At 41.1% G+C, this 115,405-nt stretch overlaps 3 protein-coding genes across 5 annotated transcripts; 2 read left to right on the top strand and 1 right to left on the bottom strand.

The window, feature by feature from the left end:
- Positions 1–10,879: 10,879 nt before the first annotated feature.
- On the top strand, positions 10,880–25,881 carry GMFB (glia maturation factor beta). 2 transcript variants are annotated; one of them, XM_046009475.1, is made up of 7 exons: positions 10,880–10,998; positions 15,793–15,889; positions 18,131–18,180; positions 18,813–18,862; positions 19,356–19,438; positions 20,443–20,516; positions 22,186–25,881. In XM_046009475.1, exons 1-7 carry the CDS (start codon positions 10,996–10,998, stop codon positions 22,255–22,257), a joined length of 429 nt encoding a protein of 142 aa, XP_045865431.1. In that variant the 5' UTR covers positions 10,880–10,995; the 3' UTR covers positions 22,258–25,881. The 2 variants fall into 2 exon arrangements, with proteins under 2 accessions (XP_045865431.1, XP_045865430.1); XM_046009474.1 differs by having other exon boundaries at positions 19,353–19,438.
- Positions 25,882–34,767: 8,886 nt separating this feature from the next.
- Positions 34,768–49,465, top strand: CNIH1 (cornichon family AMPA receptor auxiliary protein 1). Its single transcript, XM_046009798.1, has 5 exons — positions 34,768–34,979; positions 40,256–40,324; positions 44,284–44,396; positions 45,663–45,806; positions 48,547–49,465. The coding sequence occupies exons 1-5, from the start codon at positions 34,899–34,901 to the stop codon at positions 48,572–48,574; spliced, it is 435 nt and encodes a 144-aa protein (XP_045865754.1). The 5' UTR covers positions 34,768–34,898; the 3' UTR covers positions 48,575–49,465.
- Positions 49,466–54,678: 5,213 nt separating this feature from the next.
- On the bottom strand, positions 54,679–69,779 carry CDKN3 (cyclin dependent kinase inhibitor 3). 2 transcript variants are annotated; one of them, XM_046008998.1, is made up of 8 exons: positions 69,723–69,779; positions 67,329–67,411; positions 65,993–66,048; positions 65,426–65,470; positions 62,679–62,901; positions 58,318–58,349; positions 56,585–56,688; positions 54,679–54,911 (listed from the first exon to the last, which is right to left on the bottom strand). In XM_046008998.1, exons 1-8 carry the CDS (start codon positions 69,729–69,731, stop codon positions 54,825–54,827), a joined length of 639 nt encoding a protein of 212 aa, XP_045864954.1. In that variant the 5' UTR covers positions 69,732–69,779; the 3' UTR covers positions 54,679–54,824. The 2 variants fall into 2 exon arrangements, with proteins under 2 accessions (XP_045864954.1, XP_045864955.1); XM_046008999.1 differs by lacking the exon at positions 65,426–65,470.
- Positions 69,780–115,405: the final 45,626 nt, after the last annotated feature.

Genomic DNA, 115,405 nt, shown 5'->3' with positions numbered 1-115,405 from the left:
TTTTACCTAGAAGAAGCCTTTAAGTAAAGAAAGGAGCGAAATGCTTATTCCTTCTCCTCCTCCCCGTTCAGCCAGCTCCATCAAGGTAGCCTCCCGGGAAGTCTCTCACACCTCCCCTGAGAGCTCCGCGGTTTGCGTTTAGCCCTTGGCCACACCCAGTTACCACAGAGACGGGGGAACGTAGTCTTTTATTCTGAGCAGCAACACCCCCTGCTACAAATTAGGGTTTTGTTATCAAGGAAGAAAGGGACAGAGGACCGTGGGGTAGATAATTAGTACCCCCTCCACACTCCCAAATCACTAGTAAAATTAATGCTGCAGAAAGATGAGACAAATTTCTTGTATGGCTTCACAGGTCTCTTGGCAAATGATCCTGTATTGGATGGAGTTGTGTGTATATTGTTGTATATGTATGTAGTAGTAGTATACATATGGAGTGACTCTGTGTAAGCAACTTGGTTCAACAACATAATTTTTAACAACTACATATATGATAGTATATAGTTTATCACTGGACTTTTTTTTATTATAAACAACACTGCAATGAACATTTTTTAAAAAGATTTTACTTATTTATTAGAGAGAGAGAGAGAGCACAAACAGGGGAAGAGGCAGAGGGAGAGGGAGAAGCAGGCTCCCCGCTGAGCAGGGAGCCGGACAGGGGGCTGATCCCAGGACCCAGAGATCATGACGTGAGTGGAAGGAAGATGCCCAACCCACTGAGCCACCCAGGCGCTCCTGCAATGAACATTCTTAAAGCTAAATCATTTCCTTAGGTGAATTCCTAGAGGTGGAACTTTTAGTTCAAAAAGTATGTACGTTTTAAGCCTCTAGGGAAGCAATGTTCTCCAGAAATACTGTGCTGATTTATGCTTCCACACTTTCATCCTCAGTTTTGCAATCATTCGATATTGTCACTTAAAAATCTTGGCCAGTGAGGGGCACCTGGGTGGCTCAGCGGGTTAAGCCTCTGCCTTCGGCTCGGGTCATGATCCCGGGGTCCTGGGATCGAGCCCCACATCGGGCTCTCTGCTCTGCAGGGAGCCTGCTTCCTCCTCTCTCTCTGTCTGCCTCTCTGCCTAGTTGTGATTTCTCTCTGTCAAATAAATAAAATATTAAAAAAAAAAATCTTGGCCAGTGGGAAAGGCAATTTTATTGCAATAAACAATAAAGAGTTTTCATAATGAAAACAGGGAATTCCAAGTTAAAGTGGCATATTAAACATATGCCTATAATTTTGCTCTCTCCCCAAACTCTACTAAAACTACAGTAAAGGGATGTAAAAAATAAATCAACAAAAACAAGAACAGGAAATAAAGTAACAGCAGCACATATTGGAAGATGGGAAACAGATGAACAAGAATTATTCACTAACCAGACTCAACAAAACCAACGCAACTTGATTTACACTGAAGAATTCTCAAAAGGAACAGGAACTAACACAAATTTGGATATCTGCTTTGGCTATCTGGATATCCATTTAGATATCTGGATATCTATTTGGATATCCATTTGGATATCTGCTACAACTATTCAAACTTGTCACTTTACTTCCAACAATGATTCTTTCTAACATATAATACATGATACACAGTGCAGGCAAAAAAAATTTTAACATGTATCCTTCATTTTTAAAAACTATTTTATTCCACCACCTCAAATCCTTGATTGCCATGCTATATATCCTTGAAGATGAAGTATTAAGTTCCTTGTTTGACATACACACCCACTTACCTCTTACTTACTCATTCATAAAATGTTTATTGAGTGTCAGGTATGTGCCAGACACTGTAGAAGGCATTAGGGTACAATAATAAGCCAAAATGACATATCTCTATTCTAATGGAGTTTATCATCTAATGGAAAAGACAAACATTAATTAAAGAACCTTGAGGGCACCTGGGTGGCTCAGTGGGTTAAAGCCTCTGCCTTCCGCTCAGGTCGTGATCCAGAGGTCCTGGGATCGAGCCCCACAACGGGCTCTCTGCTCAGTGGGGAGCCTGCTTCCTCCTCCTCTCTCTCTCTGCCTGCCTCTCTGCCTACTTGTGATCTCTGTCTGTCAAATAAATAAATAATAATTTAAAAAAAGAACCTTGAGCAAAATATAAAGGCAAAATTATAATAAGCGCTATTAAAGAGAGATACATGAGCTATGAAGACATATATTGGGAGAATGGTGAAACATAAAGAAAATCTGGAAAACCTTCCCTGAAAAACAGATGATTGAGCTGAGAGCTGATGGAGAGAGGAACACGAGGGGAGGAAAGGACAGGAGGAGAGAAAGAATTTAGGACAGAGCTCTAGCATGTGCAAAGGCCCTAAGGTGGGAGAAATCATAGCACACCTGAGAAAATGAAAAGCCAATGTGACTAAAGCATGGAGAGTGAGGAGGAGCATGTGGGGTATGAAAAGGAGAGATAAGTAGGGCCCAGACCATATGTGAGTCTTCCTATTTTAACTACTCAACTGTACCCTTAGAGCAATGAAAAGCCACTGATAGGATTGAAGAAGGGGCATGTTAGGGACTGAATTATGTCCCCCTAAAATTCATATGCTGAAGTTCTAGACCCCAGTATAACTGCATTTGTAGATGGAGCCTTTAAGGAAGTAATTAAGGTTAAGTGGGGTCATAGGGATAGGATGCTAATTCAATAGGACTAGTACCCTTATTTTAAAAAAGAGAGAGAGAGAGAGAGAAACCAGAGATTGCTCTCTGTGTGCAAGTGTATACAGAGAAAAGTCCATGTGGGACACAGTGAGAAGGCAGCTGTCTGCAAACCAAGGAGAGTGTTCTCTCCAGAAAACCTGCTGGCACCTTGATCTTTGACTTCTCACCTCAAGGACTGTGAGAAAATGAAATTCTTTTGTTTTATCCACTCGGTCTGTGGTGTTCAATTATGGTAGCCAGGCAGACTAATACAGGGAATGACATTCTGCTTGCATTTTCAGTCACTATGGCTATTGTGTAGAAAACTTATTGGAAGGAGGTTGGGATGGATATAATTGAATATGGGGATATCAATTAACAGATTCTTTAAAAAGTTCAGGCAATTTTGGCTCAGGTCATGATCTCAGGGTCCTGGGATCAAGCCCCACATCGGGCTCTCTGCTCAGCGGGCAGCTTGCTTCCCACTCCCTCTCTCTGCCTGCCTTTCTGCCTCCTTGTGATCTGTCTCTGTGTCTAATAAATAAATAAAATCTTTAAAATAAATAAATAAAATAAAAAGTCCAGGCAAAAGTATTGGTAACTCTAACTAGGATAGTGATGGGGACTTGCAGTGAAGTGGATTATTAGTTAGAAATTATTGCATTTGTAAGTGATAAAACGTGAAACAAAACAGTAATTCACTTGAGATAGAGATGTATTTCTCTTTCCAGTGAAAGTCTGGAGGTGGGCCAATGCAGGACTGATACGGTGCACAGTGCAAGGGACCCAGGCTTCTGTTTTCCTCCACCATGTGTAGCCCCCATTCCCAAGGTCACCTCATGGTTCAAGATGCATGTTGTAGCTCCAGCAATCATTTCTATATTCTTGCTACCAGGAAAGAGGTAAGAGAGGGAGAATGAGAATACTTCTGTTTAAGGAAACTCTAAGGAGGCACCACTCATTCCACTGGCCACAACTCAGCCTCATGTCCTACTTTAACTGGAAGGAAAGTTGAAAAGTATAGTCTTCGTTCAGGGCAGCCACCTCTAACATTGAATGCTTTTGCTTCTGTTCAAGGTGGTGCAGAGCCAAATGCAAATCCAAGGAGAGGCAGAGGGAGAGGGGAAATCTTAAGCAGGCTCCACGCGCTCTGTCGAGGAGGTGAACAACGATGCGGGGCTTCCATCTCACAACCCTTAGATCATGACCATAGCCTAAATCAAGAGTTGGATGCTTGACTGACTGGGCCTCCAGGCGCCCCTCTTTTCCTTCCAATTTCAGTCTCTTCCGCTTCTTCAGTACCATACCTATTTGGATGCTTTACTCCAAACCCCTCCAGCACCCACCCCTTTCCCATTCTGAGAATGCAGCCTGGAGGGGAAGCCTTCATCAGTACAATATGGCCTGCTGTACTTAGTCAAGCCCCACCTTCTTGCCATGCTCCAGCACATTGGAAGGGAAAGCCTTCCCCTCCTTAACACTCTGCAGATACAGACCTTCTGTCCTGGCCTCAGTTTCCTCTACCACATGGCATAGACTGAATGCCACTTTGAATTTTGCCACTATCTGGATTTTGAATTGTTAGTGGAGCTTTAAAATTTTATAAAACCTTTCTCAGTAGTTTCTGGCTTTTTCTAGATTACTGAGTTTCTGGGGATTGAAAAATCCCATTTTGGTAGCCAAAAGCTGCTTGCTTTCTTCTGCATCCCCAGCATCACAGTTCTGTTTATCCTTTGAGGCTTATGCATGCTTCTGACTGACCAAGGAGGAAGTGTCATAAAAGAAATGCAAGTAAATATTAACGTGTTTTTAAAAATTATTATCTGCATTATATAATTTTCTTGGAGCTGCTATCCCTTTCATTTTCTATGGTCTTTCTATAGCCTACATTATTTCTTGGAAGGGCAAATTTATGTCTATGTGAAGACACCAGTAGGAACATAATAATCATCATAACTCTGAGTTTCAAACTTTGAGACAACTATTGCCCAACCAAACTGAAAGAATGTGCAGTTGGGTATAATCCCATAGACCAGAATTGTGAAAAATCTTGTATGTAGTACCTCGGCATAACCTGACTCCTAGTAGTCCATTGAACTTCCAAGTTCCTCTAGTAAAAACTTCTCATGGTCTTAGCTGTTGGGCTTCATCATCTATGTATATACTATGTGACGGGAGGCTACCTGAAACTCATTCCAACTGAGCTGACACTGATGATTTATGTGGTATATGGTCTGTGGCCCAAAGCTTAGGACATTTATGTAGGACAGTGGTTCTTGACTGGGGTTGCTTTTCCACCTCTGTGCCCTGGCAACATTTGGCAATGTCTGGACGCATTTTGGTTCCCAGTGGGGGGAGGTGCTCCTGGCCTCCAGCATTGCAACCCCCACTCCCCCAGGCCCCGCATGGCATTGATATTCTGCTAAACACCCTACAATGCACAGCACACTGCACCCCACAACAAAGAATTATTTAACTCCAAATGTCAGTATTGCTAAGTTGAGAAACTCTGAGATGGAAAATTCTTTTGGTTCTGGGCACTTCTCACCAAATAAATCACTGTTTCCATATTGGTCCAGGCCATGTCTTTCCTGGATTACCACAGTCGCCTCCTAGATGGTTTTCTTGCTTCCCTATCTCCCATAGTCTTTTCTTTTTAAATTTGTTTTACTTTTTAAAAATTTAATTTGTCATGTACATACAATAAAATTCATTACATCTCATGTACAGTTCTCTGAGTTCTAACAAATGCCTAGAGGTCATTATTAGCACCACTAGGTCAACATTAGCACCATCAAGGTACAGAATGACAGCTCAATATTCCAAGTCTTTATTATGCTCTTTGGGTCTGTCCCTCCCAGGATCCACTCTGGGGTTAATCTGAGTCTTGGCAATGGCTTATATTGTAGCTAAATTCTCTAGTCTTTGCTGTGCTTCTGTGGGTATGTTCTGTACACATGGACCTGGGGGTGTGTGCCTGTTGTCTGTTTCAAACCCTGTTCTTCAGGACTTCCCTTACATACTTGGGCTCCCTTATCCTGTTCTGGTCTGAAAGATGGGGCTCTCCATTCTACACTGTTGCACAGTTTTGTGTGACTGATCCGGTCCTGCAGATGAAATGGCAAGGGAAAAAGAAGGAAAAAAAAATAACCGGCACACCTTCTTCACTACGCACAACAGGACCCCTTTCCAAATTCCTCACAGAAAGATGGATTTTCTCTCAGGTTTTAGGTGCCGGTGTTCCTGCCTTGCTGAGACAAAGCTAATGATTTTGGTGGTTGGTGTTGTTCTCAGGGCAGGGCAATGAGAGGAAAAAAGGGGAAGGGGGAAGAATTCCTTCCACATTTCTCCTGTTCCACAGTCTTCCCTGATCCAGCCTGCTCTCCTGTCAGGCAGTGGAGGAGGAAAATGTTGGGTCCATGGTCAAAGGAGTGAGACTGATACAAAGCGAAGGTCAAGCAAAGCTTTATTTCACGCCAAGGATGGAGAATCAAACTGACCGGCCAGGGCCGTCTCTTGCCAAGAGGTGACCTCTCTCTTCTTTACAGACTAGCTTTTAAGGGCAAAGGCCATGTGGTTGGGCCTGGCCACGCACAGGTGACCAATGAGATTGTAACACAGAGAAAGCTGCACAGTCCTACTAGGTCACACATAAGTGACCAATTGAATTACAATTTACCCTATAGTAGATATTTGAACTAGCCTATCACCTTGGTCAGAATTGGCGCCCAAAGGGCAGGGCCCATACTCCTTGGTAGCTAGGGAGACAGTGTGTGCCCCCACTGATTGGATACCTCCACCTGGCCTGACCCACCCTTATATTTGGGGTTTGTTACCTGCGACTGGTTTCCGGGACTTGTTTTTAAGTAAGTTCCCTGAAGGCGGGGTGGGGGGCCAGAGCCAAGGTGGAGCTGCTCTGGCTAAATAGGCCCTTACAGAAAAAAGAACAAGAAAATTCACTGGCACCCTACTGGTTATGCTTCAGGTTCTACCTTCTTGTGGTGGAAGACCTAAAATTACGGTCTTCTGTTATGTGCGGTCATGACATTTGGTAACATTGGGTATGACCCAAGTTCAAGCTCTACTCCCTACTCTGCTCGCTAGATAAGGTCCTCTAACCAGACAACCCTCTTCATGGGGACCAGGCACAGTGCTGGCTTATTCTTCAGTGGCAGGCTTCAGGTTCCCTGCCAGCCTGGGCACCACACCCTCTTTAAGCCTGGCTCACACAGACTAGTTTTTTGTTCACTGTGTTCCCAAGGGCAACTCCCTGGCCAGCGGAAACTGCTGTCAGTCTCATTTGCCTTGTGTTGAGGGTTCTGTGTTTGGCTATCTCTATAACCCCAGGGCAGGAATGCTCCTTCACAAACAGCAAGAAGAGGAGACCATCAAAACATTTCCTTCTTCAATTCACTGGCTAGTTTGTTATTATTTACTCTTTAGAGTCCTCAGGTAGTTGTGTTTTCATTCTGTCCAGAGATTTTAGTTATAATCAGTGAACAAAAGGGATTGTAGCTTGGTTACTCCATCTTGCTGGCTCTGGAAGTCCCTCTCTCCCTACAGTCTAACAAAACAACAGAAAAGGATTTCTTAAAAGGACACTAAGTCAGAATGATCCTGCTAAAATGTGTGACAGTCCACATCATTCCCCTGCTCAATGTCTCCAATAACACTATATCTTCACTCGGTAAAAGCCCGAGTCCTTATGATCATTTACAAGGCTGTAAGATCCAGCCCTCCAATCCCTGTATGACTTCATCTACAACTCATCCCAGCGCATCCACTCCAGTCATTTGATTGCTTTTTTGGTCCCCTGTAACAGCATGTATGCTTCTGCCTCTGGGCCTTTGCAGTGTTGTTTCCTCCATGTGGAATGTTCCTCCAGATATCCACATGGCTAATCTCCACAGCTTCAAATCTTTATTCGGACATGATCTTCCTTTTTTTTTTTTTTTTTTTTTTAAGATTTTATTTATTTATTTGACAGAGAGAGAGATCACAAGTAGGCAGAGAGGCAGGCAGAGAGATGGGGGGGAAGCAGGCTCCCTGCTGAGCAGAAAGCCCATGTGGGGCTGGATCCCAGGACTCTGAGATCATGACCTGAGCCAAAGGCAGAGGCTTAACCCACTGAGCCACCCAGGTGCCCCAGACATGACCTTCCTAATGAGAAGTAGGACTACTACCCTATTTAAAATCACAAATCCCTCCTCCCCTGCACTCCCAGTCTCTCATTTCCTATCCCCTCCACACACTAATCACCTTCTAACATACAATATTGTTTACTCTTTTTTTTTTCAATATTTTATTTATTTATTTGACAGAGAGAGAGAAGTCACAAGTAGTCAGAGAGGCAGGCAGAGAGAGAGGGAGAAACAGGCTCCTCACTGAGCCGAGAGCCCGATGCGGGGCTCCATCCCAGGACCCTGAGATCATGACCTGAGCCGAAGGCAGAGGCTTAAACCACTGAGCCACCCAGGCGCCCCTGTTTACTCATTTTTTTATTCTTGTTTTCTGTTACCTCTTCCTCCCCATTAGAATGATAGTTCCAGGTGGTCGGGATGTTTAATCTGTTTGGATCTTTGTACCCAGCACAGAGCTGATTAGATAATGGGCCCTCATTAATATTTATTGTTGGAATAAACAGGAGGGAATATATAAATAATACAAATATACTTTAGCAGGCCTGCTGTTACAGAGAAAAAAGGACTTAGAAAAAATTCAGGCCAGAAAAGATTATTCTAATTCTGATCTTCCATCAGCTTTTACTTAGAATACCCCTTTACCATTGACCCTGATCTTGTCTTCATGTCAGATGCTTCCCAGGGATAAAACACATTTCAGTGACTTCAACACATCTTAGTATCGATAGGTTCTTCACCTTTTTATACAGGTTAGCCAAGCAGAAAAGTTTTGGAAAACATTCTGGAACTTTGTGCCATACCCCCACTCACCCCCTTCATGAATAACCCAAGTCAGATGGCATTTCCAAACCCCATTTAAAATAGCTGTAATATTTTTTTGTGGTTAAAACATTTGTATAGAATGACTTAGAAGTTTCTGTACATAGTCTATATTACCAGTGTTCTTGTCAGTACACCCAGTCCAACCTTTCTTTAGTTTGATATAAAACCAGCCCATTTCATAGCCAGTAACACTTGGGAAACATTAAAAAAACAGAGTGAAAGGGGAGGGAAAAAATGGGTTTTCTCTTTATCAGGTGTGATGTTATGTAGCTTAATGTTAAATTTTTCACCATTTTCTCCAATTTCTCTTATAGATGGAGAGAGAGGAGATCGGGGGAAAAAGTACAGAGTTCGTGGGAGAATCTATGTTAAAGTCGAATATAATAAGCTGATGGACCACTAACATCATTTTCTCTTCCATCATTTGTTACAGATAGTATGTGTCAAACTTACCGGTCCCCTGCTCATAGTAAAAAGTATTGTGGGGGCAGATCACTATGAGAATGTAGTTGAACTGTGGAATTTCTTAAAGCTAATACTTTTTCCTAGTTTATGAGCAAAGGTAGGTATTGTATCAGTTTATGTATTTTTTTTTGAAGATTTTATTTATTTATTTGACAGACAGAGATCACAAGTAGGTGGAGAGGCAGGCAGAGAGAGAGGAGGAAGCAGGCTCCCTGCGGAGCAGAGAGCCCGATGCAGGCTCGATCCCAGGACCCTGGGATCATGACCTGAGCCGAAGGCAGAGGCTTTAACCCACTGAGCCACCCAGGCGCCCCTCAGTTTATGTATTTTGAGCCCTGACTTAATGTTATTTATTAACATTAATGTTATTTATTAACATGCTAACAAGTCAGGGAGTTGCCTCAGGGAGTTTTTTTTTTTTTTTTAAGATTTTATTTATTTATTTGACAGACAGAGATCACAAGTAGGCAGAGAGGCAGGTAGAGAGAGGAAGGGAAGCAGGCTCCCCACTGAGCAGAGAGCCGGATGCAGGGTTTGATCCCAGGACCCTGAGATCATGACCTGAGCCAAAGGCAGAGGCTTTAACCCACTGAGCCATCCAGGCGCCCCTAGGAAGTTTCTTTCTTTTTTTTTTAATATTTTATTTATTTGATAGAGAGAAATCACAACTAGGCAGAGAGGCAGGCAGAGAGAGAAAGGAAGGGAAGCAGGCTCCCCGCTGAGCAGAGAGCCCCATGCGGGGCTCGATCCTAGGACCCTGAGATCATGACCTGAGCCGAAGGCAGAGGCTTTAACCCACTGAGCCACCCAGGCGCCCCCTGGAAGTTTCTTTATTGAAGGCAGAACTGCATGAATTTAGAGTTCAAACTTTGCTTCTTCCAAACTACTTTCCTCACCACATTCAAAAATCAGCTTGTTCCCGTAAGTTCGCATCTCCTACAGAAACTTCTTAAAGTGTCATTAGGCTGTGGTTCGTAACACCTACAGAGACAGCAGTCATCATTACATTACACTTCAATAAACAAACACCGTTGAGAAAAGGAATATATTCATCCAGTCCTGGAAAGTGGTGGGGATCGGGGGTGGGGTCTTCAGAGAGGGTGGGAGGAAACGCGGGTGTTCCTATGTTTGAGGGTCCTTTGAGGGACCTGGGGGCTTTGGTTTCAGTTCTGGAATGGGTTGAACTCCATGCTCAAAAATACAGTGGAGGGGCGCCTGGGTGGCTCAGTGGGTTAAAACCTCTGCCTTTGGCTCAGGTCATGATCCCAGGGTCCTGGGATCGAGCCCCGCATCGGGCTCTTTGCTCAGCAGGGAGCCTGCTTCCCCCTCTCTCTGTCTCTGCCTGCCTCTCTATGTCTGTCAAATAAATAAATAAAATCTTTAAAAAAAATACAGTGGAGGGGCACCTGGGTGGCTCAGTGGGTTAAAGCCTCTGCCTTCAGCTCAGGTCATGATCCCAGGGTCCTTGGATCAAGCCCTGCATCGGCTCTCTGCTCAGTGGGGAGCCTGCTTCCCCCCTCTCTCTCTGTCTGCCTACTTGTGATCTCTGTCAAATAAATAAATTTAAGAAAAAATACAGTGGAGAGTTAAATTTGGAATGTAGGCTCTGGTCAGTGTACATACTTGCCATTGAAACGACTGACTTGACTTAATTATGTCAGCATGAAGTTGCTCTCAGAGTTTGGCTAAAGCAGACAGAACCTCTTTTCCTGAAAGGAGCAGGAGCGAGCGGGCGCTCGCGTTTCCGTGAATTTTGAGCCTCGCCTCCCGCCGTCCGCCGTCACGTGGCGGCCCGCCCCGGCCGCGTTGATGGGTGGGGGCGACTCTGCCAAGGCGCCGGGGCAGGAAGGGAGGCGGCCGCCGTGCCATTCTTAAAGGGGCCTGAGGAAAGGCGAGGAGCCGCTGACGGCCGGAAGGAAAATGGTGAGTTGCCGCTGGGAGGGCGGGGGCCGGAGGGCTGGGCCAGTCAGCCCGGCTCTCCGGTTTGCCAGAGCCGAGTTCGGCGGGCAGCGCCCGGGGTGAGTCGGCGGCCGCTTCCGCCCCGGCTACTGGCGCGTGCCCACAGCCAGGGACTTGGCCTCCCTCCGCCGCCGCTGCCACCCCGCCTAAGGGCAGCATCCTCCAGCTGGGCCTGGGGTCGACCCGCCCAGCGGATCTTGGTACTGGGGTGCGGCCAGTACTGCTAGGTTATCCTCGCCCGGTCTTTCTGAATGGAGGGTTCCAGCTCCTGAAACGCAGGGTCGGAGGGGCCGGGGGTCTGGCACCTGGAAGGGCTGCCCCAAACGCCAGTTTATTTGCCAGGACCCGGGCCTGGCCTGAGGGCAGACAGGCGCTGAGCACCTTCCGCCTGGCGGCCTTTGCAGGAAGGGCACGAAATTTCAGATTCCATTCTCACGGCCTCGCCTAAGCTTCTGTGTCCTTCCCCGTCCTGCCTTTAAGGATTTTTACGTATTGCTTTCTTCCAGTTAGGGCAAGTGGAAATCTTTTGACCTACGGTTTTGGTTCTTAGCCTTGAAGTGACCGTCAAAAGCTTTAGTTTGTTCTGGGGGCTTTCGCTTCCGTTCTCGAACGGATTGAACCCCTAACTCAAAAATAAAGTGGAAAGTTAAATAAATTGCCTAACAAGAATTTGCTGGATCTTTTCCTATCGGGTGTTTAAATATGCTCTTTTCTCTGATTAGAAACAAAACACAATCCCCCACTGTCCTACGTCTGACCTCCCACTCATTTCTCAACCCACCTCCATCTAATAGATCTTGTCATGGTCACCAAATCCAAGGGACTGTCTTCAGTTCTCATCTTTCCTGACTTTTCATCTGCATTCTAGGCAGTTGACTACTCTCTCCTTTTTGAAGCATTCTCTTCCTGCACGCTTTCCCTCGGCTTCTCTTTTTTCTCCTACTTTTCCTGTTGGACCATTTGTATCCCATGCAGACTGTTCTCTACCTGAATATCACAGGTAGGAGTTCTAGGCTCCAGCCTAACGCTTTGCTTTCCCTTCTGTATTCTTTCCATCTTTCCTTACACTCATAGCTTCAGTTAACTCCTATCTGTAAGCAGATAACTTGTGAATTTTTATCACGCTTGCTTCTGAGATCCAGTCCAGAGCTATATCTCCTATTATTTAGTTATCCTCTAGGAAGCTTTTCCCCACTTGGGTGCCTCAGAGCCACCTCAGTTTGTCCAAAGTAGAACTCGTGCTCTTGCCCTGCAAACCTGCTCTTTTCTCTTCCTCAGTGTTCTTAACTCAGTGAAAGCTATTGTTTGGTCTGTTACACAAGTGGGAATCTTCCCAGTCACCTTGATAACCCTTTTTCCTAACTCACCCATCCAATACCCAGTCCGTCACTAGCGCCTTTAGTGTTAGCTAGAGATCAGGCTTCAACTGGTTGTGTAACTTTGGGAAAGAAACAACATCTCTAACCCTTAGTTTCTTGCAAAATGGGGATAATAGAACAAACTCATCCTAAGGGATTGTTTTGAGTATGAGAGGAGATGCATGTAAAGGATATTGCACTATGTTTCTCTCATGGCGTTTAATCCATGTTAACTGTTATTAGCAGTTATTTCCCTACTTCTGTTGATCTCCATCAATCTAAGCTACTTTTCATCTCTCCTTTTGTACTAAGCTTGCCAAGTAACTAGTCTTGCTTTATTCATCTTGGCACTCTGCCTGTTTCCTGCATGCAGATTTGGTCACGTTTCCCATAACCACTCTGCTTAAAACACTTTAGTGGCTTCCCATTGCTCATAGGATAAAGACCAAATATGACCCACTGGACCCTATGTGGTCCAGCCCCTGCCCAACTTCCTGTTATACCATGTTCCAGCTCATTCTCTGTGCTTGAGTCATGCATGCCTTTCATTAACTTAGATGTGCTGTGATCCCTTTAATCAAAGAGTCTATGCATAGGCAGTTTTGGCCCTCCAGATACCTTTTTCAGGCAGATCTTTTGTGACCATCTTTTTTGATCTTTCCTCAGTCGTAAATTCTCGTAGCAGCATTTGTTTCTCCTGCCTAGTTCTTATCACAGGTGCAAACAAGTATGTTTTCTTACGTGATCCTTTTGATGTAGGTCTGTTCTGTATAGACTATATTAGAAGCTCCCTGAGGGCAGGCCCATATTATTTATTTATTTTATGCGATATAATTTTATACGATTGTATCCCCAGCACTTAGCCCAGTGCTTACATTCACTAAGTGTTCCTGACGTGGATAAACCAATAGGTGAACACTTGAGTTCAACAATGCCCTTAACCGTGTGTTAATATTTTCTCATATAGAGTTGTTTGCAGAGTGTTACACATATTCTTTTTTTTTTTTTAAGATTTTTAAAATTTATTTGGCAGAGATCACAAGCAGGCAGAGAAGCAGACAGAGAGGAGGAAGCAGATTCCCTGCTGAGCAGAGAGCCCGATGTGGGGCTCGATCCCAGGACCCTGGGATCATGACCTGAGCCGAAGGCAGAGGCTTTAACCCACTGAGCCACCCAGGCGCCTCGTGTTACACTTATTCTTAAATGCTTCTACTAAGCAATTAGAATTGACTGAGCCTGGGTCCCTTTTCTTGTAGAAAGGAATCTTATTGTATTGGGAGGGGTGAATATGCCCCCAAAAAGAGCTATATAAATTAAATCACAGCATGTTTTTCACTTGGTTCCTGGTCCTTAGAAGGTCAAGATTGCACAAGCAGCTCTGAGTATCAGAGGTGGAAGATAAGACTTGTGATAAATTGGTCTTTGCCTGAAGAGGAATCTAAAATACTTATTCATTTCACTGATGGGTTCTACCTTGGTTGAAGAGAGAATGAAAAGTCTAGTTTTTTGACTCTATATCTTTCTTCAAAGATAGAAAAAAATGGACTGGGATTGAATACTACCTTTAGGAAGCGCCATATGACTTAGCACCTCTTTCTCTAAGGAGAACTAATAGGATGCATGTACTTGACTCCTGAAGGAGCCTTATTCATTGGATACTAATTATTGGTGGGATGTCTTTCTTACTATAAATAGCATATCCTGGGATATATCATACCTTACATATTACCAGTGTTCTGAGTTTAAAGGACAATTTAAAATTGATAGCTATTTCCTGCTTTAACTTATGCTCTCATTTACCCAACATGGGGTAAAAAAAGCAAGCTTTTATTAAATTTGTGTTTTAACTTAAAATTGACAACATTAATCCTTTTGGGTTATAATGACACATCTGTATTTAGCATTGGTCTCAGAACTCTTCTAATTCTCTTGAAGGAGTGGGGGGTGGGGGGGTTCCGGGGTGGGGGCCTTATATAGGAATAGATTAAAGAATGTGGACTTTGTTTGGCACCTGACTGAATTAAACCAACTGCTGGGGAAAAAAAAACAAAACATTGAGGGGAATTTGAATCCTGTTTGTTTGTTTGATACTGGAATTATTGTTAGTGTTTTAAGGTGAGATAATGTTATTGTCCTTATGTTCTTAATGTCACATACTGTCATTTTAATGATACATACTAAAATATTTATAGTTGAAATAACTTTGGGCCTTTGCTCCATGACAGTCCATCAGGCAGTGTGGAGAGTGATCATGCAGTAAGATTGGCTGTGTGTTGATAATGTTTGAAGCTGAGTTATAGGTGCATAGGGTTCCACGATACTATTCTCTTGTATGTGTTCAAAGTTTCACACATTGAAAAAAGGGGGAAAAAATCCATGCTTGTGTTTACAATCAGTAATACATTTGCGTTACTACGAGAAGAGTCCTCTGGTCATTTCCTTGCCACATTTCTGAAAATGAATCTCTTACATTTTTTCATAATTTGTAAAAGCAGCTTTTCATTGATTTTTTTTTTTAAGACTTTATTTATTTATTTGACAGACAGAGATCACAAGTAGGCAGAGAAGCAGGCAGAGAGAGAGAGGGAAGCAGGCTCCCTGCTCAGCAGAGAGCCCGATGCGGGGCTCAATTCCAGGACCCTGGGATCATGACCTGAGCCGAAGGCAGAGGCCTCAACCCACTGAGCCACCCAGGCGCCCCTGCTTTTAGTTTTTCTATTTGTTTCATCTGGTTTTGTTTTCATAGTTCCTTTTTTTTTTTTAAGTAATCTCTATACCCAGTGTGGGGCTTGAACTCATGACCCCAAGAACAAGAGGGGCATGCTTTACAGACTGAGCCAGCCAGGCATCTCACTTTCATAATTCTCAATAATTCTTTTTTAAAATTCCCATAGTCATTTCATTAAGATATAAAATGTTATTGGTCTTTACTCTTGTGGTTTATGTTTCATACTTTATTTGTATTTTTTCATAGTTATAAGACACAAAAATGAACCAAGGTCTTATTAATTCAAAGTAAAATAAAGATTACTTTCCTGCATAGTGCAAAAATGTCATACTTTGTAAGAGCAGACAGTGGTCCTTGAATTTCCTATATTCTTCTCTTCCTCTACGATTCTGATGAAGTTGCACATTATTGTATCTACGTCTTTAAGCTATTTATTAGCCAAAGAGAAAGTTAAAGCGTAGCCTAGATGTAGATGAACAAGTGTGTATAATTTAGATACACACGTTGGTAGATTTAAAACCTTTTTAAGTATTCGTGTGTTTCACGTTAACCCACATTTGTGACCTTTGTAGATGTCAGCGTATGTTTTTAAAGGTATTAAGTTTTATAATTTTAACACATACTTGTCCTAAAGTTACAGTGTTTTATACATGATTTTTTTTTCTTTTCTAGAGTGAGTCTTTGGTGGTTTGTGATGTCGCCGAAGATTTAGTGGAAAAGCTGAGAAAGTTTCGTTTTCGCAAAGAAACGAACAATGCTGCCATTATAAGTAAGCTTAACGTGATTGCCTCAGTTACATGGTCTTCATTGATTTTTATCTTGTAGCTACATTGAATAAACTGAGCCATTAGGAAATAATTTGTCTCCTTCTGTTTTAATCTTCCCCCTTGCTTTTATGTATTTATTTATTTATTTTTAAAAAGATTGTATGTATTTACTTGTCAGAGAGAGAGAATGCAGGCATGGGGGTGTGGTGTGCACAAGCAGGGGGAGTGCCAGGGAGAAGCAGGCTTCCTATTGAGCAAGGGGGGGGGGGGGATGGGGACTCCATCCCAGGACCCTGGGATTATGACCTGAGCCAAAGGGACAATCTTAACTGACGGAGCCACTCAGGTTTCCCTTTGTCTTGCTTTTACATCACTTTAAAAAGTAAATAACAGGGGCATCTGGGTGGCTCAGTGGGTTAAAGCCTCTGCCTTCGGCCCAGGTCATGGTCCCAGGGTCCTGGGATCGAGCCCCGCATCAGGCTCTCTGCTCAGCAGGGAGCCTGCTTCCCCTCCTCTCTCTCTGGCTGCCTCTCTGCCTACCTATGATCTCTGTCTGTCAAATAAATAAATAAAATCTTTAAAAAAAAAAAAAAAAGTAAATAACAGCTGTTATCCCAGAACAGAGGTGGAGTGCCCTACCTCTCTCCTCAGCTGCCTGTTCAGCTCTGGAGAAGATGATCTCAGCCACCTGGTCATTGTAGTGACCCATCCAACTCCATCCTTTAACTTCTCAGGAGGCTAAAAATTGCCTGCTCATTCAATCTCAGCCAGAAACCTTTGCCTGCACCTAAAATGTTAAAGTGTTCAGCATTGTCTTGACAGTGATTTGAGGCCTTATTTCAATTTTTGATTTGAGCCGCTTGTTTCATAGAGATTACTTTTAAGCGTGACTGACTTCTGACAGTGGAAAGAATGATTTGCATATTGCCTCTCCCACTGTGAGATTATCTGATGTTAGGCAGATTTCTTTTATATTCTTTTTTTTTTTTAATTTTTTTTAAAGACTTTATTTATTTGATAGAGATCACAGTTAGGCAGAGAGGCAGACAGAGAGAGAGAGAGAGAGGAGGAAGCAGGCTCCCCGCTGAGCAGAGAGCCCGATGTGGGGCTTGATCCCAGAACCCTGGGATCATGACCTGAGCCGAAGGCAGAGGCTTTAACCCACTGAGCCACCCAGGTGCCCCTCTTTTATATTCTTAAGTAGTATTTAATATGTGGGGTAGGGATTTAGAAAGGTGAAAGAAGGGCAAAGGGGTAACAGTGTAGATCTCTATAGACTATACTTAACAGAGAGGCATCTGGCAGATGTGAGTTAATGAGGTAGTGACAACTTGTAATGAGTTTTGGGTGCCTGGGTGGCTCAGTGGGTTAAGCCTCTGCCTCAGCTTAACCTCGGGGTCCTGGGATAGGCTCGTGTCTGGCTCTCTGCTTGGCAGGGAGCCTGCTTCCCCCTCTCTCTCTGCCTGCCTCTCTGCCTACTTGTGGTCTCTCTCTCTCTGTCAAATAAATAAATTTTTAAAAACCTCTTAAAAGAAAAACTACAATGTAGGCAAACAGTTCTTAAAAGTGAAAATTCGTGTCCGTGCTTTTGTGCTGTGAGAGGTAAAGCTATTTGAGACCTTAATATCTTACAGAATTTATTATGAAATTAGTGTAAAACCAAAAATGGCCAACTTTTTAGAGTAATAGAAAGAATAAAGGCATAGATTATCTAAACATATTTCAGCTTGGCTTTGGATTATGTTTTGTATATTTGGATATGGCTCTCACTGCTATTTGGTAATCCACTATCTCATAATAATCCCATTGCTCTATGAAGTCTTGACTCTGGAGAAGCTGGGAATTGGTCGCGGTTCTATCTTAACTCCTGGTCTGCTTGTCTCTTGCAGTTCTAACCATGTTACATAGACCAGTCTCATTTACAGTCACCCTTTCAGACCTTATTATGTGGGAAGTTGCATTTGAGTTACAAAATTCTTCAGATACTCAGAAAATGTAAGGAGTTGACATAAAATTGTAAATACACAAATTAGGTGATGGAAATTGTGGGTAAAAGCCTTTAAATGCTGACTGCTTGAAAAGCACAGCTAGTTAATAGACCATAAACGAAACTGCAAATGAGGTTTATGTTTGTGTTTCTTAATGTTTTAATTTTAGATGCCCGAAAAAGGGCTGAGACTCTGGGTTGGAGAGATCAAGGTCCATTAGAATCACAGTTTACTGACACTGTATTTTTATTTTAGTGAAGATTGATAAGGATAAGCGCCTGGTGGTACTGGATGAAGAGCTTGAGGTTTGTTTGATCAGCTAAGTACATTTTTATAGTTAAGCAATTATTATTGCCTAAGAGTTGATATATTACGTGTACTTTTACAATGAGTCTAAATAAATGCTCATTATGCATGAAAAGCCTGTGCTAATTATTAGGTAGCATGTTGTCTTGCTAATTGTATCACCTTCTTTAAAACATTACTGAAATCCGGTGTAATAAGTGATAGAAGATAAGGCTACATGTCCGGTGTAACTTCTCAATTGCTTGGCCAGTAATTAAAAACTAAAATGCTATAACCTAAGCACTTAGTTTGTCAAATAAAGTAACTAATTTAGACTGAAAAGAAATTCACTTTCCCCCCTAAATCAGACATTGATGTTTTTTTGATGGTTGGCTTATTATCTTACTCAGTTATTTCCTTTTAGCGGAACATGAGCACAACTATTTTGTTAATAAATGGAACTAAACTGAGTGGGCCTTCAGTGGATTAAGGGTTGAGTAATCTCAGGTTATATACAATTTAGTAACATAAGATTTTATGTTGTGGTATATGGTTATGAATTTATATCTGTTAGTAGAATGGGTGCTTGGAATATTTCTTAAGGTTTTAGGGTCAGAAAATGCTTACAAGTTTTTTTTCTTTATGGTGCCAGGGCATTTCACCAGATGAACTTAAAGATGAACTACCTGAACGACAACCTCGATATCCTTTTCTTAGTGCTTTAAAAAGATTTGTTTTCTTTAGTGGTCAGAATTTTATTTATGAAGTTGGTTTGTTCAATTTTTAAAAGTCCTGTATTTTACAAAATTTTCTCCTATACCATGATCACAATCAAAAAGTGCACACATGTTGGACTAAGAAAAATGGGAAATTGACATACTAGTGGGATGAATTATTTCCTTTTTAAAAAATTCCCTTTATAAACTTATTATTATGTGTTTACAGTAAAAATTTAGAAAAAATCCATACTTTTAACAAATTTATTTTTGACAGATTATATGTTTTTGTACCTTATCTTTGGGGCTCATGTGTGCTTTTGTGGAAAGATAATGATAATAAAGGTATGGCTTAAATAGAGAGGACAGAAACTTACCACTCACTAGCTTTCCAGGTGTGTATTTTGTTTCAAAACTTTGTTGGTAAGTACTTGTGTCAAATAGAGCAGTAATTTTAGTTTCTTTAACTTGAGAAAAACCTTCATTGTGTATAGTTATAAATACCAACATGACGATGGAAGAGTTTCATATCCTCTGTGCTTTATTTTCTCCAGTCCTGTTGGTGAGTGACTGTCTTTGAATAGTGAATGTTTGGGTCTAATCTAATTAAACCATTTTTCCAGGAGACAAATTTTGTGCTTGTTTTAAATATGTGAAGTGTTGAATAACCTAACATGCACATGTGCATGTGCACGTGAATTCTTCGCTAGAAAGAAGTGGCTATAAAGCATCGTCTATTAGAACTAGTTTTCTAGGATACATTTCTAGAAGTGTAATTGTTTGGTCAAATCATACATACATTTTAAGGAATGTAAAATGTAGCAACATTTTAAAAAAGCATACATTTTCTTTTTAGGTTTCGTGTATAAGTACATGAACTTCATGTATAATCATGATATATATTTGCATTTATCTTTAAAATAGTACTTAATGATGATATGCCTGTAACCTTATAAATAGTCCCAGAGTAGCTAATGTTGGATATTGAAGTCACTTCCTGTTATTTAAGATATCTCCATTATACCCAGAACTCCCAGTACTACTACCATTTAAGCCCACATTAAACTCTCCAAACTCTTCTCTAAACTTTACTACTTGTATCATTTACTTAGCACTTAAAATAGCTACAGTACTTTTTTAACTTAATATGTAAGCAGCCTGTAACTTTTTTCCAGAGCAGATCTCCCCACACTGATCCATCACCATTCCCGATATGTTAGGCATATATGTTAGGCATCCATAAAACTGATCTTGATATTTAATGTCAAAATTAAGATTGTGCTGAAAAGTTCTTAAGTATTTACAGAGGTCTAAAAGATCGGCAGAGATGTAGCCACATTTATTTTTATCAACCCTAGGGACTTGTTTGTCATTTAGCCATGGCTCTGTGCAAGCAGTATGCAGTGTTAAGACTCTTGAAATACACCCATACACAGTTAGACTGAAGCTTTCTCTAAACCTGAGAGCATAAGAAAATCCTGAATGTGTCATTGTAGAAGTACAAAATGAAAACCCATCACTTTTGCAAACTCTTAAGTCTCATTTCTATACTAATCTCTTTTCCAGGGTGTAAGCCTGAACAACAGATGATGTATGCTGGGAGTAAGAATAAGCTCGTCCAAACAGCTGAACTAACCAAGGTGGTATTTGTGTTTGACTTGCTTGTTGAGATAATATTTTCCCTTATTATTAGAGCATTAGTTTAGTAATTAAATTACTAAATTATTAAATTAAAGCATTAGTTTAGTAAAGTAGCATTAGCTTACTTTAGTAAGCTGAAGAGTTAGGTATTTTTTATTCAGGTGAATGTTATTTGGAGCAGTAAACTTAAGAGTTTTACTCTTTGGAAATAGAATGATAGAAGTCTTTAATCAAAGTATGTTTTTTGAACGGAAATTATAAGTTGATTAGCAGAAATAATGTTTAAAATATAGGCAGCTTGAGGAAAGCCACTGCCATTATTCAATCTATTGTGAGTTTTTCATCTTCCATAATGTAGTTTCTAGTAGATAAAAGTAAGCATTGAAGCTTCTCAGAGCTCTTTACCATGGGCTCAATGAACCACATTCTGTGCAGGAATTCCATATTATGTAGTTAGCTGTATATTGTTCCCAAGTCTGAAATTGTTAAGAATACTTATTAGCTTTATTAAGCTAGACCATTCTGTTTTTTATGAGACACTTTCCTTAAAATTTAACATGCCCCCATTGTTTTACGGCATTATTGAAGTTTAACGGTCAGAGGGGTACATATTCTCAAACTTTATTTAACGTCCATGTATTAGTTTAGTTGAAAAAAGTATATACTTTTAAGGTTTTGAGATGGGTTATTACATCACTAAAATAATATTAAATAAACTTTCCTTTCAGGTTTTATTTTAAGTACAGCATCAGTGTTTTCCCCTTTAATGTTTAACCATGAGCCCATGAGATGTCTTTAAGTGCCCTCTGCCTTTTCCCTTTAGCTCATGTAATTGTCATTGACACCAACAACACTACTTTTTCTCATTTGTACCATAGGAACACCCTGGAATTGCTCTAAGAGGGTTGGGTAATTAGGAAGGAGCTCTGTTAACAGCCTCATTTCCATTCTAATCCCACAACACACCATCAAGTGGTGGTATTAGGCATTACAATTTATAAGTTCCTATTATAAATAATCACATCAAATCCTCACCACAGTCCTGAGGTTGATGGTGTTATGCCTGTTCTGGAGATGGGAGAACTGAGGTTCAGAAGATGAAAGACTTGCCCAGGGTTGTGTAATAGTAAATGACACAGCTGGGTTTCAAACCCATCCTTTCTGCTCTATTACGTTGTTTCTGTAGAGCTGTTATACTTCCTGGGCCTGTGTGTGTACAGATTCTTGCAAAGATTGGTGGCTGTGGACCTGTAGTCCATCCTTTTCAGAACTATCTACAGCTTGTCTTTCCTCCAACTATGGAAGACCAGCATATGTTCTTCCATTTCCTAACTAGATTGATTTTAGTTTTATGTACTTGGGGTATCTCTTCTAGTGGGTAAGATGTACAGAACTCTTAGAGTTTGTAGATTTGATTCATAGATTCTTTTAGAATATTCATAGCTTTTAAGAGAGTTCTGGTTTTATGCCATCTTAACTGCTAAACTTTGGTAAGTCAGTACTTAGTATTTTTAAAAAGTAAAGGTATATCTAATTTACAAAGATAAGTCCTGACCAACATGAATAAAAGGAAGGAGAATTGGGTATTTAATACTAATATATACAATGTGTTTGATTTGTTTTTTTTTTTTGAGAGTGTCAAAGTATGACCTAATGTTTTTTCTTAAGGTATTTGAAATAAGAAATACCGAAGACCTAACTGAAGAATGGTTACGTGAGAAACTTGGATTTTTCCACTAATGTGAACTTCTGTGTTTCTAAAGTATTTATGTATTAACCTGACCATACTGGAACCAGACATAAATACTTACGCCTAAAAATGCACTGTTACTTACAGTTTGTTTCCTGCAGTAAAGAAAAATTATTCATTTGTTCAGAGTTTGAACAAAGGGAAAATCATCTTCATAGTAATGAAACTTTGTAAAGTGTTTCCTTATATTTGTAATTGTTAGGTGGACTACTTCTCTCCAGGGACTTTTTGCACTCTTGTGACTAATTTCTATAACCTATGGTTCAGAATTTGTTACTATTTACAGACACCATTGGAAAGTGGGTATTAGATTGTGATAGACAACAGTTGCCTCCTTTTGACAAATACTGGATATTAGCAGTTTATATATGAAAATAGCATATTATCACTTGTCAAATCTTTGAAATTAATTTGGGGTAAAAGACTTGAATGACCCAATACAGAGCCATGAAAAATAATTTACTGTAGTGTAAGCTGCATTACAGGTACACTTGTCATCAATTCCATACCTTCTGTGGTTTCCTGTATCTTTTAAATCAAGTGCAGAAACTTTATTCATCAATCATTCATTCTTAAGATCTGGTGTTAGATTTTATAGTAGTTATGACTATTATATTTTCTTCTTACAGAAAATAGCATCGTAGTCTTGGAAATTGATAGATTGGAACTAATCAAGGACTTCATTCCTGGTTGTGTCATAGCTAGTTTTGCATCTAGGTTAATAACACCTTATTTATATAAAGCACCTCTTAATGTTGTCCTGTGAACACAAGTTATTTTAAATGTGTTAATACTGTGCCTTTGATTTGTTGGCTTTAAAAAGTTAGTTTAAGACTTTTACACTGCCAGTATTCCAGATTTGGTGAAATTAATACTTTTGTAAGGGGTCCAAGTAAAACAATTTTCTAATGTGTGTATCTGAAATTTGTAATAAAATCAACTTCATATTTTAAAAAATTCCAACTCTCTGCTTGCATTGGTGAACATATGGCAGTTGAAAGTTATAATTTGGGGTATATTTATGATTACCCTTGTGCCATAGGAAAAATTACTTATCTTAAAACCTTGGCCAGAGTTAATAACATTAACACATTAATAGAAATTGCATCTTCTATCCTAAATGTCAGAAGATATTCTGAACTGGACATCTGTCTTGTTGGCATCCTTGGCATAAAGCAAGGATTCTAATATATAGTGTACTTTAAGAACAACATACAAGTAACTGTTCAACATTAATTTGACAAAAGATCTTAGGACTATAAAGACTAACCAAATTTGGTGAGCGAATTCTTAATATTAAGAATATCTTAGTCATTTCAAAACTATAAAGGCATTATTTTATGTTGGTCTATTTTTCATTTATATATTCTCTGCTTTTTTTTTTTTAAAGGTTTCTGTGCCAACACTAATAAAGAGGTAAAGGTAGTTGGAATTTTCACAATATTGACTCTTTTTTGTGGCCAACACTGGCTTCACTAATCTAAAAAATGGGAAGCAATAGGAAGTTAGTTGGAGAGAGGAAGTGCTAGAGTGGGCATTTGTTTTGGTTAATGAATGGGAAGGATTCTTTATTCCAGTTTCTGGGGCGGGGGGGGGGGGGACACCTTCACCCAGGAAGTTTACAAATTACGAATTCTTTAAACAGCTATTTTGATATTGGAGAATAATGCTTATAATTCTGTGGAAATGCAGATATAACCCAGGTGAATGAGAGTGTTTTTAATGTTTTTAAATGAAGGAAATGAGATTTCATTTCACCATGTTTGCAGCAATAAGAGAAACTAGTGCTGCAAGAATGTATTTTTTAATGAGGTTCTTTATTTTGTCTTGCATGTTTTAGTTGTTTTGTTTAGTTTTCAAATTTAAAAGTCCTCCATATTGTCAGAGGCTACTGACTTTCATAAACAGAACTTAGTTCCCCTGTTCTCTAACAGGGACAAAGAGCTGTGATAAATCATGCCTTTTTGAGCTTGTTTGACTCCTTATCAATAACATGTATTTTGCAAGACAACAACATGTTTTGGCTCCCTCTGTCCTATAGAGAGATTAGGGAGATTTACACATCCAATGCTCTAGAATGTTCTCAGACTTTTATGTAAACTTCCCTTCCATGTAATCAAATTTTGCATTCTTCTTTTCAAGTATATGTTCAATTTGCTCTCTTTTTCTGCCTTCTCTCATATAATAACTCCAGATTGGATAATTCCAATTTTTACATTCCATAGCTTTCTGGTGCAGCCATTCCCATTCATGTCGTAATCTTTCCCTTTTGGCATCAGCTTTTTTCCTGGGAACCTCCTTCATGGTCTTCTAAGTCAGCATTAGTTTTGAAATTGTTGGCCTTGCATAAGTTCTGCATAGCATCTCATAGAGTCAGCTTGTAATCCTAGCATGTTTTTAGTACGGTTTTGGTGGCAACATAAATGACATATGAAGAAAACTGTTCTCAGGTTACTATGCTGAAATTCCAAAATGTCAGAGTTTTGAATAGTCTTTGCTTTGTTCTGGTCTGGAAGCAATCATGTTAGGAGAAAGGTTGTTAGACCATTTTTGTTTAATTGACTTCTAAAATAAATGTTCAAATTGTCTATTTCTAAAAAGTTTGCCAAATGCATAGTGCAGTTAAACATACTCTTGTTTAAGAGGGTGTTACTAAATTTTTTATTACCATTACAACCCTTTGTAGCAAAATGTCTGTCAGCACTTTTCTCTCCCCTTTTATCTCCTATTTTCAGGAGTCAAATGTAGCCATAAACTGTATCCTGGTCTGACACTTTAACTAAAAATTTCCAGTTAGAGGAATTTATTGCCAAATTAAATTTGGCTGTCTTTGTTCCCCACCCATATAGATAGTAAGGAAGGTATACTTAAAAAAAGTTTGGACTACTTTAAAACCTGAGCAATGTCATTAATCCATAATATGGACTAGTGATGAATAGATATTTTCATAAGAGTTTAAATGCTGATATTTGGTGGAAGTAGAAAGTAACTTGTATTCTGTCAATTCAAATATTCTTAGTACGGTTGCTTTCCCTGTTTGTTCAATGGACTGATAATACTGGAATCTATAGAATTTGAGCCTTTACAACTTGTGTGAAAAAGTGTCTCAAACATTTCTGGACAAATCTTATTTTGTATTTCTGGAAGAATGTAAATCTTCTTAGGTGACTTAACACCAATGGTCCCAAGTTGAATATTCTTGAGAAATTTGTTTCTTGTTATGCCGTTTGACATTTCAAATCAGTGACCATGTTCCTATAATATACAGAACAACTATGTTAAGGTTGTGATAGAAACTGTGTTTTCTTGCTTTTTGGAATATAGCTCATACACATATATTACTTGAATATCGTTTGAGATCACTAACTTGCCAGGGCAGTTCCCATTGATCTGGATGGTACAATATAATCTCATTTAGGAGGCTTGAAATATTAATGGTTTAGTCTTGTGAATTTTAACAGTTCCCTGTCATCATTTAACAAACTCAACAACTGGCACAACTTCTTAAGCTGTGATTTCAGTCTCTGCTAGTTCATATTGCATGTTTATTTTGGACAGTCTTCTGTTAAGCATGGTGCTTGTACTGGTTTAAATAAAATGTTAACATGAAAGGACTTCTGGCTTCTCATTTTTTATTCTCACCTCCTCTCCCTTTTGGAGTTACCATTACCTGCCTGGCTCAGTTGTGGCCTTTGCGTGAGCCACACAGATTCAGCAGTTCACTTTCTCTGGAAAAAACAGAGGCAAAATAAATAGGAACCACTTGGCAAAGATGGGAATGGGTGAGGGAGAATTTAACAAGGTTATAAAGATTTCTAAAACTTGTTCTGAGGCTAAAATGATTTGTTTGTAGTGGCAGAGGGCATTATCTCAAATGATGAACCCTTTGCTCTCAAAGGGAAAACCGTAAGTTAAAGGGGCTGTGCACTTCTAAGGAATCAAATTGAAGGATCTTTTATTGAATATAGTATGTCACTATTTGTTAGACATCCATTGAAGGTCCATCTTGCCTTTGTTTTAGACTATTCTGCATGGTTTGTGTTTCATAGCTAGCTGTCGAGTGAATACAAGTCACCACTACTTACCTAATTTGTAGAGTCTACCATACACTTCCTGTGATTGAATACGTGCTAGAAGTCACGATTTGTTCATGTTTGTGAAAGGAGTAGTTTATTGTCTTCCTGTCTTCAGGAATCTCACAAGGAGAATTGCCCAGAGCTTGGAAACATGTATTATTTCTCAGATTTGTCCATTTACCTATTCAAAACAGCGAGCTCCTAAATTTTTTCACCTTGGTTTTTTTTGTTTGTTTGGTTGGTTGGTTTTGATTGTTTTTGCTTTTGTTTTTTGGTCTTTTCACTTTTCAGCAGCAAAAAGCATTTCTAACCACTTAATGTCCCAGGGTAGGCCCACTATCATTTGCATGAGGACACACCCTGAGTGGATGTTGAATCCTTTACAGTATATTTTTTGCTAGGTTGGGGAGCCAAGTAAATTAAAGATCTTACTGCTGAGCATCAGGGAGTTTTCACACCATCTCTTGTTCTTGAGATTTGTCCCCAGGTGACTTGAAAGTGCCCTGCCTCGGTAACCCCCCTTCTCAAATTACAGGAAAGAAACAGCAGAATGCCTAGGTTGCACTCAAAAGCCATGCTGTAGGCCCCAGAGAAAATGTGTGTGTGTGTGTGTGTGTGTGTGTGTGTGTGTGAGAGAGAGAGAGAGAGAGAGCATGCATGAGCGAGACACTCCTTGTCACCACCACCTACATGATTAAGCACAGATTCTCTTCCTAGAATGTAAGGCCCTTAGCATTTTGGCCCACTTCTCACCTGTAGTGGACAGCCAAACCCAAATGGTCTGCAGCCCTTCATGAGGTAGAAAGGCCCCGGCTAACTCTCCTTGCCAAAGCCCTTTAGGTCGCCATGACTTGTCCCACATGGATGTACTTGCTGTCCACAGCCCTTCTCATCCTCAAGATGCACAGGGTCTCTCACTTCCAGCACCCCCTGGTTGAACTCAAGAGCCTCATCTCTGAGAAGTTTGCCTGACTGGGACCAAACAATGAGCTGGGCCAAGTTCTCCCAGTGTTGCTACCAAGAGGTACTTTCCAAATCCTGACTTCGGAAAGAGGAGCCCATTCTCTCCCAAGTGGCAACTGAGCTTGAAGAATGCCATTAGATGGAGAAGAGGGAGAGAAGATGTCAGCTGGGGCGGCCTAGAAGGAAGCAGGCTCACAGAATAGCTGAAGCACGCTAAAGGCAGAGCCCCACGCTGAAGAGCCACACTCCTGCCTTTTAGCTTCCTAGGGCCTCCTCTGACCCAGGGCTGCTCCTCAGAGTCCCTCTTTCTGAGGCCTGGTTGGTTGCTTAGCTCTCTCTGGGTTCCTCTGCGTGTCCACCCCTACCAGGAATGAAGTTAATGTGGACATTTCTGTTCACTTGCATGCCAGAGAAGCTAATTGTAGTATGACTTCTGGTTTCACCTGCCACCATGCCCCAGCCTAACTAAACACCCTCCTTTCATGCAAGCATGCTCTGTGTCTCCTGTTCAGCTCCCTTCCTCAGGGTTCAGACTGGCCCTCAAGAAGCATGTCTCTTTGCCTTGCTGCCATCAGGGAGGGTACAGTTTGCTTCCTCCACCATCAGGGGCAGATCTATCTGTACATGCTTCTCTGACCCTCTTTTGGTCTCTTCTCCTAGCCCACTACACCTGAGCCATTTTTGTTCTTTGAACACGCTGAGCTTAGGCGTTGTACAGCTACTAGATGTAGCTTCTTCCCAGGAAGGTTGCCCACTCTCCCTTTTCTGCACGCACCTCCCCAGTAGTTGTTTGGCTGAGTCCTTTTTTTCTGAACTGAGCTTCACTGAGCCTCTCACGGAGGCTCTCCCTGATCCTTCATCCCAAGGTAGCAACACCTTCACCATCATGTCCCAGCTGTTCTAATTCTCTGTCCAGTACTGACTGCCATCTGATCGTTGTCTAATTTCTGTAACTGGTCTGAAGAAGGACTCTCAAAAGTCATCACATAACAATTTTTGGGGTGTTTTTCAAAAACTGATACCTCCATTCCCCATCAGACCTCTCCTTTTTCCCTCAGGCTAAAAGGCATCCTTGGTGATCTATCTCCATAATATTTCAGTTACAAGTGCCTTTTTTTTTGTTACTAAGATTCGATTCTGTTCCTTTAAAAAATTTAGTCTCCTATTAGATTCAAACCTCTTCTCTCCTTCAGCACACATTAAATTTGTTCTGGGAGGGGCAGGAGGGAGCACCTGTCCTCAAGTTCTGCTCTCTTGTCCTGCCACTGGCGCTTGCCCCCTGGTGTCGGGACATGAGGGCGAGGACAGAAAAGACGTTAGCTTATGTGCCTGCCCCGGGCCATAGAATCTAACCTGCTGGGTTCATTTCCTTTTTCGTGCGTGCACATGTTGCTGGTAAGTAGGTTGCTGTTCTTTTGGATGTCGTTGCTTCTCTATTGAACACTAGGCCTTGAGTTCCCAGAGTAGGTCAAGCCTTCCAATGCTGATTCTTTCCTAGAAGTCATCTTCTGCGTCTTTGTATGGCATTGTAGGGTCTCTTCATGATTCCCCTTTCCATAACTTTTGTTTGACTTGAATTAAATGATGATCTTTTGTCTCTGTTTTCTTTGTAATTATTGTTTTTTTCCCCAGATACCTCCAATGGATTGCTCAAATGCCTAGCAATTCTACCAAATGTTTCAACAAATAAGAAAATCTGTCCATTCCAAAAGATTTAAAATAAGAAAGGAGAATTGAAGTTATGTATGTTTAAGAAATGTGTAGTTAATAATAGTTTCCAGGGAAAAGTAAAGAAAATTTATTAGGTTTTCTCCCCCCCCCCCTCCTGGAGACCTCCTTCCCCATCTGTCTTCCCTCTAAAACTGTGCTGGAGGGTCTATAGGCATGAGCGTGTCATCTGGGAGCTTCCCTCCCTTGCTTCTTAGTTGGAGCCTCTTGGTTGGATCTCCCTACTTTGTTAACCCATTTTGCTGAAGACCCTGGCACATGGGAGGAGAGGTTTCATATTTCGGAAAATGTTTTCACTCCAACCTCACAGCTGATCGATGGTTTGGTTGCTGAGCCGGATGTTTGCCTCTCCGGAATCACTCTCCACCTTTCTCCACTCTGGCCCCTGCCCCCAGGAAGCTCAGCTTGAGGAACTACATCAATGGTTCCCTTGCCTCCTGATTTCTGCTCGGTCAGCCAATCTCCGGGGAGGATGGAGAAGGAAGACAGGTACTTATTCCCTTCATCACTCCATTAGGGGCTCGGCAGGCAATGGCCTTCCACGGAAAGTCATTCATCCACTTGACAGACTTCTCTTTCCGAATCCTTTGTAAACACTGCTTCCCCTCCTTCCTTAGGCTTAGTGATGGGAACAGCAGAACGTTGAGGACTGCGGTATCTCTTCCTAGTCTGTAGTAATAGCCCTTTATCAAAGGCTCAAATTATCCTAATTTTAAAAAAAAGATTTTATTTATTTTACAGAGAGAGCGAGAGAGGGAACACAAGCAGGGGGAGCAGGAGATGGAGAAGCAGCCTTCCTACTGCATAGGAAACTCTATGCAGCTTGATCCCAGGACCTGGGGTCATGCCCTGTGCTGAAGTTACGTGCCCCTTAAGGTCAACTTTAAAGTAATTTAGCTCCAAATCACATTGGGGTGTTGATTACAATCATGGTGATATAAATTAATTTGGGGGAAAGCGACATTTTAAAATAGTTTTGTTCCAAATCTCATTGAGATATTGATTACAATCATAATATAAATTAATTTGGGCAAAATGACATTTTTTAAACTTCAATCAGGGGAAATCTTTTAGTTACATCTTTTGTATTTCTGAGTGAGGTGGTTTAATTGTTTCCATATTGGTAGCACACACTCCTTGTTGAAATTTCTGGGAATTCATTGTAATCCGTCCCTGTCATGGGATTAGCTCATGATAGAGATGATAGAGCATGGGATTACTCATGACAAGAGCCTGACCCCCGGACGGCTGTTCACAGGAGCCTCCCTGAAGTCAGAATATGGCCTGGGACCTGGAAGCACCTTGCTCCAGCCACACAGACTGAGTTTTCTGGGTTTACCCCAGAGGATCCCACGCCTTCCCTGGTAGATTCCTGCAGCCCTGCCCCCACGGTGCACTTAAAATGAGTACATTTTATTTTTTGTAAACCATATTTTAATAAAGTTGTTTTTTAAAAAAAAGAATGAATTATTGATGTATGCATCAATGTGGAAGAATCTCAAAGAGAAAAGCCCCAAAAAGTTATGCAGAGCCAAGCAAGCAGACACAAAGAATGCAGATGCTTCTATTTAATAAAATTCGAGAACAGGTAAAGCTAATCCATGGTACTGGAAGCAGAACGATTGTTGCCTACGGCGGTGGGTCATGAGGGAATTACGTGGGGTGGTGGCAATGTTCTCTGTCTTGTGTGGGGGTGGTTATTACACGGACTTATGCGCGTATTGAAAGTCCTCATACTCTTAAAATCTGAGTCTTTCACCATCTTTAAATTTTACTTTTATGTGATTTTATGGAAAAAAGACACATAGCAACAATAACAATGAAGACATATTTTGCACACATGGAATTGTTGAGTCATTTCTATACATTGATTGTTCTTGCAAATGGTTGTGTAACAGGTATTTCCAGGGCAAAGGGCACGGTGGATGACACAGCCACCTGACACTGAGAAGCCACAACCTGCTGGACAGAAATGCCCTGTAGGGCATGTGGCTGTAACCCAACGCTTTAGACATATGTATAGTGAACAAAAAATTACACCGATAGTCATCAGCTCAACTGTATATGGAGAGCAACCGGGAGTCAGACATCACTCCGGAGAGACAAGAGTTGCCTTTTCCCAAAACCTTGGACTGGGAAGGGCTCTTCCTCTAAGCACATGGCATGGGGGCCATGAATCCTGGGCAAAAACCTGTGCTCCGGCAACAAGAAAGAAGTGGAGTGGCTTTGGGAGCAACCAATACTTCCTGCTACACCTCACATTCTTCTCAGCTCCATAGCTGTTCTTTCCAAGTCCCATGTCGCTGTCCAGATCCATGTGCCATGCACAACTCCCAGGTGACATTGCTTTTCCTTCAAATGTACAAACCTCTTCTGGAAGATTGGGAACTGCTGGCCTACAATTTTCTGTGCGCAGGGTTCAATCCTCTTGGAAGTGCCTCATTACTCGGGGCCAGGGCCAGATGCTCCCAAAGCGTCACGGGGACCATATGATCTTTGTAACTAGGATTACCGTTCACCTCTTATTCCATATCTGTGGGAAAGCTCAAGTTGGTTGAGTACAAATTCACGATAGTCCAAGAGCTTTCCCTTTTATGTTACTACCGTGCCTTTAAGTATCCTACTTACTGCTCCCCATTGTGTTGGGGGGAATGTGTGGTTTATGAGTTTCCTTGGCCATAGAAAGAGGATTGGCTCCCTGGCATGGGCTGGATGGGGTGCTGAGTGGAGTGGCAAACATAACTACCACTTGGATGATGGATGAGCTGAGCTCAGGGGGGAGGACAGGCTATTCCCTGGGGATTGCCAAGGCTGAGGTTGTTCCTTTAGAGGCTTGGAGATATCTTGAGCTCACGCTCTCTTAACTGCTCAGCACCTTCCCTTCCCCTTTCCCACTACTGTCTTTATCTAGTCTAGGGGCCTAGAAATTTCTTTCAGGTGTGTATCTGACCTTTTCGGGTCTCACTCTTAGACTGCATGCTTTGTATTTTTTTTTTTTTCCTAGTTCTCTGGTGGCTGACCTGTGCCCAGCCATTTGGGTCAGGGGCATGGCCAGTGTGGGTGGAATGGGACCAAACTGATAAAAGAGAAGTTGAACAAAGGAAGTCTGAGTGGGAGAAGGGGGGTGAGGAGAGAGAGAGAGAGAGAAAACATAAGATTAATATTTCTTTGCCATATCATCCAGCTCCAGTCCTAGATACAAGTAGAAGCAGGAACTTAATTCAGTATGTACTACAAAATTACTCCCACTAGGTAAAAGGGTTAATGCAACTTACGAAGAATGCTGAAAATTGATTGAACAAAGATGGTATCAGTTACTCGCTGCTTGTAATGGTTCTCCAAAATGTCAAGTAAACCCATTATCTTCCTCATCAACTGCCTTGTCTATAGTTGGTTGATCTCATTAGCCCTTTGCCCTCATTAAAAGGGGTGTATTCTCTAACCGATCACTGCTGTGTAATATTGTCTAAAGCAGTGTGAATGACACTTTCTGCGGTGATGGAATTTTCTAAGTCTACATTGTCCACCATCGTAGCTACCAGCCACATGAGGCTAGTGAGCATTTGAAGTATGGTTAGCGTAGCTGAGGAACTGAATTTTTCATTTTATTTAATTTTCTCAATTTAAATTTAAATATCCCTGTGACTAAATGGCTCCTCTACTAGATGATGCAAGTCCACAATTTACCTGCGTGTTCTGGTAAAATGGGAAAGGACTTCAAACTGCCCCAGCAACTGAGGGAATTGGCATTCCACATAATACAGAATGGATGCTCAGTAAACCCTCACTGAAATACCTAAATTGTTACCCTTGAATGGAGTGGAGGGGCTTGGATTTTATATAACAGCAGTTATGGGGGTTGGGACAGATGAAATTTCTCTTGCCAAGTCTCTCCATCTCCTTGAGTGAAACTCGGGATGTCCCTTCTAGAACCAAGGATTTGTTCTTGGGGGGCAGTTCCATTTTGTGTAGTAAGGTGCTGGACGTAATTACCAGGTAAGGGAAAGATATATTTCAAGTGAATCAGGAGAATAATTTGTTGCTGAAAGGTAGGAGGACCTGGAGGTTCTTAGTGATGAACCATCACTTCCCAAAGTCTAGACAGAATTTATGTATAAGAACCAGGCTGGATCTCATAGTCTGGCTTAGACAATCCCCCCCCCCCCCCCCCAACTTCCCTGACACCAGGAAACTGCATCTACCCCTCATTAGATGATGAACTCTCTTGGACAAGTACTGCCCAGTGTTGTATTTTGCTGTAGTACCGAACACCTTCATTGAGACCTTCGTTTCTCTCACCACTGCATCCAATCTATCCTGCTGAGCTTAACTCTCAGATGCTATCAAATCTATTCATTCCTTTCTCTCCTGGTTTCTGTTGCTTTCATCAGAGCCACAGCAGCTTCTTCTGGGACCATTACTGTGGGCTCCTTCCTGCTGCTCTCGCACTCCTCTAATCAGTATTGTGGGGCACAGTTGGGCAGTTTGTATACTGAACAAACAGCCTGCATTCCTGTGTCCTAGTGTGGGCCTTTGTTTATCTGGAGAGAATACCTTTGTGATGTATATGCAGGTGCCATATAATCCTGGTAGTATAGACCTGTACTATCTAAGACAGTAGCCACTAGCTACATGTGGCTACTTACATTTTAATTAATGGAAATAAGTAAAATTTAAAGTTGAATTCCATAATCATACTAGCCACATTGCGAGGGCTAAGTAGCCACATGTAGCTAGTGGCTACTGTATTGAGCAGTGCAGAAAAAGAAAATTTCCACTATTGCTGCCAGTTTTGTTAGACAGCACCGGATGGACTCCACTTCTAAACCTACCTCTATACAATTTGCTAGGGTGGATGATTTTAATACAAATCTAAATATGTCCCTCTCTTGCTTAAATGCCTTCAGTGATTTCCCCTTCCCATCAGTAGTGATCAATTAGCAGGTGGTGAGTCAATTTTGTGGGTCACAACCAGCGTAAGAACAAAACCAAGCTTATAAGGCCCTCTCTGATCTGAACCCTAGCTAACACCTACCTCTCAACACTGTTTTTGGCTAGGTTCCACTAATTTAGAACTGCTGGTGGATTCACCTGAGACAGATCCTCTTTCTTTCTTCCTCCCTTACTGCCTTCCTTCCCTCCCTTTCCCCCTTCCTTCCTCTGCCTTCCTTCCTTTCTTTCCTCCCTCCATCCCTCCTTTCTTCCCCTCCCCTCCCCCCTTCTTTCTTTTCCTTCCTTCATTCCTTCCTCCTTCTCTCTCTCTCTCTGGTCAAGCTGAACCCTCTCTTAGGAGTTCCGGTTCTGCCTTCTCTTTGCCTGGACAGATTCTACTCATCCCATAAGCCTCAGCTTAAGAAACGAATACTCCAGGAATCCTGCTCTGAACGCTGCAGAACGGGATGGATGCCCTTCTCTGACCTTTCATCACGAGCCGCAGACTTCCCTTAACAGGGTTGTAATATCATAATGATTTATTTAAGTGTTCGTTTCCGGCACTATACTAAGTTCTTTCAGCGCAAGAACTATGTTTCTCATCTTTGTATCTCAAAGGAGAAGCACGGCGCCTGAAACATACTAGGCACTCATTCAATAAATATTTGTTCAAAGAATAAACTAGGGAAGGAAAGAAAAATCAGTCAGCTGCGCGGACAATGTAAGTGCATTGCAGGCTTTGGCCATCAGAGGGAGCAGGCGCACCTCGGCTGGTGCGCAGGCGCGCATGGAGGGCGGGCGCCGTGGCGGCGGCAGCGGCGGCGGCGGCGGTCGTGGCTGCGGCCGGGGGAAGTGAATGGTTTTACCCAGAGGGCCCTGCGCCGTCTTTCTCCGCTGGCACCGGCGCTGCTCCCTGCTCCTCCTTCCCGGCCATGGCGTTCACGTTCGCGGCCTTCTGCTACATGCTGGCGCTGCTGCTCACCGCCGCGCTCATCTTCTTCGCCATCTGGCACGTGAGTAGCTGGGGCCGGGGGAAGAATGGCGAGGAGGCGGCGCAGCCTCTTCTCGCCCCGGGTCGGCGGTCCCGGCGGCGACGGCCCCCAGAGGTGCGCGCGCCGGGCGACGGGGCCGAAGCGAGGCAGGCCGCGCGGCGAGGGCTCTGTGAGCACTCCTTCTGCGGGCCGGGGGCTGCAGGTCCGGGGGGTGCGGGTCCAGGCTGCGATGGCCCGATGGATGCGCCCGCTGTGTCCCCTCGCAGGCCGCGCGCGCGGCTACTCCTCCCTGGATGGGTGGGGTGGCCGCGGTCCTGCGGGGGGCCCTGCGGGACAGCGCTTCGCCAGCACGGACCTTAGCTGGCCCCGGGCGCGGCATCCCCGCATCCCCGGGGAGGATGTCAAGGGCGCACGGAGGCATGCTGCGTGCTTAGCGGGAATGAAGTTTGCCGGTTACTGTTATTTAATCACATTGTCTTTCTTTCCGGGTTTCTGCCGGAATTTGGCCCAGATGAGATCATATAGCCTGCGTTAGATGAATTTCTAACTCTTTTCAGCACTTGTTGGGGCGCTCTTCGAGTAGAACGCCCTTTTTTCCGGATTCTGTTCCCTTGTGAACTTTGATGCAGATTGGATTCATCACTTTGTTGACTGCGTCTCCGAACTTTTCCCCTAAATCATACTTTGACCGCCAGAGTTTCTCGAGAGAGACTCTTGCTAGCCGCCCCTGTCTTCAGAGTAGCTGGGTTCAGTAGAGGTAGTTTTAATTTGATTTCGAAAATGCTCACAAATCTTAAACTTACCCAGGGCAGTTTTTTTTTTTTTTTCTTTTTTCTTTCTTTTTACCCACATCTTGCTGCAGGATAGAAGCACATCCTTACTGGTTTCTGTAAGGAACAAGTAAGTTCCTCGTGACAGTTCTGTAACAGATTTTTAAGGGTTCTTGTTTCTCTAGCATACAGTTAGAAGCAGCCTTCTGGAAGTCAGCATTCATTAAAAATGTATCTTATAGGGCGCCTGGGTGGCTCAGTGGTTTAAGCCCCTGCCTTAAGCCCCTGCTCAGGTCATGATCTCAGGGTCCTGGGATTGAGTCCCGCATTGGGCTCTCTGCTCGGCAGGGAGCCTGCTTCCCTCTTACTCTCTCTACCTGCCTCTCTGCCTATTTGTGATCTCTCTGTGTCAAATAAATAAATAAGATCTTTAAAAATAAATAAATAAATAAATGCATCTTATATTTGCTTCGCCCTCCTCATATTCTTTTAGTGGCTTCTGGAATATTAGTCTTTTGAATGATTTTTTTTAAAAAGAATTATCTATTTGACAGACAGAGATCACAAGTAGGCAGAGAGGCAGGCAGAGAGAGAGGGGGAAGCCGACTTCCCACTGAGCAGAGAGCCCAATGCGGGGCTCCATGAGGGGCTCGATCCCAGCACCCTGAGATCATGACCTGAGCCCAAGGCAGAGGCTTAACCCGCGAAGCCACCAGGGGCCCCAGTCTTTTGATTGTACATGTTCATTCATGTACATTTTAAGTCAGGTTTCATCAAGCCAATAACAAGGATTTCTTAGGGAACATAGCCTGGTGGAATGATTTAAATGACAGCAGTGTCTTGTGTTAAAAAAAAAAAAAAAATTCAAATGTAGAATGATAACCATAAATTACTCTCTTTTGATAAAGAGTGTGATTGTGTTTGTAATTATTTTAGAACCTAACTGCAGTATAGTGGGGAATGCTTAGGTAGGCTGTTCAGTAACTGCTCCCTCAAAACGCTTGTCAGTAGAAACCAATAAATTAAGAGCAGTTTAGGCTCTTTGGTGGAAGAACAATAAATAAAGATAATTTGGAATGCAAACTAGTCCCACTTTAGTAAGCCTGTGGTGAAAGTGAAATGTGTGGCTCCCTTCCATTTGTAGATGTGAATTTAAGTCATTTCCTGCTTGATGGGTACTCTCTGTCTTTTTGAGACATGAGGATTCTAAGCAAGAAAGCTGTGGATGGCTTTGTTTACATTTTGAACCTGTTTGTTTGGCTTAAGGAAAATCTGAACTGCAAAAAAAAAAAAAGGGTAATTTGGGGCACCTGGGTGGCTCAGTCAATTAAACATCTGCCCTTGGTTCAGGTCATGATCCCAGGGTTTTGGGATTGAGCCCTGTGTGGAGCTCCCTGCTCAGCTGGGAGTCTGCTTCTCCCTCTGCCCCTTACCCCACTTATTCTCCCTCCCTCTCAAATAAATAAAATCTTAAAATAAATAAATAAATAAATTTTAAAAATGGGTAACTTAGTTTTAGTGTTGAAATGAAAATGTTTCTGGTAATTTTAAGTCCTATTATAGAATTTTTAAAAATTCATTTATACTCCACAGATTGAGAGCTTTTATCCTTAGGGATTTCTTCGTAGTTCAGATAATTATGCATCCTTTGGGAACAGATTGAAAACTCTGAAGTATATAATTTTGATTTTTCTATTAACTACATAACCTTCAGTTTATTTTCTTAGGTCATTTAAGTATCAGAAAACTCATTTGGAAATTTCAAATAGAAATTCAAAGAATCCTGTTTACATTAATCATTGTATGGAGGATTTTTTTTTTTTTGTGCTAATGGTTACATCTGTCAGTTTACTCCTAGTTCATGTGATTGATACTCTGTGGTGAATAGAGGTAGGAGCATAGGTTTGTTTGAACAGAAGTCATTCCCTAAAGATATGCGTCAAATTTGAGGGTATCCTCAATTGCATAGTTTGTTATCTTTAGGTATATATCTGTTCTGCCTTAACACTTTTGTGGGACTTTTGTGAATATCTTTGTCCAGACGCACAGTCACTAAAGATAACGAAAACCAGTAGGTTAATCTTTACAGAAGAGTTGAAAACTCCAGCTTATAACACTCAAACAGAAGCTCATACAGTAACATACCTGTTAAAAGATCCCTGGAGGTCACCTGAAGAAAATGTCCAGTCAGAAGAGTTAGTTTTAAAACATAAGATTTATATTCTGCTATTAAATTGGATCTTACTATAGGCAAGTAATTTTATTTGCGATGACAGTCCTTACTTTGAACTTTATTACTAAGATGCATTGGGGATATATCACACAGCAAATGTCAGGTATTTGGTTAATAATATCCATAAGTAATCAGAAATTAGTATCTTCTAGTTGTACATTTATTTACTTTTTCTTTTTTAAAGATTTTATTTATTTATTTGACAGATAGAGATCACAAGTAGGCAGAGAGACAGGCAGAGAGAGAGAGAGGAGGAAGCAGTCTCCCTGCAGAGCAGAGAGCCGGATGTGGGGCTCGATCCCAGGACCCTGGGATCATGACCCGAGCCAAAGGCAGAGGCTTTAACCTACTGAGCCACCCAGGAGCCCCTGCATTTATATTTTTAACATTTATAACATTTATACGTGTTAGGTTTCATTAACAAAGGCAAATGCCTTTTGGTATGTTCTGTATTCTTTTTAAACTAGCCCCCCCACTCCCAACCGGGCTTTGTCCTTTTCCTTCAGTAGATATTGATTGAACATTTAAGTATGTGCTGGGGCTAGGGACATAGCAGCCAGCACAGCAAAATTGTCACGGAGCTTACATCTTGATGTCTAATTATGTTTTTCTATTCCTATTTTAGTTAGAATTTTTATTTGGTCAGGTTGGTTCATTTTGTAAAATTCTAGAAATTAAAAAACAACAACCATCTTTTTATGAAGTGAAGAACTTTAACAGGGAAATAAACCAGCATAGTAAAAGCTAGGAATATGGAACTCCATTGATTACTGGTAATACTGAGTAACAGCCTCACACAGGAAGGTACTTTTCCTAATTCACAAGTGGAAAGGCAGACTGAGTTCTCTATCTCCTGGATGACCAGTGACAGCAACTAAAATAATTCTATAAACTTGGTGCCTGTGGCTTCTTCTTTTGACATCTGACCAAGTACCACAAAGTGATGTGTTGCCCTTATTTTGATTTTTAATACATTTTGACTTTGAAGTTGTGCATTAAGTGACCCTGCTTTACAGCCACATTTGTCCAGAGTGTAGACAGAAACAATCTTTTAATATTTTTCATAAGTGGATGAAATCTCTCTCCCGTTACCACATTTATAGCTGTTTGACTCCTCTTACTGTGAGAAGTTGGTCTTACCTGGGTTACCCTTCTTCAGTCTTTAGTTTGGTGACCTCGGGAAATCACCCTCAAGTGTAGGAGATGTGCATAGGACCCAGAAGGAGGTTAGATTGATGACTTTTATCATGGCCTTGAACGGGGCAGCTCTTGCTTGTATGATGCCATTAGGTGCATTAGAACAAGATGCCTCTTGGGCAGAAGAATTAGGAATATCCTCCCGCCCATGCAGACACAGCTCCTCCGTGCAGAGCCTGATGCCAGGGTGCTTGGCAGCAGGAGCATGGGCTGGCTTTGGGCTTCCACCCTGGCCTTCTGTCCCATGCAGAAATTGTGCTACTCTGTGTGGCAGTCCAAGCCTGGTATTCCTCTATTATGAGGCCATTTCTTGTTATTTCCTATTGAAGCAGGACTTTGAAATGTATGTATTTGGGCACAGTGGGAACAAACTGAAGCATGTGAATCCATCTCTACTGTCCCACTGCGCTCTGATGTGGGTGGGGCATGCACAAATGATTAAAAATACTTCACCCGAGGGGCACACAAACCTGTACACAGATACTCCACTGGAAGAAATGCCATATTGGTAGTATCGTAAAGCCCTGTGCTCTGGGGCTGTGAGACGTATGCAATTATTTCCGCCCCAGGGAGTCAGGGAAACCTGCAGAGTGGAGCTGATGTAGGAAGAGGGGTTTTAGATGACGAATTTTTTTTTTTTTTAAAGATTTTATTTATTTATTTGACAGAGATCACAAGTAGGCAGAGAGGCAGGCAGAGAGAGAGAGGAGGAAGCAGGCTCCCTGCGGGGCAGAGAGCCCAGGACCCTGAGATTATGACCTGACCCAAAGGCAGAGGCTTTAACCCACTGAGCCAACCAGGTGCCCCTAGGATGACAAGTTTTGATAGATAGAAAAGATCATTTTAAGAAGAGAAAATAATTTTAATAGAGGCATTGAAAAATTGAAAATTGAAGATATTTATCACAGTGATACCAGATCATTTAAATGGTATTAGTTATTTATTAGGACATAATGAAGTTACTGTAAATTGGTACATGTAGTATTGGTATATTTTTGCTTTTGTTTTATTAACTTTATTCAATTATCATTTGATGATGAGGCAGGTTTGTTGCTGCTTTTTATTAAAGGGCCTAACTAATTTTAATTTTATTTTAGATTATAGCTTTTGATGAACTGAAGACTGATTACAAGAATCCTATAGACCAGTGTAATACCCTGAATCCTGTAAGTTATAATATAGGATTTTTCTTTAGATTTTTAAACTGTTTTTGTGCTTAATATAGTTTGAAAATGGCCGATATACTCAGTGGCATGACATATTTATTCTTTTTAAAGTAGGCAGGATTTACAAAAATACTTTTTCTCCTGCTTGACTGTTCTGACTATTATTAATCTGCCAGTGATCTTGTCAGCTGTCATACTAACATTCTTCCAATCTGCTTTTTACATTGTCGGCCAAAGACAGTTGAAAAGGTCAAAAAGATTAAAAGAGTCAAAATTGCATTAAAGGTGTGTACTGCTTTTTAGTTTAATGTTTTAATGCTACATTCATTTCGTGGGGAGGGTTAGGGCATTTGTATTTGTAAAATGTTTTGTTTGGTGTGCTTGTTCATATGCCTGTTGAGGTTTATGATTTCATGAAATTCCGCATTTTATGCAAATGTTTGCTTGCTGGCCTAGTCAAGTAGGGAAAGCTGTTAAATGCTTATGCATTTTAAAAAATGTTATAGCCATAGGCACTTTTATATTAAATTATTTGGTGCAGTGTTTGAAAGTTGGTTAACATAAAATGACTTTAATAGATGGTAAGATGGTTTTTCTGTTGTGACTTATTGGGAGATAGTCCCAAAGTGGAGTCTTCAGTACCATGTCTGCTTTTATCTTTCGTTATGTCTATTCTGGAATTAATTATTCACTCTTTCAGCTGATGTTTATTCAGAATCTTTTAGGTGAATAGCTCTTTCCTTAGGCTCTGGAATCAGTCATGCTGACCTTTGGACTCACGCTGCCAGAATTTTGTGGATAACAGTTGATCTACAAATGTCCACATAGTTATTTCTAATATAGATCCATTCTAAATTTCTAAGCCAGACTTGTCTTACACTAAGTTCTGAGCTCTGATGGATTTCGTTATAACGTGGCTCCATTGTGCTTAGGGATTTATATATATTTTTGGCTTCATTCAGTTTATTCATTTAGGAAGATTCTCATTTCACCTATAGGTTTGATTTTGCCTAATTGGTCAGAAGCTGAAAGGTTGTTTGTAAGAAGGCCATGATTATGTCTCCAAGAAATAGAATATAATAATTTATCTTAAAAATTACTTAAGATGAGAACTTGTGTAGGCTTTAGTTGTGTAAAACTATAAGACACTAGCACACCAGAGGGATTTTATTTAGAACGGGGTCTTTAAAGTGAGTGTGCTACTTTATCATTGTTTCCTCTATGAGTGATGCGATAAATTTTTAGTTTGTCTCTAGAGAACTGCTACAGTAAGACTTGATGTAGGTACAATTAAAAGTACCTGTTTCTCGGTTCTTACGAAATAAAATAGGTGAAGAATCTGCTTTCTCATTGGAAAGTAATAAGGTTGATTGTAAAGTATCTTAACCTACTGTTGAAACTGATTGTTACCAAGAGATTAAGGAGCCAAAATTTCTTTTTTTGACATTTGTTCATTAATAGTATTCTGTCTTCTCTGGCTTCTCATTACTTCAAATAACCAGATGATGATGAGGATGATAAGAGCTGAAATCAGATGAGGGCTTTCTTAGGCAACAGGCGCTCTGCTTTCCTTGAGCTTTTTCATTCAGTGCTCATGACCAGCCTAAAGGGTATGTGTATTGTCATTCTCTTGAATAGGAGGATAGGCTGCGGCTTAGCAGGGTTGAAGCACTATACCAGCAGGGTCACACAGCTAAGGTAGAACCAGCATTTGAACCCAGGCAGCTGGATTTTTACGCTCATGCTTTGGTATTTCCCTAATTTACAGTAAGTTTAAGAGGGACTAATTTAATTTTTACATATGTGTGATTTCTGACTCTCCTTCATGGAAGGAAATTCTCACTGAAAAAAATACATGTGCTTAGGACCTCCTAATGCTACATAGATTAGAAGGAAGTTTTTGCAACAGCACAAGTTAGTGTTTGGATAGTGTGCCGATAATTGGCTTACTAGCAGCGCATCTGACAGTTTTCCCTATTTAAAATTTGTTTTGACAATTCTGCCAAAGTATGGGGGAAGACAAATATTATTTTTAAAAATGTGAGCCTTAACTAGAGAATATTATGATTTGCATTTAAGTACTATCATTTCAGCCATATTTGCATGAGGAATTTTTTTGGGTACTGACTTTTAGGTAAACATTGGTTCCTAAATGGAACAATTTTTGTGCCACTTAATGGGGAAATTTCACCATTAAAGAATGATTGGAGTGGACTGGTTTTTATAAGAGATGCATTATAAAAGTTTCTGGATGTTTTTGACGAGAGGAGTGTGGCACGTGTTACATATTAGAACTGGAAGAGTTGCAGATTATCCGTATTCTCACTCTTACTAAAGTATATTGTTTAAGAGCCATAGGTATTGTGCTTTCAAAATAATTTTCTCCCCATATCTCAGTCTGGAAGTGTAGGATGAAAATTTGAATGATGATTTGTATTGTTAGCTATCACTTGGCTTTGGAGAGCTGAGATAGACTTATTATATTGTAAAAAAAACTCCTGTAATTTAAACTAGCATTATAAACAGCTCTAGTGGAACTCGTAATACAATATTTATTTTTCTTGGTTTGTCCTGGTTGTAGTCCTTGTGTTTCAAAGATTTCCTGTGGACATTTTCTTGTTTTTTTGCAGATATTTGATTTTGATCTTAATTAAATGGTGGCTCAATGGTTCGTATTATTTATATATATGCGGAGTTTATTTTTTGTTATTATATTGCTTAAGTTTGTAGAAGATACCTGGTTAGTAATATAGATTAATTGGTTTTACTGGAATTTCATTTAAAATATTATTCATTAAAAAACTTTGCTTTACAGCTTTGAAATGGAAAAAGTGACTTGGGAGTATTATAAAGTGGGCTTGAGTATGTAGTACAATTGTAATTATTTATACAGCAACAGTTTCCTCAGGAATGATCTGATGATGTTGAGGATTCATACAATTTTACTTTGGTATGATACAGTCATTTGAGAAGCTGGCTCTGTGTCTGTGACTTGCAGGAAGTTATTTAGCTTAAACTTGCAATGAAAAGTTTGGGACTTTCATTTAACAGAGTTATTAGGCTGAATGAAGTCTTTAGGATGAAAAAGATTTATTAAAAATAAAGCATGAATTCTTGGTCATATTTTAAAAAGCATTTTGCTTGAATTAATTTTTCTCATTTAGTACCACCTGTAATAAAAAAAATCATTTTGTTTTTGAGTTTTGAGTGTCTCCTGGTCTGCTGTGTCTGTAGTAGTTCACTGGAAAGCAGGTTTAAAGAAACAGGAAGCCATGTCAGAATTGGAGCTCAGGAACTGGGAAAATTTCAATTTTATGGTTCAGAACTGTCTTTTCCCTCCTACATTGCAGAATGCACATTGTTTGCATCTGTGTATATTAGTATTCTTTCCCCCCCGACTGTGCTGAGATTATTGGCTTTTGGCTTTCCATTGAAAAATTACTTTTGTGATAATGTGATGTGGTTTGCTAAATATTGTTTATGCAGCATTCCTGGTTTCTGTTTAAAGCTTTAAAACACTAATGTGTAAAATATTCTAAAAGGGAGTTTTGTTTTGTGGATTTTTTTATATCATGTTGCATGTGACCAGATACCTCCTTTTGTATTTTTATCCTTACTGAATGGTGGAAAGAAAAAGTATTCCAAGTGATCAGCAAATAACTAAACTGTCTGGGTGGTAACTTTGTGTAATTTAACTGTTACTGTAAGAATATGAGTTTTAAGTTTTAGGTTCTATTTATTCTTTTAGGGCAAGCTATATCATCTGGACAGTTTGCTTATAATTCTGCTTTTGGTAAAAAGTTAAATATGGAAATAGACCTCAATACCATCTTTCGGGCCTGATTCATAGAAAACAGTGAATTTTTTTCATTATGGAAACTTGGTTGCCACCTGCTTTCAAATTAGCATTTGACATACTGCCAAGGCATTTTGATAACTGGCTTGTGTTTTTCTTCCAGCTTGTACTCCCAGAGTACCTCATCCATGCTTTCTTCTGTGTCATGTTTCTTTGTGCAGCAGAGTGGCTTACGCTGGGTCTCAATATGCCTCTCTTGGCATATCATATTTGGAGGTAATATTTAGATATATTTCTAATACTTTACCTAATTATATTTTAATTATACTATGGTTGATACAGTTATCTTGCATGCTAGTCACCTAAATGAAAACTGAAAATTGGTTGGCATTTATTTTAAAAATCTAGCAGATGAACAAATCACTGTTTCAAAGTCCAGAGTGCTAACCATTACATGATGGGGCCACCAAATCACTGTTTCAATACCTTTTATGGTGCTTACTTTGTTACCCTTTAAAGGAGTTTTTCAAAAAGTGAGTTTTAATTTACGTACAGTAGTGTACATAAGTCTGAAGCCCCATCCCTGTCAGTTACCCCGTACCTCCCCGGGACAGCAGTGACCTCTGTCAACTTGTTTAAGTTTTTTCCATCTTTGAACTTTACATAATTCAAAATGTACAGGGTGTCTAACTTCTTTCTCCATGTTTATGATTTTAAATTTGGTTGTTTATAAAATATATTCACATTTCGTAACTACTAAAAGTTATGTCTGATCTATATAATAGAGGGTTTTTTTTTTTTAAGATTTTATTTATTTATTTGACAGACAGAGAGCACAAGTAGGCAGAGAGGCAGGCAGAGAGAGAAGAGGAAGCAGGATCTCCACGGAGCAGAGAGCCTGATGCGGGGCTCGATTCCAGGACCGTGGGATCATGACCTGAGCTGAAGGCAGAGGCTTTAACCCAGTGAGCCACCCAGGCGCCCCTAGAGGGTTTTTTTTTTTAAAAAAATAGGTTATTAAAAATCTCATTGCTCTTCGGAAATGTACTTAAGAAGTGTTTAGGTATAAAGTGGTATCACATCTGTAACTGATGATATCACATCTGTTTTGTAAAAAATGTGTGCATATTTGGAGCTAAGACTAAAAAGAGAAGGGTAAAGTTGCGTGATTAATGTGAGCATTTGGAATATTTTGGTGAAGTGTTCTTGCACCTTTTCTGTAAACCTAAAATTATGTTAAAATGTTATTAAAAGAAAGAAAAATCTCACTTCATTTTTACAGTTATTTTTCTTTTTCTTATATTTATGAAATTGTCGGGGAGACCAGATAGGACTTGTTTAACTGTGCTGATCTCTTATAGGGGCTCTTGTTTTAAAATTAAGATGATAAGAGGAAAGAACTCCACCATAGAACTAAAGTTAATCTTCCCTGCGTGGACCACCTCTCATTGCAACAAATGTTACTGGAGAAGAAAACCCCTCCTTCCCATTTTAGAGGTTGTCTTCCCTTTCAGAGCGGCTAATTGACTGTGTTTATTACAGGTATATGAGTAGACCAGTGATGAGTGGACCGGGACTCTATGACCCTACAACCATCATGAATGCAGACATTTTAGCGTATTGTCAGAAAGAAGGCTGGTGCAAATTAGCTTTTTATCTTCTAGCATTTTTTTACTACCTATACGGGTAAGTTTAAAAATAAAATGAATATATGATTTCCTTTTGCTTCCAAAAAAGTCTGTAGGTATTATGGTCTTCACACCTAAAAATCCACTTAAAGAAGAACTCAGTGTCTCGCAGGGTGGAGACTGGTAATGGCGCAGTGCACGCCCCAAATGCACGCCCCAAATGCACGCACACTATGATTATAAACTAATACTTGTCGAGGCGGCCAGCTGGTGTGCAATCAGAGGCAAAAAGTTTGGGCAGGGGGGCTGCTTCCTAAATTTTCGGACATAGTCGGTCAGGGAAGGATAATCCTCATTCTCCTGGCAAAGTGATGGCCTTGAGAGGATTGCAAAAAAAGTGTGAGTTTGCAAAAAAATGTTTGCTTGACTTCACTGTCTATTTTGAGATGATGTTTGATTTTTTTGTCATTCTTTATAAACTGTATGCTCTACCCTTTATTTTCTGGCTTGCTTGACCTGAATGGGCTGAATGAAAAACGAATCTCTCCTATATGATGTTGCAGTTATTGATTCTTCTCCCTTTATTCTATGATGGACTCATATCATTCCTCCAACTCAGGGTTTCTCAACCTCAGCACTATTGACATTTTGGGCATAAATCTTTGTTGTGGGGGCTCTCCTGGGCACTGCGGGGTGTCGAGCAGTGTCCCTGGCCTCCCCCCACTAGACGCCAGCAGTACCTCCTTTGGTCACCAAGACCAAAACTATATCTAGATGGTGCCAGATGCCCCCTACGGGGCAAAATCCAGCCCTGGTTGAGAACCACCGCCCTAGATGTCCTGTAGATTCTCACTAAAATGAGAAAAGGACACAAGTGTGGAATTAAACTTCTTTAAGCCACATAAATATAGTTTCTCATCTTATCAACATATAGAATCAGATGACATTCCACCTGATTGTTTTCTTTCTTTTTTTTTTTTTTTAAAGTTTTAATTTATTTGACAGAAAGAGAGAGTGCACAAGTAGGCAGAGTGAGAGGGAGCCCAATGAAGGGCCTGATCCCACAACCCTGAGATTATGACCTGAGCCAAAGGTAGATGCTTTACCGACTGAGCCACCCAGCACCCCTCTTTTTTTTAAAAAGCACTTTCTGTGTGTCGGGCACTGTGCAGGTGGCCACACATATACACAGCTGCTGTCTCCAGTTACTGAACAGACTGAGCCACCCAGGCGCCCCTTGATTTTCAAACAATGAAGAAAATTGGCTGTGTAAGATGGAATTGTAATCATTCAGCTTCTTCCTATTCCCCTCTCCTTTTTGTTACTTGAAAACTTGCTAAGTATTAGATGGTAGATTTATATTCTTTTTTTTTTTTTTTTTTTTAAGATTATTTATTTATTTATTTGACAGAGAGAGAGATCACAAGTAGATAGAGAGGCAGGCAGAGAGAGAGAGGGAAGCAGGCTCCCCGCTGAGCAGAGAGCCAGATGCGGGACTCGATCCCAGGACCCTGAGATCATGACCTGAGCCGAAGGCAGCGGCTTAACCCACTGAGCCACCCAGGCGCCCCGGTAGATTTATATTCATAGTTCTTTTTATTTCATATACGTTTCCATTATGGAAAACAATGAAGTACGAGACTGAAATTTATGAAAAAGGTATGTTTATCCTTTTAGAGGCTATAATTGTGAAAATGAGTAGCCTTTAGTGCATTTACAGATGCTCATTTACGAAACAAAAATAGTAAGTTCTGAAAAGTGAAATGCCAGGTGTCATTTTCATTTCCTGTTAATTTTCATTTTTTCAGTTTCTTTAACAAATGCCTAGAACAGTGCTGGCATATAGCAGGCACTTCAGATGTATTTGTTGAGGGGTGCCTGGGTGACTCAGCTGGTTAAGTGTCTGACTAGATCTCAGCTCAGGTCTTGATCTCAGGGTCATGAGTTCAAGCCCCATGTTGGGTTCATGCTCGCTGTGGAGCCTACTTAATTAAAAAAAAAAAAGACATACTTGTTGAAAGGAAGAAATGAATCATTGAATAAATGATAATATCGGAAATGTACAGTTGAGGGAAAATACTCACCAGGAGATGGTGGCACTATGTCATTTCATTTCTGCTTTAAATTGTTAATTGAGTTTAAACAACCCTTTGCTTTGTATTTCCACATAGAGATCCGTGCTTTTGAACCATGCCTGTCCCACATCATTCTGGTAAAATTGCCCTGAATTAAATGGCTGTTGTTTTTATTTTGCTCATTTGTACAGTTTGTCAGCCCTGTTGCTATTGTCTAGAGCCTTTCTCTAATGGGGAGGTTTCTTAATTGACCATTCCCATCTGTAAAATGGGGATAATAATGGCACTCACCTCCTGGGACTGCTTGGAGGACTCAGCGAGGTCATGTACATAAAAGATCTGGTGGAGGGCCCGGCATGAAGTGAGCCCTCTGGAGATGCTCGCTGCTATTGTTAGACAACTCCGGAGCAGTGTACTGTTTGGATTGCTTCTCTAAGCTCTGGTCCCCTATTAAGCTTTCAGCTGTGCTGTTCTACTTGCTAAAATTGGAAAAGAAATAGAGGACAACCACAGCACATGCACTGAGCCAAGTCCTACCTTAAGCAGAAGTCCATAAATGCAAATTGAGATCATACTGTGAACTGGTTGGTCGTTGGTCTTTTCACTTTCTGCGGTGGCATGATACTATACACCAGTTTGCTTTGTAAAGCAGACTCAACTTTTTGGTGCTTTTAGTTTTTCTAGTTAGAATGTTTGAATTAATAGGCCTTTTCTTCTTTTCAGCATGATCTATGTTTTGGTGAGCTCTTAGAACAACACACAGAAGAATTGGTCCAGTAAGTGCATGCAAAAAGCCACCAAATGAAGGGATTCTATCCAGCAAGATCCTGTTTCCAAGAGTAGCCTATGGAATCTGATCAGTTACTTTAAAAAAATGACTCCTTATTTTTTAAATGTTTCCACATTTTTTGCTTGTGGAAAGACTGTTTTCATATGTTATACATGGATAAAGAATTTAAATGGAATTACGTATAAATTAATATAAAATGATTACCTCTGGTGTTGACAGGTTTGAACTTGCACTCCTTAAGGAACAGCCATAATCCCTTGAATGATTGCATTAATTATTGACTATCCTTAGTCCATTGGAAGCTTTTGTTATATATAGGAACTTGTAGGGCTCATTTTGGTTTATTGAAATGCCATCTAATTATAAATTAGCTGTAGATATCAGGTGCTTCTGATGAACTGAAAATATATATCTGATTTGTGGGAAACTTCATGAGTTTCCTCATTTATCATGTATGTGATTATATATGGACACATTACAAAATAAGAAGAGTGGGATTTTTTTCCCTTCAACTTGAATATTATCCTGTATATTGCATGAATGAGAGATTTCCCATATTTCCATCAGAGTAATATACTTGCTTTAATTCTTAAGCATAAGTGAACATGATATAAAAACATATGCTGAATTACTTGTGAAGAATGCATTTAAAGCTATTTTAAATGTGTTTTAATTTGTAAGATATCACTTAATAAGAAATTGGTTATTATACTTACTGTTCTAATCTGGTGGTAAAGGTATTCTTAAGAATTTGCAAGTACTTTAGATTTTCAAAACTGAATGAGAGAGAACATTGTATAACCGTCCTGCTGTTCCTTTAGTGCAATACAATAAAACTCTAAAATTAACTTATTTTCAGTGCATTGTTTTAAAGATTACAAATAGCTATTTCTTACACTTGCTTAATCCATAATAAAGACATATTACTGTCGGTTTTTTTAAAAAAAAGTAGAGTACGATATCGTGTATGTGCGTGTGTTGTTTTTTTTTTTTTAAATATCATGCCTGCATCTCAAAAAGGAGTATTTTTAAATTGCTAAAAGCACATTACCCTCTGTCACTTGACCAGACTTACAAACATTGATGGCACAGCATCATCATTTTTCTTAACCAATTTAAAAAATTATTGTGAGACTTAAAATGTTAAAAATTTCCCCCCCTTTCTGAAACAGCAGGTTTCAAGGAAAAATAACTTGTTAAATTTGACTTTTTATTGCTGCTTGTAAGGCAGGTAAATTATGGCTTGCATGTTTGGGGAAGAATTCTTGGGCTTTATTTGGAATGAGGTAGTTAAGGCAATTGAAAATAGTGTAAGTGGTTCAGAAGTTCTTAAAAGATCAGAGAAAGAAAACCACATAATGCTCATGGGAGTTTGATGGATGAGTCTGTGGAATTCTTATTCTGAGAGCTCTTTGAATTAGATGCTGTTGAATTCTCAGCAGAGAAAATGCCTCCCCACCTTTGGGAGAGTAGATGTTAACATTTTGGGATTGTGTGACAGGGTGAGAGTGCCGAAGAAGAGGATGTAGACTCAGAAGAGCGAGGAGAGCCAGACCGTTTCATAACGAGAGAAGCTTTGAAGACCTTACATTTTATGGTCTGGAGGACACCTGGAGGGATCTGGCTGTTGGGTCAGTTCATACAGAAAATTATTCATTGACCAGTTGGTAGGCACTGAAGATTCGTGCTCCGAGTTTGAGCAGTCATTCAGTTTCTAATCCAGCTAATTATGTCAGCACCCACTCCTCATTTTTCTTTCTGGTTCACAAATACTTTTGATCATGAGAGACCTTGTCAAGTCCAGATAGGTTTCTTGGGGCCATTACTTTAGCATTCCTTTCAAAGTATTTTCACAAGCCCTTGCTGTCTCTTAGCAAGCACTACTTTCTTTTATAAGTTTTAACACATCTCCTTGTAATAATGTATTCCAGAATACTCTCCAAAATTCTGCAAGGTTTACTGGCTGCAATTTGTGAAAGCCACCTTCTCATGCTTCAAAAATTAGATACATAGTCCTTAGCTGATTCCTTAAAGGTGACTGACTGCCAGTGAGATTTACCCATGTCAGTGGTAGGTTGTTGGTTTGTAGGCATGTACGCGATTGTAAAAGATTGAGTACCTGGAAGCTCAAAATATCTACCCACTTTGATATTTTAGGAACTTAAATCAATCACCAGGAGGAAGTAGAAACAAAGTACTTGCATTAGGCATATTCTACTGGCTCTTTTCCTTGTTTGGAATCTATTTTGTGCCTGCCATTAATCTGGTTGGGGCAGCCCTTGTGTTCTATTATTCCTGTAGGTCCAGCTGTGGCATAGTTAGCCTGGGTTCCTAACCCTTCCAGCTTTTACCACCCTGTTCCCTGTGCAGTGACAGCTGTTTATTACATAGGTAATTTTTTTTTCCTTGTTGCAATTGCTTTTGCTCTTATGTGCTTTATCTTGAAGAGTTCTCCAACTTCCAGATACCATTAGTATACCACACTGTGGTTTGTGTCTATACTGACAACTCTTTGTTGCTATGATACTATAGATTCTCCTGAATTAAAAATCTCATGTAATAAATATAGTCTCTTTAGCAGTTATTCTAAGGAGTAATTATAGTATATCAGGAATATGTCCCTTCAGTGCTAAGGAGGTTTAGGAGTAGAAACTTATTAATGATGTTTAATGATTTTCAGAGTCCTTAACTGGTATTGTCCAGTTGCCCCATGGTTGAGGAAAGGTGGGTCCCAGGTGATGGATGGAGTGCAAATTTGTTTGAAGTTTGGATTATTTTTCATGGAAGGGGGAAGTGATAGGAAATGATCAGACAGTTGCTTTTGACATATGTCAAGTATTATGAAAGCATATGAGAAGCCTCATGGGTTACACCATGAACTGCCTGATCTAGCAGTCAAGATCAGATCTGGGGATCTGTAACACAGTACATGGTGGTTTGTGGTATGTGTCTCTTTTAAAGCCTGTTCAGAGGGGCGCTTGGGTGGCTCAGTCGGTTAAGTGTCTGCCTTTGGCTCAGGTCATGATCCCAGGGTCCTGGGATCGAGCCCCGCATTGGGCTCCCTGCTCAGCAGGGAGCCTGCTTCTTCCTCTCCCTCTGCCTGCCACTCCCCCTGCTTGTGCTCCCTCTCTCTGTCAAATAAATAAACTCTTAAAAAAAATAAATAAATAAAGCCTGTTCAGTATATTTGGCCTGAGAAGCACTCACGCTGATAGCTCTCATAGAGCTCTTCTTCGCTCCTCAGGTCGACATGTTTTGAAAATAGGTCAGATGTGTGCATGGAGAGGAGGTAGACATGTAGATACACTCTGAAACCAGAGAAATATTTTCCTTGCTACAGCATCTCTCTTTTCTTCCAATTATATGTTTATGAACAGTATTCACGGAATATTATTGCCATGATGCAAATAGTGACTTCTGTATCTCTTACACCCTGCGGGGGTGTGAGCTTTCATTTTAGGTGTGGCTACGTCAGAGCAGGGTGATGTTGTATCACACTCAAATAATTTGTATTTAGAAGTATTCATGTCGTTTATTATTTATATGTCATTCAACAGGCACAGATATGCATCTCAATAATCAGTTGTATGGTGTAATTTTGACAGTAAAAATACTTTAAACCAACTCTGTTTTCAAAGGGAAAAGATAAATATATTGATATTTGTCAAGCATTGTTCATAAAAGTACTCGTATTTATCCTTTCGGGAAACTACTAATGTTAGTCCCAAATTATTTAAGTTGTTTTGCTGAAACCAATCTCTGATCTGTGGTCAAAGCAGCATCTAGTGAGTCCCTCGTACCAGTGTTATAGCTCAGAAGATGATTCTGAACGAATGCTTTAGTGTGATGCCAAGAGAAAAAATGTGGCTCTGTTGCTGGATATGTTGAATAGCTTTCTTAGAACAAATTCCCTTTGATTAAAATGAAGAGTCCTGAATCTAAGTATCTAAAAGGAGTAAACAGCTCTGCTGCTTGTTCTACTTAGTTTTGGGCAACAGTATCAACTGTATAAAGTGACTGATCTGTGGGACTAGAGTGAAGGTTTTATTCTACGTTAATTTTATTAATGCACATCATGGACATGAAGATGTAGAGAGCATCTTCACACGGATAAGTTAATTTTACTGTATGATGTGTTTTCTAAACTTTAAATCTCTTTACTTACCATGTTCATGTAGCCTGAGGAGAATTTTTTAAACAAAAGGTCGATGACTAGGTAGACCCTAAAACTACGAGAGAAACATAGAATGTAGTTAGCCATCTGTGCTCCTGGTTTGTTAAAATCTGAGTTAACCTGATTGGTGCTGTACCACTGTCCAAAGAACATGCCCTTAAGTAGTCCTACCTTCTCAGAGCTTGACTTTTGCTTTTGTATATTAAATAAAAACCATTTCAAATGTTTCCTTGTGCAGTTTATGATTAATGGCTCAGTCTCTGTTAATTCAATTTCAGCAGCTAACTCTGGCTTGTGTGTAACCAGGACTCTAGCTTGTCTCTCTGCCTCCTCTCCCCCATTGTTTTGAGGGAGGTCTATCCCACAGGTTTGGTAGAGAAAATACTTTCCAACAGTGTGAAATTACATTTTTTTTTTTTGAATAGTGCCATTCCATGTTTCTCTGTTAATGAAATAATTGATGTTTTCCCTTGATGCTTAGTATTAAAGTTGTTAAGCATTTTAAACATGGAAGACTTAACTAGCATTTGCAGTAAAAACGAGAGAAGGATCCACTTTGAAAGTTCAGTTGATTATTAAAGGATTTGGTTAATCCATGCCAATAGCTTCCCTCTACTTTCTTAAGTGTTCATGAATAAGCTTTATATTCATTTTAAGAGAAAGCAATGTAAGATTTGGTAGTGTCAGTTTCAGTATTGTGATTTTTAAATTGTATCTGGTACTGAAGCTGTGAGGGAGGTCTGTTATTGCAGGCTGTACTTACTTAAAAAATATTTCTGGCTGTAACTTTTGGCATTTATTATCTTAGATAAGAAACCCCTAGTTTAAATATTTAGATACTGGTGGGCTATGTGGTTCTCCCATCTTCCTTAGTATTCTTATAAAATCTCAAATTCCTGAAGTAATGTATATATGAAAGTATTTAAATACTGATTTTATATTATGGAACATACTGGTTCTCTGGTCTGAAGATCCTAAACAGCACCAATAATTGTTTTAAAGTTTTCCCCGGCGAAGTTAAAGTAGTTCATCAGCAGCAAGAAGAGTGTGAGACAAAAGAGAACTTTTGGCAATTACATGGTTATTCAGAAACAAAGTTTTGATGCGGTGACATTTACTTTGTCTTGTGTGGAAGTGCCTGTGACCCTTGGTTCACGTTTGTGATCGCCAGCAGCCAAGAGACTGCTGTAAGTGGCACTGAAGCCACCGATGCTTGTTGAAACATCTTGTCTACAGTGCTGACTGCTCAACGTTACAGTTGAAGACAAAAAGACGTATTCTGTAGCATGGGGTGAGGTGAAGGAGCGAGAGAATTGGAGACTGTTAATCTGTGGATAAGTGCTTTCTTATATAAATGGGAAAGAGGGATTAAATTCATTGCATGTAGTTCCTAGGGTTAAAAAAAAAAAAAATAGAATGCTCTAAGAACAGAGCAGCCATCCGACCCAGTGAATTCCTCTTACCTGAAAATGTTCCAGCAAATGCTGGCTAAACAAACACCTGTTGGGGATGATCCAGCATTGGGTGGGAGGTGACCAGATGAATCATAGGAACGCTCACACTTTCTACTTTCTATGAAGTAGAAAAAACCTTGGGGAAAAAGCCTTGGGAGGACATGTGGGAGGAATAGAGGGTGAAAGTTACTTGATTTTAGCTTGGGTACTCAAACCAATTTTTATGCTTATTACCATGTCATGTTCCACCGGTAGTTACACATAGTAAAAGGAGGTAAAAGTGTGGTAAATAATAAAACTAGGCAGTCAAATATTTTTCCATATGCTTGTTTCAGCATTACTTCCAGGTAAAATATTCCAGAGAAGCCAGTTCATTTCTAAAAAGGAAAATTGTATAGCAACTTTTCATCTATAAGAAATGAGAGACACAATCAGGATTTTTGAATAAAAACTTTAGGATTATCTGCACATAAACATTTACATTCGGGTTGGTGACACTAGTAAGTTTCATTTCCATACAAATTATGTTAAATAGCTCTTAAATTTCAGACATGGTCATATATATGTTATTTGAAATTCTTTTTTATCTAGATACAGATCTTGATAATGAATCTCTTGATGACAGATGTGCAGCTAGTTTGTCCCGAAACTCATGAAGATAATTATATTGCTGAAAAAAGTAAAGATACGTTGAAATATATTGTGGAAACCCAGTTAGCAGAGTAGACAATACTAGTAGCAATCAGAAATCAAAAAATAATTGCTAAGAACAGTTCTACATACTTTTGGATAAGGAAGTGTTTGCCTTATGAGAAGTTTTACCTTTTAATAAAGCTGCATATAGTGTGGAGAAACTTGCATTAAAAATCAGAAGGTAGCATGCAATACACATGAATATTTTATAAATCTGTAAAATCCTTTTACTGGCAACAGCAAATTAAAATTAAAAATAATATGTGAAGGCATTCTTTTTGCTAATGTATTTTCCTCTGGGGGGTAAGTATGGAGGAGAGGGTACTTTCTATAGCAATTAACAATGGTATATTTCAAGAAAATCTATTTCTTAATTTATGGAAGCCCTAGATTGCTGCTGCTTGTGATGATACAATCCATTTGGAACAATGTTCATAGTAGTCAGTATTAAAAACACGAATCTTAACAGATAAGTGAAATAAAACTTTAAATAATTTATTTGGAGTTTTAATAGTTTCCCGGAGGATATTCTTATTCTGCCAATAATCTCATTTTTTATAGTTATCGGGAAGTTGAAATTGCCTCCTAACTAGCTCTTACCAGCACAGAAATGGGAAAGCCTGTTTGCTAGAGTGCTGAGGTGATCAGCAGACAGCCCATATAATGTGGGCTTAATTTGCTCCAAAATTAAAGATCTAAAACACACAGTTGGATATGTTTGAGCATTTGGTTTTGTTTCAGAGGGAGACCTGAAAACATCTTGAATTTGAAGGATCCCTGGATTTTAAGAGATAAGAAGGGGAATTCTGTTTTCAGAACCTGTCCAGTGAAGTGGATTCTGCATGGATTGTTTTGAATGACCTGAGTTAAGCCCGGAGAATCAGACTGCTTGGTGAATTTGTCAGTTACTGTAATAATTCACGTTCATGGCCCTTCCATAGACCCCTGACCCTGGGAAGATGGACACAAGCCCAGGAAGCCCCTGAAGGCCAGGACTCTCGTGCCTGATCTTCTGATTTAATCCTAATGCTGAGACAGGGTACTTGGGAAAGGAAGGCAAATTGGCTTTACAAATCTAGAAATAAAGTGAAATCTGCAGGATCTTTCAGGAACATTAATACAAAATAATATCTTTGGGGCACTGCTACTGCAGAGATTTTTAAGTGTTAAGAGGAAAGTAAATGCGAAGTTGTCATTTTAGTTATCCACAGCAAAGGATAATTAGTGTAGCTTTGTGGGATAGTCATTCATTGGTCTTTGTTAACTGTTTTGGTGATAGGAGAGGATCTTCACTAGATCTTTCTGGCCAAAAACTACTAAGATCATAGGAATACTTTCATTTGGAAAAGCTAAATAAATATTAAATTTAAAATTTCCCAATTTTTCCAAATAAGAGGATTCATTCTGAGACTGAATGGGCAAAAACTGAACAGTGGTAGATCCTGCAAGAGTAAACTGGAAAGGTCATTTTTTCATTAGGTTGTTAGAAACACAATGAACTTTTTCAGACATTCAGGTCATATTTAAATGTAAGTTTTGAACAGATGATATACGACTAACAGAATGCTTTGGGTTTTCATTGCCCTCTTGATGACAGGACTCCACTGTGTCTATAACCGCCCCTAAACCAGGAACACACAGCCTCCTTACCTTGATTGTCTGTATTGCTCCAGACCCTCGCAGGTCTCTCAGGCTGTCGATGGCTTGCTGTGGTGAAACTGTGTCAGACAGGTAGAGGAGGAGACAAGCGGCCACTAATGGAACATGTTAGGAAAATAGTATATTATTAAATAATTAATGATAAGGTAGAGAGTGTTACATATTTAATTAGACTTCTGCTGGTGCAGAAGATGAGTTTAGTGTCATTGTGCAAAATGGATTAAAAGACTTCTAGCATGTACTTTTGACAGTTAAATTATGATTTTAAATGACTGGTTGAATTGAAGTTTAAACTGGCTTCATTCTTTATTGAGCTCTATTTAATATACATAGAATTCATTCATTTAAAGTGCACCATTCAGTGGATTTTAGTGTATTCACAGATGGGTGCAGCCATCACCACAGTCCATTTTAGAACCTTTTCATCCCCTCAAAAAGAAACCCTGTCCCCTCTTGTAATCATCCCCCTGCCCCCATCACCCTGCTCTAAGCAACCATTAATCTGCTTTCTATGGATTTGCCTAATCTAGATATTTTATATAAATGCAATCATATGTGTGCTTGTGTGACTGGCTTCTTAGAATAACGTTTTCAAGACGCATACCTATTGTGACGTGTCACTACTTCATTCCTTTTTATGGATGAGTAATATCCCATTGTAAGGATGTACATTTTGTTTATCCACTGTCAGTTGATGGGCATTTAGGCTGGCTCCATTTGTTGGCTCTTGTGCATAATGCTGCTATAAATGTTCACGTACGAGTTTTTGTGTAGACGTGCTTCCATTTGTTTTGGGCAGGACTTGCTGGGACACATGGTGACTCTATGTTTAACTGTTTGAGGAAGTACTGCCAGACCGTTGTCCAAAGCAGCTGCACCATTTCACATTCTCTCCTGCAGTGTATGGAAGTTCCAATTTCTCCACATCCCAGTGGATTTTTTCCATTATTTGGATAATAGGCATCCTAATGGGTATTGAGTAGTATTGCTTTGTGGTTTTGATTTGCATTTCCGTGATGACTAATGACATTAGACATCTTTTCATGTCCTTAACGGTCATTTGTATATTTTGTTTGGAGAAATATCTATTCAGATCCTTTGCCCATTTTTTAATTGGGTTGTCTTTTTATTATTGAGATGTAAGAGTTCTTTATATATTCTAGGTAAGCCCCTATCAGATATATGATTTGTAAATATTTTTTCCCATTCTGTGAATTTTCTTTTTATTTTGATTTCCCTAGAAGCATAAAAGTTTTTGATTTTGATACTGTCCAACATTAAAAGGATTGAACGTTACTCCAGTATGCCACTTTGTTAACTATTTTTCTTCCTAACACATTTTTTAAAAAGTGAACAGTAATTGCATGAAGTAATTCACTATGGTTTTCATACTTATGATGGATATTATTTAAAATTTGCTGTCAGTATCATAACACCTGCATAGGGAAAACATTGGAAAACAAAACACAAGAATGCAGGTGCTAAGACGTGTATATTATGTTTTGCAGAATCCTTCAAAACAATGTTGAAAATACTTCCCATTCACACTCTAGCTTTCTAGAGAAGACCAAATTAAGGGCCTTAAATAATTCCTTAGGTCTTAGCAGATTTATATATTTTTTGGTCTGATTTTAATACAAAGTGAGCATATGGCCCAGAAACTGATACTTTTGCCTACTTTGAGGATAAAGAGAAATACTGAATAATGAAAACACATTTCTTACCAAGACAAGATCTCCCAAGTCCTCCATAACAGCTGAAAGGGAAGCACAGTTTTGAATATTGTACGTTTTCCTTCTACCCCACCAATTAGAACTGAAGACCTGCTCTTTCTGCCCTTTCTAATAGTGCCTACTAGCACAGTGACTGGTACACAGAGGTTAATAAGTTTTTTAAAAATTTTATTTGTTTATTTGACAGAGAGCGATCACAAGTAGGCATAGAGGCAGGCAGAGAGAGAGAGGCACAAGTAGGCAGAGAGGCAGGCAGAGAGAGAGAGGCGGGTGGGTAGGAAGCAGGCTCCCCGCTGAGCAGAAAGCTCGATGCGGAACTTGATCCCAGGACCCTGAGATGATGACCTGAGCCAAAGGCAGAGGTTTAACCCACTGAGCCACCCAGGTGCCCCAATAAGAATTTTTAAATTAACCAAGAGCAGGGTGTGCTTATTTATTTGTTGGGAGGTATTCTGAACACCTCTAGTGGTCAATGCAGGCAGGGCCTTTTCATGGACCCATTAAGCACCAGGATCCACATCTGGGAAGTGGGATATGTTACTAAATAGAAATCAGACTATTTTGACCAACTGCCAGTTTATTTTCCTCTGTCTAAACAAAACCGTGGTTATGGAACAAGTCCGTGTGATGACTCTTCATTACCTAAAAAGAGTACAGAGGTGGTGTGTAACAGAGGTTTGGAGCCTGGGTTCTAGAGTCCTGCTGTCTGGGGCTGAACGGTGATTTGTCATTATGACATGTGTGAACCTAAGCAAGTGATTTAACCTCTCTGGGCCTCAGCCCTAGCACCTAAAAAATGGTGACAGCCACAGTACCTGCATCATAGTTAGGACTGAATGAGGTAACTAAATTTGTAAAGGGCTTGCAACAGAGCTTGGCACAGAGTAAAAAGTCAATGCATGTTAGGTGCTCTAGTCTAGCCCTGTGAAGAAATCAGCAGTTCTGCAGAACTGGATTTTCCAGAAAAAAATCATGATTAAACCTCCAGCACCAAAACCATTCATCCCAATTACTTTTGAAGATGCTTAAAAAATGTTTTACACAATTCCTAACTTTTTTAGAGGGCTTATTGAACCTAAAGTAGTGCTGACGACTTCTCAAGACCATGAATGAGCATGGGGTACCATAGGTGAAGCCGGGAGAGGATACGAGCCACAGACCCAGCAGATACTGTCTCCTAGAGTAGTCACAAGCTTGCTTTCTATGGAGTGTCCTGGATAGAGGCCCATTTCAGAGACGAAGATCTACCACAGGAAGGTAGAGACGGGCACTTCAGTGTTTCTCTGCAAGGTGAATACTTCCTCATACCTTTATCTTTCCTCCTCTGATTCCTGCTCATCCTTTAAAACCTAGCTCAAATGGCCATTTCTGAACTGCCTTTGTGCCCCATGGAAGCTGTCACTGCCCCTTGTGCCACCTTGTGTATACCTTGTTCGAGTCTCACTGCACCTGCGTGGTTGGGCTGTTAGCATGGGTTCCTTGAGGGAGGGGAGTGGACCTCACAGTGCCTGTTTTGTATTCATAATGTATGGTACATTGTGGGTGTTACAGGTTGAATTGTAGCCCCATAAAGGTGTGTTGAAGTCCTAATCCCCGAAAGTGACCTTGTCTAGAAATAGGGTCTTTGCAGATGTAATTAAGTTAAGTTGAGGTTATAGGGGTAGACCCTAATGCAGTATGACTGGTGTCCTTTTTTTTTTTTTTTTTAAGATTTATTTATTTATTTGTGTGTGTGAGAGAGAGAGCGAGCACAGGCAGTGGGGAGGAATAGAGGGAAAAGCAGACTCTCTGCTAAGTAGGGAACCCAATGCAGGATTTGATCCCAGGACCCCAGGATCATGACCTGAGCTGAAGGCAGACGCTTAACTGACTGAGCCACCCAGGTCTCTGACTGGTATCCTTATAAGAGGAAATGCCTCAGGAAGACACAGCAACACAGAGAGAATCCTGTGACAACAGAGGCAGAGATTGGAGTGATGCAGCTGTGAACCAAGGAACACTAAAGAGTGGGGCCACCACCAGAAGCTAGGAAGAGGCAAGAAAAGATTCTACCAGAGACTCAGAGGGCATATGGTCCTGTTGACACCTTGATTTTGGACTTCTACCTTCAGAACTGGGGGAGAGAAAATTTCTGTTGTCCTAAGCTACCCACTTTGTAGTACTTTGTTACAACAGCCCTAGGAAACAGCATAGTACAGTAGGCAAGCAGTTTCACTGATTTTATAAAGGAACAAAAATGCACAGGGAGAATCAATGGGATAGCACGAGCAGTCAACAAAATGGTTGAAAAAATTTTACCAGACCCAGTTTCTGTGGAATAAACTATAGAGCCATCTAGCAATGGAAGCACTCAAAGATGGCAGAATGGATAGAAAATTAGCCACTGTAGAACACCTTCAAAAGCTCTAAGATGATGAGCATCAACAGATGCTTTATTTTATGGGAGCCAGAAGCATTCAACCTATGTAACCATCTTTCCATCCTCTTTATATTCTGTTCAAACATCAGACAGCATTTGGTATGCTAGAACCCACTCAAGTAAAATTCATTAAATTTCACTAATCTGAGCTAGTTTGATCTCTAGAAACTTTTCAGTAGAGGCTGTTTTCAAGGACGTATTTAAAAAAAAAAAAAAAAAAAGAGGAGTGCCTGGGTGGCTCAGTCATTAAGCGTCTGCCTTCGGCTCAGTCATGGTCCCAGTGTCCTGGGATCAAGCCCCACATCAGACTCCTAGCTCAGTAGGGAGCCTTCTCCCATTACCCCTGCTTGTATTTCTTCTCTTTCTGTCTCTCTCTCTCAAATAAATAAAATCTTAAAAAATTAAAATTTAAGTTAAAAAAAAATCTCAGAACTGATTTGAAAAATGGGTCCCCAAATTGAGAAATATTTTTTGTGAGCCACATGTAATTATCTAATGATATTTTACTTAGACTTATTAGATAATTTAGTATAGACAACTTTATTCCAAAATTTTGCTTTTATAATTAGTAAAGCAGTTAGTAATTGCTTATAATTGTAGATTACGCATTTCTCTAGAGAAAGGCTGGAAACTGTAGAATGTAGGATGGTGTCCAGTTCTCTGTACATTAGAGTTCATTTCAGCCACAGTGTGTGTCCCCAAAGCCCCATGCACTACTTTGTTTACCTTTGTAATGGGAACTGTGGGCACAAGGCCCCCCAGCCCTAGGTCTATGGAGAAGCTGGCTGGGCTCGCCCTTTCCCTTGGTGCCATGAGACTACCTGGTTATTTGGTATAGTCTGCATACTTTCTAGTTCAGAGCAATGACTTTAGGGCTTTTGAGGTATCAAGCTATTTAATATTCTATCTTGTTCCAGAAAGGATTAAGCAATTTATTAGGATACAAAAAGTACAAGAGTCACAGAACCTCTGCTGTGTGTCTCACTGCAGGCAGAGCATCTACTGCATTATCCACAGCATCACTTCTAATCTTTGTATTGCTACTGTCTACTGCTGATTGGCACTCCCTTTTTCCTTTCTCCAAGCTACTTTTCTCCTCTCGCCTCCTTTTTTCCCCCCTTAGTTCATTTTATTTCGTTTTAAATTTCCATACCAGCAGCTTGTGCATAGCCATGGACAAACAATGAGAGTACCTCTTTTGGTCTGGTGGCAAATTGATATCATCAAATATAATTTTACAGTCATATTTTTAAGATTGCTCATTGCTTATGATTTCTTTGCTAATTTTTAAAAAACTGACCTTTTTTTCCCCTCAAGATTTTTTATTTATTCATTTGAGGGAGAGAGAAAGCGAGCGGAGGGGAAGGTCAGAGGGACAGGGATAAGGAGACTCCCCACTGAGCAGGGAGCCTGATGCAGGGCTTGATCCCAGGACCCTGGGATCATGACCTGAGATGAAGGCAGATTCTTAACTACGTGAGCCACTCGGTGGCCCCCAATGCTGAATTTTTTTTTTTTTTTTTTTTTTTTTTTTTTTTTGGTGGTTAGAAGCAAACTAAGCCACTGAAAGGCTGACCGGTGAGTGAGTAAGGGTATCATAAGAATGATGTCCCACCTTTTTTGGAAGGAAGAGGGTCCCAAAATTATAAGTAATGCTCTAAGGCAAAAAGAAAGAATAAAAAGCCTGTAAACCTGTTCTAAAAATTTTCAAGTCTACTCATTTATTGTCCTTACCCTTCAAAAGGACTAATGGCAAATATCTGAGTGCTTGCCCTGTCGTAGACATTATGCGAGTACCTGTCATGTTTTATCTCCTTTTGATCCTTTCACCAAACTGTAAGGTAGGTAGTAAGTGAATAAGGATGCAATAACTAGAAAAATTTTTCCGACTGGTGCATTTCTCATGTTATTTATGAAGAAAGGAATAACGTACTGTATTAAGGTTTTTCGATTATTTTTAAGGCAGATTGCAAGCTCCTCCATTATTTCACAGCAGCTGGCTATGTCAGGAGTCCCTCCATCTGGAATTGGATGATGATGAGTGATAAATCCATACTGATGGTAGAGGTCCAAAAGGTTTGGGACTCTGTATTTTGACAGTTCTCCTCTGGTGCAGAAAACAAATATGTCTTGTATACCATAGCTCTTTAGTTCTTCTGCCAATAAACCAAGATACATGATTGTACAAGATACACATGTACAAAATATTACAAATTTAAATACAGTCAAGACAGAGGATGTGGTGTTAAATTTCTTAAGCCAAACTAAGTAAATAACAAATGATAATCTATAAATTTGAAATACTTATTAATAATCTAAAACAATTTTGATCTGTCTTCAAAGAAGGGTAAAAATCAAGTCACTAAGCACAAAATAGGAATTGGAAACACCTGGACCAAAAGGTGATTAAAATTAATCACCTTAATAATAAAATCATACTATAATATAATAATCATAATTATTTTATATTATAATAGGATAATAGCCTTATAATATAGTGATTATATTATCATATTATAATAATTATATATTTATAATATTATAATGACTTAATAATTCAAAATGTTTTAAACTGAATTTTAAGATGAGCCAAGTATATTGCTGTTCTTGAAAAAAATCTTTATTTCCATATGGCTTTAAAAATAAATTTTAAAACATTTGCTATTTCAAAATAAACTCTTGTGAAAAAACAAAAGCATATTTCTTTCCCATTTTCTTCTCCCAAAGTCCATGTTTGCTATTTACCTCCCTCTGCTGTTTTGTTTTACCCTAAGCATTGTATGTAAAATCTCCTGCATGCCCAGGCTGCCTGAGCTCATGTTCTCCTTTATATTTGTACTGGGTCTTGCCACCATGCATTTCATTTTATGGACTAGGTCTCTAGGAAATAAAACGTTAACTATGCTAGAATTAGGTGACTTAGCTAACCAAGCTAACCAAGCAATAGTACTATTGGTCATTCTATACACTAAAACATTCTTATGACAATATTCACTCTAGAGTCTTATGTTCAAAATGAATAACTAATTCTGGCTGATCTCAGTCTCCTCTCTCTCCCTGCTTAATCCAGGGACTAATTTAACGAAGCGTCTTTTATCATGAACCTCCAGATTTGTACTTGAAATGTGGCTAGTCCAAATTGAGATGTATCGTAAGTGTAAAATATATATCTGATCTCAAAGATCAAGTACAAAAAAACCTGTATCTCATTAATAATTTTTTTAGCTTAAAACCATTAAAATGAAACTATTTAGGCTCTGTTAGGCTAAATAAAATATATCAAGTTAATTTCATCTGTTTTTTACTTTTTTAATATGGCAGCTAGAAAATGGAAAGTTACACACGTGGCTTCTATTTGTGACTCCCGACATGCTGCTTTAGATAATACTATTATATTTTCATACTTCTAAAAGAATTAAAACTGAAGCCTGCATACTTAACCATTTTTAAGGTGATTTTCTCTCTGACTCTTGCACACAATGGATAATTTCTATTACACAGTGGTTTTCAAACTTTCCTAGAAAGGACTCTGAGGAGGGAACCATAGGGGCTGATGCAGGGAGAGTCTAGGTCTCTCCCACCGGACTGTCATCTTTTATACTTTGGATTCCATTTAAGATCTCACTGGAAAACAAAAGGTTTGGTAAAATATTGGAAACCCCTTTTATAGAAGATACTAAATGAATAGGGCTTTCCAAAATGTGCAAGACTGGTTCTTGAGCCAGTGATTTTCATTACAGTTTGCTTATGACCTAAATGTTCTTCAAATAAAAACTCCCTACCATGGCAGGTATATCTAAATCAGAGAATCTTTACAAGTAATTCAAGAGTCAACTAATCTTTTAACCTCTGTAAGTCTTTTTTGGTAGGTAAGGAATAAATTAGAGAAAGCAAGTTAATAAATTGATATCCCAAACAGTCAGGAAAAAAACTTTAAGATTTAAAAAATTTATACTGGTCAGAATCAAGATATGTGTGTGTGTGTGTGTGCGCGCGCATGCACATGCACGCGCATGTGTGTGTTTATTTATATTTATTTTGGTATATTATGGGGACATTGGTAGGACTATTAGCCTTGAGATATTCCAGGCCAACCAGGATAAAATGTTTTGAAAATCCAAGGTTTTTGGTTCCGTGGAATATGTAAATTCCAAATTGGGGTGGGTTATTAGGATATTTGTCGGGTGAACATCCTTGAGTCTGGGAAGATCAGACCCTATTCCATTTTTCCCACCCAGATGCTAGCTCTCTAAATTTTCTACCCAGGATGGACAATTTCACTACTACCTCTGGGTTCTTGGCTTAGGCTTAACTTCTACCATCACAATCATGTCTGTAAAGGACAGTATGTTAAAAGATCTGGGCAGTGAAATGGCAGTTTTCTATTTACATACTTTCCTCCCTCTAATTTACACATTTTAAACTCAAATGCAATTTCTATGTGTAACTACAATAATCAGTGAAAAGCGATGCTGTATTTAGTAAATAAGGAGTTAGTTCTCTGTGCCCTTTGCAAATATCTCTTTGTGTGTCAGAATAAATCTACAGTTTGAAATTATGAAATAACAAACATATATTTCGTATACTGAACAGAGACTAGCGTTTGTTCTTTTTGACAAAGAGATTTTCAGTGTTATTAAGGAAAAAACAATTAATATGGTTGTTTCATGTTATACCTACCTGTGTCTTTTTGGATATTTCTTCTAACATTTTTAAATTTACAACCTATAAGCAGTAATAAGGCAAGTGAAAAAGTCAGTTTTTGGTCACATATAACAAATATATTTAAACACATACACAGTTACTTTACAAGGTCATACCTCTATGATCATTTATATGTTTCAATTTCATTTTGAGTGTGGATTTCAATTTCTTATATTCTTAGAAATATAATTGCAGGGATTCATAGACCCAGTTGAAGGAGCTCCTAATCCACAGAGTCTTTTTTCTGTGTCCTTTCTGTAACAAGTACCTGCCTGTTGCCCTCAGCCTCACCTTGTACTCCAATGCTGAAGTTTGTTTTTTTTTTAAGATAGGTAAATCAGAAATGCAGAACTGTGAATGGGTCTGGAAGGGTTGAAGAGTGATTTCTGTTCTTTTAGCTAGAGCCCACATGAGGGCATCCTAAAGTGAGTTCTCCAGGCTGATGATCTAGGAAATTCTCTTCTTGCTCAGTACAATGATGTATTAGCTGATAAACAGATTATCTTTAGTATATCAATAGGAGCCAACTGTAGTGTTACCTACCTGGAAGAGCACATAAACCAAGAAACTGAGAACAATTCACTCGTGACAGGGGTAGCCTGAAAAGAATAAAACTTGAAGTTTAGTTCCATTTTTAAAAAGTTGTAAATGGAAACTCAGTTCAAGAAAGGCGTGCTTGGCATGGAACAAGGGTGTTTTAAAGTTTTACTGCAGTCACAAAACAAAAATATGTATGCAAATATAATAGTATAAAACATATTTAAGTTACCCTGTGGTATGTTATCTGAGATATTTTGCATTAGTAATCTTGGGGAATTGTCTAGAAAATGACCTTCTGATGATTTCATCCCCAGCATTCATCCTACATTACTATTTTAAGATTTCTTTGTAGGACTAAACAGATATAATTAAACAGATATAATTAAATTATAAATTATAAAATAAATTAAACAAATATAATTTCATATGATAAAAATTGGAGGTCATTCCTTGTGGTAATGGATTTTGATTCAAATAAAATAATTTCAAGAAATCATATTCCCAGTTTGCAGTACTCAGGGACAAAGCAGATAAAGGCTAGCCTGGTCTATAAGACAGAAGATGAGTTTAGAGGAAAACAGGGGGCATTGTATAAATACCATGTGACTTTGAAAATTAGATGAGTTTTTGAGTTTTAAAGGGGGTTGTGGAAGGGGAAATGAAAGATAATTGCTATTTGATGACAGGACAAAAGGAACTTTGGAGGTAACACACTTTTTCTCTTCTTATAGTTGGAAATGGTGTTTTCTTGGAGAGATTATCACATTTATAGGGATGAGAGAAAGCATTGATTATTGTAGAGATTCTGGTGTAATAAGTCACTGCCAAGATTTGGAAGTTGATTTTATATAGAAACATTTGTTTTTGCTATTGTATCTATGGTAACATGGCATTTATCTTAGGCAGGGTCTGCTATAGATACATTATTGTGACAAGTGGTTCTAGGATTTGACTAAATGATAAACAATTAAATATCTCATCCTATGTTTGGTATATTGTTCTTTTTTCATAAAAGAATAAGTAGGTTTGGGTACTAAATTGCAGATATGCTGATCCCGTCTCAACTCCTTACTTGTTTCTACTATGGTTTTCTGAATGCATGAAGAATTGACTTCCTCCTCTGCCCATCCCCCATCCAAAAGAAAAGTCTTCCTCTATCATAGACAGTAAATAAATCATGGAGTTAGAGGATCCTTTAAAGATCAGAATTACCCAATCCTCAGAAGAGAATCACTAAATATTTTCAAAATGTGGACTACATTATCTACACGGACTATGATGTATACATCAAATAATTTAGCTCATCATTGATCAGAAGTGATCATTGATCAGAACATACCATGATATCTGAATTGGAGTCTGTTCATCTTCAATAGGCTCTTCGTCTGATGAGTCAAACTCGCTTGTTTGCAATGAACTAGGCTTCAAAAGAAATCAGTTATGTTAAATAACTGTAAAGAAGAATACGTATGTATAAGCTGATCCTTGCTTAAACACACACTGAATGCATATTTGCAATTTATTCAAATTGGAATATCAGAATGATCAGCGATAGAAATACTAAATTACTGAGTTTACCATCCTATTAATAATTATAGTGCTCTGTAGTGGAAAGAGAGTCGGACTGGGAAAAACCAGCATCCTGGTTTTGGCTCTGCCACTTACTGTATAATCTCGGACAAGCAATCTCAGTTTATTCTGGGTCTCCGTTTTCTACAACTATAAGTGAGGAGACCTATTCATTAATTCACAAACATTTCTTAAACACCTTCATTTGCCAAGCTCTGGAGAGGCAAAGATCCATAAAATAAAAAGCTTCAGTACAGTTGGAGATGTGTGCATAGATTAGAAAAGAAATTTATAAGTGCTAAAATGGAAGCATAAACTATGCATTTTATTTATTTTTAAAGATTTTTTTTTTTTTAATTTGATGGGGAGGAGGGAGAGAGAGAGCACAAACATAAGCAGGGGGAGCAGCAGGCAGAGGGAGAGGGAGAAGCAGATTCCCTGCTGGGCAAGGAGCCTGATGTGGGGCTCCATCCCAGGACCCTGAGATCATGACCTGAGCCAAAGACAGATGCTTAACCAACTCAGTGACTGATTAGAGAGGTGGAGAAAGCTTCAGAGGAGATAAATTAGCTGGGGTTTGAAGGACAAGCAGGAAGTTTTTAGGCAGATAAGGAAGAAGTTAAGGCAATAAAGGCAAAAGGAGAAAGAACTTGTTTTCAGGAACTGTGACATCAGAGCAGAGGTGATGAAGCCAGATAAGTAGTTTCAACTACCCCATCTCTCAAAAAAACAACACCAACATGGCCTAGTAGTTTGGTTAATGGGGGGTGGGGTGGACAAGTAGAATATCATGCCCTCAACTTTGTGAGTTACTGGACTAGAGAGATTGAGATGGACTTTGTGTAATGATCTAAGGAGTTGGAACTCAATCCTGTAGGCATAATTTCTACATAAGAGTCAGTTTGTTTAATAGGACCAATTAAAAAAAAACAACACACCTTTCTTCTTATTTCAAGTTGGAACCACTGAGAGATAAAACAGTGGAGAGGCAAATGGAGATCAATATGTTAGTTTTATTACTGAGTGTCAAAAGGAGGATGTGGCTTTAAAAGTCAAGTGGACCTGTCAACTCTTCACTCCAGAATTGGACTTACCTACCCAGTCATGGGCAGCAGTGAACAACACACTGCAGAGAGAAGAGAGGGTTCAACTATTTTGTTCAGCTCTTCCCAGTCTGGCGGATCAGATCTCTCGCTCGGTCCCTTCAGGGAACAAGCGGGAAAAGAGGCCAGGAGTGAAGGCCAGCTGACACCCCTCCACAAGGAACAAGGGGATTAGCAAGGGTAACCAGCTAGTGTGCTTTCTAGCTCTGAAGCTATCCTCTATAACGGTCTTGTTTGTTACCACAAGATCACATTACAGAGCCATTTAGGCTGTGGATGTGAGTTGCTTTGGATCTCTTTGCGTTATTATTATCAACTCAAATGAAGGTCCTTTAATATTCAATAGGTTGTCAATCCTGGTGACAGGTGATTGAGTCAGGTGGGACCTCAGCTCCTTGCGTCTGTTTTTCCTTTCCCTTTAAAGCAGTTTTGACGATTCAAGATTTTCAGAGTGTGGCTCCTTCACTAAGGCTCTTCCAGCCAGGTGAACAAATCCTAACAGAGTCAGAAGTTTCTGCTCCCCCAGGTCCAGAGGTTCTGAACCCCAGAAAAGCACGCAGTGCCAGTTGGCCCCGGGGGATGGTGACACGCCCACAAACGGGGGTTGGCAAAGGTCTTTCTCGAGTTTTCCCCGTCTGCGGTGAGGACCGCTCATCAGGGGCGCGCGGGGCATCTCCGGACATCCTTTGGGGCTGGGTATGAGGCAGACTGATAACACCGAGACCTCTCAGCTCTCCATGCCACAGTTTCTTCCGTAAAACCGGATTCAGCCCTCTCTGGCAGGGCTGTCGTGAGGCTTAGGAGACTCCGCAGGCGGCAGTACCCAGCCGGTGCACGACAGGTGCACAGCGAATGTCTGTCGTTCCCACGTCCGCCACCGACCCTGTTCCTTCTCAGTCATCGCTCTCCCCCGTCCAGGGAAGCGCCACCTCCCCGACCCAGGACGGTTACAGGGAGAATCAGGCCGCGAGCAGGCCTGGAATGTCCCCAGGCCCGAGAACTGGCCTCGGGGCCGCCTCCGTCCCTGTGGCATCGCTCGTCCAAGCCTCGGCCCGACTCACCGGCTTCATCGCTGGCCGCCCCGCGTCCTGACCTGCCGCCGCCTCTCTCCAGCAGCACCGGCGTCCCAGCTAGCGCCCCGCGCCGAGCCCGCCCCTTCGCTCAGCTCATTGGTACATCCTTCTGGGAGGTGGAGCGCGGCGTCTTCTAGGAGCCAATCAGACCCTCTCCCTGTTTTTCCTCCGCCCCCCGAGTGCCTGGGCTTGGCCTTTAACCGCCTATTGGTTTCTAGGGGCCTTTGAAAGACGCGCGGCTGGAGGGCCCTACTGAACGTTGATTGGCTGGGAGAGCGCCGGGAGAGGGCGGGAAGCAGGAGCGAAGAAAGCTTCTGAAGGCAGCCCCAACACTTTGGGGACGCTGGAAAGCCTTACTTTCTCATGACAGGATTCCAGAGTGGTACCAGGGTAGGGTATTTTGTTTCTTAAATTTTTAAAAATCTTAAGGGCATGGGGGAGCACTATCCTCGAGCATCTTATGAAAACACTCCATTCCCCATAGACTTTATACTTACGGTCATATCTAGTCATATAAATATGATGGACAGGACTAAAAATCCAAAATACAAACATAACTTGTATGTTTGGTATTTTGGGTTCCAAACTATGCTAGAATCTAGACAGATTAGGTTGCAGATCTGCTTTCCTATTCAGTAAATGTGAATGCAATGGTATTGTGAGAAACGAAGATAAGTCTCCAGATGATTTTTCGTGCTAGTGTTTTTACATAATCAGCTATAATCTTGAAAAACTGTGGTTTTTATCCTCTCCCCCACTCTTCCGTTCCCATTTAGCTGGCCAGGAGAAGGAAGTCATTGGGACCCATATTACCTGCACATCTGCAGAATATGTGGAAATTTCAGCTCCCTGACTCATGTTGTGCAAACCAGTGGGTGGAGAGCTAATAAGAGGAATTCTTTAGTAAAGAAGAAAGCATAGTTTGACTTGGAGTCTGTATTAGTCAGGGTTCTCCAGAGAAAGAGCACCGAGAGGATAACAGACAGAAAGAAATTTATTTTAAGGAAGTGGATCTCCCAACTGTGAAAGTTTGGCAAGTCTGCAAAGTCTGACAGAGTTGTCTATGGGGCTGGAGACTCAGGAAGGAGGTGCAGCTGAAGTTCAAAGGCAGTCTGCATTAGAACCAGGACTAACAGATTTTGCAGATGAAGCTGAAAGGCAGATTGCTGCAGAATGCTCTCTTGTCTTTTGTTCTATTCAGACCTTCAACTTATTGAATGTGGCCCACCCACATTATAGAGGGCGGTCTGCTTCACTCAGAGTCCCCCAATTTAAATATTAATCTCATCCAAAAACACCTTCACAGAAACATCCAAAATAATATTTGACCAAATATCTGGGTGCAATAGCCCAGCCAAGTTGACACATAAAATTAGCTATCATAGGCATGTTGGATTTGATCAACTGATTGATATATTCATTCAGAGAATATTTATTGAGCACCACTTGGGTCCTATATACTATTCAAGATGCTGGGAGTGAACTGGAATGAATTAACCAATATCTCTGCTTTTATGGGGCTCACATGTTATAGGTGAAGAGAGTTAGGTAGTGATAGGTGCTGTGAAGAAAAATTAAAATAAGCAGAGCCTGATGAAGATGCTATTCCAGATAGAAAAAGTGAAGGAAGGCATCTTTCAAGGAGATGTCATTTGAGACATCCAAATGAAAAGATAGTGAACCATTTGTGGAAAAGTTTTCTGTCTGTCTAAAAAGTCTGCCAAAAAAGGAGGTGCAAAGGTCCTGAGGTAGGAATGTGTTAGGTATATTCCAGAAACAGCAAGGAGGCCAGTTTGGAAGAAAATGAATGAGGCAGAGAGTGGTAGGAAATAAAGCTGGGGATTGCGGGAGGCTTAATAACTTCTTTTCTAAAGGATTCAAGAAAGAGTCCAAAGAAAGATTTGGACCTGGGCTCCAGGTAAGTCCTCCCTGGTGGCTATTCAATACTCCCTCATTCTCTAACTCTGAACTTCTTTCCCCTTCTCCCAATGTTGTCTTCACAGATCTCTTTAATCTTCAGCATCAGGGGTCTCTTCTGTTTCCTCAGAACATATCTTCTTCCTTAGAATGGATGAAGTCCCAGCTCCATCGAGTGTTGTGCAAGTTCTGCCACCTCTGGCCTCAGCTGGATGCGAACACACAATCAACCTATTCTGGCCCCTGTTGAATCTGCAGAGTCGGGAGGATGAGCTCTGGTCCCATGGTAGGAAGGAGGTGGAGGGTTGGGGGTCAACTGGGAACATTTCAACTTTTGTTTGTTCTCTCCATCAGCAGGGCTGGGTCTGGGCTTTGTCTTTGCCTAAAGACAAACACATCTCACTTCTATGATGTAGTTTTTTGTTTTTTGTTTTTGTCTAGTCCCAGGGTTGGCAAACTGTGGCTGATGGACCCACTCCACAGACCTGTTTTTTTTTTTTTTAAAAGATTTTATTTATTTATTTGACAGAGAAAGATCACAAGCAGGCAGAGAGGCAGGCAGAGAGAGAGGAGGAAGCAGGCTCCCTGCCGAGCAGAGAGCCCGATGTGGGACTCGATCCCAGGACCCTGAGATCATGACCTGAGCCGAAGGCAGCGGCTTAACCCACTGAGCCACCCAGGCACCCCACAGGCCTGTTTTTAATAAAGTTTTATTGGCATACAGCTACACTCAGTTGTGTAAGTATTGTCTGTGGCTGCCTTTGCACTACAGAGGTGAACGTCTGCAAGAGGGCCTGTATAGCCTGCTGAGCCTAAGATATCTACTGTCTGGCTCTTTACAGAAAATGTTTGCCCAACTCCTGATATATATAACCTATGAGAGAAATGTATATTTCTTCTAACAACATGATGTTAAGTCTCTGCCTTATTATGCGAAATGATGTTCTCTGCTTGGTGTAGTCCCCTTGTTATGGAGGGTCCCACATAAGCTGACAAGGTCTTTGGCTGAGCCATTTGGTTAAATGGCTTTGTAGTAACCTGGTTCCTCTCTAATCTTTGAGATTGTCCCCTGAGAGGAGGAGTGAGGGCATGGGCTCAGCATGCCGCACCTATTGTCCTCAGTTGATTTTTGGGTTTGTGACATCATGGCTGTTAACAGAAATGTATGTGGTCAAAACAATGTGGAAGATTTGTCCAAACTGTTTTGTCTCTGAGACAAAAGTGTTAACATATGTTCATATACAGGTGAGTATTTTGAGAGATGCTCAAAGAGAAATGAAACATGGTTGTTACAAGTAGTCACACTTGGACGTATGTTTTACAACTAGATCCATAGTTTAAAAATGTTTTAATGTTAATACTAATGGATTTGACATATGTGTTGGGGAGAAAACAATGGAAACTTAGAGCTGAATGCCACTTGAGAGAACATACTTCCTCATACTTGATATGCCAAGTTTTAGAATTTCCTGTGATAATGACCGTCAGACACAGTCTATGACATGGCGGTAGGCATATGTTGTTTTCCTGTTGCTTTTCCCTTTGGAGAGTTTCTCCCTTTCTCATTTCATGTGATCTTGTTGAGCAGATGGTTGAGACTGACCCATAAATGTACCCTGTTCTTTTGGTCACAGTTTTTGGTCCAGGCAGGGCACATGACACGGACTGGAGCATCCTTTCTTGTTTTGTGTGCTTTGGTCGCTGATGCTCTTATTTTCTTCTTTACCTTCCTTAGGCTTCTGTTTTACCCCAGAATGATGCTTGATTTGCACTGCATAATTGGAGTAGATTATAAAATCTATTTAAAATATTTTTAAAATTTAAAATGCTGTTGTATTTTATAATTGGAATGCCTATCACAATTTTACTCACCTCACATGCTCTTCTGCAGTGTGATTTTGCCATGCTCCAGCATAAAGTAGAATATAATACTCCTGTTAAATATGGCTGACCTTAATGACAGGTGTGATGAATAGTGACAAATGATAAGCTCTGATCAAGCACCCAGATCAAGAGGTGGAACATTACCAGGTCTTTTGGACTTAGGACAGTATTGATTAATTTCACTTGCTTGTAAATGGTATACACATGGAATATTTTATGTCTGGCTTTTTATGTTCAACTTGGTGTTTGTGAGATTCATTCATGCTATCATGTGTGGTTGTACATGTCATTCTCATGGCAGTATTCCACTATATGAATACACTGTGATTTATTTACCCAGTCCACTGTTGGCAGACACTGGGGAGTTTCCAGGACTTGGCTATTATGAAAAATTCTGTTATAAACATTCTTGTCCGTGTCTTTTGGTAAACATATGTGTGCCTTGCTGTTGGGCATGTAGTCTACCGTGCCAAACAGTTTTCCAGAGAGATTATACCTATTCACATGCCCACTGGTACCATGTCAGAATTTTAGCTCGACATCTTTACGAACATTTGGTATTGTCTGTCTTTTTCATTTTAGCCATGGGATGAGTGGGCCATTTTATTTCAAAGTGGTATCTAATTTCAAATTGTTGAAAAGCTATTACTGATCACTTGGATGGCAGAGAGAAACAGGAGATGTCACTCTTTTTTTTAAAATTTTTTTTATTTATTATTTTTTATTTATTTGACAGAGAGAAATCACAACTAGGCAGAGAGGCAGGCAGAGAGAGAGGAGGAAGCAGGCTCCCTGCGGAGCAAAGAGCCTGATGCAGGGCTCGATCCCAGGACCCTGGAATCATGACCTGAGCTGAAGGCAGAGGTTTTAACCCACTGAGCCACCCAGGCGCCCCAGGAAATGCCATTCTTTAAGAGGGTAGCAAAAGTTCAAGATTTTTAGGAATTTTTGGAAAATGTTCCTGTATAATGTATTAATCACTAGGTATACACATTTTTCTGTATTATTTTAGAAATGTATGTATCACTGCAACATACATATTTGTAGACTATGAAACTACTGATATGAACTGAGTGGCTCCAAATTAAGAAGGTTCTCAAATTCAGACAACATCAATGAGCTCCTCATGCCACGGTGGAAGAAATATTAATATTAAGGCAGCCCTTCTGTATTCCTCATGATAGTTCACTGAGCCCTCATGGATGACCTTCCATATGCTCTGGGATATAAGAATAAAGCACCTACTGTCTTTGGCTCTCCTGCTTTTGCTTGCTAGGGTAATGTGTCTGGTCATTGCTCTAGCCTGGTGCGGCAGCCTTGCTGACATCCACCAAAGGTGCTGTGACTGTCTACCGTCATCCCACTCAACTACAGTGCCAACCACACCTCCTTTGTCGCTGCTGTTGAAATTGCTGGTGCAGGATTTCACCAACCCTTGCATCTTCATGTTCTTTCTTTTTTCTCGTGGAATCAGCATTTACTTTTTTTCTTCCCTAGGGTTCCAAGATTCATTGTTTATGCACCACACCCAGTGCTCCATGCAATACATGCTGTCCTTAATACCCACCACCAGGCTCACCCATCTCCCCACCCCCTTCCCCTCCCAAACCCTCAGTTTGTTTCTCAGCGTCCATAGTCTCTCATGCTTTATCTCCCCCTCTGATTCCCCCCAATTCACTTTTCCTTTCCTTCTTCTAATGTCCTCTGTGTTATTCCTTGTGCTCCACAAGTAAGTGAAACTATATGATAATTGACTCTCTGCTTGACTTATTTCACTCAGCATAATCTCCTCCAGCCCCGTCCATGTTGATACAAAAGTTGGGTATTCATCCTTTCTGATGGAGGCACAATACTCCATTGTATATATGGACCATATCTTCTTTATCCATTTGTTTGTTGAAGGGCATCTTGGTTCTTTCCACAGATTGGCGATTGTATCCATTGCTGCTATGAACATTGGGTTACATATGGCCCCTTTTTTCACTACATCTGAATCTTTGGGATAAATACACTGTAGTGCAATTGCAGGGTCATAGGGCAGCTCTATTTTTAATTTTCTGAGGAATCCCCACACTGTTTTCCAAAGTGGCTGCACCAACTTGCATTCCCACCAATAGTGTAAGAGGGCTCCCCTTTCTCCACATCCTCTCCAGCTGTTGTTACTTCCTATCTTGTTAATTTTGGCCATTCTAACTGGTATAAGATAGTATCTCAATGTGGTTTTGATTTGAATCTCCCTGATGGCTAGTGATGATGAACATTTTTTCATGTGTCTGTTAGCCATTGTATGTCTTCTTTGGAGAAGTGTCTGTTCATGTCTTCTGCCCATTTTTGATATGATCATCTGTTTTTTGAGTGTTGAGTTTGAGTTCTTTATAGAACTTGGATATCAGCCCTTTGTTTGTGGTGTCGTTTGAGAATATCTTCTCCCATCCCATGGGTTTCTTCTTTGTTTTGTTGACTGTTTCCTTTGCTGTGCAGAAGTTTTTGATCTTGATGAAGTCCCAAAAGTTCATTTTTGCTTTTGTTTCCTTTGCCTTTGGAGACATGTCTTCAAAGAAGTTGCTATGCCTGCTATCAAAGAGGTTACTGCCTATGTTCTCCTCTAGGATTCTGATAGATTCCCGCCTCACATTGAGGTCTTTCATCCATTTCGAGTTTATCTTTGTGTATGGTGTGACAGAATGGTCGAGTTTCATTCTTCTATACATAGCTCTTCAATTTTTTCAGCTCCATTTATTTTCTATGGAAATTTTAATGAAACAGCTCTTTTCAATTTCACTGGCTTTTTAAAGCCACGGTCACAGGATGTTGGGTATGGCCAACACTGGGCAGAACTGGAAATTATCCCTCCCCTCTGGTCCTGTCTTGATGTCATGGAGCCCAGTGTGTGTCCTTTGCCTTTCCCTTCCTTTCTGATGACTTACTTCCCAGGAGTTCTCTGGCCTCTCCTGTCTCCAGTCCTGGCAAGATTATCTCACTCTCCACCAGCTGTGCCCAGTCCTGTCTGTCCTGAGTGCTTGGTCTCCAGCTGGGGTGACCGCACGTCTGGGTCCGCCTGGGTTGGTCCTATGCCAGTTACTCATTCACAGCTCTCTCTTTTATTTTCACAAGTTTCTGGGTTTGGGTGGTAAAATATATGGTCACCCTGTCTCCAGTCAGCTTTAGGGAAGTCTTTCAGAGGTAAAGCAGAATCAAGAGCACATTTTAGAGCAGTCAAGATGGAGACTATATAGAAGAGGATTCTGAACTCTCCAAGGCTGCTGTTGACATTGCAGTGACCTCCCTTGCTCCCTGGCTCGTGCTATTCCGAGGCAGTCCTGCCGCTGGTGCTTGGCTCCACCTACAGGCTGGTCTCTGTTTTGGTCCCAGATGGTTTCTTCCTTGCACAGGGCTGGAGCAGAGTGCTCTAATACTCAGTTGGACGTTAATACTTGGGGTGGTGGCCCCCCCCCCGCCAGCATGCCCTCGTGTGCCCATATTTACTAATCTGGCTTCTGCTGTGCTCCTCAGACGGTTTCTCTTTTGTTCATATTTTAGTTTTGAATGGGTCCTGATGATCTCTGGCCATTTCCTCCATCCCGTGGTGTGCCCTGGAACTGGACTCTAGCTCCTGGCCTTCAGTCACATGGGTCCTGCTGTCCACTGCCAGCTTGTCCCACCGTCCTGTCCTGTGCCCGCCCTATTCCCGCTACCAGTGTACTCTGCCCTTTGTAACTTCTTGCCACGCTTGCATGCTAGCTTCCCACCAGGAAGGCAGGTGCTCTAGCGGAAAGGGCAAGGCCACTGACATCAAAAGACCTGAATTGAAGCCTTAGTTCCGCAATTACCTGTGCGACCTTAGACCAACCAGTCACCTAACCTGAATTACGATCTCATCTGTAGACTATGAAATGATATTCCTCCTTGAAAATTGACCTCTGGGCTCAGAGAATTTTGCAGTGAATTTGGTTTACATCAGTTATCTGGGGCCGGATCAATCTTTGGGAATATCAGATTTCTGAACTTGAGGAATCAAGGCTCTACATAAAAGAAGCTGGGAAATAGAAACTGGAACAGCCAGCTTGATTTCCCATCTTTGTGTTAGGAGAACGTTTGGCCAGCTCCTGAAGCCGAGCTATCCACATATCTCAAAATGACTTCAAGCCCAGAAAGGCCTTGAGTCAGATGGCTTCTCACAGGCAAGTGCAGTTAGAACCTTTTCCCCATCTCATCTCATTGGGTTTTGGACAAACTACTCTGAGAAATTTGTCAGGAACGGAGAAGAATCTAAAACTCTCAAATCTCTGCCTTTCAGTAATACTTAGGTTGCTTTTCAGTACCATCTAAAATAAGGAGAAAGAGTTATTTTCATCACTTTATACTGATGTGAGTTCAGAATGAGTTGGAAACATGTATGTTAAAAGCATCCATATTAATGACCTAAAATATAAAACAGAAATTGGCAAGGCCAACCAGATAATACTTCTGTTCTTCCTGGAATGGAAGGTGGTGGTGGAGAGAAGTGGTTTCAGTAAACATGTCTTGCCTGCACAGAAATCCCCAGGGTAGGACGCAGATCTGATTAAATGAGTCAGGCTTACATTTATTACGGTATATTACGAACATTTTTCAGCATTCAGAAGCGACTGGTGTCTCCGTGGATTTGGCCAGTTCCTGGCAATTATGCACTTGGCTGCTAGTATAAGCCAGCATGCCAAATGCCTGGAATGACGATCCACGTCTGAGTGGCTTTCAGTCTGGGAAGGATATTGTTCAAACACCACGTTCCTTCCCAAGGTGGCCAAATCCTGGTTATAGCTCTGTCCTTGAAATCTATTTATCCAGAAACTTGACCAGAAAGGATATGGCTACATCCCTTACCCTGTTCAGCTTCTGCAACACACACCTGGCAGACCTTGCGTAGGTTTTACAGGGTTTGTCTGTTGTATGCCTAGTGCCTTAATCAGAAAATCACATTTGGAACGTAATGTTCAGATGGATTATTAGAAAACACTAATTCTTTTAGAGACTGTGAAATCTGGACCCCTGGCCCAATTCCAAACTAAGTAATGGCATTCTTTTTTGAAATGTCCTTCCAGTTTTATTCGAATGAGTGGGAACCAACCTGTCCTCCATGATTCCTGACTCACAGTTGTTCTTTGTGCTTCCCCTCCTTTATTAGGAGGAGAGGCTGTTGCTTGGCATGGTCTGTACAGCAATGGAAGCTGGTAGAAAAACAAACAAACAAACAAACACTGTTCAGGAGTGTGAGCAAGGACTGTCTTGGCATATATGCCAAGGACTAGAGGACTAGAATATGCATTCTACGAGGCAAGAATTTTTGTCTTTTTGGTTAATCATTGCTAATGATATCTAGACCCACATCTGGCTCATGATACCACTTAGTAAATATTTGTTGAATGAATAATGAGTGAATATATAATTGATTATAAGTCCAGCCTCTTCTTAATTGCACAGTAACTGTCATAATGTCCATTTCTTATTTTCTTTTCTTCTTCTTCTTTTATATTCAATTTAGAGAGAAGGCAGTTACAGGCATCTCTCTACTAAATGGGGCAAATGGAAAGTCAGTATAGCACCTCGAAAGGGACCTTGTGTGCACGTCCCAGGATTTTTCACTTATTTCTGCTTCTCTCCCTCCCCTAGCCTTTCCCACTTTGTTCAAAAAGAGGCCCTCTGCCCCTGGTTAGTGTGGCCTGGCCTGTCTCCAAAGGACATTTGTCTGTACCTATAACATGACGTGGTCATGATGATGCTTACCTCTTTTCCTCCAGTTCAAACGAGACATCCTTTCCACACAAGATAGATCCCTTTCCTCTGTGGAATTTTGCAACATTACTGACTTGCTCTCTTTTGTCTGCTCCTCATCGCTGGCTTCTTCAGAGTACACAAAAGAGCTCAGGTTTCTCCGATACCAAACACACACACCACATGCACCCACCACCACCAACCCAATGACCCCCCATGCCCTCCAAAATAGCCCCATATCACTTTCATCATCACAGCCCAGTTGTTCAATACAAAGAGATTGCACTTTCTCACTTCTTTTTTTTCCCTCCTCTTATCCTTTGCAAAACTAAACAAGAAAAATTTCTCTCAGTAGGAAAATATAAAGTCAGAAAATATGTCTCTCTTTTAAGAAAAGAACCAGATTTTATTCTTCTTTGCTAGCTAGATTTCTTAGGATCAGAAATCTAATTGCATTTTGTTATCATGAAAATTTCTGTTGGCAAAAATCTCTTGATAGTAAAGGAGAAAAACACAAGAACAATCCCTTATTGTAAAACTTGCTCATTATCCAATAAGAAACACTCATTTAGACCCCATCTACTGGAGTGTAAGGTTGATGGACTGACCAGGTGAGAGTAAATGATGGTTCTTAAAGTGAACCAGTAGATGTAAATGAACCAGCAGAATGTTCGCTAATCTTTCTCAAGGTGCATTCTTGAAAAAGGTTCAGAGAGGTCTTGCAGACTCCTCCTGGTTAAAGGGAGCAATTCTAATGCTCTCTTTCTTCTTCAAATTAGAGTCCTTCAGGGGCGCCTGGGTGGCTCAGTGGGTTAAAGCCTCTGCCTTCGGCTCAGGTCATGATCTCAGGGTCCTGGGATCGGGCCCCGCATCGGGGTCTCTGCTCCGCAGGGAGCCTGCTTCCTCCTCTCTCTCTGCCTGCCTCTCTGCCTAGTTGTGATTTCTCTCTGTCAAATAAATAAAATATTTAAAAAAAAAAGTAGAGTCCTTCAAAAAGTAATTTCTGATGCTTATTCCTGAATCCTAAACACATCCCAGTGTCTTTTGCTTGACTCGGTATTATCTTCCACATCAGCCACACTCAGGATTTTAGCCTGCATCTCTGGCATTCTTCTGATACACTCTGGGAAGGTCACCTCCTGAGGATATCTACCTGTCACATGCAGTATACACTTCAGGAGATCCCTCTGTAATTTTTTATCCTGATGACCGATCCCTTCTTGAAATTCTTTCTTCCCTCATTTCTCAAGGAATAGGCTCTCCTAGCTTTCCTTCTCTGATTCCTTCTCCTCTGACTGTCCTGGAAACATTCCTCAGGCTCCTTTCTTTGGCTGTCTTCTAACCCCCTATACTCTCCCTGGGCCGTCTTATTGATCCTGTGGCTTCAGCTGCCAATGAGCCCATGAATTCCTAACCTCCACCTCTGGCCCTTACCTCTCTTCTGTGTTTCAGACATGTTCACAACTGCCTTGCACTTTGATGGCCCTCAGGTGGTAAATCTCACCCCATATAAGGCTGGAATTATGATCTCTTTGTCAAACTTGCTTTTCCTCTATGTCACTGTAGCCCCACTCCTGAGCATCCTCCTAGCTCTTTTCTCTTCCCCACACTCAGTGACTGGGTGTTTATTGCCTTTTCAACTCCTTAATACCTTTTGTTTGGGTCTCCTCCTCCTCTCTCTCTCTCACTACCACTGCTCCAGATCAGACCTTATCAGTTCTCACTTGGAATATTGAAATAGTTTCTCACTTGCCTACTTGCTTCTGCTCATGGCATCTTCAGTGCATTTTCCACGTGAATCTTGATGATTCCAGAGGGATCAGTTTGAGATGCTCATCTGATCATGTCATTTCCCTATTGAATACCCTTTACCTTTCCCCATTGTAGTGAGGAAGAAGTTCAAACTCTGAGCATAGCATAAAATATTATTTGTTAATTGCCCCCTCCCCGTCATGCCCTGCATAAACTATGCATCTTAGCCTTCTTGTTGGGGGAGTTCAGACTCAAATGCCTACAGTGAAGGGGATGGTGGGGACCAGATGTTGGTGTTGCGAATTGGAGAGTTCATAACCCCATCTAAAGGGGACATTCTTTGGCTCTAGCCTGTTGTTGCTGGGTGGGAATTTGGGCCCAGTCCAGCCAAATTAAAGATTTTTTTTTTTCATAAGAGCTGGATTTTTATGTTAAACTTTCTGTTTATTAAATGTTGGAAACTAATTTAAAAAATTAAAAAACACTGTGTGGTAGTTCATTATGAAAGTGAAAAAGAAAAACACATGATCTGTGGACTAAATTAAACACATATGTGTAAGATTGTGCAAGATTGATGCCTGTGTCTAGAACTCCCCCTGAATTCTGCATCTTAGCCACATGGAACTGCTTCCAATGCCCTAAACATGTGGTATGCCTCCTCACCTTTGTTTTTGCTGGCTTGCTGGTTTGGAATGGCCTCCTTCCTCCTCATGCTCCTCCCACCCCACCCATCCTTGTCCCAAATAAATGCTGAGGAGTTTGGAGTTTATCCTAATTTGTCAAGACTCCCCTCCTAAGTCCCTCTTCTCTGAAGCATTTCTTGGCATTCCTTCACTCCACTTTAGGGAGAACCAATTCACTTTCCTTTGCCCTCCAACAGGTTCTGTGGAACTTCTTCTGTTTTTGTTTTCTATTGGTTTCCATAATGCACTCTCTAGACCTTAAGCAGCAAGGGGAGAGTTTCTACAGATTTTCTATGCATCCCCAAGACCTAGCACAGGGATTGGTACATAGCTGGCACTTAATAGATATTTGTCGAATAGATAAGCTGGATGTGTACTTTCTAAAATTGACACTCACGGGCGCCTGGGTGGCTCAGTGGGTTAAAGCCTCTGCCTTTGGCTCAGGTCATGATCTTGTCCTGGGATTGAGCCCCTCATCGGGCTCTCTGCTCAGCAGGGAGCCTGCTTCCTCCTCTCTCTCTGCCTGCCTCTCTGCCTACTTGTGATCTCTGTCAAATAAATAAGTAAAATCTTAAAAAAAAATAAAATTGACACTTGAGTTTTTATCAAGAAATGTCAAAATGTTATTTTATAGTTGAAAACTTAATATCTTTCCAAATCCTCATAATGGATATTATGGTATCGATGCCTCTTTCAGAAGCCAGTCCCCAAAGATGGCTGCTGGTGAACATGCCTCCCAGTGGGATACTGTATGACTTCCAGGGCTGGGTCAGAAGAGGTCTTAGGGCTTCCATCTGAGTTTTTTGGAGTTCTTGCTCTTTTCCAATCTATCTGGCAACCCAGCTGCTCTGCTTTGTGGAGAGGCATGAAAAGGCCACATATAGGCCACTTATGGACTCCTCTTGAGCTTCAAGCCAATAGCTAGCATTAGCTGCCAGCATGGAAGTGGAGCATGTTGGATATCCAGGACAACCGAGCCTTCCTACTGAAGTCGTCGTCAACTTCACACTGTAACTGCATGATGCGTAGTGAGGTCTGCCTAGCTGAGCCCATTCAACCCACAAAACCGTGTGATAATAATAAAATTACATTTCAAGCCAATTAAGTGTTGGAGTGGTTTGTTAATATAGTGATGGACAGCCAGGATAAAGGAAGCTTGGAATTACTATGTCAAGAATAGTTTAACCTGTCGTGCTACAATTGATCTTGGAGTTCTGTGTAGTTTTCTTCACTGAATTATATCCCACTGCTACATTTATATATTTATCAAAAAATCTGAATTAAGTTCTCCAACAAGCCCATCACCTTCAAATTTTCTCACAGAGACTAATGTGATGATGAAAAATTGCCAGTATAAATTCCATCCTATAGTAGCAAGGGCATTTTTCATTTCATTAGCATGGAATTATAGAAAATATTTCCTATCATCCTTTCTATGGAGCAGCCATTCTCTAGCAAAATAATCTATGGCAGATTTTAATCAATAGCATTTATTTGGTTTCTAGATGTTGGAGAGCTCTCTTTCCCCATTTTAAAAATTAAGGTAATTTACATACAGTGACATACACCCTTTTTAGTATCAATTCTGTGAGCCTTGACAAGTGTGGGCACCTGTGTAACCGCCACCACACTCAAGCTACAAAACAGTTCCATTTCCCCCCAAATATCCCTGTGTCCCTTTGTAGTCGGTCTCCCCCTTGACCACTGATCTTTTTTTTTTAAACAATCATTTATTGAGGTGAAATACATATAATGTCATATTAACTATTTTAAAATGAGTAATTCGGTGGCATTTTACTGTATTTATAATATTGTGCAGTTCCCACCTCTGTCTAGTTCCAGAACATTTCTGTTATTCCAAAGCAAAACCCCTCACAGTTTTCTCTCTCATTCTCTCCTATCCCCAGGCCCTGGCACACACTACTCTAAATCCTGTTTCTGTGGATTTATGTATTCTGGGTATTTACTATAGATGGAATCATACACACACTATATGACCTTTTGTGTGTGGCTTCTTTCACTTAGCGTAATGTTTTGGCTCTTCGTCCTGTTTGCAGCCCGTATCGCTACTTCATTCCTTAATGTGGCTGAATAATATTCCACGGTACAGATATGATCTGTTTTTCATCTCCCTAGTTTTGCCTTTGCAAGGATGTCATATAAATGAAATCCTATGATCTGTAGCCTTCCTAGGTCAAGGAGACGTTTTGATCTTTGTTTTAGAGGGTGTGGGTGCCTTCAAAAGTCTCTATCACTTGTTAAACTTTTCTCCCCATGGTTCTGTCGAGGCATGATATTTTGGGGTCATAACTTGTGTGTACTCTCCTTCCCTATGCTTCTTCAGACTTTCTCATTTTTACATGGAGGCCCTGCCTAGAGCGTGGGTATCAGTGATGTTACTCACCATTGTTTTAGGGAAAGGTTATTGGTGTGAAAGTAGAGAGCACACGTGTCTGACCCTTCACCTTAAATTAAAAAACCATTTTATGGGTATAAGTAAGATCTGTGAAGAATACTTAAGGAGTTAGGTTTTTTCACTGTGAAAGTGAAAGTTTTTCACAGAAGTGAAAAACTATGGGAGGGCAGTGCGGCGATGGGTGCGGATGTTGGGGTGGGGAGGGAGCTAATTAGATGTAGAAGGAAGGGTACTAGATGCTGTTGTGTTCCTGGAGAAAGGAGTGTTGCTGCACCCACCCCCTCTTTGGAGAGCATGGTTGGGGGAGGGGAGCATACCAGGACATTCAACTATGTAAGGGGATATGAGGACAGAGGGAACTGGTGATTATGTTCAGACTGGGGTGTGGGAAAGCAAGGCGGACGCTGGAGCTTCCCAACTGCACTGGTGAGATGTCCCCAGAGACATGTAGATAAGGCCTCGGAATGTGTCAGCACAGAGAGGGGCTCAGTGGCCTGCCTAGTTTCCGGGCTGAATGAGCCATGGGAGGGCAGACACGGTTTCACACTGAGAAGGACTTGGAAGTTAGCCAAGAAGCCCAGCAAGAGCAGGTGGGCCTGAAGGGGTCTCTTGGTGGGGAGACCAGCCGTGGTGAGAATATATGTGTTGTGTGGCCGGAGACCAGATGGGAATTCAGCCCCCTCAGCAAATGCTGGCCTGGAGGGTCATCCGTCAGAGCCAAGGGCCAACCGGGGCTGAGCATCTCAGCAGAAGCCAGTGTAGGACAGATGATGGCAGTGAAGGACGAGATGCCTTCTGCAGATGTCATGATGCTGCGTGAGCCCCAGAAGCTTGGAAACCACTAAGGGGGAAGCAAGGGGAGGAGATACTTGAGAACTGATTTGAAACCTGAAATGGCTTAATGTACTTGGAATTAGCTAGGAGGGTAATTTCTGCCGGGACATGGAATGGGAGCTTGAGATCGAGAATGTGAGTCATGGACTGACTAGTCTCTCTGTGCCCATCTTTTCCTTTGGCAAAGAGAGGGGCTAACATAGTACCTCCTTCATAGAGCTGGTTTGAGGGTCCGTCCAGCATTTAGGATGGTGCCTGGCACACAGCAAACAATAAATATTAGCTCTCGTTATCTGCAAAATACATACGTACCTCTATATCACAAGCAAACAGAAACAGAGAGTGATAGGAAAATAAAGACTTTGTTTGCCAACCTTACCTGTTGTGGTTCTGTGCTCTTGTACAGGCGAGCCAGGAAGTCAGAGTTCCTGCCTTTTGGAGTATTCCTTTTTTTTCTTTCTTAAAGTTTTTTTTTTTTTTTTTTAAAGGATTTTATTTATTTGAGAGAGAGGGAAAACATGCTGGTGGGAGGGGCAGAGGAAGAGGGAGAAGCAGACACCCGGCTCAGCAGGGAGCCCAGTGCAGGGCTCCATTCCAGGACCCTGGGATCATGACCTGAGCTGAAGGCAGACGCTTAATCGACCCAGGCATCCTCTTTCTTAAAGATTTTAGTTATTTATTTGAGAGAGCAAGTGTGAATACGAGGGGTCGGGGAGTGGCAGAGAGAGAAGGAGAAGAAGGCTCCCTGTCCACATCGGGCTCCTTCCCAGGACCCCAGGATCATGACCTGAGCCGAAGGCAGGTGCTTAGCTGACTGAATCACCCAGATGTCCCTGGAGCTTTTAGTTTAAGGCATCCTCAAACTTCTGACAGTCCTTACAGTTGTGGCTAAGGCTGAATTAATTAGTCAGTATTGACTGTGTGCTAGGTGAATTCAGATGACGGCAGCAAGGAGCTGGATGGTTGTTTCAGATGTGACTTTTAGGGTCTTTACATCTGGGAAGTCACTTGGATCCTGCTCTCAAGTTTGTGCCTTCATAAGCTTAACTTAATCAATTTACCCACAGCGTGTAGTCTTCCTATGACTCTTCCTCTCTGTTTCTCTCTACATATTAAACTTAAAAATATTTTCTGTTTAAAAGGTGTATTGGTCAGGGCGCCTGGGTGGCTCAGTGGGTTGGGCCTCTGTCTTCAGCTCGGGTCGTGATCTCGGGGTCCTGGGATCAAGTTCCGTGTCGGGCTGTCTGCTAGGCGGGGAGCCTGCTTCCCCCTCTCTCTCTGCCTGCCTCTCTGCCTACTTGTGATCTCTCTCTCTCTCTCTGTCAGATAAATAAATAAAATCTTTAAAAAAAAGGTATATTGGTCAATTTTATAATAGCATATTATTATTAGTGTTATTGCTAGGAATCAGTAGCCAAGATATAATCTGTCATGTAGTTTCCTCGTGGCTCTCTTGCTCATTCTTACTTTGCCCACCCTAACAATTTCAGGACTCTTAAGCATATTAACCATTTCATCCTTCACAGTTCTGTAATGATGGTTGGTGTCTATTGATGTCTATTATGATCCTGCCCTATTGGCTTGCAGCTAGTCAGTTACTGCTGGGTTGGTTTTGAGACCATTGGCTGCCTTCCCCATTACTGGTGGTCTCCCTTTCCCTCATCATCCTGCTCTTCTGTTCCTCACTATTTTCAGGCAAGCAGGTCCTCTTATTTTGTGTTCATTATGTTAAAGTTCAAAACTTAGTCCCGTGAAAAGAGCGGTATGCCTGGTCTGATTTTCCAGTATTAGAAAGAAACAATTAACCCATAAAGTCCATTAAAAAAAAATCTACCTTATGTTGGGAAAAAGCTTTTTCTTTGATATCAAGTCTTCTCTAGGAAACTGCTAGGCCTGAGGGTCCCACAAAACCTGCATTAGAACCTTATTCAGTAATTAAGATTGTATTTCATTGATTTGGGGTAATAAATTCAAGAGTTCAGATGCTTCTTTCTGTTTGAATAGGGAGCCCAACATTGCCTTTTCTTCCCAATACTTACGTTTTTGTGACATTTAAAAATTCACGGGTGACTAAATTGTTACAGTGAAGTACTTGGAAGCCTTTTGATTCTGGAGAGTTCTGGGTACAGGAACATCCCATAGTGAGCGTTAATACCAGGCTCTGAGAGAGAAGGATGAGCTGGGTAATAAACCAAACCGTGGGACTCTGGCAGGCACTTACAGCTCAGACAGAAGCGAAACCAGGACACAAAAGGCGGCTTCCAAAGGCCACAGCAGGTTGCTAGCAGGAAAAGAGACTCAGTCATTTATTTTTAAACAATCTCTACCAGAAAGTTGCCTTTTCTTTCTCCTTCCCAGCTTTATTGAGTTATAATTGTGCTTTTCCTTTATGCTGTTTCTGGACCCCTCACTGCTGTGCCATTGACGTGTAGGCTACAAACAGCCCAGCTTCATAAGAAAATGTAAGTGAGAACCAGTGAGGAGAAATTAATGTGCCTTTTTTTTTTTTTATTTGACAGAAAGAGATCATAAGTAGGCAGAAAGGCAGGCAGAGAGAGTGAGAGGGAAGCAGGCTCCCTGCTGAGCAGAGACCCCGATGTGGGACTCGATCCCAGGACCCTGAGATCATGACCTGAGCCGAAGGCAGCGGCTTAAACCACTGAGCCACCCAGGCGCCCCGATTAATGTGCTTTTTTAGTGCTTTTCCTCACGTTGCTTCCTCAATTGCCTTCACTTAGGCAGGAGTGCCAGTGTGAGCAAGGTCTCTCCCGTGGCTTGCTGGGCCGTGGAGTTCAAGGCCGCTGGAATGCCTGAGCCGGGAGCACACGGCGCTATGCAACGGGGCTGATGGGAAGCCGCGAACGGCTTGCTGAATTATTACTTCATCCTCGGCCGAAGCAGCGGGAGGCGAGATGATGAGTGAGGGAAAGAGCCCGTGGACTTCAATGTGGGCTGAGGGAACCAAAACAAACACAGAGAAGACAGGCCAATATTTAAATCTGTTTAAAGGATAGAGCACGCAGGAATGTTTGACTCTATTTTGTCTAGTGAACAGATTTCAATTTTTAATGGCTGTGTTAGTCAGTGCAAAGCAGAATCGTGGAACGGAATCTGTTTTTCTTCCCCCTCCCCTGAGCCACTTGTGACTCACAGGTCACAAGACATTTGCCTGTTCCGGGTGGACAGAAGGTGGCCTGCAAGTCTTAGAGGGAGACCAGTTCTGAACTCACATGCTGTGCCCAGATGCTTAGTACATCTCTCCGTCCCAAATAAACCTTCCCTAAGAATATTGGGATGAGGAGAAGACCTTGCATAGAGCAACAATAGCATTTCACAAGTTGTGTTTTCCTGTTTTCCAGGCTGCTCAGCTCTGGTTGAAAAGCATCAATGTCCTGGACATAGAGCCCTTCCCTTTCCCTTCTCCCGCTGTTGCAGTGGGTGCCTCTCTGCACATTCTTCTTTGATTCCCCCTTAGGATCTTCTTCTTTTCTTTTATCACCTCACACCAGAGTTTCATGTTTACATTTATCTTTCCACTTTGTCACCCTCCTGGATAGTCCATTGCATTTTCCAACATGTCCACACCATTGTTCAGCTGTGTGATTCCGGTTCTTCCCCCCAACCTCCTGCCATTGTCACTGGCCAGGGATAGCCAGTCCCTTACCTCATTGTTCTATTGCTTTATGCAAATATTTTTTACTGACCTGAAACCAAATATTTTGATGAACAGAAGATAACCATTTAAACACATATTCTATCCTTGTGATTACATAATGAGGCAGAATATTAGAGTGAGAATATAGGAGTAGATGTGCATACACACACCACACACCACACACACACACACACACACACACACACACACACACACACACACACTCCCTCCTTTGATCTATGGAGGGAGAGCACATTACCCAAAAGGGCAGACAAATGAATCCAATCTGTGTTTACATTATAATTGCCCAAGGAAACTGCCGATTTCACTTCTTTTTGATATTCTTCTCCACTTTTCAGGAAAATGTTGGAGGATCTAGCTTGCCGTGGGTGGCATGGGCTTGGGGGATGGTAATTTTTCAGTCACGAGATTAATAAAAATACCTTTTTTCCAGTCTTAGTTTAGCAGTATGATGCAATCTAGGCTCAGAGCTGTAGAGGGCGCGCGTGTCTCAATAATAGCACAGCCATCGGCCCTAGAGAAAAGGAGCCAGGTGGTGGGGGAGAGCATATCCTTTTCTTACTAGATATTTTATGCGAAAGGAGAATAACGTGCATTTGAGAATAGCCACTAAATCGTATTGTTTTCATATTACCTTTTATAATATTTTTCTTGTGAATAAGCTCATCTTCTAATTTGTATCCTTTGGTGATGGTTTCGTTAGAAGCACACAAGCCCCATGCAGTGAGAATGAACGTCTTTTAAGATTTTATACCCTGTTTGCGTTACACAAACTCCTCAGAGAGGCTTTCTTCTTCGTCAGTCGGGTCTAAAATAGGCCTCTCAACATTAAGCTTTTTTTTTTATTATTAGAAAAATTTAAATTGTGTTCTGATTAACATGACGTTTTACATAGCATAGACGTCACCATTTTAAAGTGTACTATTCGGTAGGTTTTAGTATAGTCAGAAGACTGTACAATCATCACTGGGTCGCAAACCTCAGAACATTTCCATTACCTTAAAAAGAAACCCCATACCATTAGGGAGTCGCTGCCCACCCCCATTCCTCCCAGTCCCTGTTATTCACTAATCCACCTTCAGTTCCTGGGGTTTGTCTATTCTGGACATTTCACACCCACCTCTTTCGAATCATTAAAGTACCCTGTTTGTTTCCTTCCTGGAACACAGGCATTTGTTTGTTTAGGTACTGTTTATTCTACTTCATGAAAACTTGTAGGGTTTCTTTCCAATTCAGTCTGCTTAGCAATGACGTGAGCTAAGCCTCCAGTGTGGGGGTAAACCCCGGGGGGTTCTGGGGTTGCTGAGCATGACCTCTAAGAGCTCTTCCGATTCAAAGTTTCCACATTTCTGTGCAACATCTTCCCGTTCCTTACATTTCCAGTAACCGCTCTTTGGGCTCCCCTTCTTCCCCAAGGATTTTCTGTTCTTCACTTGCAACCCACAGAGTCATAACCAATTTAATCCCATTTAACCGAGGGCTGTGTTGTGCTTCTAGAAAACTCTTTAAGGGCTGGGACAATGCCGTGGCAATAAAAATAGCAATGGTCAGGGAACTTAGGCCATGTGCCAAGCATAGGGATGTGTGTGCTACTTGCATTTTTTCCACTTATTTCAATGGTCTTCTTACCACCTGGTGAGATTGGCACTACTATGATCATCCCATTTTGAAGACGGGAACACTGTGCTTAAGGGAAAGGACACATTTTACTCAGCTGGTTTGTGGTAGAGCAGGAACTTGAGTCCTGGCAGTCAGCCTCTGGGGTCACTTTCTTAACCACTTCATTCTCTCTTCAGCTTCCTAGGTTTCAACCTTGTGTTTGCTCAAAGTGCTGGTGTAATGTTTGCCTGTAATATATGAATTAATATTATTGCACTGTTAAGATTCTTCACAACAATGACATCATAAACAAATATTTCTTGCAGTTCTTAGCAGAGTCCTTGTTTTATGGGGTTCTCTGCTGTCCTTAGGGCTAAGGAAGTGACCAGCTAGTGTCCTTTGACACATCTAGGGGTTATGTAAGCATCTGTGCATGGATGAGGGGAAGAATTCCTGTTGGTGACTGCAGCTTATGCATCCAGAGCGGTTGGCTTGTAGAAGAAGGTGCTTTCCTTCAGGAAGAGATCCCCAAGAGAAAAGAGAAATGCCTCTGAATGGCTTAGGGGGTAAATTAGCCAAGATTCTCCAGAGAAACAGGACCAATAGGACACACACACACACTGCATAAATGAAAAGATTTATTCTTTTTTAAAATAAAATCTGCAAGATGGGCTGGAAGGTTCGAGATATAGCCATGAAACAATGCTGCAGTTCAAGTTTGAAAACTACCTGTTGAAAAATTCCCTCTTGCTCAGGGAAAGTCAGTCTTTGGGTCTAGTCAGGCCTTTGGCTGATTGGATAAGGCCCACCATATTAGGGAAGGAAATTGGCTTTACTCAGTGTCCACCAGCTTAAATGTTAACCTCATCCAAAAACACCCTCACAGAAAATCCAGACTGTCAGCCCAGCTCAAATGGGCTCATAAAACTAGCCATCAAAACCTGGCACTTGATTCTTGGGTTCTGCAAGGGGTCAGTATTGGAGAATGTTCCGCCTCCTATATAGTAAAGGGAGTACAACTCCACCTCCTGTCAGGTACAATCAGTTGGTTCTCCAAGGGTGGTCTTGACGGGTAAGGATGTGTCTCTGTCACTTGAGGTTTGCCCAGAGAACAAGTACTTGCTTGTGACCCATCATTGGTCAGAGGGTCCATGAGCAGATGGTTCCTGCATTTTCTAGCCGAGTGGGCCTCAAGGACCTACTGACTCCTCACCCAAAGAAAGCCTACTTGCTGTTGACTTTGTCACCTCTGGATCACATTTTTTTTAATTGAAGTATAATAAACATTCAGTGTTATATTAGTTTCAGGCATACAATAAAATGATTAAACAATCCTATATATGACTTAGTTCTCATCATAAGTGTATTCTTTTTTTTTTTTTTTAAGATTTTATTTATTTATTTGTCAGACAGAGATCACAAGTATGCAGAGAGGCAGGCAGAGAGAGAGAGGGAAGCAGGCTCCCTGCTGAGCAGAGAGCCCGATATGGGGTTCAATCCCAGGACCCTAGGATCATGACCTGAGCCGAAAGCAGAGGCTTTAACCCACTGAGCCACCCAGGCGCCCCATCCCCTCCTTTTTTATACCACATCTTTATTTGTTCACCTGTCAATAGATACTTGGTTGCTTCCATATCTTGGCTATCCTAAATAATGCTGCAAGAAACACAGGGGTGCATAGATATTTTCAAATTAGTGTTCTCATTTTCTCTGGGTAAATACCCAGTAGTGGAATGACTGGATCAAATGGTAATTCTAGTTTTAATTTTTTGAGGAAGCTTCATACTGTTCTTCACAGCGGCTGCAAAAGTTTGCATTCTCACCCTCAGTGTATGAGCATTTCTTTTTCTCCACATCCTCAACAACACTTGTTACTTTTTATCTTTTTGATTCTGACAGGTGTAAGGTGATATCTCATTGTGGTTTTTTTTTTTTTAAAGATTTTATTTATTTATTTGACAGACAGAGATCACAAATAGGCAGAGAGGCAGGCAGAGAGAGAGAGGGGAAAGCAGGCTCCCTGTCGGGCAGAGAGCCCGATGCAGGGCTCAATCCCAGGACCCTGGGACCATGACCTGAGCCGAAGGCAGAGGAATTAACCCACTGAGCCACCCAGGCACCCCTCTCATTGTGGTTTTGATTTGTGTTTCTCTGAGTAGTGATGTTGAGTATCTTTTCATGTGTCTGTTGGCCATCTGTATGTTTCTTTGGGAAAATGTCTCCTCAGGTCCTCTGCCCATTTTTTATTTAAATTGTGTGGGTGGGTTTTGTTTTGTTTTGTTTTTTGGTGTTGAGTGGTTTAAGTTTGGATATTAACCCCTTGTTGGATATATCATTTGCAAATATCTTCTCCCATTTAGTAGGTTGCCTTCTTGTTTTACTGATGGTTTCTTTCACCATCAAAGCTTTTTATTTTGGTGTAGTCCCAGTAGTTTAATTTTGCTTTTGTTTCCCTTGCCTCAGAGGACATATCTAGAAAAAAATGTTTCTATAGCTGATGTTAGAGGAATTACTGTCTATGTTTTCTTCTAGGAGTTTTATGATTTCATGTCTCACATTTAGGTCTTTAATCCATTTTGAATTTATTTTTGTGTATGGTGTGATAAAATGGTCCAATTTCATTCTTTTGCATGTAGCTGGCCAGTTTTGCCAGCATCATTTATCGAAGAGACTGTCTTGTCCCTATTGTGTACTCTTGCCTTCTTTGTCATAGATTAATTGACCATTCAGGGCGTGTCTTAGTCCATCTGGGCTACTGGAACAAAGTACCATAGACCAGGTGGCTGATAGACAACAGAAATTTCTCAGAGATTTGGGGGCTGGGAAGTTCAAGATCAAGGTGCTGGCAGATTTGCTGTCTGGTGAGGAGTGCTTTCTGGTTCATAGAGGGCTTTCTCATTGGGTTTTCACATGGTAGAAGGGGTGAGGAAACTCTCTAGGGTCTCTTTTATAAAGGCACTAATCCTTTGGTGAGGGCTCTGCTTTCATGACCTAATTGCCTTCCAATGGTCCCACCTCCTAATACCATCACCTTGGGAGTTAGCATGCCAACATATGACTTCAGGGGGACACAAACATACAGATCACAGTAGGTAGTGTGAGGCAGATGCACAGAGGCCTGGCCAGAATTCAGGGGAGACACGGTGGTGCTGTGGACCAGATGGCCATGAGAAGAGGCTGGGTTCTAGATGCGTTTTGAAGGCCAGGCCAACAGGATTTGCTGCACATAGCGAGGCCTCTGTGAAGCATGTGTGGGCTGGGGGGCACTGGGAGAGAGGTTTAACATTTGCATTCCTATCCAGCCCTCTTTTGCACATTTACACTCGAGGTAGGAAGAAGGTGGCCTTGAGACTTTTTAGGATTCTTGTCCTCAGTGAGAGAGGGTCTGAGGACTGCCTTTGGGGCTGTTTCAGTATGTCTGACCAGTTTGGTCTTAATGGGCAAGGAACCCTTTCTGTGGCCAGTTTCTGTGGCTGAAAGTGGATTGTCTGACTGCCCATCTTCCTGGTCTTTCTGTGTGGTGGACATCTGTGGTCCAGTGGCCATTCAAAGGAAGTGACCTCATAAGCCTGCCTTTCAAAACCACACAGGATGGGTCCTTGTGCGACATTCAGCCATCTCTCTGGTTTACACCAAATTCAACAACTTGTGGCCTGCAGATACTCAGTATAAATAGCTGGAAAAGCCTGACCTTGACAACCTCATTTCTCATTCCTTTCTTGTTACAGGTAATAGAGCTGAAAATGTGGTTTTAATTATAGCACTAATGAAAACTGAAAATCCAGACAGACACTTGACGAACTCTGCTGTGCTTTATATTACATTTGTGCTAACTACAAAGTGCCCAGCTGGGTGTAACATTATCCCCCTTTCCTCGAGCATCCGCCTGACTGAAGCTGTATAATTGATGTGTACTTTGGCAGGAGGTCAGCTTAAAGGTTTTTTTTTTTTTTAAAGATTTTTTTTTTTTCTTTTTTTGAAAACATCTTTAACAGTATTTGGGGAAAGGAATACGTTTATTACCTGGGCTGGGAGAACATTTCTCTGTACTGCCCGACCCTCCCCACCCCCATTCCAAACTTCTTCTAGAGCATTCCACACATTATCTTCAGGGAATTCTAGGGTCAGAAGTGACCTTAGAGACTTATTTTAACTTGGAGCCCTGTACCTTTGTCTTTGGCCACTGATGTTGCCAGGGCAAAGCAATGCCTTACCAAACAAACCCGTTTAGCTCTCTTGTCTTTTCTGTCAGAAGGGCATGTTCAGTGTCTATGAAAGGGAGAGTGATGGTGGCCATATCCCCATCTGCGTGGGCCCAACTGTCCTCACCTGCCAGTCCATGGCTGCCATGTGGCCTCTAAGGGAGTTCCTCAGAGGTAGGGTTTTGAAATAAAATTCGGGACACCCACATAAATTGGAATTTCAGCTAAGTAGCAAATAATTAAAAATTAAAAAGTATTTAAAAACCCTCTTCATTTTTGATTATTCATTATTTATCCAAAATTCAAATTTTAGCTGGGTTTTCAAGTAGTTTTATTTGTTGAATCTGGCAACCCTACTTCCAGAATTTCCAAGACTGGGCACGGCTTCTGCAAGGACTCCTCAAGAATCCTCACCTATGACTTAAAGCAAATCTAAACCTTCTTTGGGGACAATGTAAAGTTAACTCTGTGCTAGTTCACCAGAGACTTCTAATCATATTCCACCTGGATTGGGAAATCACTCCCTCATCCTGCTCCTTAAGTCACATGGAATGTCAAGGATCTAGAATGATTGGAATTCATGGCCTTGCTTGCTTCAAAAACAATGAAGGTTCTGCCGAGACCCGCTGATGGTAAAGGCGTCTTTAATGACTTGGTTGGCGACCCTGGGCAAGCTACATAATACTTTTCCTGTTTAATTTTTAATCTTTCTGTTTTCATTTGAATTCTTGAATTTATATTACATATATATTTATTGAATTTATATTACATATATTGATTTCAACAAAATATAAAAGGCATGTGGTAAGAGGTCTCCCTTTCCTTTCCGTTGTCCAGCCATCCAGTGCCCTACCCCAGAGGCAGAAACGACTATTAATTTCTTATTTCTTCTTCCAGATATATTTATACATATATATATGCAAATAAGCACATATTTTTCCTCTTTGTCATTTCTATGTAATTGTTAGCGTACTGTACCCACTGTACTTATTATACTAAAAGCATCTTTTTTTTTTCTTCCTTTACTAGCTCTTGGAGATCTAACCATATCATGATATAAAGAGCTTTCTGATTCATTTTTTTATGGCTGCATAATAGTACATTGCATAGATGTAATATTTAATCAGCCTCTTTTTGGTGACTAGTTACATGGGTTCCAAATGTTTGCTGTGACAAACAACAATGTGGGACATGCATCATTTTCCATGTATGTGATTATATCTTTGGCTAAATTTCTTGATGTGGAGGCATTGGGCCAAAGAGCACCTGCATTTGTAAGTTGAGAAATTGCTCTTTTCATTTCCCATTGCTGCTGTAACAAATTACCACAAATGTGGTGGCTTAAAGCAACACACACAGAATTATTCTCTTGCAGTTCTAGAGGTCAGAAATCTTAGTATATGTGCTGCCGAAGCGAGCACTAGAGGTCAGAAATCTTAAGATGAAGGGCTGTATCCCTTCTGGAGGCACCATAGCAGAATCCAGGTCCTCGTCTTTTCTGGCTTCTAAAGGCTGCCTGCTTTCCCCAGCTTGCGGCCCCCTCCTCCATCTTTAAGGCCAGAAGTGTAGCATCTTCAACTCTGTTTTTCTCTGACTCTTGCTTCCATCATCACATTTTCTCTGACTCACTCTCCTGCCTCTGTAAGGGTTTTTGTGATTATATTGGGCGCACCTGGATAATGCAGGATAATCTCCCCATTTCAAGATCCATAATATTAATCACATGGACAAAGTCCCTTTTGCCATGTAAGGTGATGTAGTCGCAGGTTCTGGGTTGCCACGTGGACATCTTTTTGGGGTCGTTACTCAGACGACTATACTTACAGAATCTGTACCAGTTTCAACTCCTACCACAGCCTCACCCACAAAGTGTGTTCCAATATTTTGAAATTTGATCGGTCTGGTAGATTAAATAGCTGGTGTTTCTGTGTTACATTTTAAGTTGACTTCTCTTCTTATGAGTGGGTGGGTGGGGGGAAAGCTATCTGGGAGCCCTGTCTTCTCTTCTTTTTTGAACTGTCCAGATCATGACTTATTTTTCTACCAGGTTGTCAGTTGGGAAATGATTATATATGTCAGAGTCGATGTTTCTGAGAAAAAATTGCAAACTCTTTCATACCAGTTTGTCATTAGTATTTCAATGTTGCTTATGAAGGCCTTTGGCTATGCACAAGCTGTTATTTTTATTTGGTTAAATTTATCAAATTTACTTATGGGCACCTTGTCATGATGACAAAAGTGTTCTCTATTTCTAGACAATGAAAGAGACATAAGTTCTTTTTTAAATTTAAATCAGTAAAAAACAACACAGGAACCACATGGTCTTTGTTGAAAAAGTAGAAAATAAAGATCAACAAGAAGAAAAATAAAAGCCACCTAAAACATGCATCCTGTTGTTTATTCTGCATGAGGGTGGTCTACAGATTACATATTACATATGTAATGCACATCACATATATTACATATACAATATTATATATTACATATTACACATTACATATGTAATGGTCTACATATTACATATTACAATATGTTTGCAGGTAGAGGGTGGGCCGTGGGTGCTAGAGCTGGTTCTTGAGGGTTTGTGAGAGTGCTGGAGCCCATTGTGAGCATCTATTCAATGCCACGTTCAGTAACATCAAGTTGGTAGTTCTAGGTTGATCACGTTGAGGGTCTTTACCCTGTGGAAACTGATAACCGCATTTACCAGAAATCAGATCTTTCCCCCTGGAGAACAGATTGTTAAATCTTTACCAGCATACCACTAGAGAACTTGTCTAAAAAACCTTTAAAAAAATCCAAGAAATGATTTTTTAAAAGATTTTATTTATTTATTCAACATACAGAGATCACAAGCAGGCAGAGAGGCAGGTAGAGAGAGACGGGGGAAGCAGGCTCCCTGCTGAGCAGAGAGCCCGATGCGGGGCTCCATCCCAGGACCCTGAGACCATGACCTGAGCTGAAGGCAGAGGCTTTAACCCACTGAGCCACCCAGGTGCCCTTCCAAGAAATGATTTTACTTAAATTTTTATATTTGGGAGTAGCTGATGTGAGGGAGGGCTCTTAGGAAGAATGTGGGGTAGTTTTAGATTGGTGGTGCTTCTTTACACACACACACACACACACACACACACACACACACACACACTAAAACCTGTTGTTTATTAAACTGGTGACCTGTTTTTTTGGTGGTCTTAATGGTATATTACTGCCATCTTTCCATCTCAGTAGACGTTTATCCAAACCATTTTTTTTAAGCGGTTGCAGGGTATGCCACAGAATGATTTTGTGCCTTTGACCTATCCCCACTTCTGAGACACTTAGTAAGCTTCTGTTGGTTTTGGTTGTTCTCTCCAGTTGGTATGATAAGAGGCTACTCAGCTCTCAAGGATGTTGGGTTTATTAGCGAGGAAACTTTTGAGAAGTGCTTTCAGATATATGATGCCTTGACAGTGTTGGCATCACTCTTCTAATTACCCCCAGCCAGGCAGGCCTTTTGGGAAATGCCCTGTTTCTTTTGGGGTAATTGCTCAGACTCCCTAGAAACATAAATTCTGGAGAGGTTTACGTGGCAAGAGCCACTCGGGAAGAAAGAATGCTGGCACTAGGGATGTGGATTCTGAGACGAGCCCAGCCATGAGGCAGACAGGGAAGGTGACAATTAAGCCATAGATAAAAATAAAGAGGATAAATCTCATCAACTCATAGAGAGATCTCAGACGGGCCAGAGGGAATGGAGGATTCAGAATGGAGGATAATTAGAGAAGGTATTTTGGGGCTGAGACAAAGTAAGAGTATTGTTTTCTAGTTAGCGTAGGCTTTTAAAAAGTGCAACACAACATTTATTTCTCAAGGATAAGAATATCCTTAATACCATGTTAGGTGTTTGGGAGAAGTTACGAGAAATGTAAGAAAGGAATGGGTGGACTGTTTTTAATCAGGGAAAAACTGGAATTTTCAGAAGTCCATAGGCAGCTTTGAACAGCTACTTTGCAAAACATTGGTCTGATTTTACTATGTCTGGAATCATTGGCTACTGAGTACGCTTTCGAGGAAGGGATGCAGGATTGCCACACTCAAGTCAGCCCAGAGTTCTCCTGTGATATTTGAACAACATAATTGCTTTGAGTGGGATTCCCGTCCACAAAAGGGAGGTAGGTGCTTTGAATTTTTTCAGCAAGTACTAAGAAAGAGTATTACTAATAGTGGAATTTTAATTAGTGCCGACATCAAGGCTTTGAAAATAATCTTTTGGTGTTTCCTTGAGCCTAAGAGCACACAGGTACTAACTACCAAGGCAAAATAGTACATACACTCTGAGGTTTTGGGATTTTTAAAACCTATTGTTGCCACTGGAAGGCAGTGTTGCCTAGTCACTGTGTTCAGCCGAGCCACCGGGCAGATCTGAAGACTTGGGCTGAATTTGCAAGGAATCCAAAGGAGCCCAAAGAAGTACTTTTCTCTCCACCTCTTTCCTGAATCTGGCCAACATCTCGGGCTGCCCATAGAAATACCATCCGTATTGGATGTTTCCTGGTATCTGATGTGCTGTCCTTGATTGTGTGAGGTCAGCCTGTATGGATTAAAGGGTTGAGAATTGATTCCCTTTGGTCTCCACTTTTCTCAAATATACCATGGGACCACCAGCTCCTGCCATATCACAGCTTCATTAAAAGAAAAAAGCAGATGGTGGAATTTTCATACAATCAGGTAAAAGCAACCTAATCAATGATTTATACAGGTAACCTTTCAGAAATCTGGCTTTGACTGTTAACTTTCGTTAGACCAAATTATTTCATGATTATCCTAGATAATTTTTTTTTCCTGTCACCTAATATACCTGGTAAAATTCTAGGTCACCCACGAGTTCCCAGAGGAAATTGGTTCAACAATTAAATAGTTTTTCTGTTCCTTTTTATCAACAAATATGCAAGTAAGGTTTTTTAAAAAGAGATTATTTATTTATTTATTTGACAGAGATCATAAGCAGGCAGAGAGGCAGGCAGAGAGGAGGAAGCAGGCTCCTTGCTGAGCAGAGAGCCCAATGTGGGGCTCGATCCCAGGACCCTGAGATCATGACCTGAGCCGAAGGCAGAGGCTTTAACCCCCTGAGCCATGCAGGCGCCCCGCAAGTAAGGTTTTGATATAGAAGCACTCTTCAGGATTTAAGGTAGAAAATATTCTGTCGACTTTTTAATTGTAGACAGAAAATATTCTGTAGACTTTTTAATTGTAGATCCTCTTTAGAATCTTCATAATGATCCCGTATCTTTGTACAGTGCTTTAAAAATGTTAAGCCCTTGTATATGTTTTCTCCCCCGCTCAGTCTGGTAAACTTGGTAAAGGAGGAATCATGATTTCCATTTTGATGGAAATTTCAGTTTGAGTCATGCTCCCAGAGCCATTTACGTACCTTCCGTTTCTAAACTGTGCTCTTGCCTTCCCCGTACATACTGCGTATAAACAAAGGCCCCTTCATCTTCTAGGCCATGATAGTAAGACTAGAATTGGAGTCTTTTGTCTGTGGAGTTTTTTGGCCCTATCTTTCCTCCCTTGGTTCATAGAGAAACATACCTCTTTTTGGTTATGTCAATAAATGGTCAGCACAGCGTGATTTTTCATGGACTTAGGGTGAATGGGGCCTCTATACATTAGAAGCGTTTCTGCTTCTTAGGAGCCCTTATTCTAAAGAGTGTTTCTGTAGAAAAGTTTTTCTTGAAAGACGATGGATCACTTTTCAAAAGCGGAATTGTCTTATCTGAAATACATTCCTACCTGTGCTGAAAGACACAGGTATAATCAATGCCTTGATCATATGGGCAATCTTTATCAAAAGTGCCTTAGATCCCAAGGAGCCTGAGGGGATGAGAGAGAGGGAGAGAGAGACAGAGAAAGAGAAGAGTGCTTTGCTCATGTCTGAATGTGGCGAGGAGCTTGGCCCCCTCATGGACCAGGTGCAAAGGAAGGTTTCAGCAAACTGCCTCCGATCCCCTCTAATCCTTCCCATGGTTTCAGCATCAGATAATTAATATATTTCTAGATGCAGGCCACTTTAGATCAGTTGATGACTTTCTGTTCAGTACTATCTTAGGTTTAGTGTCATTTTGAAAATCGAAAGATAGAATGTACTAGGCTGTAAGTTAGTTAATGAGGGTTCTTTAATTATGCTGCCTGTCAAAAGGGATTGAAAATTAAATTCGCCTTCCTCACTGCCCTCCAACAAGATTCATCAATGAGGAATAGGCCCCCAGATGCTGCTTAGAAAAATCCAGGTCAGACTTACCAGTGGTATTCAGACACAGTCTATAAGTACCGGAGGGTAGGGTCCTTGAATCCACGAGTAATCCAGCTCCGTGCAAGGTGTGTTTTTGAGGAGACTGGAGAGATCATTGTTGGAGTGTTTCCTTTTATGTTGATGTTGTGCATGATCGTGGAGTTTCTCACATTGTGCCCATACCGTTTAATAATATATCACAAACGTATAACTTAAAATTTAAATTTTTAAAAAAATTTTGATCGTTTTTACTGAGGTGATCGTTGGTTCACATGCAGTCCAAAGAAATAACAGAGAGATCCAGTAAGCCCCGTTTCCCCAGGGCTAACATTTTGTAAAATCCTAGTATATCTCACACCCAGGATATTGACATTGATACAATCCACTGATCTGGTTCAGATCTCTCAGTTTTTCTTGAATGAGTGTGTGTGTTCCATATAGTTTTATCACTTATGTACGCTCACATATCCACCACCACAATCAAGACACTGGATAATTCCATCACCACCAGGATCCCTCACCTTGCTCTTTTATATCCACCCTTTGGCCCCAATTCCCTAGCCCCTGGCAACTGCTAATCTGTTCTCCATTTTTAAAACTCTGTCATTTCAAAAATGTTACATACATGGCATCATACAGTCTGTAAACTTTTATAATTACCATTTTTTTTCCCCACTCAGTATAATTCCCTTGAGATTCATCCAAGTTGTTTGTATCCATAGTTCCTTCCTCTCTATTGCCAGTCTTATTCCACAGCACTGAAGAACCACAATTTGTTTAACTCTTCGCTTGTTGAAGGACATCTGTGCTGTGTAGAGTTTTGGACTATTAGGAAAAAGGCATCTTTGAACATTCGTATACGGATTTTGTGTGAGCATTAGTTTTCACATCTCTGGAATAAATGCTCGACATATAGAACATTTTATTATTATTATTTTTTTAAGATTTTATTTATTTATTTGACAGAGAGAGATCACAAGTAGGCAGAGAGGCAGGCAGAGAGAGAAAGCAGGAAACAGCTCTCCTCCAAGCAGAGAGCCCAACGTGGGGCTCGATCCCAGGACCTTGGGATCCTGACCTGAGCCGAAGGCAGAGGCTTTAACCCACTGAGCCACCCAGGCGTCCCGACATATAGAATATTTTAAAGAGTAACAGGATTAGTAGAATTTTCATGCTTCCTTCTAGGAGGTGTATTCTTCTAAAAGATGAACAATTTCAGCTTGTATAGTGACTCCAGACTTATAAAGAGGTCTTGTAGCCTGTTTATATTATTTTCATCTTTTCCTAGGTGGAGTAGAGTTTTTATGCATGAAAGTCATTTGCATTTCAATTCATTATGTGGCATGGGGAGATGAGGTCTAAGTACTTTTTAAAAAAGGAAGTATATGCAGAGTTATCACTTCCTGCTTTGCCCTCCTGCCTCCAAGCTCTCCAGTCATTTAAGTCTGTCTTTGTTGCCATGTAATCATGTGTTTGCACACCAGATCCCCCCATCTCTCAATTAATCATTTCAATCTCCATTTCAGTAACAGATATTCTCAAGGTAGATATTTAATAACTATTTCTAAAAGAATGCATTTCTTTCTCACATGGACAGTTTATAAGTCATCATCATATTTTTAAGTGTCATACAGGTAATTTGCTAAAAAGAATGTACTTTAATATTTTCCAATTATGCTATTATGATCTTATACAGTGAAGAAACTCCTGATTATGACTATGCTTTGGAGAAACTTGGAGAATGGTTTAATGTTTGTTAGGATAAAAGGAATTTATTAAGGACCAAAATGATATAATCCAGTATTTCACATGAAAGAAAATTAAGATTAAGAATTCAACTCTTCCCTGGGTAATGTAAAAAAAAAAAAAAAAAAGACATAATCCAACATTAAGTCCAGACCTGAATTTTGTAGTGGGATTAGTGCATGTGTGACATTTAAAAATACTCTACATTTTAACAGTTGGAAGATATTTAATGTTATTTTAATTTGGGTTTCTATAAGGTGTGATTTCAGCAACACTCCTTGGAGACTATAGCCATTATGTCAGAAGGAGTGTAGGAAGTCTAGGATAATTTTATTTTACCACCAATGGTTTGAGCTTGATATTTTCTTTTAAACTTCATAATGAATATTGCATTTCTGGTATTAACAGCATAGCCTTTGTGTATTATATTGCTTTGGTCCTCACTCAAGATGGTAAGGCCCAGTGGTCCTGGATCCCAGAGTCTAGATTTATTTATATGAATAAATTTAACATTGAAATATTTGCATCATAAGAAAAATATTAACACAGACCAGTGAAATGTACATATAATTATTCAGTTATTTTTAAAACAATAAATGTGAACTTCTGTTGTAACACTTATGGGGACTTCTGAAGACAATGATAGTTAATAATTATCCTATGACCTCTCCTTTCGCTACTTCTATTAGGAGTATGTAATTGTACGTAAAGCTGCCAAATGAAGGAACGATTAGAAAAATAAGGTTTCAAATTATATAAAAATTTAATTATCTGAAGTAGTCAATATACTGCTGCATGATATGATATGAATGTTGTCTTTTTCTTTTAAATTTGTCATGTTTTATATCAAGGAGATTATAGGTATCCTCCTTATGTGAAGATGAGAGAAAAATCTCAAACTCCTCCAGTCTTGACATCTTTATTATTATTATATTTTAGAGAGTTTACAGTAGCAAGCTAATATGTGATATTGTTTTAGAAGCAGCAGCAATTTATAGTTTGGTTGAAGCAAGTTCTTGTAATAATGACAGGCACAGTTCAGCACTAATCCATGGGGATCTATGCAACATGGCAAACAATACACTTTCCAAGACATGTTTGAATTATGAATCCAGTGGTGGGCGGTCTCTAAGTTCTGTGCAGAATAGCTTTGGTGTGAGTTGATGGAGCATTTTGTACCTGGGATTCAGAACTTTTATGAAGGCCAATACCCTGAAACTCATTCAAGCAATAAATTCACTTGTCTTTGAGTTTACAAGGCAATAAACAGTGAAGGCCTTTGACCTTAACATTTACTGAATACATTTGCAGCAGTTGTGTTTATTGACAACTATTTATAGGGAAGCATTGGGTACTGAATTTGTTAAGGGGAGGGGAAGAGCAATTTTGTAGGTCTTTTTCAAAAAAATAAAAATGATAAATTTAATTTTTGGCTATTAGACAGAGTTTCAGTTTTGGAGTTGAGATTTGATTCTAACTACATACAAATCATGCTTCAGGAATTTCTTTCTTGTAATAAAACTTCCTCAAAGAAGACTCACAGGGCAGAAGACTAACGTTGGAGTTAATGTTTGTCCATTCCATTCACTGGGTATTCCGCATTTTGGAAGAAGGACAGAAGAAAATGTTGGAAGATATTTTAAGGTGTACCCCCCCGCCCCCATAGAGGCGTTGCACGTCATGGAGTAAGTAAGCTCTCTTCTGGGTCAACAAGCAGTTCTATGGAACAATTATACTGTGGCTCAGCAAGGATGTTGGGGGGATTTACTAATCCCAAGTATATTATGCATTTTGAGTTTCATGAGTCACAAACATGGAAGTAAGAGAGAAATCCTTACTACTGAAATAATGACTATATCACAGAAAGGGCAGCCTGCAGTTCTTCTTTATTCCTGAAAGTTCGGAGTGGTTTACCGTTGCTCCACATTGCAGGTGAGGAACTTGGGTGCAAGGTGAAGTTTTGCTTCAGTTAGAGGTTGAGTCTGTGGCGATGGCTGAATCAGATAAGATGCAGTAAACCCCTGAGGTCTGGGATAAGAAACAACCGTAATGGAAAGGTTACTTTCATGCAAGGAGATTCCTCTGAGTGAAGTTTTTGCTGGAGACTCAGACCCCATTTACTTCTCACCACGAGGAAGCATGAGTCTATAACCGCCCCAGGAATCAGGGAGCCCCTTCTGATCATGCTGTTTGAACACGTTCGAGACAGGGAGAAATCCCTTGCTGATTTTGGTGGGGCTCATGCCTTGGAGAACAAGATGTGTTGATCATTATCTTAACATCTGGTGATGGTGGGAGTACTTGAGGGGGCAGTTAACAGAATCCATCCCTTCCAGATTCCACGGTAACACTGACACCACACTCGTAGAAGAATTCTGCAATAACAGCATTTGGCAGCCCTGCAGTTAGCTTAAAAAAACCTCAGTTCAGAAATTCTTCGCAAGCTTTCTTCTCGCTCAAGGAGCAAACTGCAAAGTAAACAAAAGAAGTATGTGTTCTTTGGGTCATGTTGTTACTTTTTACTAGACAGTCTATCTGTGGACCCAATCCACTGAAGCCAAGACTATATTTTGCCCACCAGCTTGAATGTGGGCTTACTTAATGTGTCTGTTTCAACAGGTTGTGAAAGAAAAGTATGTTTCATCTGCTTATTGAGGGGAGTGGGTTAGGATCTGTTTGGGTTGGTTTAGTTAGGTAAATCTGGTGTTCTGGCGTCAGGGGTTAATGGTTCTAGTTAGCTCTGCCTAGAGAAAAAGACACGTTTCAATTGCACAGGCTGCCCTTCTTACAAATGTGGTCATTGTTCTGGGGAGGGAGGAACGGTGTAAGTGACTTGGGACACTTTATTCATTAAGACTGGAAAGGTGATTCCCAGAGCAGGTGCTGCTGTTAGAATTTGGTTGGTGAGGTTTAGGACCAAAAATGGAATCACAAGTTACTTTATAAACAAGAGTTTTTCATTTTCCTTTTCATAACGATCCCATATCTGGTAAGTGTTTAATTATACCAACCTTATAGTCCTATTCAGAATAACATCTCAATATGGGCATGCCCCACTGAAATTAATTTCATCTCAACTTAGTTGTTTTGGTGGTATAACTCTGGCCTGTAATTGAAGACAATGCTCCACGCTAAGTCACAGTGTTGGGCAATAATACTTGTTGGGCAAAGCAAGTATCTGCTTTCCAAGGTTATCATGTGTAATTCCTTTTCCCAGTTCAAGAACATATCTTGTTTTAAACAACTTTTTGAAAGGCAGCCAAAGAAAAGGTTGGCTTTGATATGCCCTTACCAGCCCTGTTTATGGGATGGAGTGCTCCACTTCTTGGAGGAAGACGATAAAACAAAGCTGGCTTTGGGAGTGTGTGTAGGAATATGGGTTCATGTATTTAAATTCCACGTGTAAGAGTAAAGCCCAAAGGGAAAGAATGAGAGGACTGTGGATGACTATCTCATGTCCAGTTACAGGGAACGAGGTTTTCTAATAGTTGTCAGTGAGGTCAACATTAGTAAGAGCCATCCAACCCAAGACTAAGAGGCATTACTTTTGATGAATCGGATTTGCGGTGTTCGACAAAGGGCATGAAGAAGATTTGGAGGACTTCTGTTTTCTTTCCTGCTCACTCTTATCAAATATACAGGCAAACAATAAAATTTTCTTTGAAAGCCAGTTTCTCAAGGGAGGCAGAATTGTTTTTATGATTCAGCTGATCCCCTATTAACTTTAGGGCGCTCACCTTGAAAAACGGGAAGCTGAACTCCCTGAAAAAACTAGGAACTCCCTGAAACAACTAGAAACTTCCCAGAAAGCAGTTCACTCCGCCTTGTGTTGGAAACAAACAGAAAACAAATCCGAAGCCTGCGGAAACCTGTTTGTTAAGCAGTGAGGGGAAATGCCCTCAGCCAGACAGTCTAAACACAGGAATGCTGGGCGGGAGATCCGATCCACAATCGGAAGGGGAGAAGAGGCTGATAAGGCTGCAAAGAAAGCAGCGTCAGTCACCAAAATTGGTTTCAGAGGTAAAGTGAGGAGGGCCAGGATGTTTGTGATAGGATCACATTGTGCCGCTAAATCCTGGCACACACCGCCGGAGCTGTGACTAAGAGGCACCATTTCAGAAGCTACCCTGCCCTGTGCACCTCTGGAGCCCAGCCAGCTGTGCCGAGGTGTGAAATGAGATCCCTCTCGGTGACTGTGGAGGAGTCTTCCTCCTTCAAGACGGGGCACCTGGGTTCTGCCCTCCGTGCCAACCTGTTTGAGGTATTACTAGGGTTACGGACGATCCAGGTCTTGAGCTCAAGACCCGCAAGGCTCATTTCCATGTGTGCATAGGGAGATCATTTTTTGTGCAATGGGGACTTTCTATGGCATTGCTTACCCTTTCGTCAACCATAGACGTGCTTCAGGTAGCTTCAAGACGAGGCATTTTCTTTCTCTTTCTTTTCTTTCTTTCTTAAAAGATTTTATTTATGTGTTTGAGAGAGAGTGAGAGAGCATGAGAGGGGAGAAGGTCAGAGGGAGAAGCGGATTCCCTGGGACCTGATGCAGGTCTCCATCCTGGGACTCTGGGATCATGACCTGAGCCGAAGGCAGTTGCTAACCAACTGCGCCACCCAGGTGCCCCCAAGACCCTGAGGCATTTTCATGCTTGTCTTTAACTTCTTGCTTTCTTGAAAGTGTCCTCTTTCTGGGGTAGATGGCATCTCTGAACATTTCCTGTGCATTTATGAGTTGCTAGGATTTCAGCAGAGGGCCCCATAATGAGGAGAGGTGAAAATGGGAATGACCCCAGATGTGCTTGAGGTGTCACTGAACATTGGGGACTCGCTTCATCACATCTGATTCTGCCCATTGAGGGCACAGAAGAGAAAAACCACCTGCTGGGCATTCAGCAGAAGCTAAAATGTACTTCAAGTTGTTCCGAAGCTTGTTTTTGGACACTCTAAGCACAGTGTGGCCGACAGGGAGGTGTTCAGGTGTCCATATGTGGAAGCCGAACATTGCTGCTGAGTGGGAATTGTCAGTAAGTGGAAATCAGTGGCAGAATACCTTAGCCTTTCTTCTTGTTCAACATTAATCTCAGGACTACGTTTATAGGCTGATTCCAGATGTGGTTGACTCTAAGGCTGAGTTTTCGGAGGTGACAGGTGGTGTGTTTACTTCAGCCTGAAGAAGGTCAAATGGTATTATAGATCTCAGGGCAAATGTCTGCCCATCCCACGGGAGCGCCTGACAAATCATTTGGCTGCAATCTGGCCCAGAAGCTGGAGGCCAGAGGGCTCCCTCCTGGGAGGAGCGAAGAGATGTTGTTCTCCACGGCCTCGATAGAGGTCGCAGCTTGAAAGGAAAGTGCTAAGTGAGGGAAGTGAAATATGAGCTTTTCACTTGGTGTCCCCCGGGGTCATTCCTCTCCGTGCCCCACTCTAAGCTGCTGGCTGGCTCTTGGTGGTGTTATCCGGCAGCCCTGGTATTTGGTGAGCTCTGTTTTTAGGAACACTTAATTGGTTTGACCTGCCCCACTGCTTCTTACACGAAGGGGAGCAGAAGGGAAGCATTCCAGGAATAGAGCTTGAAACTCCTGCCTCAAACTTGAGAAATGTACGGACCTCTCTTAAAGGGACAACACTGTCTTCATGTGTTCCTGGTGTTGTCTCACATCCTTTTTTATTGTACTCGACATACGTGTCCAGTTGGACATATATTCCTGATGGTTGCCGAACAAATACCATTCAAAAGAACATCGATCCAGTAGAGTGGATGGTGTCATTTTGCTCAATCCAAATCCCGGACTCGTGGTAGAAGCACAAACCTGAGATCCAGTCCGTGTTTAATTTGTACTTTTAACTTTGGGGATGTTAGTTCAGAGATTTTCAATACATGTTAGTGAATTGTAGGAAAAAGATTAGTGACGTCAAGGCATTGTTTGTGAGTTTAGAAAAGTCAGAACTCATTAACATGAGATCTAACTAAGATCTGCTGGAAATAAATTTTTCAAATGCCAGTTTGAATGAGGCATTATTTAATTGTGTAACGGTATCTTCTGCAATAGAAAGTGAGATTAGCATCACAGTACATTGAAATCTGCATCAGATGGGTGTTTGGTTCAAAGATTGTTGCAACTGGAAATAGCAATGTTCTTTTTGGGTTATTTGCTAATATACGTGGGTAACAAACTGGTACAGATAATTATATACAGAGACAGTGGAGGCCCAATGCATTTGTGCACATTATAAATGGAATACAGACTGCTAGGACAAAGGTTCTTTTGAGCACTGTAGGCTTGTATATTACTGTGTGCCTTGTGATGACTCACGTTCCCCTCCGTGGTTTTATATGTGAAGTACTAGGAGGCTGTCCCATGTGGATCACATACTGGAGAAGCAGAAGCAGGCTTGGTCATCCCAGAGAAGGATTCACTTGTGGGTCACCAGCAAGATCATTCTGAATTTGCTTATGTTACCTATTTGAGATTATTATCATGTGAAAAAAATTAACTTAAAAATTCTAATAAAGTACAATAATAAAAAAAATGGCAACAGCCCACATGTCCAAGAGATGAATGGGTAGACAAAATGTAGTCCACACATATAATGGAGTATTATTCAGACTTTAAAAAGAAGGAAATTCAGGGGTGCCTGGGTGGCTCAGTCAGTTAAGTGGCTGCCTTTGGCCTCAGTCATGATCCCAGGATCCTGGGATTGAGCCCGCATTGGGCTCCCTGCTGAGCGGGGAACCTGCTTCTCCAGCTCCCTCTGCCCCTTCGCCTGCTTGTACTCTCTCTGTCAAATAAATAAAAAAATAAATAAAAAAATAAAGTAAATGCAGACACATGTTATAGCGTGGACGATCCTTGAAGACCTCATACTCAGTGAAATTGGTTAGTGACAAAAAGACTACTATTATATGATTCCACCATGAGGAGTACCTACAGTAGTGAACTTCATAGAGACACAGAGCAGAAAGATGGTTGTCAGGGGCTGGGAGGAGAGGGGAATGGGGAGTGTATTATTTTGTGGGTTTGGAGTTTCAGCTTGGGAAGAGGGAAAACAGTTCCTAGAAGTTGGACGCTCCCGATGGTTGCACAACAATGAGAATGTATTTAATGCCACTGAACTGTGCACTTAAGAGTGGTTAAATGGATATATTTTATGTTACAGATATTTTACCACCGTAAAAAAATCTAACGCAGCAAGATCAGTCACCCAGGCATACCACAGTCTCTGCAGTGTGGTTGCCCAGCATGAGTCGGGGGACCAGAGATGGTCCACTGTCTTCGGTGAAACACGGAAAAGACAGACTGTTGTATTAGGGTTTCATAAAGCTATTTTTTCCATTTTAAAGGTTTTCAGGTATTCTAGGCTTAGTTTATGCATTTTTTTTTTTTTTTTTGAGCAAGGGGTGCCTAAAATCTTCCTTTTGTGAAATGAATAGAGTGTCAGTGGGTAATGATGGTTATTCTTTAATGTTTCTGCCTCCAATTAAAAGTTTATTTTAAGAACTGATTAGTAAGATCTGAAAGCCTTAGAACTGCTGCTCTTTAAAACTGGCCTGTGGTCCTGTTATTCCTTCCCATTTTGATGGCTGTATTTAACTCAAGGTGCATTGAACAAGAGAAAAATTATAGCTTAGCTTTCTAGAGCCGGATTCCACCGTCTCCCTCGGTGGCCTTTGCAAAACATAAGGACCTATACAGATGTACGCTGTTGCTAACTCTCTTTCCATATTTAGTGAACACCGATGGTAGGCCTGGGGAAACAAAGATGAATAAGGTTTGGTCCCTGCCGTGGAGGAGCCCAGGACCCGGCAGGGGAGGCAGCCACAGAACTGAATGTAACACAGCCTGATAAATCCTGCCACAAAGAGATGGACAGTGCGCTAGGGGAGCACAAAGGAGGGGATAATAAACAGTAACATTACGCCAATGTTTTACAACTTTTATAGTAAGGAAATATATTGTTATAAGACTTAAAGTCTTACAGCCTTATGGCTGAGGCATGGGCCAATTTCCCCTCGTGCTGACCCCAGATTAGAAAACAAATCATCCCACCAGGATGTGGGCAGAAGTGGCTTGTGAATTCAGGGTGAGGACCTGTGATGGAAGGCAAGTTTGGGGGACGTGGCATTTATGCAAGCTTGAGCATGTTGGAGAGAAGAGTTAGGGGATCGTGAGTCGGGTGATCAGACAGGAACCTGAGTGGCCCAGACCCTAGAGAACAGAGTGAGACAAGCCTACACAAGGATCCCAAGGGGCAGGAGGACAGCTGTAGTACAATGTTAAGAACAGAGTTGATCACTGTAATGAAGGGGACGGCTCCAATGACAGTACAGTTGACCCTGGAACAGCATGGGTTTGAACTACACAGGTCCACTTAAATGGTAATTTTTATGATACAGGACTGTAAATGTGTTTTCTCTTGCTCATGATTTTCTTAATAACATTCCTTTTCTCTGGCTTACGTTCTTGTGAGAATACAGTGTATATCACATATAACACACTAGGTGTTAATGAACTGTGTATGGTATCGGTAAGGCTTCTGCTCAAGAGTAGTCTATTAGTAGTTAAGTTCTTGGGGGAGTTAAAAGTTATGCATGGATTTTCAATTGTGTGGGGAGGTCAGTGGCCCAAACCCCATGTTGTTGGGGGATCAACTGTCTAGGTTCTAGGCACTGTGCTAACATGTATTCTTTTGCTTAGACTTCACAAGGTTGCTGGGGATATGAATACTGTCTTTATCCCCATTTTACAGATGAGATCATTGAGGCCTAGAGAGGTTACTAACTTGCCTCAAGTCACATAAGTAAGACATGCTAGAGGCAGACTCAGGGCTTGACTCCAGGCATGCAGGACCCCAAAACTCATCCTTTCCAGTCCAAACTCTCACACAGGAGCTGACACACTCTCACCTTCCAACCGAGTGTTTCCAGCTGGGTAGTCCACTGTTGCCTCAAATCTAATGTGTGAAAGTAAAATTCAGGCCTCTACCGTGTGTTCCAGTTAGCATCCCTCTTTCTCTTCTCTCAGGCATCTCTCAGAACCTCAGCTTGTTCTTCACCCATCCCACTCCTCACTTGCCACTCAATGAGGTTTCCTGGTTTTGTTGGTGCCCAACCCACACTTTCCATTCCTGTTGCCACGGTGGCTGTCCAGCTACATGCTGCCCATCACCTGCTAATTTGTCCGGGGCCACTAGTCTCCACCATCTCCATTTCACAAGAATGCTGCTGCCAGATAAAGCTTCTCTTAAAGCCCAGCTCTGATTGTATCACGCTCTGCTCAGAATCTAACCCATGAATAATGGAAGAAGGCTACTTCCTATGGCCTCATGAGAATGTTCAGCCTGGTTAGTTAATCATTTAAAGTCTTCAATGGTAGTCTTCAGGCCAACTTTCCAGTGTTAAATTGCATGAAGTTCTCTTCCTGCCTCTTATTGCCCCTCACATCCTTTTATCCCAAGCCAACTCTTCCTAATGCTTTACCCTTTACCCCTCTGCTCTTATTTATGTGCTCCTGTTGCCTGCATTGTGCTCTCTGTCACCTCTACCTGCTGAGGTCCTAATTGTTGGTCCAGCTGCCACTTCTTCCCCGAGAACCCCTCTCCCCCTGCTGAAAGTGAACTCTCTCTCCTTGGGATGTTGGTGGCATTTTATACAGTGGAAGGGGGGCAGTCCTATGCTGTCTTATACTTCCATACGTGCTTGCCTTCCCTCCTCCTTTAGACCTCCATTTCTTGAAGGCATTTTATTCACATTTCAGTTCTCCTCAGGACCAGGTCCAGGCACTCACATATTCACTGAGGGCAGGAATGGGGTTGAAAGAGGTTGGCTGATGGAAGAACGAGGGAGCTGAGAGAAAATGGTGTTCTAGTCACATATTCAATACTTTAGATGCCTCTAGAATGTCTCTGAAGATGTAACTCCAGGGGCACCTGGGTGGTTCAGTGGGTTAGGCCTCTGCCTTCGGCTCCAGTCATGATCCCAGGATCCTGGGATCGAGCCCTGCATCGGGCTCTCTGCTCAGCACGGAGTCTGCTTCCCTTCTCTCTGCCTGCCTCTCTGCCTACTTGTGATCTCTGCCAAATAAATGAATAAAATCTTAAAAAAAAAAAAAAGAAGTAACTCCAACTTCACATATTTTTTTAAAAGATTTGCTTATTTACTGAGAGGCAGAGGGAGGGGGTGAATGTGCATGCATCAGTGGTGGAGGAGGGGCAGAGGGAGGGAGGGAGGGAGAGAGAGAGAGAGAATCTTAAGCAGACTCGAGTGGGGGAGATCATGATCTGAGCTTAACCAACTAAGCCACCCAGGAGCCCCATCCATATTTTAGTCTCAGATTTTGCTTTGTGGCTATCAAGTCACATCATCTTTCTCCTTCTTCAGATTGTTTTCTCTTCATACTCTCTTACTCTTCCAGAAACTGTTCCATCTTTTAGGATTAAATCAACACTCTCCAATCACCTCCAAAATTCATTTATATTTATTCCAAGGATTTGTGTTTTATATATTCTAAAAATATTCTTACAGCCTCTGCCATTTACATTTTGGGCAACTTAATCTTATATTCCCTTGTTATCTCTTTGCTGAGGGCAAGATCATTATGTGGAACAACTTCAGAGCCCCAGTATCAGTAGCCTGTAAGAATGACATTCTCTGGAGTTGAGCAGTGCTCAGCCTGCTCCACAGTACGTGGGAGCCCTGACTGTGGACTCATGAAAGTCAGGTGCACGTTTGCCTGGCTTCTGATTATTTTGTAAGTCATTGTGGGCTCATTCAGATCTTGGGTATCTCCAGAAGGGTTGAATGAAAAGCCAACTTGTTGCTGGTTTCTTCAGCCACTCATAGCGTTTCAGGAAAGCAGGCTCCTGTTGGGACATCCAGCCCTTGTCTGGTCTGTTACTGCACGTGCAGAGACTCCACAGATGGTCAATGTGAGTGCTGGGGCCTGAGAAACCACTCGCAGGTGCTAAATTTCACATTTGGGTGTTCAGATTGGCACCGAGAGGAGCAAATACTTGGAATCCAAAAGGACTGCCAATTATGAGAAGTTCGTTGTGGCCTTTTGTGTCAAAATTATGTCCTTGTTTAAGCCCTGGGTACTGTGGTGATCGGTCCTGTGTAAACACAGAGACAAATAACACTTTATATTAGTCTACCACCTGTGCCTGTGAAGTCACCTAATTGCCCCTTCGTAAGCCTACTTCTTGTAGGATAAATGTACCAGGCAGTGTAATGAGATGTTTCCCATTTGAGCGTTGGGATCGCTTACTCCCACTTGAGATGCCCAGCCCTCTGAATGCCACGGCAAATGAGGACAGGGGCCTTCCTGCAGAGGAGTCATGGTGTGCAATTTTCTTGGAACTCCTCATGAGTTTGAAAGGAAAAATGACCCAGAGGAGGACAAGCAAGAAGAGACAGCCCATTAGCAGCCGAACCATATGACAAAGTAAAAAGCAACTTCGGAGCTGTCAGCACAACAGCTGGGGGAACATGCCAAGAAGCCAGATGCTGCTGCTGAAAGACTATTTTCCACAAAGTTTGGGCCTGTGATGTTCATCTCAGCCCCATGTGTGGCCCTGGGCATGGGGCTTTATTGCTGGATAAAATAACAAATGCAGGGAGAGGCGGGGAATTGGGTGCATGCCTGAGGGCTGACTTACAAAGTGAAGGAGGACAATAGGAAGTGGAAATCCTGTTCATACAACTTCCCAGCACAATCAGGAATAACTCTGTACATACCTCTCTCCAAGGGATGTTTATTTGGAAGACGACCTAACGAGTGGCATATTTTAATTTGAAACTAGACATGAGGTCGGTGACATCCCAATGCTTGCTCATTCTATCGGACTTTCTAGCTTTTTTCTGTGGCCTCCAGAATATTCCTATATGTGAAGTCTTCTGCTATTGATCATCGCCCCAGACAAGAGGACTTTGTTCTCATTTTACAGATGAATAAACTGAAAAGAATCTTACCCACTTAAAGGATTATGACGTGGCTTGCTTAAAGTTATTCCATTGGACATCTCCAGGAATAGAGCTCCTGGGTGCTGAAGCCCTGTCTTCAGTCTTACCACCAGACTGTAGCCTCCCACTTTCTCCCTCTACTTTACCTTCTCTTCGGGTTCACCTGTTTCCATCACCCGTCCTCTGTCTTTCCCCTTCACCCTGGACTACTGATGTAGGAAACCAGGACAGTTCCTTTCATACTCAAAACACTATAGGAGGAGTCATTTCTTGATTTCCTGGAAAAGCAAAGCTTTTTTTTTTTTTTTTAAAGACAATTTGTACCGGGAAAAATTTCTGGAAATAGGCTGGTTGGTAGTTACGAAAATCTTGAGGTGTGAGGAAATGATTCTTTATGCATCAAACAAATAGAACAGTCAGAAGATAAGTTGTAGAAATCAAGCTTTGTGAGTTTCCTGATGAGAGAATTTGGCCGCTCTATTTCTAGGGTGTCCACTCTTGGTTTATTCATCACCCCCACTCCTCACCACTGAAAGAGAGCAGATGTGGGACAACATAAACTGTTGGCTCCTCTAAAACTCAGATACCCTGTATGTGGTGTTGAGTGCCGCTCGGCCTTGACACATTTGCCTAGGGTTGGGGGAGGTCTGAAGATCTTGGGGTTTGTGGACAGGTCACTGAGACCTGGGGGAGTGAGTTTTGAATAGGCTTAAGAAAAAAGGTGTTTTCTTCATTATTTTTCCTTTGCTTCCTGAGGTTCTCGTCTGTTTTGGAGCAATAAGAAGTTCTCACTACCTTAGCTTAGGTCTCTCCAGAAAGCAGAGAGAAAGGCTTGCTTGCAGATCATTTATTTCCTGAAGTATCCCAAGGGAAGGGTCGGGGGGAGAGAGAGAAAGAGAGAGAGAGACAAGGGAGGGTTGGGAATAGTGACAGGGAAAGAGGGAAGCCAAAGTAAGGTACATCACTGAGCCGGTGGGC

Source organism: Meles meles, chromosome 6 (assembly GCF_922984935.1).
Source record: "Meles meles chromosome 6, mMelMel3.1 paternal haplotype, whole genome shotgun sequence".
Classification (NCBI taxonomy): Eukaryota; Metazoa; Chordata; class Mammalia; order Carnivora; family Mustelidae; genus Meles; species Meles meles.
This window is presented reverse-complemented; position numbering and strand designations above follow the sequence as displayed.

Bases quoted from the DNA above. Each gene is read 5' to 3' on its own strand.
- CNIH1 (XM_046009798.1), top strand. From the start codon at position 34,899: ATGGCGTTCACGTTCGCGGCCTTCTGCTACATGCTGGCGCTGCTGCTC. The intron at 40,325-44,283 runs GTAAGTTATAAT...TTTTTCTTCCAG, and splicing joins AGTGTAATACCCTGAATCCT to CTTGTACTCCCAGAGTACCT. The intron at 44,397-45,662 runs GTAATATTTAGA...TGTTTATTACAG, and splicing joins TTGGCATATCATATTTGGAG to GTATATGAGTAGACCAGTGA.
- CDKN3 (XM_046008998.1), bottom strand. The intron at 65,471-65,992 runs GTAGGTAACACT...TACTGCTTATAG, and splicing joins TGGTTTATGTGCTCTTCCAG to GTTGTAAATTTAAAAATGTT. The intron at 62,902-65,425 runs GTAGGTATAACA...GTTTATTGGCAG, and splicing joins AAATATCCAAAAAGACACAG to AAGAACTAAAGAGCTATGGT.
- GMFB (XM_046009474.1), top strand. The intron at 15,890-18,130 runs GTAAGCTTAACG...TTTTTATTTTAG, and splicing joins GAACAATGCTGCCATTATAA to TGAAGATTGATAAGGATAAG. The intron at 20,517-22,185 runs GTGGTATTTGTG...TTTTTTCTTAAG, and splicing joins AAACAGCTGAACTAACCAAG to GTATTTGAAATAAGAAATAC.